General features: G+C 41.0%; 1 protein-coding gene and 2 long non-coding RNA genes across 6 annotated transcripts; 1 reads left to right on the top strand and 2 right to left on the bottom strand.

Moving 5' to 3' along the window:
• The first annotated feature begins 36,975 nt into the window (after positions 1 to 36,975).
• On the top strand, positions 36,976 to 82,854 carry LOC116443574. The gene is made up of 3 exons (XR_004239987.1): positions 36,976 to 37,052; positions 75,191 to 75,422; positions 82,625 to 82,854. It is a non-coding gene; the product is annotated as an uncharacterized LOC116443574 (long non-coding RNA).
• On the bottom strand, positions 52,668 to 66,081 carry LOC116443573. The gene is made up of 3 exons (XR_004239986.1): positions 65,943 to 66,081; positions 63,190 to 63,269; positions 52,668 to 54,568 (listed from the first exon to the last, which is right to left on the bottom strand). It is a non-coding gene; the product is annotated as an uncharacterized LOC116443573 (long non-coding RNA).
• SLC38A4 (solute carrier family 38 member 4) lies at positions 77,268 to 106,720 on the bottom strand. 4 transcript variants are annotated; one of them, XM_032107775.1, is made up of 17 exons: positions 106,599 to 106,720; positions 98,911 to 98,967; positions 94,944 to 95,174; positions 94,157 to 94,247; positions 92,754 to 92,869; positions 89,682 to 89,755; positions 89,448 to 89,540; positions 87,820 to 87,901; positions 87,646 to 87,728; positions 87,484 to 87,542; positions 86,845 to 87,123; positions 86,647 to 86,726; positions 85,446 to 85,546; positions 84,329 to 84,453; positions 81,625 to 81,769; positions 80,574 to 80,671; positions 79,095 to 79,196 (listed from the first exon to the last, which is right to left on the bottom strand). In XM_032107775.1, the coding sequence occupies exons 3-17, from the start codon at positions 95,060 to 95,062 to the stop codon at positions 79,095 to 79,097; spliced, it is 1,647 nt and encodes a 548-aa protein (XP_031963666.1). In that variant the 5' UTR covers positions 95,063 to 95,174; positions 98,911 to 98,967; positions 106,599 to 106,720. The 4 variants fall into 4 exon arrangements, with proteins under 4 accessions (XP_031963665.1, XP_031963668.1, XP_031963666.1 ...); XM_032107774.1 differs by lacking the exon at positions 106,599 to 106,720 and having other exon boundaries at positions 77,268 to 79,196; XM_032107777.1 differs by lacking the exons at positions 98,911 to 98,967; positions 106,599 to 106,720 and adding an exon at positions 94,630 to 94,857 and having other exon boundaries at positions 77,268 to 79,196; positions 94,944 to 95,035.
• Positions 106,721 to 144,179: the final 37,459 nt, after the last annotated feature.

Below are 144,179 nucleotides of genomic sequence, written 5' to 3'. Positions count from 1 at the left end.
GTATATTTATTAAACAATAATTTGGTTTTATTTTTTGTCTAAGCATTTATTATTTTCATCTCATTTTCCGGACACACTTCATTACAATGCTGTTTGTTTTATTGCTACTGCAGTATTAAAAAATCTCCTGTTACTTATAAATAGAAACTTAATATGAGTTATAGTTCTGACCAAAATTGAAGGTAAACTCTCATTAGATTATGGTGCCTCATATAAGAAATTATGAAGGTGACTTATGATTTTATTAACAGATGACCTTTGCATCCAAGAGAAATGGGAAAGGGCAAAGGCAACACAGCTTGTTTTTCTACTGCACCCCATTTGTAGGCAACAGTACGCAGACGAATATGCAGTAAAAAGAAACAAAGTCTGAAAGTTAATACCCCAGGCGCCAAACACATGTCTGTGAAAGAGGAATGCAAGCAGACATTTCTATGTGCAGTACATTAATTCCTAATGGGCTCTTTCTCTTTTACAAAGGTCAGATTATTGGATGGAACAGAATCCCATCTGAGCAGTGTATTACCTGCCTTGGTGTGTGTGGAGTATCACCATAGCTGGGTTTCCTTGCTATGGGGTTAACAGCCCACAGTAAGAGATTAATACTACTCCATTAATACTGGTAAGACATGGACAGCTCAACACGGCAATCCTATTAATGCTGGCTGCATATAAATCTGGCTTTTTATACAGCCAAAGTATTCTCAGCCTCAAAGTGCTGAGTGTCCCTGTAACGCTAGAAGGATGGGATGCTGAGGAGCATGCCTCCACAGGGTCAAACCCCATCTGGAGTTTTGTTCATATGGCCCTTAATATAATATCTTTCTTTCCTTTTTAATTGCTGATGATGCAATGGAAAACATAAGGTTGATAATTTTAGTCTCTGCAGCTGGGGTGTGACACAGTCATAAGGTGTGAAATCAGTGCAAGCTTTCCCATAGCCTCCAGTGAATTTTGCCATGGGAGAAATCGAGCCTGGGCAGAGCCAGTGAAAGGGTCACTAGCATGCACTCAGGACAGAATGGAGTGACTTTGTAGATGGCCTTGGTGCTGCTGAAAAAATGCACAAATCATGGCCAGCTGCAGGGGCAGTTCCTGGCTGTGGCTGTCTGTCCAGCAGAGACCACCAAACCCACACCCACTACAGCCACCAAACAACTGAGAAGATGTGTTGGCATCCACAGCTGAAGTTATACAACAATCTGAGAGGTTAAAAATAATAAGCAAGTCTGCCTCTTTTGGGACACATTTTTTTTTCTAAATCAAGGCTCCTAATTTAGATTTTGGACTATTTGTACTGCTGTTTTCATAAACAACAAAAAACTATACTGCATATAACTGTGTAGAACTGCAGTTTGCAAATCTGATATGTCAGCATTCTTCTTGGTTTCAAAAGTAATTTTTCTCAACTAAGAACTACAAAATTTCATAAAGCAAGTTTATGGAGGATTTAAACTGTAAATAACAGGTAGTATATTAGGTTAACTTTTGTCAAGGGAAGCTGAATGGAAGAAGAGTAATTGAGACTGGAATTTCTCACTGCCTCTGTTATCCAAATATTTGACAAAAATGAAAACTGATCTTTATATAAGTAAGTAATTTTTTCCAAGAAGGAGTTTGGTAACATACAGTGCTACTGAGTTTGTGTTTCAATGATCCCTTATGACTAGATTTCTATACAAATATATAAACAGTTTATAGAACTTGTTAGGATGGTGTGAGTGTTATAGATCTCACATAACCATGCTTATTAATTATCTTCAAATTTTTCCTTTAACTTTTTCAAAACTAACTGAGAATCTTAAACGGTAAATGTAACATTCTTGCAGGTGATTCTTACTGAAATCCCACTGTTTCGTACCCTGCAGTGAGAATAAAAGTGGTGCAGAGTGTAATAAATATACAGTCATTCTAGATATTTTGAGTCAGCTGAGTCTTGTTGACTCTAGCTATAACATTGACTGTGAAAACTTTAAGGGAGGATGAGAAAAGCAGATTCTGGAATTTTTACCAGATACCTTTTTCTCACTCATCGTCCCTTTGTGAAAGAATGAAGTTTGTGCTTTAGAAAGGTGCAGGATGTGAAATATCCAGGTGCCCAGAAAAACGTATTTCAGTGTTATGTAATGAAATCTGATGGGTGGAAATGGCCTTCAAAGGCTATTTCCTTCCCTTGAACAACAAATGCTGTCATCAGCTATTTTTGATTAGCCTGTGAATTATGACCCTGTCAAGGTAATAGGGCTCTGGTTACAAATGCACCTTCAAGTCTAACAACAGTCAGGTAATCATGAGCAAAACTTGACCACCTGCAGTGGTGTGGGACTATTCTCATAGTCCACAATGAATCCTTGGGTCAAGACTCACTTATGTAAGACATGCCTGTGTCTTCAGCACCCATGATATTGGCTGTGGTTGTAATGCTTTTGTTGCTGGGAGAAAGCATAGTAATTCCTAGAATACACAGTTTGGAAAACTGTGGAGAAGTGAGAAAAGTGGAAATGACAGATGCTTAATCAGCAGAAAAAAAATTCCCCTCTTGTTTCTTGGCTACTTTACATGTATATCTAGGGAGAGAGCAAAATCTTTTGGGGAAGCAATTCAGCATATTATGTGATGTTATTCTAGAGAAAAAAATTACACTAGTGTGTAAAAAAAGCGGAGAACAGAACACAGCAACAATGGATTTGAAAGAAACCAGGTTCCTAATTTCCACCTCCAGATGAGACTGCTGAGTACACAATGCCTGTATTTCTTTAGTAATACAATGAGCAGGATGGATTAATATTCATACTTCCACTTTTCTTTCTTCTTAGCATAGCAAACTAAACAGTTTAATTCATTGCTGGTCACACTTTTTGAATCTTTTGTAAGACTTAGCAGGTTTTTTTCTTTTATCCTCAAGCTTTCCTCTTTCAACTTACATTAGACTTTTTTATCTCCACTGTTGCACTTTGCTGAATTCCTTCCAATTTACGGCTGTCATTCTGGTATTGAGGTATACAGATCTCGGATATCTCCAGATATCCAAGAAATATCAGCATATCCTAGTTCTGTACCAACAGCGCAGAACTGTAAGTTTTTAGGCTTATAAACATTGTGACGCTCAGTATCAACTCAGTCTTTTCTAGTAAGGCTGCGCTTTCTCAAAGGATTTAGTAGTTATTTCCTATATGTATTTTTTTTTCCTAAACAGAATCCCACTTGCTTGTTTTCCATCAGAATTTTTTATCTCATGGTTTTATTTGTGAGCACTAATCCAGTTTTGATGTTCGTCTTGCATCTCACTCATCACTAGAAGAGCAACCGCCTCTGATGGATGTGATTGCAAGATCTAGATTTCACACCATTTCCAAAAGGGAATCCTGTGCTTCTTACTACTTTCTTCCATGATTTAACCTAGAAGACTAAATACAAATGAGCTTTCCACTGATTCATGGAACATTCACAAACCACCTCTGACTTTTTAGGGCTTCCTTGTCTTTCAGGAGGTTTGTTGTCTACAATCAAACCAAAGAAAAGACCAGTACACAAATTAGAAAATAAAGAAAAGGGACAACTGGTCTCAATCCTGCATGAATTCCTTTTCAAGGACTTGGAGGTGACAGACCCTAATAGCAGTCACAACCACCTATTGCTGACTGACACTGCCTTTCCAAGCTGGTGGAAAATAACCCTGAAATCCCACTAGTAGCAGTTGTGTCAGCACTGCCTTCGATGAAGTGCTCCTCTGCTATCAGTCCTGTTGGCAATAATAAAGTCATCAGCCAACATGGGGAAGCCACAAGCAAAGGAAACAGTTATAGCTGCATGGCGAAATGTGTTTCCAGAGATGTACGGATGGCATGAACCTCCTTACTCTCAGGGCTAAATGCAAAACTCTTTCCTTTGATTTTGTACTTGCCTAAGACCCTCTCATATGCAACAAAGAAGTTGAAAGGGAGGAAAGTAGCTGAAAGGGAGGAAAGAGGATTTGTGTTTAAGTATTTTGATTGCATTTTGCTATAGTTATGTGGGTTTTATGCTTACCAAAACAACCAGAAATATTCAAAAATACCCTGGTTAACCGAGTAATTTAGTTGACACTTCAAGGAAGGTTTAATATAACTCCCCCTTTTTAAGCAAACATCTTTTTCTACAAATTAAACGATGCAGCTGAGCTCCTCAGCTGATAGGAAAGAAAGCACAGGGCCTAAACCTCAGGACTACCTGAATCATGTCATCCACAAAGCCGGATGGTGCATAAGGCTGCTGGGATAACTATCCATCACCTCTCTGCTCCCTGCCTTTGGTGCCCACTGGGCACTTCACCCTAGTAGGCCACCAACCATTACTCACCTACTCAGGGAACTGAGCATGGAGGGCTCCAGGCTTACGTGGGGAAATCAAGCCTTCACTGCTCTTGGGAGAACAGATAGATATTAAGGGCTGAGCTGAGACTCTCACAGGTGAGGCTGTTTTTGGTTGTGCTGATCTTGCCTTTGTTGTCAGGAGTAAGAATGATGCAACCACTTAGAAATGTTGAAGCAAAAAAACCCTGTCTTTAAAAGTAATTGCTTCCTTGCTTTGTAAACTGCCTACTCTTTAAGCACTACGAATCACTGTAATTAATCCTTAATTCAAGCTGCTGTGTCTATGTTACATTGTTATGTTTACTTAGACGTAAAATGCATTATTCTTTACAAGATAATGGCATCAGTCCACACAGTGTCTGTGACAGGCACAGGCAGCTCTGAGCCGAAACATTAGGTGGAGGGTTATAAAGCTAGTTACGTGCCAATATGTTAATTAATTAATCACAGGCATGTTTTCAAAGCATTCTTCATACCTCAGGTGGGGCTCCTGGGCTATTATGAAATGCCAAACTTCCCTTGGGGCTTTGAGGATTGCACTTCTAAATTCCTCAGAAGTTCAGGGAAGTAAAAGGGTATGTTTTTGGTGTGAGTCACTGAAGTGAGGCTGGAGATAAAGATTTTTTTTGTTATGTTTTGTAGTGGGGGAGGAGGGCAGTAACCAGCCAGCAAGCAAGCAAGCAAGTACTTCAGGAGGGAACTAGGTGGAGGGCAGAGCTGTATTTTTCTAACCTTATAAGCCTATTTTTTCTGAGCACATTTAATTTTTAATTTAATTTTTTTTTTTTAGTTTAATTTTTCTGACCTTCCTTCTTTAAATTCATCTCTCTGGTATATATCAGCCAGCCTTCTCTCACCTCCTGGTTAGAAACCCATGGTTATCCTTTGTGCTAGCAGCTTGTGCAGGACAGGGCAAGTGAATATATGCCTCTTTCACTTTTCAGCATCAAGGACTTGAAAACAATGTTTTCATCCTGTGTTTTCACAAACAAAACATTCTTGTTTTCTTTCCATTTGTGTGTGAACCTGTGAGATATCTGCAAGGCTGTATCTGTAAATCACCCACAGCTTCTTTTTTTGTAGTAAAAGAGGAGAGGCTAATCATTGCATTTCAGTGGAGGTCTAGGGTGGGCAGGAAATATTATGAGATTTGGAAAAAAAAAGAAAACAAAAGAGAAAGAAAAAAAGAAGGTCTATTTCATCATTATAGGGATTTGCTCATTTTTTAAGCCACGCAGCTCTAGATGGGTATGTGTTGGAGCAGGGTAATCCAGCAAGGGAAGCTCATGAGCTCTGTAGCTGTAGCAAGAAGCTCTGTAGCAAGAAACAAAGAGACACCTGAAACGCTTCCTTGGTGAGTCTCAGTGAGACTGGCACCTGAAAAGGCCCATGCCAACTAGAGGCTGGAGTGTGTCGGAGACCTGAAAAGGGCTCTCAGCAGGACTGGGCTGAGCAAATGTGGCTGGAGATATCTGCATGTGGATAGTGATCCCCACTGTCTCATCCCAGCCTCTCATGCCAGAGGAAAAAGGTTAGTGAGTTGTAGGCCACCTGCTCGGCCCAAAACTTTCGCTTGAATTGGCAGGAAGAGTAAGCGTAATGGAATTTTTTAAAGGGTTGGGCAATTCTGTTTATATCTGACTCACATTGCATGTAGATTCATGAAATGTAAAGTGATTCCTGGCTTAGATACAGAAGAGAAGTGCCTCACATGTCAGGACAGAACTAGTACTATGTGGCATGTTAGTGCTGAGGGAAGGTCACTCAGTTTCGAATTTTTTCTAATTACCATTCCCACTCGGTATCTCATGCTTTACCTGCGGCAAAGTTGTGTAACACCCTGGGAACGCATTTGTGCTTTCCCAGCGAAGGTGCAGAGGAGAGACAGCATTCAGAGAACCCCTCCTAAGTCCTGCACAGCTCAGCCTGGAATATGTTCAGGCAGGACTTTGGGAGTGCATCCAGTGCTGCATAGATATCACTGATGGAGCGAAAAGATAGCCAAATAGTTGGTCTCTTTACTCTGATTCAAAGAATTTTCAGTCCACTGGAGAGATGAGAAAAGCAAGAAAAGTTTTTCTTCATTTGGAAACTTCACAAAAGCTCCTTAGAATAAGGTCTTTGAGATACAGTGTGCAGTTAAAGTGCTTTGTGAAAGGTGCCTTTTTTCTGAAGAAATAAAAACTTCAACAGAACTTCAAATATTTTGCCTGAGTTCTTCTAAGATTTCAACTGCTGATTTAAAAATATATCTTCAGGAAAAGGAGAAAAATTCAGATGAATGTTGGTGTGAAACAGGATCAACCTTTCACCTAGATTTGTTCTGCACTAATCATGGGAATATGGGCATAAGCTCAAACAAATATGGAAAGGGAGTGGCTTACTGAAAGCCTTATAAATAAAGTACAAAGGTATCGCAATGGAATCTTTAAAATTGGTAGAGCATTTTGTAACCAGGAAAGATTTGGCAAGGATCTCTTATTTACATTTGACTGGATTCAGCTGTTTTTAGCTGTTCATTTGTTGCTTTCAGCTGAAATGGCTAAATGCAACCCCACAAGACAACTCTTCTTGATTTTAAAATTAATGGGTATTCCTCTTGAGTGAATATTAAACAAAGAATCTAATAAAGAAATTGACTTTCTTTTTCTTTTTTTTTGCCTTCATTCCCTGTTATGGTGTTTGCAAAAGAAATGTACAAGAAATACAAGTACATCAAAAAATCAAGAGTTAAATAATGTAGAAGGAAGGGATGAAAATAAAGCTGCTTTATGTAAACAAGTCTTGACTTTCAATACTATATTTCATTTAACTTTTCTAGGACTCTGCTGCCAGGTGGCCCTTAATTTACAGAGCTGTCATGCACTTGAATTTAGTAGAACAGCTTGTTTGGAAACAACTACAGAACAAAACTTGGTTTTATGTTACTGGAAAAATGTGTGCTTTCTTCTGGTATCAGCAGGCGATCGGAGTTTCTATGGACCTGGTGCTAACAGAGTTATAGCAGCATGAAACTTGAATGATATGGTGATGAATGAGCCTGCAGGTTGGGGGGAAAAAAGTCATGTGCTTTGGAACAGGGTGGTGTTTGGTAGCCAAGGAGGATCATGCCACTACATATGGTCACTATTTTGTTCATGTTCTGAAATTCAGGAAGAGCCACACCTTAGACACTTCATGGCTTGACACTGAAGGATGATAACTGACTGCCACTTTGCATGTGGGACAAGCACTCTGATATAATACTCTGAGCTGCACTTGCCTGTTTGCATGTTGCAGCTTGTGTTATGTTTCAAACTTGTCATCATAAATAGGAACCAAATTTCTGCACCTCTGCCCATTGGTATTGATGGAGTCTGCTTTCTCAGAAACCATCTCTGAATAATTCTGGATGGATTTGTATTTTCAGAACAACAGCTTATTTGCATTAGTAAATAGTCTAGCTTTATGACTAATTAATATCTTTATCTGTTACTTAAGTCTTTATGCTTTCTTTCCATTGATAAAGACAGGAAGAACACAAGTTCACTGAAAGCCAGTGGCAAATGCCCATTGATACAGTGGAGTCAAGGATTGACCTCTGTTGCCAAGCACAGGCAGAAAAGCAGATAGGCAAATGAATTAAATGAGAAAGAGGATCAGAGGCTACATCTCTTGCAGGAAATGAATTATTATGTAGTAATTTACTCCCAAAGCTTAATTATTTTAATTAGATATTACCTTTCTCTTTAAAAGTGGCCCGAAGGACTTAAGCTGTTGCCATTTTCATTTGAGCCTGGCAGACACATAGGGTCCTGCATGCCCCAGCAGGCACTCTGGCTGCTCCTGTGCTGGGGCTTTACTCTTCCACAGGCCATGAGTGTGGCCTTGATGATGGCCTGAAAAGACAGCCTATATTCACTGGTCATACTTTCAAAATTAATCACAGCATGAACACAGGAGGAAGCAGAAGGCTTATCTTCCATTTTTCATCTCCCTCCTTACAGTCTGATAGTTCCAGGTACCCTTGGTCTTACAGGAATCCAGCAATGGTGCTCTGTTGCTGCCATGGACCCTGACTCCACCTCCTCAGCACGTGTTGAATGGCCACAGTAGAGCAAGCCTTGGAAATAGCAGGCTTCTCTCTCTGAAATCAGAGCTGAGAAAGCATGTGTTTAAAAAGATGGGTGAAACATTTCACCAAAACTTGATTTTACTGTGGTGCCAGCCCTGCAGAGAGCAATATAAGAAGATGGACTACTTCTCCAGGAAGTATCTCAAGAGGCTTCTTGCATTACCTTAAATGATGACACACAGAATCAGCTCAGTGATTTTATTTTAAGCTAAAAGGGTATTTCTGTATAAGAATATATGGAAATGCTGTCCAGTGCTAAGACTCAATCCTAGAGGCTTATGTAGTCCCTGCACTGAAGGCTAGCACCTCTATTTGGGTTTTAAGTGCATCTTAGGAGCTCTGATATGAGGTCTGTGAGACAGAAGCAAAACCGTACATACTAGGCCAACTTCAAAAGTTCCTTCACATCCAGAGAGTATGGGGGTATAGGAATACTGAGATCATGGCCTGCATACCTAGTTGTGGGACATGGGGTAACAGGGCCATGAGCTGATGGCATGGTCTGCGTGAGTTCCTAATTTACACCCACATGGATTTCAAAGACCTATTCCCTGCTCAAAATTCCAGGAAAGCTCTTTTTGTCTGGTTGCCCTGCCTCTGTAATGTCATGTTTCCCAGGGCATGTCGATCAAGCTTGGATCAGAAATGCTTTTTTGTAGAAAACATTCCCATCATCACCAGTGGCTGTCCTTGAATTGAGCTGCAAGTCTTGGAGTACACAGCTTGACTGAATTTCTTTTGCATGAAGCTAATCCTGTCAGTGTTCTCCAGGAGCACACCTAATGGTGCACAGGGTCAGGCTAGAGCTCTTCTGAAGGAAATCTAGAGTTGCACATCGTGTGCCTGTTGGAACCTTGAGCAGTGACTCCCTTGCACTACAAATCTGTCTCTCTTGGGACACAGGGCTTGCAGACAGAAATCTTCTCTTTGCTTTTGTGTTTCTCTCCACTTCCTACAGCTCGCTTCCAGTCAGTTCTGATTTCTGCTTCCATTCTTCAAATCCTTCGTCAAAATCTGACTTCATAGTTTTCTTCCACTATCACTTTACAGTCATGAGCAAGTTAGCTCTGAACCTAGGGGAAACATGAAGTAGAACACAGGTGGCCCAAAAGCCACAGGCCTGGTGTGTCAATGGTCTGGGAAGAATTAACAAGAAAGACAAAGATGAAGACTGGGCTGTTAAGAATTTTTCTATCTGTATCCTGTTCTCAGTCCTCACCAGCCATGGGTGGTGAGCTCCTCTCTCAGCTGGATGAATGTTTTCATAATTTTTTTCAAATATGTGTATTTTATTAAATTTAAAAGGAGCTAGTTATAAATAGGATACAGCACTCTGGGCTGAGATCTCCTTCAGCCAAAGTACACATAGAAGGGTGTGTATGCAATTTTCACTGTCCTGCATGACCAAAGTGTACATATTTTTACTGACGGAAAAGCAGCTAATCCAGTGAGATTGCAACTCAATTTCTGCTCCTAAAAATGCTGGGGTGTATTTAATCTTGTTCATGTGAGTGGTATGGGTATATGTGGCCTACTTCTACTCTTAGGGACTTTCAAGGGAACAAGGTGCTTAACTACTTAAGGACAAGCATGTGCACATAGAGCAAGAATGATTAAACTTGGCTGTGCACAGGCCTCCTCCCTTCCCTGCTCCCTCTGCCCCCACATCTTCTCTCCAAAAGTGCATTAAACCACTTCCAAACTGCTCATGCAGTTGGGGATTATCATGCTCTGGGGATTGTAATTATTTGAGATCTGTATACTTCCCAAGTTCTGGAGGCAATTATCATTTGGCCTTATCCTTCAAAGTGTGCTTGCAGAGTGTGGAGCTCTTACAACTGTGCCTCTGAGATATTCCTTACATAACTCCCAAGTTATGAAAATAGTGTTTAATTTTTACAGGCAATGAGACTGCTTGGTCTATTGTTTCCTGTTAAATTCACCACACCAAATTCCATCCCATGAGAACTGAAGCCAGTCAGTAACTGAGATGAGGATTTAGTCCATTCTTTTCTGTCAAAATTTGGATATTTCACATATTTGATAGTGCATCTGTTAAAGGAACAAATTCCTGTACAGTGTGTTGGCCATTTCTGTATTAAAATCTTACCTTAGATGTGTTCACATTCCCATTCAAACTTGTCAAGTTATTTAACTTATTAAAAAAAACCAACATGTTTTTTCTGTACTCATTGATCTTGTCTTTTGATGCCATGCCCATTATGCTACAATGCGTCTGGAAAATAGCCCATAATTTTTCTTAAGGCAGGAAGTAGTATTTATGGCTGTGTAATAATATTTTACAGTATATATGATCAAAAGATTGTCAACTTCATTTTCAAATCAAGTCCAAACAATAACAGAAACTACCAAGGTACTGTGCTTTGTTTCACATTTCTCAGAATATCCCTGGAATCCTGCCTTCATTAGGTATACTTCCCACACTGCATGGTTTGGGGTCTGAACAGATGTACTACAGCCTGAGAAAGCACAAAACAAAGTGTGAAATGAAACAAATACAGAAGTGAAATATATCTGTGGAGGAATAGCTTTAATTAATGGAACTCTGCCTGTATGTTGCCCTAAAAGGAGCAATATGTTGAGAGAGGGTGAGCAGAAATATTTGTAGTTCCTTTAATCATAAGTTATTATAAGTTAAATGGTTTCCAGGTAGCTGAGTTCAGGATGGATAATCAAGCAGCAACTTTTTCTTTTATTAGAGAGTGCAGTTCATTGCCACTCTGCATTTTAGAAAGTAATGGATAGCAAGATTCAGCAATTCATGTGAAGTTTCAGGTAGGCAACAGACATGTAGCAGTATCTTGAGAGACAGTAGTAATGAGTGCAGGAAAAAACCTCAGGCTGTGAAGTAATCTACAGTTCTCCATGCTTACGATAACTTCAGTGGAAAGCAGGACTCTTACATCACTGTTGTATATATTTTTTTCCCCTGTAACATATTTTTTGGTGGCAGTACTTGAGGATAATTAACAAGTTGATGTAGAGATCTAGTTTTGTATTGAGAATCTGATGTTTCTCTTTAATTTTTCTTTCCCTTCTATCAATACAAATGTGTCATTTTGATTCTACTCAGAGGAGGGGTTTGTGCAGGCTTCACAAAAATGGTAGTTTATTGGTAAGCTGAGGACTGAAATTGAGGGGAGCTCTCTCTTCAGGATACAGGAAAACCAGCATTAACTCTCATCTCAGACTTTCCTACTGACAGTAAAAATCTGTGACTAAACTGAATGCAATTTGAATTTGAAATATAGTCAAGCTGTTCTAAAATGAATTTGGTTTCTTATCCCTTATTTTCTTGATAATACAATATTTACAGTCTTGGAGCAGTTTTAAAGTAAAAAATCTGTATCAGTATTTTAAAGTAAGAAGTCAGATATCAATAGCTGACTGGTGATGCCACAGTGAAGCTATTCCAGTTATGGGATCCTTGGGAAGCCAAGGGACTGAAGTACCTGGGTTCCCTTCCTCCATGGTGTTGCAGTGACAGGAAAATGTTCTGCAAGTGGTCCAGGCTTCTCTTTTTCACTTGTAGCAGGAGGGAAGATGAAGCAGTGCCCAGAAACTAGGAGTCTTACTGTCCTTGGCTTCAACTGGCCAAAGCCACCCCTCATTTGGTGTGACCGTCACACAGCATGTGCAGGCACAGGTAGGAGCTTCTCTCAGTGACATACTCCAGAGTTCTTGTGGAAGTGAATGTATCATTGGGGAGGAAGCTGTCTGAATTCTCCTGGAAGCTGATGATTGTAAAAGCCACCTTTGCCTTAGAACAAATGTAGAAATCCTGAAAAGATAGAGGCTGATGGCCATGGCACAATCCATTCAAGGCCATCTGGGAGATATGATGGATCACTGCAACGGTTTCAGAAGAGGATAAAAGCAAGGAAGAGGGTATGTCTGGGTGTGAGCTGGATAAAATTTTGTGTGGGCAGTGCAGCTGGGATACCACAAAGGGAGGCAGACACCATTGGAGAAAGCCAAGAATGGTCAAATGAGCTACAGTAATGGGGCCCTAGAAGGGGGAAAAAAATAACAAGGAAAAAGGTCATGCTTTTTGGGTGAAGTGCTGGCTGGTGAATAAAAGGCTTGGAATAAAGAGCAAAGAAATTCCTTCTTGCTGTTTGATGATTGTATTAAGAGAAATACAATTTAATGCTAATTTTCAGTAAATAAACAGGATTGCTACCTTGTTTGTACACAATTCAATCTTCAGTTTCCTCAAGAAAAACAATCTGAACACTAGGTAAGGACTCTGGCCCAAAGGGGTAATGGTAGCCTCTAATGGGAATAAATAGAGGGTAGGCGGCAATCTTTCAACACACTCTTTGAAGAGCAAACTGAATACAGCCCTTAAGAAAGGTACAGGTACACAAATATTTACCTATTAGGCCTCTATTCATGATGGACTCAACCCTATTGTACTCAGTTGTTGCTTTCAGTCCTCCATAGATCTGTCCCCTGATGTGTGACCCGCAATTACAAGCAGTAATTAGAGAACCAGGTGGCTCTGCACCATCACCGGGCGTTTTGAATGAGGGACAAGAGCAAGCTGTGTGCTCCATAAAAGCAAAGTTCTCTCTATTGTCTCCAGAACTGGGGGCAGCTCAGAATTTGGGCCCAGACCAACCCAGGGCTCCTGTTACTGGTTCACATCCTGGGAGCCTGCAGTAACACTAATGAAGGATTAGGGCTTCATTACAGTACCTGATGGATAGAAAGTGTCATCTTTTGGAAACACCCGTTGACAGAGCTGCCTTTCTCATTTACCTGCCCTGTAATCAGGATATGACTGGGAAAGGTCTTAATAACTGTCACTTTCACATTGAGCCTGTCAAATAATTTCATCATGGTAAACAATTTTACATGAATAATTCAATGTAATCTTGGATTTGCAGTTTTGTGAGATCAATGAAAATGGTATATTTTTTTACAGAAGCAGGATTAAAGGAATTCTCCTCCAGCCAGATCATCCTGAAGGAATGAAATACATTGTTCTGAAGGATTAATTTCCTTCTGGGAATATGCAAGACTGCAGTGAAAACATACCATAAGTGAAGAAACAAGGAGGTGCTTTGCTTTGCTGGCTGTGTGCAGTGCCTTGCATTTTGCTTCTCCTATTGCTGAGGGCCCTGTGTGGATCAGAAATACACACCAGTCCCATCCAATGTGTGACTGGAGCAGCCACACAGTGTGTCACTGGTAGCTCTCAGAGGAGAGCCTTGGGAGGCAAGAGGTGCTCCCAGGTGCCACCACTGACCCCCACGTGGCAGCCAACAAAGGACCTATTGAGAAGGGACAGGGAGGCAGGGCTGCGGTCAGGGTGGAGGAACATGATAGCAGCCTCTTGAGGCCAGGGAATCTGTAAAATAAACCGCTGGGCAGAGTGAACGTGGAGGTGAGGAATGTGGAACTGGAGTCGAGTTATTTGGGAGCAGTGCCAGTCCAATGCTGCGCGAGACATTGCTGGCCAACGGAGGAGGCATAGCTGGTTATAAAATACAGCAGTGACAGGACAAACCCTTTGCTGGTATAAATAACTTAAACTCTGACCAGATCAACTGCCCCCTTACACTGGCGAACATGGACAGTGCTGGCGGCTCACTGGCTGTCGCCTGGCCACTTTCCCCACCCTGGGCTTGGCCAGGCTGATGGAGTCTATCAGCTGGGGCCACTTAGTTTCTGTGACCTCTTTGTGGAGGCACACGGCAAAATGACTTCTGCATCCCAGCCAAGCCTGTGCACTTTCCTACTCATGGTTACATCCCAGACACATTCTTGGCCTATTTCACACATGGGTGAGGTTTAAGGCTGAATCAAGGCTGTGTCTGCTGGGAGACATGGTCCTGTGTTCCCTCCTTGCACTGTGTTTGGACTCATTTTCATCTTTTCTCTACTGATCATAGTTATGTGTCTTGAGTTTTCCTTCTGCCAGGTCAGGTCTGGTTCACCACAAGTACTGGTCTTGTCATAAAGGGAGCTGACAGGCCCATGCAGGCAGAGGGTAGAGGGCCAGAAGGGCATTGCCCCTTTCTAGGGAAGCATGTTCCCAAACCTTCTGCTGCTGGTCCCTAAACTGCTCCTTCACGGGTAGTGGTTTTCCAAGCCTCTCTAATGCACCTCGTGGCTATAGTCTGCAGATGTCTTCAAGAAAGAGAACATACCAACAATTTGTGCAGAAAAAGCTGCTGATCAGAAGGTAGGAAAAAGGTTAAAATATAGATATGGCTTTGCAAGTGCTTTCTGTGGAGCAGGCAGTGGGTCTGGTCTCCTCATGCTCCTCAGTTCTGCTCTTTCTCTGCTAGATCAGCTGCTGACAGAACAGCCAAAACAGCTGAAAATAGTGACTAGGTCATTTCAGCTGAGGATAAAATAAATGAAAATGAAACTTGGATTGGGCAGTCAGTCTTCCATCAATCCCTATGTTGTGCTATTTCACTCTTACAAATCATGCAGTGCTAAGTGTTGAGGAATGTTGCCATTCAGCAAAAAAAAAAAAAAAAAAAAAAGAAAGAAGAAGAAAAAAAAAGAACCAAAAAGAATCAATTCCTTTTGATGCAAACAATAAAAGTGTGTGGTAGACAATGCCTGTTATGACAACCAAGTCTTCCTATTTGACAAGTTTTGTGTAACATCCTCTTCATTCATAGTTCATAACATTATTAAATTGAGTGTTCTGAACTGCAACTGGAGTGTTTATGATCATAGCAAAGGAACAAACAAACAGAAAATAGAATGAGAACTGTTTTAAAAGGAAGAAGCCTGATTAATATTAAGACAACTGAGCTATTGTCTACACAGTGGTTTTAAACTTGATTTAGCTTGTAACAAATTGTAACAGTGCCCACCACAACACGTCTTATATCTAATGCTTTCCTGTGGGGTGAAATGGAGGAATAATTCATTCTTCTAACTTGTTTCAGATATAAAAATAATGGTGTTTTTTTATGATTTATGTTATTAATAAAATATTATTTTTATGACAAAACACTGTCCTCTGCTGTGTCCTTGAAGAATCTCTTCACCTCTGTGGAACATAACCAGCAATTTATTAAACTGGAGGCGTGAAGAATATAGTCATACAAATCTGTTATGCATGACTTATGATTATCTCCTTTAGTTTACATGTGGCTTATTTGTATGCATTTCATCAGCCTAAATTCTAATTAAAACTGAACAATAAACTCCTCTCTTTAACAGCAATATTTTAAGGAACATATTTGTGATTTCTCCAAGCTTGGATCTGTTCTCCTTGTTTAAGAATTGGCATGGAACTGACTAAATATTTGTAACCTATAAAGAGTATTTGGCTTATTTGTGGAGTAATTTTATTCATTCTTTGTATATATTGAGATGACTTAATTTATACTGAGGTCCTTGAACAGATGTTTTCACAGAACTTGCCTGAATTTTTAGTTAAAATAATTATTCCTAAAAAGGAAACAATGCCTTGCTATCGGCTGATGTTAACTCTTTGCTATTCTTGTTGCTCCTAAGTTTGGTTCTGCCCGGAGTTTACAACCATGCTGTGTGGCTTTGATTACCTGGATGCTATTATCTGCGAAAAGGCAAAATGAATACTCAAACTGTAGGTTGTGTTCTTTGCCTGATCTCTGACATTTAAAGACAATCTAGCAACCTAGAAATCTGAATGAACATTTAAAAAAATCTAAGTGGAAGAAAGGAAAAGGAGCTTACCATATAGAGTATCCCATTCCACTGTAGACTTCTCTCACTTTAAGGATTTGTGATTTTAGCTCTTATTGATGTATGTGTGTGATTTAATTTGCTGTCACCAAAACCTGAAAGCATTCATCCATATTCCCAGGAAAGGGGCTCTCTTAAGAAGTCCTTATTAATTTTGACTTGCTCAAGGAGTATCTGTCTTCCCCAGCATGTCATATCTTTTATTCTTGGCTATAGCTCTCTGGCCTAGCAATGAAAGTTGAAACTGGTTCTCACCTAAGTCATGCCTAGATTGTGGTAGGGCCTAGATTTAAAGAACAAAACCTTCCTTTCCTCCTTTAAACGCAAAGTAGTGCCATGATACGTGATGACAGTCTTGATAAAATGTCTGAAAGACTGGCTTCTTGTAAAGCAACATGTGTACTTAAACAGAATAATTTCTGTCTTCCTTTCTAATATAGGAAACCTATTTATTATGTAACTTTCAAATCCTTTTTTAAAGGCAGACTTGCTTGTAAAAAAATGAATAAAGCATTAGAAACTGAAATTCCCACTGAAATGCTGCAGTTGTTCCTGTGGTCTTTTGCCTGTCAGCTTCTGGTGAGGCCACTAGGGATCAAGAGATGGGGCAGGTCTAGGCTTTTCTCTGAGAGGCAGGAAGTTTTGTAGCTATATGCATTTTCTGGTGCTTTGCCTGTAACCCTTCCCTTCCCCACCTCTCCTCTGTCCCAATTTGTCTGCGTGTCCAGAAGAAGCTGGATTGAGATCAGCTCATGTGTCTGCCAGCAGATGTCTTCTGCTAATGATTTCTTTTTGTTCTGTACTTGCTTGGACTCTACGTGAAACAGCAAACTAGAGATGACATGACCCATATTATGTTTTTAATCTCTGCCATATGGTCTCTATTTAGGAATTTAGATTTAATTGTTCTTGTGTAGGCTGGTAGATATTAATCTCTGATATGAATATAGGTAGGATAGGCAGTGCTTAAAATTTTTTGGATTATGCATTTCAATTTTTTCACTCTTCCGCCCAGAGTATAGGATGTACATCAAATGCTAGATCTAACTTCCATTGAAGTCAAAATAGCAAGGGAAGGATTGGACTCTTATGTAATAATGTATTAATCTCGAGAAACAACTGCTCATCCTTGTTCTGTTTTGCCAACTTTTAATATTATCACATTAAAAAAAAAAAAAAAGAGAAAACCAATGAAAAACAAAGAAATGCCACATATATAAGTGCTTGTATTGAATATGTATTACAAACTGAAATAAAGTGTTTTCATTTGGAGTATCATTCTTGCTGTTCCTCTGTTTCCAAACACTTATGATTTCAACAAGAATATCAACACAATGTATAATAATATGAACATTTTTTTGAAGTGCAAGCTGAAGAGATGAGGGCAAATGGAAAAATGTCATTTTTTTAAAACAAGGTACTGTACTGTGAAAAAACTACTGTACTCACTCTCTGAGTTCAGTTGCAAAAAAAATCACAAGTCTTTCATGTCAAAACTGAAACGGTTTTCCAACTCATCTATTATTCCTCAGAGTTGCTGCCCAGGAAACTGAATAGGAGATTAACAAAGTATCTGGCTAAAACGATGTCATTTGAAAAAAACGTACCACTGTGTTTATAGTTGCGCAGGACCAGCCAATAGATTGCTTGAAAGTGTGGAAATTGGAAAATGGCACTCTCCAGTTGTGGAAAATCCCATTGCTCAGAATTCAGATGTTTTGTAGAGGAGGGAATTCTCTTCAGGAGATTTGACTGAATTTTTTACATTCTTGTATTATCTTATTCCACTGGAGGAATGTAAACAGAGCTCATCTGTCAGTATAGCTGTTGCAGCTGGATGGCCTTTAGGACTGGGATTTAAAAAAAAATGAAGATGTATCCTGAATGTGGTGCTTACAAACTGGCAGCTCTAAACAATAAAATTTCCACTGTGATGGGTGAGGTATGACAGACAATTTGCTTTGTGTTGTCCCATTGCTCTGTCTATTGTGACTTGCCGAGGAATTAATCCCAGGCTGGATATGTAATCTGATTTGATGCCTGACTTCCTGCTCTCCTAAAGTGACCAATTAAGATGCCATTAATTAGAAGTGAACAAGTACGAAAGCCAAAAAGAAAATCCCCTTTCTATCTTTTTCTGGTATTATTTATTAGAAGATTGAAAAGTTTTGCTTGTAATGATTAGAAAACATTTTCTTTTCCTCCTCAGCACTATCTACAAAACAGTAATCCTGCATTACCCTGCATCTCTGGCTACCTTGCAGAATATGATTTTCTTAGCAGCTGGGAGCTTTGGACTGGGCATTGCACAGATATTAGTCACCCTTCTGTTTTCTGACTTCTACTTCACCAGAGCTACCCTTAGCCATGCATTCCTATTAATTCCTTTTCTAAATGTTATGATTCTGACACAAACAGAAGTTGGTGGACATACCTGAACTCAGCTTAAAAAAGCTATTTCTGGAAAATAGTCCAGAACAGTGTATCTAACTTCATCTCAGATGCAACTTTTAAAATTTGTCCTTTATACATCTTTTATGAACCAGAACAGGATGCACAGACATGAACTCAGGACTCAGTACTGGACAGCTGTCCACTCCTTTGGCCTTATACTTCCTCTGAATATTGTATTCTTTTTTTCTATACATCAGCCCAGCTCCAAAGTAGGAATTTGTCTCTGCCTTTCTCTTCCCGGTAGCACAGTTTTTAAGGCAGGAGGTGGTAGGTGGGAATGCTGCATCTGTACTTGGCAAGAATGGGAAAAGTGGCTGAGCTTGGTATCCCATTCTGTGCTCACAGCCACGGTGTTTTGGGCTAATCTTAACACAGTCCACAGGCAGAGTTTGAAAGTGCTCAAAAAATACATGAGAGTCTGAGCCTCATTTGACTGATGAGAATTTGGACATCCCACAGTTGAAGCAGTGGGGTGGAGATCTTATGGATCACTTGCTTGAACTTGCATACACAAATTTCTCCTAAATTGCTCTAAGAAACTATTTATTTATTCATTCAGATTAGGCCCTCTGCTTCAGTCTTCATCCAAAAAAGGATAATAACACTACCTCTCCACGATATTGTGTAATGAGTATTCAAAGGCTTGGAAGACACCCGCCTATGATGACAGCAGGGGTTAGTATGTAACAAGCACAACTGATTTACCTGGTCCCTGCAGGTTCTGGTCCAGTAGAAGTAAACTGAGAGAATAGCTATTTTTGTCACCTTCTCCAGATGTTTCTTTATACTGATGAAAATTTAAATGGAAGAATACTTTTTCTTTATGCATCTAACTCTTTGATTTCTGCCTTGTGTGCATATTCTCTGCAAATTTGCCCAGTCCAGATGTAGTGGACAAATCTATTTTTTGATCCTTGCTGTCATTTCCAAATAAAGTGGGATTTTCACCTCTACTAAACAGAGTCTTACCTAAATGTAGAAGCACACTTATCTGTCAAAAACTAAAATGTGTATGCATGTACCCCTGTACAAAAAGTGAGGGTCGTTGTTGTGAATAGGTTTAACCTCAATGTATAAGATCAACTCAGCCATATACTTGTAAGTTAAAAGGTCTACATGTAAAGTGTTTTAAAAAGCATAATCCAATTGTATGTTTCATTAACAAAATGACTAATCTCAGTAAATGTTGCAACAGTGCTGATGGAGCTTGAGCTCTAATCTATGAACACAGCATTATAATTTTACAAGAGTAGCTGTTCTTAATAAACATCAAAGTGCATGTAATTATTATGTGACTTTAGCCCTTTTTTTCCCACGATACTATAGTTAATCTTGACAACAGCTAGCATTAAGTGAAGTGATTTAACTCCCCTGATGATAAAGTTTAAAAATAGCTTTGGTTCAGATTGTTCCACTCCACCATTATCCTCCATCACTTGGCTCAGGGGGGTGACCTTCATTCTCTTGTCTGGAGGCAGGGCTTGGACATGCTAGATGCTGCCTTTTGGAGGCTGTTTTGCCTGAGTTTTGGGAAATGGAGCTGGGACAGGAACTGCATGAAAAATCCCCTTTTCTTGCACAAGAGGACCACCATTTTGAATATAAGTTTAGGTTGTGTTAGTATTTGGAGGTTACCTTTACATTTCTCTGAAGTTCATTGGTCTCAAAAACAAAGCAAAACAAAACCAGAGCAGTTGTAAGATTTTGGAGCAGAGAATGCCTTCCTAAAAAAGCAGATGTGGAGCAATGGAGGTGCTCTGTTGTGGCTGGAACTGGGTAATGTTTTGTCTTGTTGACGGGTAGCTCGCAGCATGGCTGTGAAGCCTACAACCTGCAAGATGCCCTGCTGCTGGGCTTCTGCAAAGGCATTATTCTTTTGTCTAAATAGTCTTGGTGGAGGCTTCAATAATAACTTGGGAGAGTGGGGAGAATTTAACTTAAATCTTCCATGATAGAAAAGTGCTATATACAAGGGTCTACTTTTAGGGGGTTTGAGGGACAGTTGTGTTCCAGGCAAAAGAGGTGGAACAAAAGTTCCCTAAACAGGATCGGGACTCATTATTTGCCTCTGCATATCTCAGCTGCATATTACCTCCTCCTTCGCACTAATGGTGTCATCTGGCAAGACCAAATCTGAAAGAATTCTTTGAGAAATTCCCTTAAAATACAGATGAGTACATTGTGTACAAAGATTTCATTCCATTTGCTGGCACTTGCAGTCTTTCCTTCTGTGCTCTTTCACCCTACCCTTGTCTTCTCAAGCTGGTTTGAACAGGCCATTTTCTGATAAAACCTATTACAGCCTGAGTCCTTGTAACATTCTAAGAAAACAATACAGAGCTGAATCACGAAACTAATGAAAGTAATAGTTATTGTAGTCTATGGACAAATAGAAATACATTGGTAACAACGTTTTTCTAGTTGCATTTACTGAAATCTTTAGTTTATTTTCAGTCTTAATGGGCAGATGCATTTGCTCGTTTTGCAAACAAAAGAATATTCAAAACCCCTAACTAGAAACAAATGATCACACACTACACCTGTACTTCTTGAACTAAGAACAGAACAAAATCAAATGTTTTTGTCAGGCATGCTTTATAATTGTGCATTCCTGCACATAGAGGCCCAAGCAGGATCCTTCTCAAATGACACAGATGATTATTATTTTGTTCCCAAGGGAAAGTGGTAATCCAGAATCAGTATTATCCACTGGTAATGAGGTGCTCACAGATGGAAAGAGGAGGGGTAAGACAGATATGAGTGACTACCCTGTGGCAAATATTGCTTTAAAAATGTTTTCATAACACTTCAAAGAGTCTGAGTGAGGGGATCATGTGGTAATACTGTCTAACTCTTGCTTTAAACAACAGGGACTTTCACCCCCAATCCTGGATAACCCTGTTAATATTGCTAGTAGTTTCTTTGCTTGTTGCCAAGTACATGATTAAGACACTGATGCAACAAATCAGAGGTGATCGCTTCACCAGAAAGCATCCTATGATAATGAAAGGCTTCTGAGAGGGAGCTCTCTGCATCTGTGCAGATCTGTTTTCTGCTTCTTTTTTACCACAGTCTCAACCACCATTATTAATATCTGCAAAGAGCTCGAAATGAGAACTGTGACAGTGGCTAAGCATTTTAACAGATGATGGTTAGATGAAAGGACGGGTGAACGCTGCCAGTGACATGTATTTGCTTTTTGTTCTCAGATGTTATGTGGTGACATTACCTTTTTATTATGGCCGAGAGAATGGGTGCAGCAGAGCCCCAGACCTTACTGTCTCTTTGAGAAGTCTTCCTTGGAGGTTTTGCCTATCTGAAGACTGAAAGGGTTTACTGATTTGCACAATTGTAGGAGCAGTCCTGGTTTCACTAGAGATCTAATATGGAAAATATTTCTGAACTGTTCGCTTTGCTTGCAACAAAGGGAGAAATACAATGCAACTTCTTGTAGAGAGATGTAGTAAAGCGCCATTAACCACTTTGTTAATGTGAAACCTTTAACATGCAGAAAAGAATTGTCTCTCTGCACCCAGGTGATACATTAAGTGCTGATAAGCTGTTGCTTCACAACTATGGGGCAGGTTTCTCAATTAGACTTGTATAGGAAAGGCTTTTTTTCCTTTTCTTTTTTTTTTCCACTTTTTGTGTGTGTGTGTGTGTGTGTGTGTGTGGATGGTCACAATTTCAGTGACATAGTTAGTTCTTATTCTGTGCATGCATATTAGTGATAATTTTCCTTTTTAACTGGGCAGCCAAAATGAATGCAGAAAAGGGAGAGCTGCATGGACAAAACCTAGAGAAGGAAATGTGTTTATAAACCCACTAATTCCAGCACATGAAAATTACCTGATCAAAGCCTAAAATCTGTCTCCTACACTGATAGCATGTGAGGAGTAAGTGGTTTTGTGAATGAACTACTGCACTAGTAAAGCATTCAAATCTCTCTGCTACTGTTGTAGTGCAGTATGGCCACAACCATTAATCCCCTCTTGGAAGCAGTGATCAGCAGCAGGGAAAAGTGGTATTTTCCAGGGGGAAGGCTCTCTTGATGGGTGAAGTAAAAGGTAAGATGCCTAGTAAGAGTCTGTGCCCAGCTGCTGGGGGAAAAGCACCATTGTGATGGGAGCAGGGCCAAGGAGGGTGTACATCAAAGGTCAGATGATCCTTCCTTTGAACCCTCTCCTGGACCAGTGTGTGCATTGTTAAACACTTAAAGAAATACAGAGATCAGTTGGAGATCACAGTTTCCTCTGCCATGGAAATGATCAGAGGTATGCTTAAAATATGAGGAAGAACAGAGAAAGCAAAGCTATTCACTTTTCTCTGAGGAGTGAAGGAAAACGTGTTTATTATCTTCAACAAGTTAAAAATTACAGCAGAACAAAAGGCAATGTGGTATTGTTAGACATCCACTGTTGCTAGGACAAGAACTAATGGGTTTACATTTTAAAAAGATGTTTAAGCAGGAACCTTCAGTGGAAAAATATGTTGAGAAATATCTTCTCAGGAAAGGTTAGTGAAATGTGGAAAGTGATTGCCTGAAGATGGGGAAGCTTTTAAAAACGAGTTTGAGAAATATCTGTCATAAATGATGTGTAGTCAGTCCTTATAGCACAAAGATACACTACCTGAGTTCTCAGGCCTCCTCTGAACCTTTTTTTTTTGAGATGTAAATACTGGGTATTTTTTAGCCTTTTGTATAAATCCATCAAATTGATTTTTTTCTCTTCACCTATCTTTGTTTAAAAATCAGCCTTGTTCTTAGTACTGTGATTTTTTCCTTCATGACATTTGATTTCTTGTTTATAAAATGATAATCCATTTTCATAAAGTGCTCTATCAAACAAAACTATCTCTACTGTTTGACGATATAAAATTGGTTCTTATTGTGAAGAAAACGCAGATTCTGTGTTATCCATCCACCTATGTTAAAGAATTACTTAAGCTACAGTAAACTGGCCAGAGACATTAAGATTACAAATGGACCCCTCCTGGATTTATTTGGGGTGCTTGTGGGAGCAGAGTGAGGCCATTTCACTGTACAGGTATCTGGAGGATGGCATGTTCTCAAAGCGAGTGGAAGCTTCCCTTCACCAGCAGCAACTGCTTAAGAGACTGATGGCATTACAGGTGTAATAAATGAAGTCAGCTTTGCAGTTTATTTGTGGGATGATAATGAATTATGATATCTATCATATTATCCAGATGACTTAGCATAATCATGTCTCACATCACTGTTTATTGCCCATTACCTTTCAGTGTGCCAATGCTTGATGCACTTTGCATTGGTAGTAGGATAAAGTTGCACTTTGATTTTGTAGTTGGATAATCAGATCACACATTTCACTTAGTTTTAATGGAAACATTTAGTTGTTCCTCTCTTCTTTCCCCTAATTCAGCAAGTAGCCACCATCCCAAAGCTTTGTCCTTAGACATGATGAATGGCTGTTTTCTAAGCTTGTCTCTGTCACAGATTTCACTTGCAGCTCTCAACGAATTGTGTCTTCCTTCTGCTCAAATAGATGTTAATCACCTATATTTCAGCTTTGCCAGATAACGTTTGCATGTTATATTTTGCATACAGCCTCATACAGCAACTGTAATTAAAACCTGGCAGAAGCCAATGGAAGGGCTAAATGATCCAGGGGTGCTGCTGATAGTAAAGCCAAAATAGACTTCTCAGAAAAGTAACCTGAGTCCTTCAGTGCACTCTAAAACCAGGGTGACCTCCTTTCTGAAGACTAGTTTTTACCTCTTCACATTCGTGGGGCATTTCATCACTTGCCTCAGAGACCTCTGCTGAAACAGTATCTTCAGCACTCTTTTTTTTTACCTTTTTCTTTCCATTTTTTTAGATATTCTTGGACCATGTTTCTTTGTACTGTCTGCTACATGGAAGACCAGCACTGTCTGAGGACAGAGACAGCACTCTTGCTTAAATAATGATCTAATGTTACTCATCAATGAAGAATTTTCAAGCATATGAAAGGGGAATGCCCAGATAAAGTGATATCCACTCCAGCTATTATTTGCTCTATCAGACACGTTTGCTCCATTTATTTATTCAGAAGTTCCTCTTTGATCCAGTGTAAAGATTTCACACAACTTGATGGTACTTGAAGGGGGAATCTATTTCTCTATATTTAGTGTGCCAGAGAGTTCAGGTTCTTTAAAAATGCCATAAAATGTCCCACGGGGCATCAGCGTGCGTGCTTGAAGAAATCTCCCTTTTGTAATACTCTCTGTGAGATTCTCAGAAACTGAGAGTCCTCGCCAAAATAACTCCAGAGGGACTGAGACAGGCCAAAACTAACATGATTAAAAAAATTATCTCTATAAGCTTACATTAAAATTTTCTAGAAGGAATTTCTTCAGCGAGCATGTTGATGGAATTTTTAAAACTAAAATTAAATGAGGGTCAGTCCCTCAATCATTTGCCCACAGCATTTGCCACAATCTGAAGTTGCCAAGAGAGAGTGGGATAGTAGTGTATAATACGGTGAAGAGCAGCTGGGTCCTCTTTCCTCTCATGAGCAGATTGTGCCAGATTGCTGCACTCCTGGTCTGCATGTTTGGGATACAGAGTGAGTTAGACTAGAAGAAATTGCATGGAAGCAGTCTGCATAGTTTTGAACACATCTTTAAATTTGAAAAAATATTCTCACATAACTTCTGGTCACTTGCTGAGATGAAATCTAACCTCTTCATGACTCCCTGAGCTGATTTCCCAAGTGCCTGTCGGGCATTTTAGATCTTGGCAAGAAGTGCTCATCTGGTGTTGCCTCCAGTGATATTTGGGAATTGAACTGCCCTCCCTGTTACATTTTATTTCTTTAGGAGGCTTTTGAGAAGCATCAGTAAACCCTTACAGATAGCAAAACTTTGCACAGGTGGTTTTTATCCCACAGTTGCTTTGCTCACAGTTTAAGCACAGGACTTTGCAGGCAGAGAGCAAAGCAGACTTGCTAAAGCATCTCCTGTCTGAAGGTCAAAATACCTTTGGGACTCCCTGAAGTCTGTCTGAGCTGGATAAGCTATGCTTTTTTCTTCACTGAGACCCTGATTTGGGAGGATATTGAAAATCTCTGACAGGAGTAAAAAGGAGTTGCTGCTCTTTTCATAACTTCCTTTTTTCTCTGTTATTTCCTTGGTTTAAACCTAAGATCTTTTTCTGTCAGTTCACATTTTAATTTTTGTTACACATTCTCCATATATGCCTTATAAAACATCACCAACACTGATGTTCTTAGAGTTTTGTTAATCAGCCAGAAAACAAAAAGCTGGGTTTTTTTTTCTATCCTCTCACCACCTAAAAGCAAAACAAAACTCTATAGCTGCTTTAAAGACCTTTATTCTATTGCCTACAATATTTTTACTACTGTGAGAAAATAAAAAAAATCCTGAACTGAGTTTTCTAGTAGACTTCCCAATGATTTTATGATGATAGAGTTGGGACTGAAGTGACACTGCTCTGCTGTGGATAAACCGTCATCCACTCACAAAGAGAAAAGAGGTCCAGAGCTGGGTAGAGTACCCAAGAAGCTTTCTGTCTGCATCTCGTAGCAAGCAGGTGAAAAAAATGACCTGCAAATAACACCTAGTACTGTTATTGTGTGACAGACTAGGCTAAAAATGGCTAAAAAAAAAGAGCAGTCTTTCAAACCTAGAAATAATAAAATGCAGTTGTCTGTCCTAGGAAAGAAAAGGCGGAAGATAGTACCTCACAGCAGCTCCTATGGGGGAGCAGGGAGGGGGGAGCTATTTGGCCCAAATACAGTCTGGTATATTTGGGCAAGAGAGACTGGGAAGAGAAAGGAGGAAGGAACTTTGATGCAATAGGAAACTTCTGAATTTATCAAGGCAGGCCCTTTGCACAGCCCTGGTGCTGAGGCCTCATATATAGTCTATGCTATTCTTAGAGCACCCAGCAGAACAATGGTTCCATTCGAAGAAGCTCTTTTATAGCTTGCCAATATAAAGAAGGCTGTGCGAAATGATATGATCATGTAATTGAACACTGTAAATAGATACGCTGACCCAAACGATAGCTTTAAATTAGATCGCTTTCCTGCCACATCTAAATTTGTAGACTTAACAGAATGAGAAAGACTTGATTATTTTTTCTGGATTTATAAATGTTCATCTTACTTATATGTGATTTACGAAATCAAGTGATTTGATGGGACAATGATGGGAACCTTTTTTCTGTTCATTGAAGTAGAAGCTAGAATAATCCCTTTCCTGGTTTGACTTTAATGTACAGTTATGAAATTAAGGTCTGTGTATCCTGCAAAATTCAAACCTCAAACGTAAAGAATACCTTTCACTTTTTATAATGCTGTCACAGCTTCCCCTATTAATTAGGATTAATTTGGATTATTAAAATTGGTTCTGTGCAATGCAATAGAACTGGTGGTACAGGCTTGAGTCAGACAGATACAGCCTGCAATTGCATTTTGAATGGCCACTGCCAAGACAGGAAGCTAATGTGACAACCATCACTGGCTGACATGAGCCACGAAGTTTTCTGGCTTTCATGGGCTCATGGCAGATGCTTGATTCCCTGTATGCTATGGGAAATGAACAGTACTGCACTGTGGAGGTGCTTTTTTTCTAGTTCCCTTCCTAATAGATCCAGATGTGGCCCAGTGCAACAGCTTCTTGTAGGTATTCGCAATTGCCTCAGAGGAGACATCTCATTCAGCTCCTTTTCACTTTCATTCAGAGCAGTGCAACAAGGGCCTGAATCTGCACTGATCACACCCTGGTTGGTGGCTGTGTAGTCACAGCAAGGCACTTGACATGATGGGAAGGCTTTGCTCTCAGCAACAGATGGCGTACAGCAGGGTGCGGCCCATGCAGAGAGGATGCTGATGGGGGCAGATGTGGCAGGGCCAGAGGTGGTGCCTGGAGCAGCAGGTTCTGCTGTGAGGAGTATTGTGAAACCTCCTGGTAGTCAAAAAATTGGGACAAGACTTGTAGTCACGATGAGGCAAACCTGGTGTTTTGGTCTGCAGGGTGACAGCAGAGCAGAGAGTGATAGAGCTGGGAAACATCTCAGAATTCTGCCATGTGCCCCAAAAATAAGATCCCAAAAGGTAAAACAAAGTCAGAGCATGGCAGAAGTAGCAAATGGTCTGCAAAGCAGGGAGGCATTTTCTTTGATTAGCTGATGCTGGATCACTGTGTGAGCAAGTAGGAGTGGAGCAGGGTGCTTGATCTTGGGCAAAAGGGTATCTTCACCTGGGAATCCCAGACACCATGTTCCCCTTTGAGATGTACAAAGTTTTGAATCATCCAGATGTCCAGCCTGACTTGTGGCACATAGTTAACCCACCAGGATCCTCTCTGGAGTGGTTTTGATCCAGCCTCATGAACTCACACCAGAAAAATGTGCTGTGTCATGGGACCATGATACTTACAGCATTTAGATATTGCATGTCTCAAAAAGAAATCAAGAATGTTGAAGTAATAAGCTTCTAAAGCACGACCATACTGAATTTTAATTGAACAGCACTTGGGAAATTAGCAGGTCTGACCTATAGCCATTTCATCTGGGCTGCTTTTTTCATGTAGTGCTGCCATACCCTTGCTTAGTATCTGGATCTTCTGCTGAATTTGGTTTTGTTTCCATGCTGTAGCCTTAAGCTGTGGATCAAGGGGCAGGTTGATACTACACCAAGCTGCATGGTGAAGGTATTGCTTTGGAAGAGGGGAGCCCCTGTGTTTGCTAAGGACCGATAAATAACTCCTTCCCGAGGTATTCACTCTGGGAGGCTTTTGGAGGGAGACCAATTTTTCCTATGTTCGGTTTTGCTGTGGTGTTGGAATTCGTGATAAATGTGGTGGTGGTTTCTCTACTTTCACTAGTGATTTAAACCACACATTTTTAACATCACAGCTAGAAATAGAAAATGTGAGTGTTGAGGGCTGAGCTGGGAATAGGATCCCGAAGTTGGAGCTGCCTGACTTCAGTGTGTCTGGAGTCTCAGCTGGAAAGCTGCTTTGCGTTTGTTTGATTTGCATTGATATATTGTTACATCATATATGTGATACAATAGATTAAAAAAAAAGCCATGTGGCTCTTGTCAAGAAAAAATGAACTATGCACTTCTAGTAATTATTATCATATGATTCTTGCACTGTTTCTACATATATAGTGAAGTCACTTACATCCCACTGAAATGCTGGGGGTTTTTTTTATCAGAGAGAACAGTTGAAACAACATGTATATTGCTACAACAATTTCAGTTCCTTACATCTGTTATGTAGCCACATCCTATGTGTGCAGAGGATCCTTAGTCAAGAAAGTGAGCTTCAGATGTACTTGCTTATTATAAGTTAAACAAATTCTTAAACAGATAGATCGAGCAAATAATTTTCTTTTTAAATGATTTAAAAACTGATGGTGATCAAAGACAGGAACAGTCTTCCATGTGCAAAAATTTGACATAGCAAGTTGAACTAGTTGCCTTTTCACACTCAGATCTTATGTACCAAATCCTTTCTAAGTGAATTCATGTAGCGCTAGAGTGTGAATCGTCATATTAAATCTTGTCAGTGCCATTTTAAATGCTGTACAGTTTGAACTAACCTGCTTTAATGCTCTGCTCCTTTAACTCGTCCTGTTATTGTCTGCTGCAGTTGTTGACTCAGTAGATTTTCTGATGTGGTCTGGGAATGAGTTCTTTTGGACTTTCACATTATCATATTACAATATACACCACAGATTATTTATACTGGGGGTTAATTGCATCATCTGAATGGAATTCTTTTTCCATTGTATCTACAAGTTTGCATTTTAAAATAGCATTTTCTCTTATGGAAATTCAGAATAAAATTACACTGATTCTTGAGGAAATGAGCTCTAAATAATGATCCTATGGTTCCGTGTTTGGCTTTAAACAAACACATTGGATTGTAATAAGTAACTAGGAAGTATTATTAGAGGATGAAATATATCACTTCTGAACTGTAAGGGAATATGGAGTCTGCCCAGCTAAACGTAGCAGATAAATAAATTAATTAAATAGTATGGAGCCTTCTCAAAGGGACAGAGTTGCTAAGTCTAACTTTTCTGTGCTTAGTATAATCTTAACTCTTCTCCCAGGCATTTCCATTTAATTTTAAAATGAAATCTTGAAAAAGTTCCCAGGACCAGTAACAAGAAATATGCAATCTCAGTCATGAGAAAAACAAGTGGGAGACAGAACTTCATTGTGTGTATGCTTATTTTTTTGACTGGCTGTCAACACATAAATGTGAAAATAAATTGGAGGCATAAACTCACAACCCCATTTTTTGTCATGGCTTATTGGTAACTTTAAAACCTTGAAGTTCATTTTGGGTCAAGCAAACATTTCGCTTTTCCCATCAAACAAAGCACCTCATTGACTTGCACAAGACACCACAGAAAGGAAGGGCAGATCCACAAGCTGGAGGAGGCAGGGCCTCCCCTGCCACTGCAGTGCCTTTGCCCGATGGCCCTCGAGTTACAATGGGATGTGGATTCCCTGCACCAGCTGCCACATTCTGCTGGACTGCTTTGGCTGAGGGTCACCCAGCTCTGGGAGAAGGCTCTGCCTGAAGCACAGGCGCTTTGGACACCCAGACTCCGCACTTCCTTTCCTCCCTTTGAAAGCAATATGCAGTGAACACCCTTTAGCTACCAAAAATAAGAGAACTCTCTTCTTCCTCTTCATCCCAAATGACAAACAACGAGGGAGCTTTATTTTTTCCTCCCATCTCATAAGTCAAACAAACCCTTCCCTCAGATGGCTGCACAGGGGGAGCCTCAGCAGCCCTGTCTGCTCTGCACAAAAGCCTCTGAAGCGGCGCCAGGCTGGGATGCAGCAGGAAGAGCTGGGCCAGCCACCCGTGCGATGGTGCAGGGCTGCGTGGCCGCCTCTTGGTCTCATGTTGGCCACTTGGTGCTGCTTCTGTGAGGGGAAAAATGGTTGCAAGTCTGATGGGTTGAGTCTGCCCTTGGCACAGACACCTCCCCAGAATGCAGCCATGCCCTCTGTAGCAGGCAGGCTATGCACAGATGCTTGTGAATGCCCACATTTGGGGCACATTTTTGCTTGACAATAGTGGCCTAGAGGTCTTGTGGAAGAAAGATTTTGTTTCCCATTGCTGTTTTGTATTTCCTCATGATGATCTGGGCTGAACTGGAAATGAGTTAAATGGATCTGTTTGATAGGCCTTGGGAAGCTTTGCTGATTGGCCCCCTGTTGTGCTGTTGAAAACTGGGGTGAGCAGGAGGAAGGATTTGTCAAGATAAAAAAATTCCAAGTCCCCAGGCTCTTATGTGCGTGTCTGTGCACACAGAACAAAAGGAAAGACGGAATTACAAAGCTGTTAATTTGTTAATAATGAACGGACAGTTGCCAAGGTCCAGTCTTTATGTGCTGTGGTTAGTTGCAAAGCAGAAAGGACCAAAAGCAGGGGCTTGGTGAGTCCTTTCCCCCTCCGTGTTCTCTGGAGATATCAGAGCTTGGCAATTCTATCCCCATACTATGCATTATATCAAGCTATCATTAAAAAAAAGGAAATCACCCCAAATCTACTAGCATGCAAAAGTGGATTCGGTACAGGTAACCAGAAGTATAATGGTGCAAGATGAAGGGAGAAACTGAAAACTAAAGTGTGCTTTCAGAAAGTTGATGAGTGAGAGGACTCTGGTTTAATCCAAAAATTTTGCCTTCATCTCAATAAACTGACTGACCTCGTGTCAGTCTCTCTAGAGATACTTTCTACCATTCAAACAGCAAAGAATGCAACATTTCGGGGAACCCAGCATGCTTTCTTTTTCTTATGCATGAGACTTTTTTGACTCCTTATATAGGAGAACATCAGAAAACATCCTCCTGGGCTGGGATTAATGGGGGCTATGCAAGTAAGTGCTCAACATACGCTACTGCAGCAAAAGCTATCTTTTGGGTCTGTTTTTTATTTTCAATCTGGGAATGAGTGGGAAGTTCCTGGAGAGTTACCAAACCATTACAGGTGGTTGAAAATATTTAACTCTTCTCTTTTAATAACAGAAAAACATTTGCACTTTAAAAAAATTCGTTCCAAATCTAGCTGACTCCCTAGAACCATTTAACAAGTTACTGATGAGATTGATCTGGGATGTGGGATATACTCCCAGGAAGAAATTCCCTGCAGTATTTTCTGTGGCCCTGTGTGCATCAGGCAAGATTGAGGGGAAGCTTTCTAGCTACCTTGCCCTTAAGGGGTCTTTTTTCTGATAAGTTCTGAGAACCTAAAGCCTGCTTTAAGTTAGAGAGGGTGCCATGTCTCTTGGAGGGCGGCAGTGCTTTGGTGAGAGGTTTCTCTCCCGACACCATACCTGTCCACCCTGTGTTTCATGGCAATCCAGCTCCCAGCCATGGGTTAGTTCTGAGAGCCTGCGTGGGTGTGCAGGGAATGCACATTTGTGGTTTAGTCAGTGCAATGCTGATGGTTAACAAGGTAAGCCTCCTCCAAGGTTGCTAATAAAGGATGTCCTCCCCCCTCCCTCTCTTTGTCTGATGCTGTCAAGACCTGTCTGGGCTATTCAACTGCTCCTCTATCGGTGAGGTGCTTCAGCTTCTTGGTTCAGACTCCTGTAAGTTCTTCAGGCCCAGAACTTGGGCCTAATATGTTTTCCTGGACATAAATCAAAGCAGAGTTAAAAATAATAATAAAAAAAGCATAAAAAGCTGTTTGTGTTTTAGAGATACCATATCATTCAGACTTCAAACTACAAATTCTGTTTAAAGTCTTTTTCCCTCCCCTGTGGTTTAGATTCGTTAGTTGCTAGACTTCCTTAGTATGAGCAACAGTTTTAGTATAGATTAAGAAGGAAAACAGGATCTTGGTTTGCATTATAAATAAGTCTAGATTGTGCATTGACTGCCAGTATATTTTTCTTATTCCATATCTATGTCAGCTTGGGATGAACACTTCATCATTGTCAAGCCACCTGTGTGACTGCAAAGTGTCAGCTGAATCTGTCAGTGTTGCAAAGAGGAAATGAAGAGACTTTGATCCTCCAAATAGTGTCCCTTATCACCTAAAGATGTTGATTCAGATTAGTATTTGCCATAACTTTCAAAATGAAAAATTTGTAAGCTTTTTATCTGCTGCAGTATTGCTCTATCAAGGCTATCGTGAGATTGTGTGAAAATGATCTGCAGTGATTTTACATTGTGTGCTTGTGTACTGCAAGGGTTTGTGCTCCCCTGGCTCTGCCTTGAATTCCAGCTTGAGTTCCAGCTCAGCCTGTGCTTTCTTGTCTTGGTTCACCTCTGCCATTTCAGTGGCCACTGACACGTGAAGTACTGCACTGTTGGCAGTACTGGCTGCCCCTGGGCTCCTAAGGGAAGTATTGTAGAGAATAGTTCCCCAGTGTAAGCAGGAGTAAACATGATTTTTTGGGTTTTTTTCTCCCCTTCTGGAGATGTCTGGGTATCCTCATCTTCTGAGCTACTGACTCAGTCACCTTAGGGATCCCTATATGTCTCACGGTCTGTGTAGTGTAGTGATATTTTTCCCCAAAGGCTGTGGTTCTGTTCCCTAAACCCACCTGCAATTTTCTCGGTCTCTCTATGATGGCATGTGTTTATGTGGCCAGCTATATTTGCAACCCTTCTTTTTGCTGAATTAGTAACCAACAGAAAACTGATCATGAGACTGCACTGGGAGGGGGGCCTTTCTTCTGGCTATATGCTCCCACTGGACATCCTCGAGGAACTCAATGCTCAGAAAACTAGCAGAACCACCACAAAACCTAAGTGATTTCAATTTTCTTGGGGTCTAGCTTTCCCATATTTGCAATCTGTATGAATAATTGAGCCAGTATAAGAGGCAGGGCACAGACTTGAACTTTTGGCATATGCTGAGCTGTACTTGGCTCAACCCTGACGAGAAGCAGAAGTCCCATTTGCTAGTAGGCTCTGGCTGCCATTTAATATCTGCTGGTATGTTAGGGATCTGACTCATGTTCGCTTGACAAGCAGCTAAAATGGGTTAAAGTATGTTTCTCCCTCAGGCACACATCAGCTCTTTTGCAGCTGGGGTCAGGACACCATGTTTTTGGCTGGCACGCTGCAGCACACAATATGCTCTGCTCCTGGACAACAATCTGTGGCAGTGGGGAGGAGTGAAGGCCTAGAGGGGAAACACCTCCTGATGTCGTGGCCAGATTTGCAAGAGCTTATCTCCCAAAACCCACACTCCCAAGTCAGGGACTTGGCATCTCACCAAGTGGGGCGCTGATATGGGGCGAGTGGCCCAGGCTGTAAGCACCAGGCCTGCTGCCTCATGGCAGCTCCAACAACACTACAAGGACCCTGACCTGGCTTTGAGGAGGGCTGGGTAACTTCTGTATTTCATCAGGAATAATACTTTTGCCCAGCAGTGTAATGTGAATGGATTGTCAGCAGTGCACTGGGTCCCTTTCAGGCTCACAATGCAAGAGTGGTCTTTTTGCTTTGGTTGTCTCTTCTATCTTCCTATCTCCTCCCCAGCAGCCACTTCTCCAAGGAGTAATAACTCAGATCCTTTCGTTCCTTATCCTAGCCAAGTGCTTTGATCAATCTAGTATCTCTCTAAACATTTTCCAACATGTTTCTAGTGTTTCCACCTTGAATGAGCCTCACACAAAAATGTAAATCCTTTTTTGCTTTCAGCAGATTATTTCTTGTTCTTCAGCTCTTCTGTGGTTTTCCTTTCTTTCTTTACTTTTTTTCCTTTTAAGAATACTTGCAGCATTTTACATAAAATCTAGACTGATGTGCTGTAGGAATTTATTGAGTATTTCTGCTTATTTCTGGCACAGGACCCAGCCAAATCCCCACTGAATTTTCTGTTGGGTTTAGAGCAACAACCTCTGTTTGAAAACTTATAATGCTCCTTACTCTGGATAACTGCTGAATCTTTATTTTTCTCATTTTAAGATACACACCCTCCCTCACTGCTTCTCTTGTCACTTGTAAATGACACAGTGTGAAAACATTTTGCCTACTTGAGCTCTTGAGCAGCACTGTGAGCCATGAGCCTGGAAAGAAAATTGATGGTGCTGTGACTGCTGCTCAGTATCTGCTACTGCCTGTGTCCACTTGTGACTTGGACTCCAGTGGCCACCATGCTGGTTGTTATTAATGCTCCGGTCTGTTCTCAGACCTGGTTCTGTTGCAAAACACATACAAGGAGAAATATGCAAGGGACATTGAGCTTTGTTAAAATAGACCTGCTGTTTTACTGCTAGGTTTCTTTTTCTTCTCTACTGTTTCCCTCTCCTTCATCCTCTTAGTGTGGCATGAGTGTGCGTTCATATAGTAGTTCATTGCAAAATATACCAGATTTAAAAGCAAAACAGAACAAAACTCCCTGAATTGAAATTGCCTCTTTAAAGCTCCAGCGTTAAGTTTGGCCATGATCCATCCTGGAGACTTTCCTTGACAGAGACTGTGATGAAGACATCTCAGTTTGGAATTGCTCTTTCGGACACAGATTCCCGCAAGAATAACAGGAACATGATAAGCCAAGTTATGCTAGGCAGCAAAATCCACTGCAGTCCAGTGAAGACAATCTGTCCATTCACCTCTTATGGACTTTTCTAGGGCTGCTTGCATGTAAGGGAAGGGGAAGGAAAGGGGACAAGAGGACAGAAATGTTGTTGGGGTTTTAAATTGTGCTGTTTCTGAGGGATTCAATTGTATGTGAAATAGTTGAAGCTTCCACTATGGAAAATGATTATCTTTCACATGCTCTTTATGCTGTGCTTCATTAAAAACTTGTTTCATTGTTGGACTGTGTTGAACTCTTACTGGAAAAATTCCTGCTCTTCTTTTTCTGGCCTGATCCATCTGACTTTATAGCTAAAAGAAATCTGTTAGATTTAGTAGGTAAGTGGTGAGGTTAGAACAAGCAATGCAAAACCAAGTGCGTATTCTGAGTGATGCTGAATGATAGGAAAGAGGTCTGAAGACTGAGGTCCCTTGTTGGAGCAATGGTATAAATGAGCATATGAATGTAGCCCATTCATTCCTAATTTGGACAATGAAGAGTCTACCCACTTCTTACTGTCTGGCTTGGAATGACAAACAGGTGAGCCTGCCCTGCTTCATTTTCCATCAGGACATTGCTGGTTTGCAGGGCCACCTGAAAATCAATGTGTATTTGTGTAGCTCCTCACAGCAAGTGCTATGTAGAGACATATACACTCTGCTGCTATTTAAAGCATCAATACCAAGTTAGTGCCTGAAATACTACCTCTGACCTGGTTGGCAAAAGTGATTCCATTTACTATGGACAGATTAACATCTTCTTGCTCTGCATTGACTTAGTATCAAGGTCTCTGAGGTGAGAGTTAAGTCAGGGCAAGGTCTTACCCCAAATATTTTGATCCTACTCAATTTAAATGAATTTATCATTATGTTTTGCTATTGAGAATGAAGGAGGTTCACGTGTTTGTGTAATCTCTGTTTGATTTTTAAAATTATTATTATTTTTCCCTCGTCTGCTGGGAGTGAAGTATTTATTTCTGTTGCTTAGAAAGCCCAGCCAAAGCTCATCCATATTTCTGATGCTGGATACAGTCCATGAGCAAATCATGATTTAGTTCTGCATGACATAGAGGGTTTTTCTTTATTTAAAGAATATAGTTTATAGAGCTGCATATGCTAGTGCTTTAAAAGCCCTTCCACTGAGCTCTTTCTTCATAGTACTCAAATGAGAACACAGTGTTTTCTGTACTGTTTGGAATAGCCTGGGAAACAATGCCTCCCAGTGTGAACAGATCTCCTTCAGTGCACTGGCAAACTCATCTCAGAGGAATGTGGTTATCGACTAACCCATGATTTCTGATAGCAATAGCAAAAAAGAGTGGAAAACTACTCAGCTTCTTGCAGTCCAATAGCACAGCAGTTTACCGATGTGCATGAGAAAGTCGCTTCTATTTAAAATGGTCATAAATCCTATTGGCCCAAACACAGCATCCTGGCTGCCCAGGGGTGGGGAAACAGCTGTGGACCTAGGCCTCTGGTGGTGTAAGCTGGTGTGGCTCTGCTGGTTCCAGCAAAGCAGTTTCATCTACACAAGTTAAATATTTCATCTTAATATACGTTGCAATAGTACTACTTGCAAAAAGAATATTTTCAATTAATGCTTGTGCTTGTGGGAAAACATTCAGATGGAAAATGTAATCATCCATTGTTAACATGAGTGTCTGGATTCAATGACTGAAAGTTGGCATTGATTCATGAAATATAAAATAATGAACACATAGAACAAATACACTTGCATAGAGACTGGCTTTTTTTCCCCTGGGGAGAGACTGGAGAGAGAACAGGTTTTGAGCAATTTGTCCAGTGAGTGGAAGGGAGCTGAGGGACTTGAGTTCTTGGAATGCCGTAAAGGTCAGTGACATTTGTCTTTGCCTCAAATTGGGTGCTGCCCAGATTTTGGGAGGGAGCTCTTCTACTTCCACCCCATGTTCTGGCAAATGGCGTGCCAGCAAATGTCTGATCATGGATGAGGCACGGGTGGGCAGAGGGGAGCTCACTCTTGTGTCCAGGTCCCTGCTTCACTGTGGTGGGCCAAGGCTTCCTTCCTCCATCAGCTGCTGTGGGCTGAGCTCCCCAGGGTTTGCCAGGCTTCTGGGACTAGGTGCAAGTGGGAGTGCAGAAGAACCTGCTGCTGCAGTGCTGGTAGAGCAGAGTCTGGTTGTGCTTTCACTATTCCTACTGTATTTCAGTGGTGCTTTGTAAGGAATACCTGAAGGAGACAAAATCCTTGCAAATCTGTAGGAAAGCACTTCCAGATGTGGCCTCTTCTAGAATGGTTGGCCAGGCTAGGGCAGCTGTCTGCATTGCACAGTTTGAACTAGAGAAATTAGATTATAACAATCACCAACAAGGAACAGCGAGATGTCCCTAAAGCCAAGGAGAGAAAAGGAGAGGATGTGTCTGCATTCCCTGCACCAGTGGATTCCTCTTCAATCATGTGCTGAAGAGATGAGCTACTCTTTCTGAGGCTGATACTCAAGATTGCAAGAGCAACCAGAATTCCCCAAGAGCCTCAAATCTTCCCTGTGGACCTGTGTGTCTGTACAGGAAGAGTCATCTGCAGCACTGCCTTGGTGATTTCGCTTACCACTCTTGTTTTTTATACAAATCATTTTCTTAAGAAATGTTTACCTAGCAGGAAAAAGAATAAAAGAAAACTCAGCATCAACACAACAGCTGTGTGGTATATCAGAAAGATTTCCCAGGTCTGGCACTTCCCCAGGCCCCCTCCTTCCTTCTGCTAGCTTCGATGTTAACTCTTTAACCTCATTCAAAGTAGGGGTAGGCAGGAAAAAGTTGAGCTCCCTTGTACCACCAGGAAGATGGATTTCCCAGGTCTCAGGCTGCAGCCTGCATTTCTGAGGTTTTTGTTTTGAAACAAAAGGGTTTGAATTCCTTTTTCAGTGCAACATATAGAGGAAATGTAGTTACTGCAAGCAGCCACACCATGGCACTAACAGTGTAGAGTGGTTCTCAGCCAAAACCTAGAGCTCATGTCAAAACTTGCTACACTAGCACATTCTACTACAGCACAGGAATGTTAATATGGTACAATTAAATATTATGTTGCAAGGAAACTACATATCCCAAACCATTGCAGTATGTATCTATGACAACGGGGGAACTGTTTGTCTCAGCAGTGTGTTTTTATTTATGCCAAACTCCCCTTTTGCCATCGTCCTGCAAAAGTCATTCACAGTCCCAACCAGCGTGTGGCCATGGCTGCCTCTGACATCCAGTGCGTGGTGCAAGGAGGAGCAGGGCCAGCTGACTGTGCAGATTCGGGGAAATCAGACACAGTTACCACCAACTTGCTCTGTAATGGGACAGCCAAGAAAGTGCTTCGCAGAGGGTGTCTATGAGAAATCAAGAGCTGTGCTGCCTCTCGCCTCTCAGTTTGTGTTCCAGCCTGGGGCAAGGGCTTTTGGAGGCTGGGGTTCCTGCCATGACAGGGCCTTTGTGGAAGGATATGAACAGGTGCAGATTCACTGGGGAATTTGCTCTCCCTCTAGGTCTGACTGGTGCAATATATCCTGTTGTGACAGGTGATGTGGTTTCAGACCTTCATAATCCTCCCTCCTCTCCAGCTTGTGCAAGGTTGGGGCTTCCTGGTCTAAGTTCTCCCTTAACAGCTGATTCAAATCTTAATGCCTTGCTCTTCGAGCAAAAGATAATTTGCTCAGTCTCCATTTGTTGAAACCACAGATTAGAAAGCTCAGCTGTGAAGTGACCAGGGCGAAAGACCCACTGCAGCAGGAAGAAGTAATACTTGTTGTGTCCCGTCACCTTGTCCTTTGCTCTTCCCCAGTAGTGCCAGCTTGGGTGCTCTGCCAGCCACGTGCATTTTGAGGAACCCTTGGAGATGCTGGGTGATAACTAGTGCAGGAAGGGTGGTCCCAGGGCCTTCCCAGAGAAGAGTTGCTGGCACAGGGATGTTCACACACAAAGATAAAAGTAGAGGTACATGATTACTGTTTTCAAATAGAATCAGTGTATCAGATATTATTTCATCGACTGATTTGTGTTGAGTGAGGGGAAGGCGTCTTAATTAATGTGTGCCATTGCAGTGTAATATCAATATTTATTTAAAAGTTAGATTACTTTCTTATATCCCAAAGTCTGGAGAAAACCATCACATGGGTAAATGACAGATTTGCAGGACAAAGGCTTATATTAATCACGAGCTGTCTCATTTTGTTAATTCTAAGTTAGAGGAAAAAACTGTGACATGAAAAGTACTTAAGCAAATAATTAATGTTATTTCACTCTGAAGTTTGGTAGACCTTCATTTTCTTTCTATTTTGCAAGTCATGTTCCTCTGCTCTGAAAAACTCCGGTTTTCCTCTTATTCTGTAAGTGAATAATGTAGAGCTGCATGGAGAATCTGCCCCTTTGCCAGAAAAAAGCACCTGGAGCATCACTGCAGTGCACAGTCCAGCTCTGGAACTAATTCACCCAACTTATAACTGGGTTAAATCATGCTCTGGCTCCTGTGCTTGATAGGACCCTTCCAGGGGCTTCTGGATGCCCTGGAGGAAGTTGGGAGCTCATCATGAAGACTGCCACCAACCTGCCTGGGGAAGCAACAAGAGCAGCCAGGCTGGGACTACTCTCCCTCCAAGGCTGCATGACTGGCTGTGACCCTGTCTCCTGAAAATCTGATTCAGTCACATCAGCCTCATGCCGGCAGTGTTTCAAATCTCAGGGTGTGTTTGTTGCCACAGCCTGTGTGATTTTCACAAACTGTTCAAATCACAGCTAGTAATCCATTGTTGGTGGTAGAGGTGGTGGGAAAGAGGGGGAGGAAGGTTGTGTTAAAGAAAATATTCATGTCTTTTTTCTGTCAGCTGAAAATTTTTTTCTGTGGTCAAAACTATGGAATACTTTTTATTTGATTTTTTTGAAGGACAAACTTCTGTTGAAGGAAAAAAAAAAAACAACCATGAAAGTTATAAGACCAGTATCCTTATTTCTGTGAAAAAGGAAAAAAAAAAGTCATTTTGCCAAATTGATGTTTTCAAAAGCCATTACCACACTAATGCTTCAATATGAAGAAGTATGAGCTCTCTGTATCCTTCTACTGCCACCCCAGGGAGAGAGGCCAGGCAAGAACAGGCTCAAGGATCTCTGGAACCAGGATCTTGCTCACAGCTTTCTAAGGCACCATTTCCTTCTGTCTCTTTGCCTGCAGACATCTACCTGGCCAGCTCCTCAGACACTGCCTCTCTGTTTAGATAGAACTGAATCTTTCCTTTTTTTTTTTTTTTAATGGGTTGATTTGAATCAGGTCCTCACTCCTAACAGTCAGTGCATTCAGGATTTTTTTGGATAACACTTTCAACCTCAGCTGTGCTCTTCCAGGAAGGGCCCTGCCATAGCTGTGTCCCTGTGCATGGCTGGGAATGAGTGATCCCCTCCAAGGATCAGAGAGCTGTGCTCCAGCCCAATGAAATTACATTTTTATCTATTGCAAGCTGAGTGGAGGGGAGAACCAGTAGTATGCTCCTTGGCTCTCCCCTAAAATAAACCAGGGAGGCCCAGACACCTCTACAGGTAATTGGGGATTCAATCTCACAATTTGCTAAGGTATCAAGATTTCAGCTGCTCAAGGGTGCATGTCTGTTGTCTACCCCACAGAGTACAGATACACATTTTCTTTTCCACGTAGGCAATTCCTAGGTTCCACTGTAGGATTAGTGTAAATAATCCCATCTGGTAAGTTTTCTAGACAAAAGACTGCCTATGAGCTAATACCATGAGAACAATTCCTCTATCTGTATTCCCCAAAAACCTCTTGAAATTCTAGGCAATGAGAGTGAGACTTTTTAAAGTTAAGTGGGAAAAAAGAACAATTACTCAAGTTGCAGAGATGCAAAAGCAGTAGCGTTTGCACTGCTGGTTCTTCAGTGGTCCTTGTACCCAAGTCTGTTCTGGATGTACCCCACTTCTGACAATAAGCATAATTAGATGTAGCAACCACTTGGGCTCTTTTTTTTTTTTTAATCCCTTGAGGATTCCTTGACTAATATTTATATTAGTTAAGGTTGCAATCTAATCTCATCTTCTGCAAGTCCATGCACATTCTGGTGGGTCAAGCTCTTTTCTGTAAGCAAGGTCTGTTGGGTGACAGATGCTTGGAGAGCTGGTTATAACTCAGTATAACGCAGTATTCTGTGTACTGTCCCTACTTGCATCTTCTGGACATTGGAAACACCAATTAAAACCTGCCATGATGTGACCACATCTTCTTCCATCCTTTTGGCTTCTGTCCAGCTCCTTGCACCCAAAGCTCAAAAGGCGCTAATGCACATCTCTGCGGGCCGGCCGCCTGTATGGCAATAAGGAAATTCCCCAGCTGGTCTGGAAAGGGAGCTCCACTCCAGTGGCACTGCTGGCTAGGTGAAAAGGGAGAAAGGCAGTACTTGGTCAAGGCATCTCAATTCTGCACAATTTCTCTGCCATCAAAATGAGGAAGACTCCTGAAGGCTGATGAACCTCCACCCATTGAGGGCCTTTTTCTCATTGCAGTCACCCCTTATTAAGCAAGAGGGGCAGGAAAGTCTAATATAAGTCTAACAGGCAATTTTGCAAGTTGATTTTTGTACTTCAGATAGATTACAGCAACAGATATGAGTTCCTGTATATTATGTAGCTTATTTCAGCCTCTGATTATGTTATATTGTGTGCACAAGCCCTTTCTTGACACTTGACACGGCAGCTGCCAAAGCTGGTTTCTGGACAGGTCTGTCTTGGGAACAGTGTGTGCTGTGATTTGGATAAAGGGTGCTCAGTCTGGATATGTGTCTCTGCTTGCCCCTTCCACTGCAACTTTGTTGTGGTAACTTTTATGAAACCCAAACCAGCTGCTTCCTAGTTTTACACAAAACACATTAATTGGGACCTCTGGCTTTGTTGTAACAACCAACTCCTACTTGTAGGAATTGTATACCTATGATCCTCATTTCCGCAAACTGCAGAAGTTTGCATTGCCTCAAAGTTTGACACAGGGATTGTTAAGAATCGGTAAGTGAAATCATAGAAAACTTTGTAGTGAGTCCTTCATGGCCCCAATTCTACTAAAAATAACTGCTGACAGATCTGATTTCCACGTCAGAATGAAAAAGACTGGCAGGTAATTCACCTGTGTCAGTCACTGACTATATTGTCTGGTTGCACTTTTAGTCAGCTCCTTGCACAAATGCTCCCCAAAAGTGAAGTTGCCTTCCTGAATTAGTTCCTCTGTAAGGTTATCCGCTTTTAAAACCAAAAGAGTCCCAGCTACAAATAAAGCAGCAGCAGGAGGAGTTAAAATCTTTGCATTCCCTTGATACATTCAACTCAATCGTATTTCTATAAATGTATTTTATATATATATATATGTATTATTCTTAGTACCCTTTTAACAAATCTAAAAATTCTGTACCTCTTTTAAAATGCATTAAGTTTTCAGAATTATTTAAGAGATGCTGGAGGGGGGCATCTATATCTCTTGTTGTGAAGATTTTTGTTTTTAGAAGACCTGTCCCTGTGATTCACAAGCCACTGATTTACATAGTGGCACTAGCCACGTGAGCACTCTTGACTTTGTCATGAGGGTCACAGTCCAAACCCTCCCAGCCTATCCTTGGCCCAGCGCAACCTCCCAAGCCTCTGAAGTCAAGGGCAGAGCTTGTCTCACTGCGAAACAGGAATGAAGTCCTAATCTGTGTAAGCACCTTTTCTAGATAAGTCCTTGGTTCATGGAGGAGTTTGTTGCTCTGATTGTGTCAGCTTAATGAGAGCAGAGTAGCTGCTCCCCAGTGGATTTGGTTGCTGTGGCAGCTGGTCTGGCTTGCTCATATCACTACAGCTCTGTTTATGATGGAGCATTTACACAGGCATGTGTATCCTTTTTGTTATAGAGCCACCTGGCAAAGCTTTGCTGCCTTCACCCTCGGCTCTACAGGCTGGGAGCACGTGTTGGATATTTGGGTCTATCAGAAGCCAGGCGATGAGCATGAGTGGTGCTGTGGGACTGAGGGTAAGACCTGCATTTGAACTGGCAGTGTAGGGATGGAACTGCTGGGTGTACTGTTCAGCAAGCATTCCTGGTTAAAGCAAAAAACCTGGTTGCTTACAGAACACAGACATCTAGGGTGTCAAATACAGCAGGCTCAAGTGCTGCTGCTCAGTGGTTGGGTCACACTGGTTTCAGCAGTTGAGGGGTTGATTTCACTGCTTACTGTTTTAGCTGATCGACCTTCTCAAGAAATGAAATAGGAACTAAGTGGTTTTGTGGTTCAGAAGCTTAATTTTGCTTCCTAGCATGACAACCCTGCTGCTCTTCCCCATGAACGTTGCTTTCTTGGCTTGTACCCTTGCAACAGCAGCCAGAAAAATATAGGCAGCCTCATGCCTCAGTTAACTCAGCTTTATATGACATTAAAGAGCATGCCAAGCCAATGAAAATGGGAACATGAACAGTGGTAGGTGGTAGCCATTCATCTGCTCCTAGAAGTTTTGTCTTGCTTTCATCGCTGTCGATCCCCCTGTACTAGTCTGGTTGCCTCTGTCAGTGGCAGAATAGGCAGGGCCATGCAGACACGGTTATGGGAGAAAGAATGACCTGTTGTAGTGAGAGTTTTGTGTTTGGAGCTTGTCATGCGATGAAATTGTCCATGCTTGGACAGGGAAGGGAGGAACTGCTGCGAGCTGATGGCTGCTTGGAGTTGCTCAGGCTCCCTAGATTAAAGTGCTATTTCACCTCATGTATGCCTAGTTGGTGTTGGTCATGGCATAACCATTTTACAAACACTGGACTTAGACACATCTTTGGGAATTATCTGAAATAAAGAGCAGAAAACATCAATTACTGTGTCTGCCCTGGTTATTATTATGCTCTGGTCTGTTCCCCTTCCAGAATCATGTTTCTGTGGGGTGTGAAGGCTATTGGAGACTGGTAAATCTGAGCATTTCATGGAGCTGCTGAGTGACAGCAGAGAATGTGAGGGGTTGCTGCTGTGCCACTGGTGGAGGGGCAAGCAGCCAGGGAGCTGGAAAAGGTGCTGCTCCCAGGGATGGCTGGCTGTGAGCCAGTTGCCTGCTGGGGCTGCTTTAGTGTGGTATTGCGCAGGGGCATGTATATTCTACTGCATGGAAAGGCTCATAAGCCCAAGCAGAGCATCATGGAAATGCAGTTCTCACCTTTCTGCACTTGGAGTCTATAATCCTAGATAATAACCACAGCCACAAAGATAACTAAATCCTACCTGAAAGTGCATTTATTGAAAACTGCCACCATATCCGTTGGCCTAGAGGTGCTTTAGTTTTTACTAGCAATTTCCTAGAGGTGCTCTCAGTTTGGTGGCAGCACAGCACATGCCAGCAATGCCATGCTGGCTAAGTGACTGGCTGCAAGGTGCTTCTCCCAGCCAAGACTGTGTACACATGGCTCAGCATCAAATCTGGAGACTTCCCAGTTGTGGAGCCAACACCTTGGCTAGTCATCCTGGGCTGTCTTCCTATTTCAGGAAGAGATTTGAGTGTTTGTGGAAAGAGGTTTGTCTTATAATAAAATGGCTGATTTCCATCAGTATACAGTAGCTCCATTCCTAGAGACCTTCTTGCGGAGGGTAGGGCAGGGATTTGGGTCTCTTCTCTGTCTGAGAGGATCCTCAAGCCAATTCCTTCCTGTTGGTCCCAAATCACTGGGCTATAAACCATTCTGTGGGGGCAGGATTGAGAGGGACAAACATCATCCTTCCCTGTGCCTAAGAGCCTTGGTGGATGAGAAGGGCATTGCCTTTACTAAACTTGTGCAATACTGAAGAGCAACAAAGGGAGGAGTAGCATGCTTCTCCTTTGCCAGTGCATACGTCTGAAAAAAAGTGCTTATAGCTGAAAGACATGGCCTCAGGCAGAAGTTTCCCATCAATTGAGAAGAGCAGTGCTATACTGGACTATTTTGTGAGAGGCTGGAGTGCAGCTCCGTTGTCCACCTGCATTTTAAGTGAGAGACAAATGCCTGGGTAGCTGAGTCAAACCTGGGCTCTGTGGTGCTTTCATGTGCCAGGAGAGGCACCTGGAAGAAAAAATCTGTGGTGAGCACAGCATAGCACAGCACTACATGGCACAGCCAAGCCTCTGAGAGCTGGAACAGGCAGGGACAAATGTGCAAAACTGAATTTTGGATGCAGGTGCAGGGAGTGGTTGGCACATCCCCTGGACGTGAAGCCAGTGCCTTGACTGGCAGCTCATGATGAGCAGCTGAACATGTCCCCAGAAGTGTTGGCAGCATCTGCAGGGCCTAGGGCCTTTTGGCACTGCAAGCCTGGGGACTGCCATGGGGTCTGGAGCACTGCTCTGCCTCCATTGCAATAGAAAAGTGATCTGACCAGTACCAGCTGAGTATTTTAATCTGCCAAGGATTCATAGGCATGGGGGCCTGCTTTGCACTCTTTTGAGGAAGAAAGTTTTGGCTGCAGGAGAGGTTTCACAATAATGCTTTCTTGCCTTGTAATAGATACAGGCTGCTTTAAAAAGCTTCAGGTTTAGATAATTTCCCTAGGCCAGCCTTTGGGCTCTGTACCCCCTGTACCCTAAATGCCTGCACTGAGTCCATGGGCACCCCTCTGATGGGGCTGAGCACCCTGAGACAGTGCCCAGCACCATGTGGGTTCTCCTACAGCTGCTACCCAGAGCCACATGTGGACTCGACCTTGCAAGGCAATAACTCTTACAAAAAGATCACCCTGGCTGTTACTAGCACTGAAAAAAGTGGTTGACAGTGGTTGGACCTCCCGCATTTCTCATCCCCACGTGAATTGTCTGTGGCTGGTCACGTGTAGCCATGCTGCCGATGGGGCTGTGCCGAGGCACGGTGCGATGCCAGTGCAGTGCTTACCTGCTCAGCTCAGGGACCAGCCTTCCCAGGCACATCTGTCTGCACTGTCAGAGTGCTAATATGTGGTGCCATTTTACCAAGATAATATTCACCCTTAAGTTTTCCTTATCAAGCTTTTCCTTAGTAGGTTGCAGTGGATGGCCTTTGCCTCAAATATGAGGCATACTCTGGTAAAACCAGGGAGGGAGCTCCATCAGCCAGCAGTAGGGTTGGGCAGTTAGGAGCCTCCCAGATCCCAGTGTGCTTTTTAGGAATCAGCCTCTTGCTTCCAAAGACCTAACCTATTCCTTCAGCTTGTGCACTGACACAAAAATCCAACATGGAAATGAAGAAAAGCAACAACAACCCAGATGACTGGAAGCATGTCTGAGTGCTAGTGATATATTTTAATAAACACAATGCTGCTTTTCATCACACCCCTCCCCTCTCCTCTTGTTATCCCAGGATTCTTTTAAAGCCTGCAGTGAGATGCCAAATTGCAGCTTATGCATTTCAGGGACCTAACTGAAAACAGATGCTGTGTTCCTGTGAGCAGCCTCCCTGGTTGAGACAGGTCTGCCATCGCAGGGACTGCCAGAACGTGGGGTACCCTGGGGGGCACATACTCCACACAGGAAGCTGCTGAGCACATCACCCTACCCTTCAACTCTGCCCAAGACCCCTGGTATTTTTTTTTATCCACTTTTCTCACATGGAGAGCAAGACCCCAAAAGGAAAATCAAGAGCAGTCTCCAACTTCCCCTTCTCCCCCCCCATCCCACCATTAGTGTTCAGGGAAAACAGAACTGCAACAAATTGCAATGTTTAGGAACTGGCTAAAATTAGTATTAATCATGAATGATGACATTCTCATCAGAGAGGGAATTAGTTAATTTTTTCCCCCCCGTAGGTACTGCTTTTTGTTGGTGTTGCAGAGCAATTTGCTGTGCAGCTGGGAAAAAGATGTCCAAATCCTCTGCTTCCACCCACGGCAGAGTTGGCTGCTGCTTCATTACAGGAATTAAAAAGGGACTTGAAAACATGATAAACATGTTCATTAGGCAAGTTTGCCTTTACTTACTTGGACTTTTTCTGCAAACACAGTGCTGGTATGACAACCAAGGAAGGCCATGGGAATCTGCATCATGGTTCCTGCAGGATTTAGCTGGAGGGACTGGAGATACCGTGGTCCCTGGGTTCACCAGCAACAGCTCTGCTGTGCTGCAGTGAGGCTGGTCCCCATGAAAGGCATGGGGACAGTCTGTCCCTCTGATGGCAAATAAAACTTCATCTAGGGATGGTTGCTTGTGACAAGTAGGGGCACTTTTTCAAGGTTTCTTGAGCCTAAAGAAAGAGGGTGGTTGAAGTGAGAGATGTGTCTTTTATGTATCTGTTAAATAAATCAAGTTTGAGGGAGAACTACTATTGTGTACTGAAGAAAAGATGGTTGTTATGGAGCAAAGGAGCTGAAGCGTCTGCCAAAGTGTCTGATACGATTCAAAGCCTTTCGACTTTACATAAAGGAACTACACGGCTCAGCTAAGTAGGCTGGTTAAAGCCAAGCAGTCTCTTACATTTTAAACAAAAACTAGATAAAAGCTTCTCTCTGCCACGTGGCTGGGAATAATGTGCTGCCTCTGGACTCCTTGAACCTGACTTGGCAGGCACTAATTTATCTGCTTTGACTGGGCAGCACTGAAGAGCCCTTCCTTGCTTCAGGAAGGCTGTAAATATGCTCACAGTGACAAATGCAGCTCTTGCTTACACTACAGTAGGAAAAAACAACTTCCATAAAGAATACCCGACTCTAAGTTGGCAAGTTTTGGACAGTATCAGTGCCATCAAATCTTAAAAAAATCAGTAAAAATGTGCCATGGAAAAAAGAAAACTCCATTGTGTAAAGTGTCTTGGTGTTTTTAAAGTTGTGATTGCTATGGTGATACAGACTGCATTTGTCCACTTCAGTATATTTTAACAACAGAAGAAATATTTTCATCTCTGGAATTCAGACACTGAAGTGAGTCTGTGTGGTCCAGGGCCTGATACCCTGGTAAAGGGAGCCAGCTGGGGGCATGGGAAGGCCCATCATATGGCTCTGTAAGAAATCTTCTGAATTCTCTCTTCCATCAAAATACTGAAAATGAAAACCCACTGAAAATGAAAACCCACTCTCTCTAAAATAAGCTCTTTAATTCATAAATGAGAAGTTGTATGTGGAAAGGGCTGAGTGCATAATTTCCTCCCATCAGTAGTATGTCAGGTAAATCAGAGATGTTCAAAACGTGCCCACGACGGACAGTGAGGGTTGACTGAAGCAGTGGCTGGATGGAGGATGCTTCCTCCTGAAACAGCTACTGGCATTAAAGCTGCCCTTTGCATTTATGTCAGACAATATCCTGGGTAGAACTGTTAATAGGCTACAAAATATATGTGTTTTTCTTTCATGACTCCATTTCTAAGTACATACCTTGCTTTTTTCTGGTTGGTTGGATTTTTGTTTGTTTGTTTGCTTGCTTGTTTCTTTGTTTGCTTTCAGTATGTTTTTCAAGCAAGCGCTCATTTTTTCTGTTGGAGGGTGATACATCCACCAGGATGGGAAAACTTCTCACTGACACTTGCCAAAAATTTCATTTTAAGTGCTCATTTGTTTAATACAGTGACAGAGTTTTATTTTAAAACATGTCTGTTTTTGTTTAGGTAAGCATAGCAAGCTTGGTGGTAGGGAAGTAATGCTCATTACTGCTATTATTACTGTTAGTTAAGCCAAAACTTTTGAGTACGAGTGGGTGAAAATAGGAAAAAGCCACATTCTAGCATGTCTTCATCACATGACAGAGTTTTTTTTTTAAGTCATGCTTGGAAATTGCATGTTTACTTATGTTGACTGCACTGGTTTATTTTAAAATGTTGGGTTTTTTACCTTCATTATTGGCTTCATCTCAGAAGTCAATCTCATGAGTGTGAGTAAAATGCGTGTGTACTCTAGGTGCAGCTTCTTGGGGTGAAGACACTTTTGCCAGTGTCTGTAGACATTTCTCCATCTTTCCAACTACCCAGATCTATCTACCTGAGAGTAGAGGACCTGGTGTGGGAGGTGCAGAGGGGCAGCATTCTACAGACCTGTCAGCTGGCGTGGAGGGGGCCCTGATCCTGCCGGTGTGGGAGGTGCAGAGGGGCAGCATTCTACAGACCTGTCAGCTGGCATGGAGGGGGCCCTGATCCTGCCTGCGTGAGAGGCATGAGTCCTGCAGGGAGCATAACACTGGGACTGAGAGACCCCCTTGCTCTGCTTGCCTTGTTTTCCTGCAGAGTGTAGAACTTGGTGCCCATGGAATGCAGAGATACACCCACACAAAGTAAGACAGAGGTTTCCCCATTGTGCTGAGGAGAGAAAGAAGATGCCTGTGGGTCAGGACCAGCAGGGGTTTTATAACTGTAATTTTGGTCTCTGTGGATTTATAAATTGAAGCATGTTTTTTGAAAGTTTTTATATGTTCTGAAGCCTTTGTCCAAAGCAATTATATGATTTATTAAAAATTTTTGATATGAAGGGAATCTCATATAGCAAGGATAAAACAGGAGAGGTTCATTGTCAGAAGTCATTAATAAGCTCCAAGGGGAAGAGACTGTCAGGAAAAGGAAATTCTCTGGCATGGCAGAATGGCAGGCAATTAATAATTTCTGTAATTATACTACATAATAACTAGAGTACGTTCTGACTGTTCATCAGTGGCTTGCCAGGCTTCATTACTCCCAGGTTCTTTCTGGTAAAAAAGCCAAACCAACAAGCAAATCTCATCGTGTTTTGTGTGACTTCAGCTCTTCATGAAATCTTGAAGGTGATGTTTGATATTGAGTCAGAACTGGTCTGTTTTATAATTTAGGGAGAGAAGTCCTTCCAAAGGCTTTGACACAGCTAGACAGGGCTGTCACCAGAATGTGGCAAGACCTCAGATTTAAAAGAATTACGGCAAAAGTATGTAGTGATTAAAAAATTAGAACTTTGTGTTGTGTTACATATGGGAAGCTGAAGTTGTTGTGAGCAAAATTAGTGCTGCTTAGAATAGTGATCCCTGATAGCCATTAAAACTGTGTATGGACAATGACTTGTTAATTTTCTTTCATGAAAAACAGACAAATGCCTTTTGCATGCAGTGATCCAATGGTATGGGTGAGAGCTGGTCAATCAGCTGGATTTTGCAGAACCCAGTGAAAAAGTGCCTGAAGAGTTCGTACCTAGGATGGAAGATGTCTCAAAGAAATGACAGTGTTTCTTGACCAGGGAAAGGTCAGCTGTGTTATGGTAGCCTCAGTGACATGGACTTGAAGCTTGCTATCAGGAGAGTATATGCTGATAAGAGGAATGTGCAGCTCTAGCAAATTAAATGTTTTGGGATGGGTATCCCAGAATAATTTATTCGACTGACTGAGAATATCCGCTGAGTCCTGAATTATGTGCCTTTCATTCTGTCACGTATAACTGCTGGAGCATTGACAAAGAGGCCATTTCCAGTGACAGTCGTGTTTGAGCCAAGGCTGTGCAAGTTTGTGATGCTGTTGTGATGTGTGCTATTTTCAGGTAAGGGAGCCCTGGCGACCCAGGGTTGAAATTATTTCCTCGACTATTGTATAATGGATTATCTTTGTAAAAAACCTTGATGTAAAAGATGGCTGAAGAAATGTAGCAAATTTAGTGGACAATTTAGGGCTCAAAAAATGTTTTAGACTATGAGACCAGCATAAAATTTTAGTTCATGGCACACAAAGCAATGATGCGAATATTGTTCACTAATAGGTGTTGGAAAGGAAGAAGAGGATGCAGAAATCACAGGTAAGAAGTGAATTTCAGAGGAGGATGCAAAGTCTTGAGCAGAATATGTCATCTTTCTGAGAACTGGCTCTGAAAAAGTGCAGGTGTGAGGGAAGCCAGTGGTACTCCAGGCTCCTAGGTAGGGGTTTCAAGAGTGATGCTATTTTGTAAATTATTATAAAGCTCTTGATAAACCCAGAGCTTTTGGCTGTGAGGAGCTCCCTTGCCATGAGCTTGGCCAGGCGAAACATTGTACAGGGCCATTGGAAAGTATCTGGTCATTGCTGAAGGGGATTCCATAATTAGACCAATGTGGTGTCATAAATATGACAAAGCAGATGAAGACTCCAAGGCTTTCACCAAAACAGAGCTGACTCAGTGAGGGTGTCAAATACTCCCCCTGACTCTCCCACTGAGCATCTGAAGGCAGAGGAACCGAATGTCTCCTCTTTCCAAAACTGCACGTAACCAGTGCCACTGAATGTGTTTCTGGCTTCCTCAGATTCATCATGGTGCTTCTGGAAGTGCTATTAGCTTGTGAACATGTGCAAGGGGAGAGTTGTCTTCAGAGAACAAGGATTTCTGCCAGCTCCTCTGTGCTTTAAGTATTCAAAATCATAACCACCCTGTTGGCGTAGCAACAAGAAGAGGTGAAATGATGGCATGTGGCCCATGGAAAACTTCCATATACCTTTTAAGAAGGCATGGAATTTGTGTGGCATTTTTCTTAGATGGCCAGACATGCTGCTTTCCTAAATTATTCATTTGACCCAAGGAAGTAGTATCAGGGTTCCTGTTGTGGTGGTTTGAAATGGGGAGATTAAATGTGGCACGTTCTTGGTTGTTTGCCAAGAGAGAGGGATGAGACATCTGAGAGCTTGTGTGGATGCTGAGCCCTTTCCAGGAGTGGAGAAACAAAACCGAACAGTGCAAGCTAGATGGCATGGGAATCGGGTTAAAAAGAAAAAGGAGGTATGCCTTTAAGAAGATGAGATACAAAAGTCATCTTTGGATTGTCTCCCAGATGCTTAGCTTGTGACAATAAAACACAGAAAATATTAAACACCTGTCTCCTTCCCTCTAGATGGTTATGTAGCAGGTTGTGACCAGCTTGTGAACTGTGAGGTGGCCACTTCCAGCAAAGAGCAGCAGAAAAGTGCTGCAGAGGCAGACAGATGCAGAGGGCAGTCATGTCTTGCTGCTGTTTAGCAGAGACCATGTGAAGCAGGAGCTGAGAACTCCATTTCTATTTCCTTTCTTTCTTAATGGGAGCTTTACCAGTGCAGTAGAAGTTTGTCATATTTGCCATTAATTTTTTTGACATTAAGTAGGAGGTTTTTTTTTTTTTTCTGGTAAAAAACTCCACAGTAATTCCCTCCCTCATCACCTTTAAAGTTACATGCCAACCTCTCTGTTTTGATGATGGTTATATCCAGAAGGTTTATGCTGCTTTACTAAATCATTTAAAATCCTGCTTAAAATGCTTTCCTCTGCTTAATCTGTAATTTTTCAAAATAGTTTAAAAGGCCTTAGAGATTTCACTGCCCATCTTGTCCTTTTAGGCTTAAGGCCCAGGTATTTTTTGATAGATTGCCCATCTCACTGCAGATGTACTTTGAAACAGTTTTGTTTGGAGAGGTGCTGCATACCTACACCCTGTAATCTCCCAATGTGCATCTGCAGCTGACCCCACCTACTGCTTCTTATAAAACTTAGTTTTGCTGCTTTGGGGAAAATATAGACCGTCTATAGTTGGAAAAGCTGTGTTTTCACTTGCCTCTGAATTATTATTTTTGTTTGTTGCAGAGGGCTTAAGCCCTTTCAAGCCCACAACCCCATTGGGGCTGCAATAAATCCTGAAGAGATGCTTCAGTGTAGTCATGTCTGGCAGCTGTGCTGTCATTTGCCAATGTCAGAATGGAGGTCCTGCTCACGCCACAAAAACTGACATAAAGATAAAGAACATTTTTATGGTAAAAAACTAGCATTTCACAACAGCTGGAGAACAGGAGATACCTGAAAGTAGAAAAGTTACAGGTAGAGTCCCTTAAAACTGCACTTATTTAACATGCCCTCTTAAACAGCCATGCCACAAAAACGAAAAAAAAAATAGCTGTTAAATGAGAAAATATATGCACAGGTTTGAAAAATCAATCAAATTTTACATTCAACATGAAGAGACTTAAAAAACCAGTGAGGCTAGTGAGGCACAGTGTTGGGCTTGGATATACCTGGGATAATTTCCAAGCCAGACTCATCTACTTCTAGATGTTTTTTTCTGCAGAGACCTTTGTTTCAAACCATACACTGAGCAGTCCCAGCATGGGCTGCCAGCCTGTCCTCTGTGCCCACTTGTTGTTATTTTGTTAGCTAACAAACCACTGTCCTCTCCTTCCCCAGCTCAGATCCTTGCTGCTGCTGCTCTCCTGCAGCCAGAGCAGCTCTCTTTGGTCCAGGGCATCCCTAGACAGCAGTTGTTGATCTCACAACAGCACTGGAGCTGGGGCTTGTCTCCTGCTGGACATTATGTGGATAAGATCAGCACCAGGAGGCCCTGCTTTCTGCCTCCACTCCTACTTCACAAAAGAAAAAGACGTGTGGCAGAGACTGTAAAAGCAGGATTTTGGATGTACACAGCCTGTACCATATTACATTGCATTTCATTGCTTAGCACAAGGTAAGAAAGTGTGCAATCTGCTCAGATGTTTATAGATGTCAGACCAGGCATACTCTGCTCTTCCACAGTAAGTTGGACACCCAGCTTGCACTCTTGAAACTACCCCAAACTCAGCTTAAGTTAATATATATTTGTGGACTCCCTGAACAGGTACCACTAGGACTAAGCCTGACTCCAGATGAAAGTGACTACCTTGGGCATCAGAAGGGCTGTAACCTTTGAGTTATTGATCTGTTAGAAAAAAATTGCAAAATGATTTGAGAACAGTGAGAAAAAACCTGGCGGCTGAATTCACGGTAGAATGGCACACAGCTTTACTTTCCACATGTGAGTTCCCCTCATAGTAGTAGTAGTAGTAGTAGTAGTAGTAGTAGTAATAATAAAAAATAACAACAACAACAACAGCAATATGCTTATTTTGTAAATTTAAATGTTTGAGGAGGTACTAAACACCTAAACCTGAGCTCTTCCAAGTTGCTCTCTGGTTCTTTGTTTTTGGAGCTATGACAAGCAACACCAGCAAGAGCCTGTTATGCTCCAGCCCACTGGTGTTTCCAGATGGTGCAACCCAGTTAGAAAGCTGGTCCACTGCAAGGAGTTTGTAACTAACAGGTTGGATTACTTATTTGCAACCAGCACCACAGCTGAAGTCTATTCTTCACAACATACTTCAGCAGAAATTAATTTTAAAAAAATTGAGACTTTAGTACTGTCTTTAACATATACCATATGCCTGATGTTCCTGTCTGAAAGCTTTATTATAAATCAGCTGGGACAGGAATTTTCATGGCTCTTTTCATTAACATGAATACTGAGACAAGTGAATGAATAATACTCAAAATTTCAAGTTGATGTTTTTGATTACAAAAGCTCATCCCACAACTGTATACTTCTGAATATCTCTCAAAATCTTCTGCTTGTTGCTTCTGAATATGCATGTAATGGAGATTGCAATTGTGCTGCAGCGTTGTAAAACTGTTCAATTTTTGAGTCTTTGAAATCTTGTACATCTCTATGTCCTACAACAAAAAATGAAATCAGAACATAAAATTAACTTTTTTTCGATCAAAATAGCCTATTACAGCTAGTACTCTTTTAAACAAGAGATAGAATATGATGGCAAATGGTAGAGCGATATGAAATTGCCTGTATTTGCTCTTCTATTATGTGCTTGCAGTAACTGAAATTAGGTTGAGGGTGAATACCACAGGTGTCCTAATTTCAATTTTTTTTTTTTTTTAAATAAGCCAGAAACGAATACTAAAAAATATGTACACATATGCTGCTAGGAAGACATTTGGTGCACTTGATACAACTGTTACCTTTTAGAAGTTGTGAAACTTATTTTTGGCTGCTAAGTATCCCCATTTCATGTATGTGAGTAACAGAAGAGAATTAAGAAGTGAAAGTGTTTTGATAAAACAAAATGTCCTTTATATGTTAATGTGAATTCCAGAGGGTTTTTGCAGTTTGAGTGTAATGCTTGCTGGGCAACTGCTGTTACTGAAATGGGCTGCAATAACAAGACCTTAATAGTTAGCTTTGGTAGAGGGAGACTCACAGGAGCCAGGAACTTCCATAGAGCACAAGTCAAAAGGGCAACTTTTCAGATTTTCCCCTAAATATAGCTCTTTCTGGCAATCTCAGAAGTTAAACAAGCATTGGATGTTGTCATTAGAGTCTCTGGAGTGAGACTGGAGGTATGTGAGAGGCTCCACCTTGAGCTCCCATGGAGGTCACGGCCAGAGAGCAGAGGTGAGGGGTAGGTGAGGCAGGGGTTGCACCCACATAGAATTGAGTAATTCAGAGTTTGGATGACAGAATGACAGCCTGTCTTGATATAATCCTGGGGGATGGGGCCAGAGAGGTGAAAGAAAGTATGAGTTATGTCAATATGGAATTTATCTAGATGCCTTTCAGGCTCTTGATTTTGGCTGTACATGACAAGGATGTGCAGCCCCTCCTGTCTCATGCTGTGATTTAGAGCTGTATTCTTGCCTCTTGGTGGCTGTGAGGATTTTGACATGGCCAAGTTTTCCAGATACTTATAATTTTGAAATTTTCCCTCTGTGTCTCTGTTTGAAAAAATAAATCCCTCTTGCTTGTCTTAAAACCCATCCGGATATTAAAACAGCAGGATTTTTATTTTCTGTCATCAAATAGGTTGTGCCCTACAAATGCAAATTTAGCTTATTAGGGGCTGCCTATGGATTGGGGATAAGCTTGGCAACAGTATGGATGAACAGAACAGGGAAGAATGTCTTATAACTGTATGAATGGTTTGCTTTGATGTTTCAGAAAGAGACCAAATTTGCTACATAGAACAATTGAAAAAAGAAGCCAAAGGCTTAGGGGGTAACTGGTGAAGTCAACCTCTTTTCTTCCTTCTCCCATCAAACATCCTGTAGTAACCTGGCTGGGATTCTTCCTGAGACAGTGGTTTGCAACCCTTCTCTGAATTGGACCTGTTCCCCTTCCATGAGCTTGTTCTACCTGCTGAGAATAGGAAATTTGGTGGAATGTCTCCTGCAGCTTTGGGGTAACAGCATGTTGTCTAGTGGCATGAAAAATACAGTAACTCAATAAAGGTTAATATTTGTCACCAATTAAAAAAAATTAAATGATTTTCTCTTTCCATTCTTCTGTTCTCATTGTGCCTCAACTCTCACCCATCATGAGAGATGCTACGAGTAACTTCTGAGAAGAACAGCCTGGGAAGGACAGTACTATTTGCATGCTCCTATTGCCCTTCCATTCCCTACTGCAGGTTTTAGCAGTTGAAGATGTTTGCCAGTAGCAATATTTGGTGCAAAGACTGCTGTACTGTGTTTAATGGTGATGAACAGGAATTGACTCTGCCCTAAAGTATTAGTGCAAAGAAGAAGAAGGAAGAGCAGTGTCATAAGGGACCTCGTATTTCCAAAATCAGCTCTGAGACACTGTGTACCCACCACAGTGCTATGAATACTCCCACAAGCTTAGCATGGGTTTCCGTGCTGGAATGTGACAGGTGCCAGTCCTCTCTCCCACTGGCAGCACTGCCAGTGTAGCTGCACCCTGGTCCAGTGGCTGTTCCCTCGTACACACAAACATACTTGTCCCTTTCCACTGGCACAGGGTCTGTGCCATGCTTTTCATGGAGAAACTATTTATTCTTGTCTCCCAGAGGTGGTGGTGGTGGTGTCTTGGTGTCATTTCCATGGTGATGGGTTTTAGCAGGCTTCTCCTCAGGTGCCTTGCCAAGGCTTTGCATGGAGCAGGCTTCAGGCCACCCTTGATGGTGCCCATCCCTTGCAGAACTAAGTTGTCCACACTGGGAAGGGAGAACTACTGGGAAAGGTGTAGCAGGTTGGTGATTTCATGAAGAGGACCTTGGAAAGGCAGAGATCCTCCTTGCATGGGAGTCTGTGAGAAGTGCAGTAGGGGGAAGAAAGAATGTCTCCTGTGACAGAGCCATGGCTCCTTGAGAGAGCTGTTAACTCACCTGCCTGAGTTATCTTCACTTGGCATCAGCAACTACACTATCCTGAGAGAGACCAAGGACAAAGGAGCTCAGGGCCATTCTGCTCTCCTCAAGAAGTCTGCTGCCTGTTCTGCCTATACCAGGAACCAGCTCTGTGCTGGATACACTTTGTTAGTGTGCTGGCATTTGGTGCAGCCCCTTCCAGACAGCCACCCCCAAGAATTTCCCTGGATCCTCCTCATTCGTGAAGAGTGATACCCATCACAGACCACAGCTGTGGTGAGGTAACAAGTCCCTCCTGGGAGAAGGCATGCACTGTTATGGGTTTTTGCCTACCAGTAAAGAGCTTCTTCATAGTGAAGAATTACTTATGCAAGTAGATGAGACTGTTCTCCTGGAAACCAAGTCAGAGCTTCATGCATCTCTCAGCCTCAGGAGACTAAAAGAACTTTTCCAGCCCCCTCTCTCCTGCTTCTTCTGCAGGCTTGATCTTTACCCTTTGATCTCCGGATCTACAGCCCTGGAAAAATAACAGTTTCACTGGGGTTGGGGCAGAGCCCTCACATCTTCCAGGCTGTAAATCTGACTATTGTGTTTGAGCATTGCCTGTGATGCTTCTTATCGAGATTATTGTTCCACCCTTTCCTGTTTGGTTTCTTTCACAATTCCTTTTGAATGGGCTCCCTAGTAAAGAGCCCATCATAAACAAACACATCGAGCTTTGCACAATGCAAAATAACATTGATTTCCCAGTTTTCCTCCCCAGCGGTATAAAAAATGCACCCCAAATATAAAATGAAAGAATCCCAAAGGGATGGAAATCATCCAAGAAAGTCATACCCTCGAGTGGCAAACCACCACTGGCGTATCTGAGATCCACCCCCATCTAGTTTCCAGCTTTCCCAGAGTTTTCATAAGCGGGAGAAGGCAGCGGTGTGTGCCCACAGAGCCCCCCCACCCCACTCCCAGTAGTACCCCCCACTCCAGCCCTCAGCAAGGTCTCATGTTGATTCGGTGTCCTCTAGTGGCAAACATGCGACAGAGATACCAGAGCAGTGGTGTCGGGGTCCCTTCCTTGGCTTGTCTTGGGGAGGGGGAAGGGAAGCTCGGAACAGGCAGCAACACAGTGGGACATGGGGACCCTCTGCCTGGCTTCAGGAGAATCAGGAGAATGTGGCCTTGAAGTAAATATCTTGGGGAAAAGAGGTCTATTGCACACATCATCCAAGCCACAGATGCAATGTGTGGCAATGTGATAGCCAAGTAAGTCGCAGTGTCACTGCCATCTGCTCCAGTCCTTGGAGTTAGACATGCCAAAAAAGGCTTCTGGAGAGTGCTGTCAGTAAAATACTACAAGATATTCTTACAGGTGAACAAACTGTCCAAAAATCGTCAGGGCTTTTCCCTACAAATGATTGAGATACTTTCTTAAGGTAGAATTTACAGCTTCACTTAGGTGAAAGATAAAGTGGCTAAGCTGTAATAGTGAGATGGAGCCCCCTGCTTCTCTGCCACTGGCTGGGAGCCAGTTTTGTGGGGCAGCAGCAGCAGCAGTTCTCAGGGGGCTAACAGAATGGCCCCAAAATATCTTGTCTATATCTCTGGGAATAGCACACTCATTCTTCATCTTTTCAGCATGTTAGCATAAATTCTTCTTGTCAAATTCACTAGCCTTTAATTACTGAAAGTATCATAACAAAACTGCATTTAAAGTGCTTTCACTGATCTCCAGAATTCTATTGCAATTTCTTGTTGTTTATTTTTCCCCAACCTCTGTTCCCATTCTACCAAATTCTTCTGATCTCTGTTGGATGCTACTTCCCGATCTATGATTTAGTGATTTCAAATCCCTCCAGACTCTGGGTATGTTTTCTGTCTGGAGATGGACTCTGGCTAAGCTCATTTCTAGTGGTGACATGAAGGCATGACTTGTTATTTTGGCATGCAGCACAAGTCGATAGAGAAATCAGATCAAATGGATCTCTGCATTAGATGAGCTTCCTGGAAAAGATGATGCACTCTTAGTTGTTATCACCACAAGTTCCCAATTAAAAATTTGTCATGACACTACCGCTGAGGGATAATGATTCAGCTTCTCAGATAATGGAGTGTTTATCCACACCAGAACACAACATTTTTAGTGGCCATAAAATGCCCCAGAATATCTTTCTGTGCTGTAAAACCATGTATCAAACCTTTGGCTGTAATTCTCCCACAAAAGTGAAATTGAGCACTGTCTAGTGTTTTCCTTAAACAGATGCAGAAAAGCTTTTTTCTTCCCCTCCCTCCCTTCTTTTTTTCTATCCCTGAAGGGCAAGGAAGACTATAAAATGTCTGAGGCTTTTCAGATTATACTGGTTGGCTGGTTTTATTCACTGTGTTGGGAGAAATCAAGACTGCAAAATGACCTTATTTCTACATCTGTTTGCACAATGTTTTGCATCTGACAAACTGGTTTGAACATGTCCAACATACTTTTTTTATTTAATAATCCACATTGTTTGGATAAAATGCAGAGCCAGTTCTTGGAGGTCGTACAGGAGCCCAGACCTTCTCCCAGCCTTACTAAGTGTTGAGAACCTACTAAGCCACTCAGAACTTTCTCTCTCTCTGGTCTCAGTGAAATTGCCTTGCAAGGTGGATCCACTTCGGAAAACAGGCTTAAGGACTTCAAAATTAAAGGCTGCTCTTGGGATCCAGCTAGAAGGGAATCAGCAGCTGCTGTCCACTGGGAGAATCCCAGAACCTGACTCTTTACCCTGGTGAGGGAGGCAGAGGATCTGCTGAGGATGGCAAATGGTTTTACCTAAGATGGTAAAACACCTCTGGTCCTATCACCTGCTTGGACCAAGCCACAGCTGTGTAAATACAGGCTGTCTGCCTTCTGCCACGTAGGGATATGTTGGGATAGATGCTGAGTTCATTGGCAGCAATCACTCCATCACCTCCCTGTCACCGTGGGCTGTCGCAGTGGACAGCCTGGCCCTTCTGCACCATGTCATCCCTTCGTGTTTCTCCCTTGCAAGGAATATCTGCTTCCAATCCTTCAAACACAGCATGGCAAACCCCAACTTTGCCCATGCGGCTAAAAGCTTAGTGCTGGTTCACATGGTGCTCATTGCATTACTAGTGCTCCAGGAATGGATGGAAAAGGCAGGGCTCACACTAGGAGAAGGCAGTGAGGTTGCTTTAGGGCTCCACTGGAGGTATTTTGCCTCAGATACTCCTAGCTGCTGCTGTACATGGAAGCCCAGGGGAGCTGGGAGCAGCTGCCTCTGTGCTAACTGAACTGGGCTGCTCCTCTGTGTCTGCGGAAATAATGCTCCTTGTAACTCTTGTCAATTTTTGCTTTTTCACACCATGTTCTTTAAACCTATCTACAGCTCCCTGCTCTTTCACCTAATTGCTGACTGGGCAAGAGGCAAGACACTTTGTGTCTGGCTGGAGACATGGCCAAATAGCCAAACAGGCCAGAGGAAGAGGGCTTAATTTGAAACCTTTCCTCTGGTGAAGATTTGGATCTCTTCGCTCTCTAGATGCTGATTTTCATGCAACTTTTAAAAACATTACTTTTTTGAGGACTGTGAGGTCCTGTCAGATTGCATGAAAACAAGCCAAAAATTCATCCAGAAAACTTCAGGAAGAGCTGACAGAGAGAGAAAGAGAAATTACATCATCTTCATTTCCATTGGAACCCAGGCTAACAGGAAGATTTTTATCCTATCAGTCCACTCTGAGTAGTGAAAATATATAACAGATTATATGATTTGTGGAACTGCAGGCCATCTTTATGCCCTCATGAGTCTCCACCATCTACGCATTGTTACCACTCAGCCTGACCCTCATCCTTGTGCCAGCAATGCTGTCCACATGATCTTGCAGAGAACAGCAGAACAGTAGTTCTCTGGCCAGCTCTTACTCCCACTCTGTGCTCATCAGGGTAGGTGGAAGCTCAACAAGGATGTGAAGAAATGTGTTTTGTGACTGGAGTGTCTAGATCCCACTTTTATGTGCTCAAATTCTTTTCTCATTGGACCAGAGTTCAGAAGCTGCCAAGGAGCTTTCCAGGGAATCTACGGTGAGAGATTTTCAGTGAGTTGAGGCACCCTCGCATAAAAGCTCTGATGGACCATTTGACCTTTTGCTTCAGACTACCTAAAAAATTTGCATTTATGTTCTGAATAGTTATTATGTATGACAACTTAATAGTCCTGTATTGTTTTATCTTTCCAAGCACTTTTTTTTTTTTTTTTTTTTTGTATCCTAGAGGACATGAACCAGAATTTGATGCCTAGGAAGAAATGGGAAGTTTCCACACTGCTCTACTAGTGTGGTGTCACCTTTCTTCTTAGAGAGACAAAGTGATGTAGTGATAGTGCATATGCTTTCTTCTGAACAGGGATTTGTCTTCTTAGAGAGACAAAGTGATGTAGTGATAGTGCATATGCTTTCTTCTGAACAGGGATTTGACAAAAGTTCCCACAATTAGCTATTCAGTAAACAAAGAGATAAAGGTCAGGCCTGATCATGTAACCAGGTAAAAACCAGAAGGATCTGGCTTGATAACACATAGATCTGTCTTGACTGATGGTTTCAAAATATTTTTCTTCATAAGCTAGTGGAAGAGGGAATGAAGAAGATCAGACATTAATCTTGCACGTAATGGTTTTTCTAGTTTAATAAAAATACTGTGTGACTTACTAGTCAGATGGACCAAACTCAGCTACCCAACACAATGATACAACATCATATTAAATACTGCATATGCATGTGGAAAGAGTAATTTGAGTTGGGAATGGTTTTTAGCCACTCAGGAAATCAGATGCCATTGGGGATAGCTCAGTGAAAACATCTGGTACAGAGGATCAAAGGCACATGCTATTTTGGGTTGGAGTGTTATTGAAAGTAATACGATAACATAATGTTTCAATCAATAGTGTTTGGTAGGTTGTGTTCAGTTTCAAATGTAGAGGTACAGCCAAAGAAGCACACTGGAAAGAACTAGATTTGCAGAGGTGGAGGTGCTGAAGAGACGGATGCTGGGTGGTGGATGCTGGGCCAACAAGGTGGCTGGGCTCTCCTCCTGATACTGTTGTAGGATTGTGGGACATTTAAATCAAGACACCATTTACTTACTTGCCATAAGGCAGGGAGTTGTAACTGCTTAGTTGTGGCAGTTGTAGATACTCCAGCACTAGAAATCTTTACCTCAGGGCTTGATTTTTTATCTCCACGAGAATTCAGGTCTGTGCTGACATGAGGAGAGGGTACATAGCAATTCTTAGCCTTAAAATGTATCCGTTAGGATCAAATAAGAGGGGAAGGAGAACATAAGGAGAAAATGAGTGACAGTTCAGAGATTACATAAAAATTCTAGAAACACATTTGAAGTAAAGGAAGAAGCACGCCGATTAATTTCTCACTGAGGAAGACTGGTGAACAGTAATAGGCCCAGCAAAAAAGCTGTGTTCCTAGTTCATCCACATTTATGTAGCCAGAGTATCCAGGTTTAAAATCACCAGATATAAAATATTTTGTCCCTGTCTGAAAACTTTTCATTGTCCTAGAAAGAAATATGACCTACGTGTCTAAACAACACCTGTTTTTTTCCCTTTGACCAGTCTACAAAGAATGAGTCTGAAATAATCCACGTTAGTTTTCTTCCCCCCATATTTCTGGTTCTAACAGAGTTTTACCCATGAGGGGCTCAGTACATGGACTAGAACAGCAAGCATTTTGATAAATTAGTTGTCTTAACAGGGATTGATGAATTTTGTCATGAGCTAGTAGAGAAATGCAAGGCATAACCAATCTAAGATGGATGGGGGTTACCGTGGAGAGCAGGAGAATTCCAAGTTAAATCCATTGGGGAAGTGTCATTATTAAGCTTCAGCTGATTGGTTTATAGAATCATAGAACCATTAAGGCCGTAAAAGATCTCTAAGATCATCAGGTGAGAGCTTCTGTGTCTAGTAAAGCAAAATCAGATGTAGGGTTACAAACAAGATGCAGGCATTTATGCAGAACAAAGCAAACCCATGGGGATCTGGGGGCTATAATGGAGTGCAAACCAAACAGTCTCCCGTATGCAGAGCCAGAGCAGGAAGCATGGGGAGGCACTGCCCTGCCACTCTGCTTACTGAGCAGCACTAGTGAGCATTGAGGTAGACTGCTTACCTTTTCATCTCATTCTCTGGACTTGCTCTATAAAACTTACTCTGCTATTTTAAGGTGATTCTGGAGCATATAATCAATATCTGGAATAGTAAATGCAGACAAATTAGATGGAGACCAAAGGTGGGCAAAAGAAAAACTCCTATGGATTTAGAAAACAGGCCATGTGAAAAAGGCTGAGGACAATATGCAATTATTTGGGTTGAATGTTCTGTTTAAGGCAGCTGAAAAAGAAAAGATCAAACATGGAGAGTGGCTATTTTAGTGAGCTACGCTGAATATTTAGCTTGGGTAGCACACGCCTCAGAATTCCTTGTTGCAAAGCCTGCTTCATGTTTGATGTCATGTGGCTGTCTATGTGGCCTGGCTGGCCATGTGTTCCAGAACGGCATACCACCTTGAAATAAAATCTTGGAAGCATGACAGCTCTGCTGCTGTTGATATGACCACTGCATTTGCTCCCAGAGAACCACTGTGGGGTTCTGGGTTTCAGACCTTGGGTGGAGGATGATCAGGGCACATGCTGTGGTCCTTGCAGAATGTGGTATCTAGTACCTATGACAAGAAAATAAAAAAAGGGATTTTGTAGTGTTGTGCCATATTTTTGCATCAGGGTATGGAGACTCTTTGACAAGGCGTTCCTTCCAAGGCTGTGTCTTGGCCAACAGAGGCCAAGTAGGCTAACCCATGGAGCATTATCTTCAAAAGCTCTTCTTAGGCTTCTTTGTGCAGTGAAGCCTAATAATTCACAGGAAGAACAGGTAAAATGTTAATTACATGCTGTTTGAAGACTGTTCAGCGACAGCCAGCTCTGAAGTGGCCAATCTTTCATGGTCTGGGAGCCAGAAGCCAGAAAAAATGTGGCAATAAAGGGAATGGGACTTAAAGCTCTCAATTTATTATTTCAAAGATTTTATGACCAAACGTTGTGCTATTTACCTAATATTTGCTTTCTTCAACTCTTTTTAAAACTACCAGTAAGTATGTTCATTATTATATACAATCATTTGTATCTATCTGCAAAATCCTGCCCTTACAGCAAACTTACTGGCTATGGTTACCCAGAGGCAGAACTACAGAATGAAGCCATCCAGGATTAGTGTCTCCAGGACTGTTTCATGCTACCCTGCAGCACGTGTAAGGCTGAAGCTTGGCACCCCAACACTCTGCAAACCACCCCCCAGGTGCTGCAGCCTCACCTCAACTCCTGGGACTCTACATCTTTACTTTCAAGTACATGAACAGTAAAAGGCTTGTTTTAGCAGTTCCCAGCTGCTGTAAGCCATGGTTTCCAGCGCTCTCCAGCCTGAAAGAATAATCTCCATCTGCCCAGTCAAATACGAGTGCAGTGGGGAACAGCTCAGATGGCTCTGTGCAAGGCTGAAGGGTGTTATTGCCTCAGACTGTGCCTTTTAAGGGGTAAAAAATGGTCAAACCAGGCAGGTTAGTCATAGGTGGTACCATGAAGAGGATGCACAATTTTTTTCCAGTCGTACTAGGGATGTGTCATCTGAGGAATGTGACTGAGCAAGTTCCACATGGGGGCAAGAGTCACCAAACATCCAAAAGCACCACAGAATCGTTAAGTTGGAAAAGATCTCTGAGATCCTTGAACTGAACATGTTGCAATGGTTGAATTTACAACTCTATTACCCACAGTGAGCAAAGCCAGTGTGAGACCAGTGCCACAAATGCAGTGGGTTATTATCAGGCCTTTTAAAAGCAGTTGCTGCCACATTTAGGTGTATCTCATAAACCTGGTTGAAATTTCCCCCCATTTTGCAAATGCCTGTTTCTAATGAGAAGTGATGGACCTCTGTGTTCGGTAGCAAGCCATACAGGTCTGAAGAATCAGATGTGAAAGTCTGAAGAGGCTGGAACTTTCACTTATTTTGCTCAAATTTGGTCCCAATTTCAGAATGAAAAGTGTTGAGACAGTAGTGACCACACTACCTGCAAGGACACCCCTCACCTGGGAACACGTCCTCTGCCATGGTTTTCTGGCTTAAAGGACAAGCAGGTCACCCCTCAGCTGTGATCACTGATCTTGGTCTTTGGGCTACAGGCTGAACTGCAGCCTCAAGTTGCAGATAAAGCCATCGGCATGGTACTTAGCCTAGTGGAGTCCAAGCCAGCCGGAACCTTTTAGCACAGCAGCAGTACAAATGTTAATAATAAATCAGTGAATGGTTGAGAGATTTGCCCTAAAAGGAAATCTCTCCAGTTCTATTCTTTCCAGCTATGTTGTTTCTGGGAGGTTGCTGTGCTGTTTTCCTACAAAAAAAAGGCCCTTTCTTCTCCTCAATGTGAGATGCCAAGTCTTGAGGTCCCACTGCTTTGAATAATTAAGAACAGAAAGTCCTTTCCTACAATGTGACTTAGGCCTTGTGATTGCCTATGGTCTTCTGATTTCTGATTCTGACTTTAAATGACCAGATTTTGAATTCAGTATGAGGCTGAATAAGTAGTTACTCATACATGCAACCTGATTTCATCAAATGGAGCTAGCTGAGCATGACTGCTTAGCTGCTGGCGTAAAGAGCTCATGACCTGCTTGCAATGACAATATGGTCATTTTTAGCAACAGTACATTTTCCTTCCATTTCAGATTTAGGGCAAGTATGCTCCCGGACACAGGAAAGAAACACAGTATCCAAGGTTCCTTGTGAAAGAGAGGAACTGACTAACTGAACAAAAAGTGGGGGAAGAGTCCTCAGCTGAGCATGTCAAGCCCATGAATCAAGTTGTGTTATTACCTTTTGGTGTTTTTTTTTAGCCAGTGTGCTAATCTGGTGACTCAAGTGGGTCTTAGGAGGCAGGAGAGGGCAGTCTGACCTCTTGTAGCCCCTGAGGGATGCCACTGTGATTTTTCCAAAGCAGCAGGTGTTTATTCCAGAGACCTGGCAAAATGCAAACCCCAGATTAGAGCTGCCATCCTTGAGCAACTACTATTGAATGCGTAAAAGCTTTGCTTCAATAAGAGCTGGATGCAGACCAAAGATGGTCTCAGGGTCTGACCACGGAGGTCTTACCCTTAATTCTTCCTGTTTTCAGTTGAAAAAATTGTTTTGTGGCTGTGTTCCTGCCTGTAGTTTTGCTGTTGTGTAGTTCTGTGTTTCAGCCCAGAAATGGTAACATTTACTAGCGGCTGAAATACCTCATCTGTTACCTCATCGGTTAAAGAGGTGTTAGATAACGATACTTCGTCAGTTAAAGAGCAATTCGGGACACTTTGAATTTCATATGAAGACAGATTTGTAGATGTTAAGCCTGTTGAACAGACTTACTTTTGTGGGCCTAATTTGATTACAGAAGTAAGTTACGAACAATCAGAAAGTGTGGAAGGTAACATAAGCATTGTGCAGAACCCTGAGAGAGACTGGGAGGCAACCTGACAGAGACAAAACTAGTAACAGAGGTATCTGGGAATTACTTGGTATAAATCTCCCCTATTATCAAATTTCCCTGTGGCCTCTACAACCAGTAGAAATCTATCTATAGAAAAGCTTATGGACAGCTGCCAGTAGATGATGCCTGGAAATCAGGAATGAGACAGCTGGTGCTTGACCTTGCTTTACTTGATCCTGACTTATAAAAAAAGCTGGAAATCTCAGGGCTCCCATGACTCCAGAGGGAATCACCCTTTCCAGCCCTGCGGAACAGCCTTCTCAAGAAGATCTATAAGCCACAAGCAAAATTTTCCATGTCCCCTGGAGACTTCCCCCAGCTAGTCATTGAAACATACCCCCAATGGGAGTTTCAAAGATGTTCATTGGTGGTGATTGATTTTTTTTTCCAAAACTGTCACTGGATTCCTGGAATAGGCCGTGCAATTGCAGCCTGAGAAAATCTACCTAACTACTATGCAACAGATCCAGAAAATTGCACAGCAAGACTTACAAACTCTTAGCATACTGCCTGAGTAGAACAAGGATTCTCAGAGTTGCATTGATAATTAAAATAATAAACATGGCATATTGACTAAAACTTGAAGGAGAAAGTGAGTTATATAAGAACTCCCCAAAGCTTTAATCCAGAGATAAGAACAAAACAAAAAAAATCCTACCTCTTCTCTGTCTGCTTTGCCCTCTGCTGCTGTGGCCTGTCCCTCAGCCTAGCAAAAGTAGCTGAGAAAAGTCTAACACTTCACAATAATTTCCAGAATTCCTGGGTCCCCCAGTAGAGGGAAGTATTGTTTCATTTCCTTTGGCTTTGAAAGGCTTTGCCAGGGGAAATAAGGCAGAAGTACAGAGACATCAGTAATATACAAAGAAGGAGATGGAAATGATCACTTAGACCTTAGTCTTGCAAGTACACACCTTCTTGCATAACCAGGAACTCAAAATAAATGAGTGCATAAAAGCTACAGGATCAGGCCCTACACATTTAATATGCATATGAAGGATGCAGAAACTGTACCAAACAAAAGTCCTACAATGAAAGCTAGAAGTGAAAATTAGAGTTTTTTCCCTGTTATTGTCAGTGTTTTCCCGGATGATAGTTTGTAGCTTAAGCCTTTGCTTGTTTCCTTACTGCTGTTATGTCTGTCAGCACTAATTATCCAAGGGAAAGTGGGGATGAAATATCCAAGTCATACAGATAGCACAGCTTCCCAGGGCAGCTCTGCAAAAAGCCAGCTTGAATTTCTGCATGATGCTGCCAGGTGAACTAATTCAGGGAGGGCTTCCCAGTTATTGTGTGCTGTCCCGTGGGTACTGGAAGCTAGCTAAGGTGGGATCAGGGTCACTTCTCCTGAGCTCCTGGAGCAGGAAGCAGGAGGGAGTCAGGCACGGAGCCTGCTCAGTGTACCAGCTCCTTGTGCTGTGCTCTGGGGCTGTGGACATGATGCTTCCAGCTGGCTCAGTGGGAGCAGAGCTGTGTCTGAACCAAATAAAACTGATTTGGGTGCCTCAATCATACTAAATATACTAGGACCAGAGTATAAACTCTGACAGGTAACCTTAATTATTCACACACTCCTCAGTGTGATTTTCCCCTGGGCTAATTAACTCTCCTGCAGACCAAGGTAGACAGGGACAATTTGGAGAGCATGGGCTGGAGGCAAAACGGACATAGTCATCTCAGTCAGGGCTGAAAGCAAATTTTCCCATATGGACATGATCTATGTGGTATTGCATGGAGCCACACTGCCTGAGTAGAGACAGATCTGTTCTTCCTGTCCTGTGAGGTGTTTATCTGCAGAGGGAGTAATGTGCTGGCTGGTGAGGGAGAGCAGACAGAAAAGATCATGCTGCAGAACCTTTCTACTCCTCATCATGACTGCATCTTGGGTGGCTTCACCTTTTCGGGTGCTGGTATCAGTGTGAGCTCCAGCACCATGGGCTGCAGCACTGGCCTGGTGCCCTGGGTAATCATCAAGGGCTGAACTGCTTGGGGATCCCTTCTTCTGCTGCGCCATCTGCATGCCTCTTAGGATCTCCTCCAAACTTACTCTGGATGCATACCATGGAAAGTCTCAGAGGTGACTGAGTGAATCCTCTTTCCTGTGGAGCAAATGAGATGATCCTGCTACGAGTTTCAATAATTTCTCCCAGCATTTTAGGTACTGTGATGAACTTAGCCTCGATTTCTTAGCAGCTCAGTGCTATTTGCAAAGCTTTTTTTTCCTGGCCAACACAGTGCTGCCATTTTCCCAGTAAAGGCAAAGACAGGATTTTTGTTCACTTGAATATGATTGCTTCATGCTGTTATCTTTCTTACTACTCATGGCAGCACTAATTAAAACTTTAATGACTGAAATTTTGTACTTATAGACCATCACAACTATGTTTTTTTCCTACCTATAAATACCATCTAAATGTGTTATTCCTTTTTTCGTTTTACTTGAAACCAATGAGATAAAATCTGTCTTCCCCCTATGTAATTGGGGAAAACACTTTTTTCCCCCATCTAGAATCTATTGTGGGAAATCCGTAATTTTAAAGTCAAATTTGTTTCTGCTTCCCCACTTCTGCTGGCTGCTTGATGCCTCAGTAATGATGTGAAATTATTCTGCATGCAGCAGCTCATGGTGACTTCCTCAAAACATGAGTCAAAAAGGGTTGGACAGACAGCACCCCACTACTCTCTGCATGGTGGCAGAGAGCAATAGTGCCTGTGTTGATGATCTGTCTCCATACTCGGCTCTTATTCAATCATTTTGAGGGTGATGTTTTACAATACAGGAGTGGGTATGGCAGAAATTCCTCCTCAGCTTGTTAGTGATAGTTGTGAGGATTAGTATGTCATGCTTTGCAGGAACTGAGGAACGTGTTATACTCTTTACACAGGCATGAGCAATAGGGAAACAGCAATGCAGAGATTATTCTAAAACATATATTTTCTTGGGCACATTGTGGGTTACTGAGTGCAGAGCTGTTTAACATTGCCAGAAATGTCAGAAAAATTTTCTTTCCTCATACAGAACATCAAATGTGAGCAGAAGCAGTTTTGTTGGTTACAATAGACAGATTAACTCAGAGAACAGGTATCAGTCGATTTGTTTTAGCATCAATTTTACTCATAACCTGGAAGTGAAAGGATATCAGACAGCTGCCTTCAGTGACCCTACATATGATAACAGATGAGCATGTGTTCATTGGAGAAAGGACTTCAGCACTTTGAGGTAACACTTGCCTTCTGCCATGTTACTGCCCTTTGCTGGAAATGCTGTCCCATAGCAGAACCACTGGAAGGGACGTGTGAATGCTCATCCAGGGTTTCAGAGCACAATCTGCCTGCTGGGTTCAAGTTGCTCTGGCGAGCTCTGGAAAGGATGTCTAGGCACTGCTGGGCGCAGCGCTGGGGCAGGTGATCCCGACGGCCAGCAAGCAGCTGTGTCTGCTGACACTAGGTTCACTTCTCTTCCCTCTTCTGGAAAGATTTAGTGTCTGACTATTAGCAATTTATAAGTTTTTGCTAATGCTGAAAACTCTTGTCAGAGATATGTGCCTGCATGCTTTCTCCAGGCAGAAGTGTCAGCAGAATTATCCACAGGCACCAGTCAGGGCAAGTGTCTGGCTGTTTCTGATTCCTTTGACTAAATGCTGTTGCTGGGTCTTACGTGGAAGCATGCCAGTGAGCAATGCCAATTAGGAAAGGGCATTTAACACAAAAAAAAGATCTAATCAGTGTATAGTAAACAAAGGCATCTTGCCTTGTGTCAACAATACACTGGGCACATGGCTACAACTTCCTCCAACTGTGTGACCTCCATAATAAGCAACTTTGTCCAGCAATGTTTAGAACAGCCACACACATAGGCTGGTTGTCTTAAAAATGACATTTTTCTAGTGTGATGAGAGACACTGTAAAAGAAAAGGCAAAATACAATTCCTTATATTGCATAAGTCTCAGGACTGGATTCTTGATATTTTTTGCTAACGGGTTTCACCCCTGCTTTCCTTTTTTCTGCCTACCCTATGTAAGGATGTAACTATGGACAGATATGACAGAGGTCAACTGCTAAACCTTTTCTTAAAAGATGGGACAAAATTTTGCCTACTACTACTACTACTACTACTACTACTACTACTACTACAACTTTGTGTATTTGGTTTCTGACTAGGATTGACCTCTCTGAGCTTAAAATCAATAAGAATTTTTGATATAACTAAGCAGAATACTTTCAAAGGACATGTTAATATTATCAGTAGATCAATGGAGACTGAATCCAAATGTATCACTTCACATTCAACTCAACTCATGTATCTGTGTGCAGGATAAATGTAAATATAAGGTGATTTTAAACCATGTGTTAGAAATATTACACATTTGGTTCAGTATGTCATGTGTTTAGCACATCACATTTTGTGTTCATGATTTCAGTGAAAATCAGAGAAGAGTCATACCCCAGAAAAAAAGCGCAGCAGATTATGCTGTAATTGGTATTTTATACAGAGGTGACAGACTCTATGAATAAACCACATGCTTAGTGTGTGCATAATGGTTTTCCATTATGAGTTAATACACGGGAAATTATTTAAGGAATATGTAGAATAAGTTCCTTCCTATTTTGGTTGCCACTTGTCTTTGAGTGCATGTGAATCTTTCTACTTGCTTTTAATGGAGCAACTTCATGCCAACCAGTGCAAGGTATATGTTGCATCAAGTCTGCATACCTTAGCAGAGATGATCTAACTCTTCAGGGCAAGCAGTTAACTCCGTATTTACTTCCTGATGTGCACTGTCATAGGAAGACAATGCATCTTTATGAATAATTTGATTTGCCTTAGTTCTGGAGGGTTTCAGTCAGATGTTGTATTTCTCACAAACTATTTCCCATCGCTTGTTTCAGCCCCAAGTGACCAGTAATTCGCACAATACATGGTGCGTTGGCCGCCTCCATCTCATGGGATTGTGTCTGCTCTCTCGCTGGCAAGCTGAAACTTTTCACGAGTTCCTTGGGGATTGGACCTTTCTGCAAATATATATTTGTGTAAGTGTTGCTATAGCAATGTGTGCTTGTGTATTATCTGTCACAGCTTGCAAGTCTCCCCAAAGTGGCAGCAATCATTCTGATTAAGTCATTTGCGCATTGGTGCTTTTCAGGTAATCTTCTTGCATGAGAATTGCCATGAACAAAGTATTTCTGTGTTCAGGAATGAGAAGAGCAAGATGCATGGGTGATACTGATGCCATGAAAATTTTTGCCTTTTCTTTTATACCCCTGTTATGCCTTTTTACAACTTCTGTATTCTTAGTGCTTTTTGCCTACGTTCTTGGACTTGTTTGTTCAGCTAAGAGACTAAACGTTTTAGAAGCTTCGTAGTTAGGGGTTAGTGTGCCCCAGACCTCAAGGTCCTCTCCAGAACACATTCTGTAAACCAAGATAGAACCATCCAGGGAAAGGTTCCTTGGGGGTGTGGGGGGGGTGCTCATTCAAGCCTCTCACTGGAAAATTTTTGATAGATATGCTAATTAGTAAAACCTATAATGTTACACCAGATCTTTTGGGAGTAGGCATTGCAGTGTGCATTTTGGTGCATTTGACCTGGACGTGTGCACCTAAGGATCCTTAAAATAAATGCCAAGGTAAAATCCCTTTTTCCCTTCTAACCGTGTTTGACTCTTGATTTTAAGACCAAGAAAAGGCATCAATACTTACACAGATGTTGTAGAAAAGTCAGTATTTCCCTACTTCCTCACCTTCTGCACTCCAGTTGAAGGAGAGAGGTTTTCATGTCTCCGTTTGGAAGTGGGTTTTTTTTTTGAGTCCAACAAGGCAAAAAGTTGCCTTTCTTACTGACTGCTGATTGAAGAACAGAAAACACCATGCCTGGCTCCATGGTGCCAGAAGGCAATGCTCAGAAAGCCTTGCAGGGGGCTCTGCTCCTGGGATTTACAATTTATTGCTAGTACCCATACACTGGCTTGGTTCATATTATTCAATGATTGTGAGGCGTATGGTTAATAGAAAAACCAAACACAGAATTGAAAAAAGTCTCCTTTGTCATGGAAGTAATCCAGTTTGACTGTAGGAGACTTTCCTTATTCTCGTTCTAGCAATTTGCATTGTGGTGTTTGCAGTGATAACCAATCAAAATATTCTATCAGGCTGTACTAAGTACTGCAAAAAACTTTTTCATATTTGCATGCAGCTGTGAGGTCTTTCTCTGATTTGGCATTGAATCTGGAAGATATTAACTGAGGACTGCAGCACTCAGTTGACTCCAGTGTTTTAGCAAAACTTCCCTCTGCTGCATAAATAACCTGGTGGTGGCTGTGCTTCAGAGTGGCTGGAGTACGGATTGAGGTGGTGTTAACTGCATGCTCCCAAGTTCTGAAGTTAAGGTTGATCCCTTTGCTGCTGGTTGGCACAGTGTCTACATCCAGAGGATAATGGTGAAATATTTCTTTTAATTTTCCTGAAACATGGAACTTGTCCTGGTCTTTCTTTTGTACCTGAAACCAGGTAGAATATTCCCATTTAACCAAAATATACATTCATGGCTTTGGCTGTGTATATGACTGTATATGGGAAAATGAGTTATCCCTGACTAGGTTGCCTGAGTCACCCCACTGTGAATGTGCTCGTCTGTATGCAATTCAATGTATTTCACGTAGTACTATGAGGTCTTGGGCATTGGAGACAATTTCAGGGAAACTTGTCTTCTGACTAATCTTATCTTTGATTTCCCAATAGCTTCTAGGAGCACAGCTGTTTAATTGCCGACTGTTTCACCCACAAATTGTGCAGATGCTTGCCCAGCTTGCTATGGGTTAGGTTAGTAGAAGTATTCAGTGTCTTGCAGACTCCTAATGAGCAATACCAGGAACAACCACATTTCCTGCAACGGCCTAGGGTTTGACATCCGATTTCCTGGAGAAAATAATGGGGAAATAATTTTCTATTGAGCTTGTATCTGCCCAGTTACTCACAAGTGTAAAAGCAGAGGTAATTCATATGTTTGTTTTCTTAGAGGCTGGATTGAAAAGAGGGCAAATTGGCATTTTGCAAAAGGTTTATAAGAAGAACAGTAGAGTGCAAAAGAATTATTAAGAGCAAAGAGGTGAATTAAGGCAGCTCAGGCACCATCAGAAGATTTATATCAGTTCATTGCAGGTTCCAGCTAGATGCAAGTTATATCACTCTGTAGCTGAAGGAGGGAAACAGGTGGCTCCTAACCCCTGAAATGCGGCTTTGAGAATGTAAGTAGGGCATCTATTTCTGTCCACTAGTGATACATTAAGCTGAAGTGCCTCTGAATGGTGAGGAGGTGTTACAAGCCAAGGGGAGACCATCAAGTGACCTGTAGGAAACAGTGAATAAGATGAGGTATATGAAAAAGTGCCTCCTTCAGCAGCCGCTTCTTCCTGGGGAAGCTCAGGAATGTTTTGTGCCAAGCTCTCCAACTTCACATAGGATAGACCAAGTTAAAGGTGGGGGATTCAAAGAAGTGTCAATCTCAGTGTGAGCACCTGTGTTAACCCATGCACGTGGAGTTTGTTGGGTTAGTCTGACTGTGGCAATCTGGAGCCTGGGTCAATTGCTTGAGCTCCTAGTGAAAAACCTGAACTCAGCCATCTTGGAAAGAAAGGGTGGGAAGAGTTGGATAGTCTGTGGTGGAAAAGACAGAAGTTCCACCTAGGTCAGAGAGTGAAAAGGAGGGTGATGCTGATGGCATGCATCCATCACTTCCTGCCATCTGCAAGCTTCCCCCTGAGAGGAGGTACAGACCCTCCTTTTGGGAATAAACAGTTAGGTAATAATTTATGTGTAGACAATCTGGTACTGAGAACAGGATAATTTTCTCAAGCCTCAAAATAAATGAGCCTGAAGAGGTGTGTGCTACATGTAAAACTGAATGAATGCTGTGGACACTTTCTGTTTGAGTGTGTGGAACTTTGAAACATCCACTTCAAAGTGTCCTAGAGAGCTGCAGCCAAGCAAGTGTCCTTTTATGTTTAGTTTTGCTTCTTCTGGGTAATAAACACCTTCTGTTTCTCTGTTAGTAACAGCATGAGGTCTCCTCATTTTCTGTAGCAAAATTAGGTCATCGTATTGATTTCCAAAATTATTTATCATTATGTGATGTGTTGGGTTTAGAACTTGGCTCAACTGGTGGGCAAAGGGATTAGGCTCCACAGGACATAACTCCTGTCAGTGCTAATGCTCTGCCGATGAAGGCAGCAGCTCTGCAGCACTGGGAATGCCCTCAGCACCTCTTTGTCCAGAGGGTACTGAGGTATCCATGATGTGTCCTGCGTTGCTGGAAACAACATCTCTTAGACGTGGTAATGGTTGTGAGACCAGTTAGCACAACCATTTTCTTTTCTTTGACTTAATTAAATGTTGGAAATGAACAGCTGGAGCCACTGTTGTTGGCTAAGACTGCTATCTAATCCAGGTATGGAATAGTAGGCTACCTGAGATCACTTTCAGCTTCATATATCTCATACTCTTAACAGTTTTTATCACCCAGGTTCAGCACAGGCTTTTAAGTGTTTTCAGTAAGTGATGATTTAATTAATTAACTAAAACCATGTTTGTTTTCTTTTCCAGGATGGTACTAGACAACACAATATGCCATGCAAGTGTTGACAGTTTTGTCACAACACCAAGGCTGAGCTCCACAGAAGCAAACTCTGCGACCCTGAGCTCACCCTGGACCCCCAGCCAAAGCTCTGGGGCTGTCGGTGCTGGGTGTGAGTGGGCTGGCCCTTGCCCACTGCCAGGAAAGGTGGAGGCCAAGAACTGCAAGCCCCCCTGGAGCCCACAGAGCTTTGCCAAGCAGGTAAATGGAAAACAGATGGAGCTCTGCCAGAATTTTGTTGCACAATTTCTGTAAAACTTCCACTGAAATTTAAAGACAAATGAATGGAAATATTCCATCTATAGCACCACCTAGACCTCTTAGTGAGTAATTGCTGACTAGCTTTAATTACTATGTCAGCCATTGAGAACCAGAAGGGTTTAATGAAAATGAACACCAGACCCAGCTACTCTGACACGCCTAGGCCTGCTGCTGTTCTTCAGGACAGGTGCTATTGAATACAGTCTGTGATTATTTATGGACTAGAGAGGATTTTGGCCTCTAATGAGTGTCCCATTTTCTGCCCCTTTCTAAATCCAGAGCCGAAATATTCATTACTTCTGTTTTTGGTTTTTTCTACATCACTTCTGGCATTCTTGACACATCCATTTGATGACACACCTCTATGGCCACTAAAATTTCTAACATTTTCATTACTTTTTTTTTTTGTTCTTGAAGACACACCTTTTTTTTTAACTCCCTTCATTCATTTTCTACAATTGTAATTGTTTAATTAAAACAGCCTTCTGACACAAGAAAATTATACCTCAAGCATCATCGAGACAGAGCTGAGCTGATGCTGCAGGGAATGAAGGCTGCCTAACAAGAAGGGAAGGAGAAATCAGGGTGGATGTTTGTGGAAGAGGTGTTGAGCGCGTGTCTGGAGCTGCAGCGTCTCCCTCATTAGCAGGCAGCTTGCAAATGCCGGCTGGCCATGGGCATGGTTCCCACATGAGCTCATTGATGCTGGAGCTGTGTGTAGACCAGTGTATTTTGGTCTATGAGTATACATCAGACAAGTATTTCACAGCAGGAAAACCTGCAGCTGCAATGCTAGGAAGTATTTATACACAGCGGTACCATGCCGTGTGCACTCCGGTGCTATAGTTAGCAACACACCATATATACTCCCATACTTGGCTGCTGTACCGTGTATCCCAGCTAATCCAAAGAATGAGGCCTTCAGTATCTCACAGATAACCCACTTTTAACACAAGCCATTCACCATACCCAATGACATCTATGCAGCTCCATGAATAGATAGAAAACAGGGAATGCCAAACGGCTATTATATAAAGGGTCTGCCATCTTGCTCATCTGCAGATACATGGACACACAAATTTCTCTCTTAAAAGGGAATCAAGTTTTAGCAATACCTGTGTTAAGGCTACCACTTTGACTCTGCTTGGTTTTCAAACAAAAATTCTTCTCCTGCTAGACTAAAGCAGATGAAAAATAATCTGCAGTCTTTGAAAAGTTAATTTATTACACATTCATGGATGGTCTAATAATAAAAATCTTCACCAAGCCCATTGTCAACACTACAAAATGAATAAGAAACTCCAACATCCAGCATTCCCAGCAGTGCTAATAGTTAGTGACCAATACTGGCCTTACTCCCAGTGCGTGTAGCAGCTGCCAATCACTGTCACGTATTTTAACTCAAAACCGTGACATTTTACAGCCCCCCATCTCTGCTTTTTTTGCCATAAAAAGTTAGTTATGCCATCATTCCATAGTTCTGTTACTTTTCTTGAGGTCATCTATGTATTTTAGGTGGACTACATGAATTCCTAAGTCTCTACACTCAGTTGTAGTCATAGTATGTGTTTTTATTCTGAAGCAAAGATGTAGTTACAATTTCATACATACAACTCTCAGTAATGGTAACAGGAAGAGAGGTATGGTGGTGTTTTACTATTAATTCTAGTCCATGTTAAATGTCTCTTCAGTAATAAAACAACTTTATTTGTATTAGTCTGCTTAAAATAGAGAAAAATATTATTGGCACCATTTTCTTTAAAAAATACAAAGCCAGACGTAGCATTCATGAGGAAGTGTTTCCCAGTATATTAAGGATACAGTACTCAAGTCAGCATATAATACTGCTCAGAAAGGTAGCCTTTGACATGGAATAAATGTTTGATACTCCTTTCCGGTTAATCCCCAAGTATACACAATTTATACACACACACACACGCACACGCACGCACACGCACACAAACAGAATTTTGTGTGAAGGTGGGAACAGAAACAACTTTTGAGTGTTCACAGCCTTCCGAATTCACAGGCATGCACTCAACAGATTTCTAAGTCAGATAATGAAAACTCCTATTACATGAGCTGGCGTTTGTGAAAGCATGATAAACCCAAGTCGCACCTTCCCACTCGTTCCCTCTGCTAAGGAGGCAGCAAGACTGCTCCGGCTGATTTTCCCTGCTGTGTGCAGAGAGCATATGTAGTGAGCTCTCCACAACACAGACCAATTCATGATCTGACTGTTAATTAAGCATGAATGTAACATGGAATGCAACCCTTTTTTCCTCCTGTCTTGAACAGCTGTATAGCACGATACACTTGAGATTGTCAGTAATGGTGTTACCCTTGCATAACTTAACTATACAGGATGTTGCTGAATGCTGACATATGCAGAGACAAGATGAGGCACAGCAACTGAGCAAGTAATTCAAAATTGTGGTGTACAATGGTAACACAAAACTTTAAGACATGCATTAAAAATTCTGAACAGGAAAACATCTTGCCATTTATTGTAACGTAAGTAGTAAACATAAGAATGTGTTTTTACACAGGTAGCAGTTAGGGCTTGCTACAGGGATATTTCAAACACTGGTGAATAAAAATGAACCTTTTACAAACCCAACAATTCAACATGTTTCCTCCAAAACAATATTAAGTGTGTGGCTATGAAAACAGAGTGATACATAAAAAAAAAAATCAAAAATCATATACCACATATTTATGACTAGAGGAAAACAAAAAATTATGTACATAAATACATACATTTTTATATATAACAAATTACAGTTTCCTGCACTGAACATTTATCAAATACACAAATACTGAACAATACTGGATAGGGTGCTTTGCCACACCTTGTGGTCTCCTTAAATTCCTGTGAGAGTGGAAGACAAGTTTTTATGGAGGATACAACTTGTTCAGTGATGCAAGCTCACACAGTAACTAAGAACTGAACAACAAAAAAAACCCCTACAGCAGAAATGACTGGTATTTCCAGCACAGGCATCTTTAACAACAAAATGAGAATACTCTGCTGTTCTTCAAGCACGTGCCCCAACACAGAATCTCTGTCAGAAAGCTTTATTCTGTATGACAGCTGTCACCTGCTAAGGGCAATGAATTTGGGCAACAAATCCAACGCTCAGCTTTGTCCACTGGCTTGTCAAAGCCATCATCTTTCAGACAGGCAGGTCAGTCAACATGATGGGAGATTTTGAAAGGGGTGACGCCAGGTGAAATGAAAAGTATGGTGAATGCTTTCTATTTTCAAAACCAAAATAACTTTGGACATAGTCCACAAAAATAGCTTGGTGTCACTCCTTTCAAAATCTCCCATGATGATAGTAAACAGAGTTCCTAGAGCCTTGGAAAGGCAATGGCCAGAAAACCCCAGTGCCTTGTTTTGGATCTGATGATCATGGGAATGGCTGCCCAGGTCCAAGAGAAACTCTTCCCTGCCCGATAGACTGACCTGTCTATCTGAAAGATGACAGCTTTTACAAGCCAGTTGACAAAGCTGAGTGTTAGACTTGTTGCCCAAATTCATTTAGATATTCTTCGGAGCACACAATACAAATACTCGTGTTATAAAAAGCACTTGGTTGTCTTCACAGGTCAATGACGTCTTGAGCTTGGGGGATTGTAAATCCAGTCCATTACAATAAGAGTCATACTCACAATCATGAAGATTATGCCAACTATGAGGAAAATTAGAGCCTGCAATTGGAAAATGAAATTCTATTAATAAAGCACGTGACTGAGCAGTCTGTAGCTCACAGACTGTCCCACTGGATCTGCACTAATGTAATACCCAGGACCTAAGTTTGGGTTATTTGCTGTGACTAAAGCCCAAGTAATGTTATAAGGGCTACATGAATCAAAGTTAGTCCTGTGTGAACTTCAGTCCAAGAGAGATGGACTTTACACAGCTAGATCTGAAAACTACCCACTCTGGTACTATGAACAATAATAAAAAATATAACAGAGAAACAACTTTTTTTTTAATCTTTAAAAATTGACGATTTTTTAAATGATCGTAGTCTCTGACATTAAGAACGACTTCAGAGTTAATCTGTTTGATCCTTATTAGACAAACAGGTAAACCCGTATCTCTTATCTGACAGCATCTTTGTATATATTCAAGTGATTCAGATGTTTGTAGTCACCCTTTGCTTAAGTGGAGCTTTAGTTTACCATAATCTGTCCACACTTAACAATATTTCATCTTGTAAAATAAAAATGAATATTCTATGTGATCTCAGTGCAGGGTGTGAAATTCTAGATGTGCCTAACACAAAACAACATGAAAAGTGAGCAAAGACACATGAAAAAATAATCACAGTGTTTCTATAATAACTGCTACAAGACATTGTAGAAATCATTTCATTATAGTAAACTTCTCTTATAATGGAAGTATGTATGAGTTGAACTTACATGTCTTTTGTTAACATATATATAGATGTGCTCATCTGTTTATATTATGTGCCCACATATGTATTTCATTAGTAACTTTTCTGATGACATTTTCAAAGAACATTTCCTCAGTGACAGTTACTGATGTTCAGGATGAAAGGTATTGAAGTGGCAGTCCAGTATGACATTTAGACATATGCTGTGCATAAATAATAGACCTTCATACGTATATCCTGTAGGTGTATGGATCTGTCTCAGAGGAGAGCTCGCTATTACTTATCTCTGCAGTACAACTTCCTTCTTAACCTTGACCTCAATCTTCCTCTTAATCCACAGCTGGTCTTCTAGGATGAACCAACAACTTCTTACAGACTGTCTTGATGCTATTTATGCAAATGCAGGTGTTAACTACAGCGTAAGTCGGATTAAGTAAGTCCCCTTTCCTAGTGGTTTAAGACACACTTTATCCTGAGCATGTAGGTGTCAGGAGCAGTAGGACACTAAAGGCTTTGTCTTGTGAAGCCTCAGCTGAATCCCACTGCCCAACCTGTATTTTGAGTGAGACACTACCATTTATGAGCAAGTGCCAGATGTTGCAATTCAAAGGCCTGAGTATTAATGATGAGTGGAAAGCACACACCCTCCCACCCTTCCTTTTGTAACTGCCCCCAGTTGTCTTACCCCAATCTTCTGGGGAGACCTCAGGGGTTCCTTCTCAACAATTTGCAGGTAGAAGGCAGCAGGGAGGATGAAAATCAACAGTGTAGCAGAAGAGGCTCCTGGAAGGGAAAGCAGAGCTGAGTGCTGCACCATTTGACAGAAAAGCAGAGTGGTACACCAGCAAAAGAGAGCCTGTGGGGAGGCAGCAGCCTTTCTGAGCCCAGCTGCACAAAGGGCTCTCTCTGCAGACAACATTCACAGAGAGCTGTAGATGTCCAAACACTGATTTGGGTGCTTGGGGCCTGAAGAGACACTTTTTACTGGAAGCATTTTTTCAAAGTGGTGTGGCTGCCTGTGGTGCAGATGTCTACATGTCAGCTGGTGAAGCAAGGGCAACTAGACATTCCCAGGGCAGGATGACCCTGGAAAGCAGGTATTGAAAAGAGCGTGGATGATCTGTGCCTAAGAACTGCCCACTCCTCTCTGCTCAGCAGAGCCTAGCATGGTGGCCCAGGTATAAAAGGCAGGGAGGAGCAAACCAGCTGCAGAAACCCCATGGAGGTATCTTTCCTGAAGGCATCTGCATCCCTGAGCCCTCAAGCACTTCAGAGCATGGAGGCTCTTCATGGACCTCTTTGGTCAGAGGCCAAATCTGACCAAAAGAAAGTGGCAGGGAGAGAACTGTTAATGTCAAAAGAAATGTGTCACTCTTCTCCTTTTTCTAGTGTAACAGTTTGGAAGTCAATACATTTTTTTCATGCTCTAGTGGCTTGAAAACCAAAGGTGATTTCCCTCTCCTGCACGTATTAAATTCCCTTTTGGTCAAAATGGGAATTCCTTACCAGTTTTTATACTGGGATTATTGGATTCCTTGTGCCTCATGCAAAGTAACAACAAAGTTGGGTAGTCTGTAGCTTTGTCTGTCAGCTGTTTGGGAATTCTTATATCCCCTTTAACTTCGTGTTTACGTTACTCTACTGTAAGACCCAAACAGAGACTGCCCTTCAGTTCACAAATTTAAATATGTTGTAGAAAGGATAAAAGAGTCAATAAAAGTATTTATGAAACCTACCGATAAATCCAAAAATGTCTTTAATAGTTGGGACAAAAATTACAAGCAGATTATTAAAAGCCAAAATTACTGCTGCAATCAGGAAATGTCTAATCCAGCTAAATGGCCTTTTGGGAAACAGCAATGCACTGACAGATGAACGGATCTGCAAGATGAAAAACAGCAGGGAAAGTAAAACAACAATTAGTTTATCTTTCCTTTCACTTACAAAAATTATCTATGTTAGTTACCTCTGCTGTGAGAAATTCTGACTGAAAAAATGTGTTTTCAGTCTTTGATTCCCATAATGTAATCTCACTCTGTTGTAGGTTTTTGAGAACTGGGTTCACAGTTTAATGCAGAAACTCAAATATTTGCAGTGTAAAAGAAAGTCAAATAAATAGGGTGTAAAATCAGGGACATGAAATCTGTTCAACTGAAAGATGCTAATATCAGCAAAAAAAAATCCTCAAAGAACCCCCCACTATAAGTACTAATCAGGCAAGAAAAATGCATGTGTCAAATATGAACTGCTGTATTCCTGAACCTGATCCCTCTGAAAATCCCACAAGAATTCTGTCACTTACTTTTCTGAAGGATAAAGCCGTTGTTTTACTTAATAATTAAATATATACATATACATATCAGAAAAGAAAAGCATATTTTTCAATGCCACTTGGAAATTATAATCCCAAAAGCTATTGCAGAGATCTTTTTTTGCTTCACTGACTTTCTCACACTTCATGGAATTTTTTTTGCTTTTACAACATGAAAGATGGTAAGTAGAAAAAAGGTCAGAAGCAAATCCATTTGGTGGCTGGAGACAGTGTTATTCTCAAGTGCCACTGAAAAAAATATTTCTACACTGAATAAAGCTCCAAACACACTTCTGTTTGGTTGTTTTAAAGTAACATATAACCGCTTCTGCGTGTGTTTGGCAATTGAATAAATATATGGGATTCTCTCAGTGTAGTACATCACTTGAAAACACAGCATGAGTTTTGTATTTCATGTTTTTCAGGTTGATGTGAACCAGTATTAGGAAGACGGAGGCAGATTGAAAATATTTTGTCCAGTTTTTGAGTTGGTGTAAAACAGCTTTATTACAGAAAAAAACTTCTGCCTGCATTCCTGTGAACTTACTGTCAGCATATTGTGCATTATTCCTTCTGTGATACAGTCCTTAAAAAGGAGCTATCAAACTGAAGTTTTACAGCGACTAATGGTAAATAGATCTATACCTCATTTATTTTTCTGGCAATGCAATAAATTTTTTTAAAAAATAAAAAAAAATCTGACTACTTTAAGAAAATACAAATGGAGTGATTCATTAAAAAAAATACTTGATACAATTATACTCCTTATTTGAAGTAATAAGATCTGTTAAGCTGGCTGTCCTGATATAATGTACAAAACTCTTTGATATTCCGGTTTGCAAGCAAATGGTATTTTCTCAGGAGTTCTTTTAATGGAGCAATCAGCACTGTGGTATGTAACTGCTAACTATTCAGACATAAAAATGATTATACAGAAATCTAAAAATACAGAATGCTACACCTGACAGAGGCTTTTGCAATGCCCTTAGCTTGTTTTTCCCATGAAGACTGATCAATTTGTTAAGACTAATTTAAACATTTAGCCACTGGTCTGAACATGATGTTTAAGGCAGAGCACTGGACCTCTCCAAGCTACAAGGACTGATCACCTGGGTGTTTTATACCTGAACCCTTTTTTAATAGATAACATTGAACAGGGATCACTGCTCTTAGGCATTTGTCAGCAAGCCTGGAAACAGTACATATGCAGAGTGTGTGTTGCATCCAGGACAGCGGAGCAACAGGACCCCAGGGTTACTCATGGGAACACTGTGGTGTGATGCAGCTTGCTGGGAGCCCTCCAGCAGCATGATGCTGGGCTTGTTTGTACATGCTGTATAAATGACACACCAGCCTCCCAAAACCAAATGGTGAAGATTGGCTATTTTCTCCTTTGCTGCATGGTAGCTCATGGAAGGCATGAGGGACAGTCTTATACATTCAGGAGCCTGTAGCTCTGCTCACCGGGGGAGATTGATCCCTGAGGGGGTTGGTCCCTCTGCAAAGCAAATTGTTTAGCTGTGCCTTTCTGTCCATGCTACTGAGGTTATTGTGCTTTTCCCTGTGAAGAGCACACAGAAGCTCCAAAATTTGCTCAGACAACTGACTATGCAACTGAGTCCTATATGCCTCTTTCTTCTGGCATTTAGCTTCCTCACCTGTCCATAGACTCAAGCATGTAAGGTGGGAACAAGGGCCTCTGTCCTCGTACTTTGGCAGCCTGGCCTGGGAGTCCTGCACAATGCGTGATCTGAGCTTCATGTGTCTGTCCTAAGTTTGGATGCTATAGTAGGTGCCTATGTCTGTATTACGAAACCTTGTAAGTAGTTTCAGTATATCTCCGAGTCTTCGGTACTTAGCACTGCTCTGATAAATATACTACAGAAAGAGCAAGAGAGAGACAGAGAAGTCATTCCTGATTTATTTATAAAGACTGATTTATTTCAGTCTTTCGAATTTTGCAACCATAACTGCCTAAGGTCCATGCTCTCATCAAACTGCGTGTGAGAAAACAGAGCTCTCTAAATAAAAAGCTCAGGCTTACTTTTCTTCAGTGCTAAAATCTGTCTGTGCCGAGCACCTTCAGTCAGTGTATATGGGTTAGTCCTGATTTCAGCCGTGTTACTTACAGGGAAAAGGACAAGAGGCACAGTCAGGGTTACAGCCACCAGCACTGCCAGGCGAACTGACAGCAAGAGGGTGTCAAAGGTGTACACTTTAGTGTATGTATGAAGGAGCTCATCTTCAACTTCTCCTACGAAAAGGAAACAGAAAGGGGTTAAATCACTTAAGCAGTACCTTGCACATTTACAAGATCTTTACACTGCAGCCAGATACGAGGTAAGATTAACTTTAGCCCAGCTGTTGTCATGAGATACATGTTATGGGCTAGACATGAAAGGAATTTTCCCACCCTGACTGATACAAGTCCATCATTCAGAGACTATGAGGGTAATACAGCTCTGAGGTGATGCTTTCTGCTCTAGTATCTTTGAGATGACTTTGAGAAAGTCATTAAGTGGATGCAGAATCTGAAGTAAAAATAATTTCTGTGATATGGAACATGAAACAACTCACTGAACTGGTAACAGCTCCTTCTGACCTGCACCCAGATGTCCCAGCTCTCAAACAGAGCCCTCTTGCCCCAGTGGTAGGGAGCAGATTGTGCTGTATCATTCACTTCTCTGCTCTATGGAGGAACTAACAAGGTAAAAAGAGGTGGCGTCTGCACAATAGTGCGCTAATAGAGGGACTACTCTGTTTGCCTATCAGTTAGTCTAGCTCATCCAGATTTCTTTTTACACTAGAATGATTTGCACCTGTTTTTCAGCATAGATGAAGCTGAACTAGTGGCGTCAGAGACAGACTGGATAGCACTTAATAGTGTCATGTAACACTGTTGAGCACTAGAGTATTTTTAGTACTCTTGGCCTTTGCCAAGAGTCAAGTTTACAGCAGCTTCTTGTCTGAGTTCACAAAGCCAAGGGAAACAAAACCAGTCCCCCTAGTAGGCACCCTAGTAGGTGCACTCTGAGTCTCTCACAGGTGAGGAACTTGTGGTCTGACAGCTGGGTAAGTCCCACCGTTCATTCAGAAGGTTACACACTGTGTATTATAATTGAATGTTGCTTACACTTGGATTCAAACCCCCAGAAAATACATTAATACTCGAGCGTTTGCGACAGAACCAGCTTGTCTGCTTTAAAAAGTGAGAGAAAATTCTGCAGAGACAGGGTTTTGACCTACCATAGAAGGTAAGGTATCCAAAGAGGGCAGCCAGAAGATACATGATAAGCATGCCAGTGATGGAGACATTTGAGACATTCTGCATCCGCTTTCGGGAGCGACTGAAGTACGAAAGAAAGAGAGTAACAGTCCTATAAAGCCTCTACTTGTACAAGAAGTGCTCTGAAGTATCTTAGCTCTCTGACATACCCTCGCTGGATAGTAAGTTCATAGCAACTATATCGGTTACATAGAGTTCTTGATGTTTTACAACTCTGTGCAGAGCAGCACAGATTTATAAAATGTGTTGAAACTCCATTTCTAGTGCTTTCTCAGTGACAACATAAAAATGTGCCACGTTATTTTGTATATCATTATTTATTAAATGTCAATCTCAAATGGTGTATTTTAGATTAAAACAAATGGAGTGACTAGAATTACAGGTCTGTTAATAATAATAGACAAGAGCTTTCAGCCATCTCTATATGAACATACACTTATATCTACATAGGGCTGTTCTGCAGGTTCAAGAATCCCTCGCAGATCAAATCCTTTCTTCATACATCATTTGGTTAAAGAAAATCTTCATCTTACAGAACCTGCAAGCATTTTCCCAAGTCATATGAGAATTTTTATTGCTTTTGAGGTTAAACCTACTGAAACAGGAGGTAATGGATCTTAGCCTCCTTGAGTTTTCCAACACATCCTCGTGTAATGCAATTTTTGCTGTTCAACAAATGCCTTTTATTAGCCCTTCCCAACTATCAACTCTGCGCTGTTTTAAGCAAGCGTATTTGATTTTGGATATTGGTTACGTAAAGCAGGCTGAGTGAAGAGCCTACATAAGACACCCAAACCAATGGCATCCCAAGAAACTTTAAGAGTAAGCAGCAACAGACCCAGGCACAGAACTCATTAAGATACTATTAGAAACCAGAATGATCTGTTTCAGTGCAACCAAGTTCCCTGGTTTATTTCAGATCATTTGAAGGACTGTCCAGATTCCTCCTTTCCTAAGTAAGTATCGATCAATGCAGTGGTTCTCTGTCACCAATATCTGACTACAAGATCAAAGCAAAGCCAGTATCTGCTTACTATGGAAAGCAATAAATCATTATCATGTGGGTGTTTACACACCAGCAATCAAGGGACAACATGTAGAAATTGTTCTCTATCTATCACTGGATAACTGGAAGTATTGGACAAAATTTAAGAACCTTACTCTTTCAGTTCACTGTATATTGGTAGCACCTCAGGGTGGCATACGAATGCAAATGCCAGGATGGGTATTGCATAGGCAGTCTGTAAAATAAAGCTCCCATTAGTAAGAATGGTCACGGCTGTACCTCTGACTTTTGGCAGGCAGTAGTGTAGCTGTGGTACAAGTGGTGAAAGACAAGTTCTACAGAATCTCCCTTACCCGTGAGTTGAACACAAAGTATTTTGGCTGGCACTTGTCACTGTTGTCACTGTGTGCTTCGTATTCTACTCCGCTTTTTGGGGAGGCATCTTTTGGCTCCTCAAGGCTCGGAAAGTGCCCGGCTGTGTTGTCCATCATGAAATTCACACCAGAACCGAGTGACTCATTTGATAACATGACCTGGTACATTGGCCCTGTGCTATTGGTGGTGGTCCAGTTTTCAATCCCCTGGTCCATGATGGGAAGAGGACAGGGTATTTGGGATTTCTTGAAGATTACCTACAAAAGAGTAGACAATGTTATCAGAAGAGTAGCACTGTAGGAGATTACACATCTGTGGTATTCCAACAGAAGTATAAACAGACACTCAGAAAGACAGGAAGCAGGAAACCAAGTGCTACGACTTCTGTTTCTCCCGCAAATATTTGCTGTTACTCTGTCTCTGCTCTATTTTTTTATTCTCAAGAGTTTTTTAAACTGATTTTTTTATTCTGACTTCATTAAGCAATAGGTTGTTGATTTGATTCACTTGGAGGTGCTATTCTAATACCCCCATTAAATTGTCATGGTAAGAATAACAGTGTTTAAGGTTTACAGAGTCTGTATTTGCCTGGAGACAATACCCAAACAGTCACCTACCACACCGACAAAGAAAACCATACAGGTCAGCGAAAACCCACTTGTATAACCAAGATAACCTGTGCAGCAAGAAAAACAAACAGAACAGAACAGTTCAGTTACATATAAATTCACAGTCATAACAGGAATAAGAAATAAGCTTAAGCAAGGTATTAAGCTTACCTAAACTTTTTAGAAGGGAGAGGGGAAGAATAATCACAACTGTTACAAGTATGACGAGGTAATTCCCATTAAGGTACCATTCTCTAAAGAGGAAGAATAAAAATAAAAACAATCATCATTGACACTGAAGCGAAAAATTTTCCTCTGAGGTTCAGGCTGGGAAAAGTCACCTACCCAGAATTCTCCTCAAGTTTCATAAATGCTTTGATGACTTCAGGAAGTTCGTATTTAATAATAAAGAGGTAGCTCGACATTGCTGGAAAAAAACCCAAACAAAACAAACACCTTCAGAGAAAACTTTAGTTCCAAAAAAAAGAGAAAAGTTTTTGCTAAAGTAGAGAAATGAGTTTTGTTTAAATAGCAGTGTGACAATAAACAAATCCTTTATATTGTTATGAACATGGTCTGAATGACATCTAGCATTCTGTATTAGAATACAATACAGTTACTACTGAATTTATAGCATACTTAAATCCCTCTGAACTTCTTTTTCCTTTTTTGTTATGTCTTTTTTCCAATGGACGCTGTCCATCCTCATTTTGTAGTAACTTTAGTTGTTTCCTCCTCTAGATCTCTTCAGCTACCTTATCCTTCATACTTTCAACTTCTTTCTTCCAGTATCTTCTACATATATAAAGCAATCAACTAGTTGTCAAGATTCCTGAAGTAAGAGTGGACTTCTACACATCTCATTTAAAATGTATGGCCGGAAGTAATGCTTTTTTCATTTGTTTTACATTTGTCACAGGGAGGTCTCTGGAGACCTATGGATCAATCTAGACAAGGACTAGAGGAACAGCTATTCCTCCTTAATAGGGAAGCATACTTCATTTCTGAATTCAACCAATTTGATATGCAGGCTTGAGGAAGGAAAGGAATACCATAGAATAACATATTTTATGAACAAAATAAAAAAGTCTTTTGCAGTAGAGAGACGTGAACTACCTCTATTTTTGTAGCAAAGTTGCTGTAACAGGACAGTAATGACCTGTTGATGGAGATTTGCAAAACATAGTAAGTTCCAATAGAGAAATTACCAAAAAACCTGCACAAATTTAATTGACTAATGGCACATTTAATTTAAATTTCCATTACCTCTCCTTAAGGAGTCTATAAAAAAATATACACATCCCTGTGGTTTCAGACCTGGTGTTCTTTGGCCTCCTAAAAGGCTTCTTCTGGGATAGTAAAGGAAAAAAAGCTTTGTTGAATGAATGTACTGTCTACCACTACTGTTGATATTGGTAAGTCTCCTGTTCTGAAAGGATGGAGGTTACTTGATAGATATTTCACAGGAAGCATCTTTGTGAGTGAATACATTCAATAATTACTTTAAACACACATCTTGGGAGTAACACAACCCAACTGTTATTTCAAGGAGAGAATTCAGCTGAAAAACGAACTACTGAAGGGCCTTTTATGGAGAAGTCAGAACCCTGTTCCTTTTAGGTCAGACTAATCATTTCAAAGTTGAAGCAGATGCTTCAACTAGATGCTAAGAACAGTCTTAGCTGTACTCAATAAAGAGAAATGGCCAGTTTCTTGAGAACAGTCAGTCAGGCCACTTTAGCCATCTCTTCACTGGCCATGGAGAGATCCCAGGCAACTGTCTTTCACCAAACACTGAAGTGTCAGGTAGCTGAAAAAAAGTGAGATGAATTCCTCATATCCTTCCTTTTTGAAATACAATGTATGCTGTATCTGGTGCATCTCTGATGCCGTTTAGCCAGACAGAGAAGAGAAACAAAGCACTTGTGTTCTGTAGGAAGAGCACTGGAAGCTAGAAAACTTTTGTCTCTTACCTCCAATATTCTGCATTGTGACTGAAATGAAAACACCCCACTTCCCAGGCCAGCCAAATGCCTTTGCTCCCAGTTTTTCATATATTAATGATCCTGAAAAAAAAAACCGAACAAAACCAAAACCAAAATAGAGACATGGGCCACTACATTGGACATACTTGATAAATTGCATTCCAAGGTAAAATACATGCGTGCAGTAGGGACTCTCTTTCAATCACAGCCTGATTATCCTACCTCCTTCTTTTGATATCTTCAGTAAAAGGTGGACCGAGTAGAGTGACAATATTGCTACGCTGAGCAGCAAAACTCTGCAAGGCAAAGCAGAAACCAGAATCCTAAGCAGGACATCAGAGACACTCAGTTGATTTGAACATACACATGCTCATTCTCATGAAGTTCAACATGTAAGTAGTCTTCAGCAAGTTTGTTCTTTGGTCTCCTAGTGCTAAATGCAGAGCTAAGTGTCACCTGTAGCTTACTTGTGAGTACAGTTGCACCTTATACATTCTAAAAGCCCCTGAAGGCTTAAGTCCAGTAAGTGCCAGTTCTGTGCTATTCTACACGGACAGAATCTTGTATCTTAATAAGATCCTACTAAAGTAAACAGGTTTCTATGAAAGAATCTGGTCTTTGGACTCTTACCTGCTCTCTGACTTCTCATTTTCATCTCTCTCTTAATCAGAGCTTTCAAAAAAATCCACAAAAATGAAACACAAAACCAATCATGACTGGGACAACTTTAATGCTACCTCCTACCTGGTCACTGCTTTTGACTTCTTTTGTATCATTGTGCAGTGGAGGTTAGCTGCCTGCTGTGTAAGTACATTAGAAATCTTGCATAATGCTAAAGCATGGCACAACACTGGAAAACCTGCTCTTGGAGCACTGGTAGCTGAGTCTTCTAGCCTTAGTCTGCTTGATGGTACCAGTGCCTGAATTCAGTAATTCTGACTACTGCCATGTTCCTTCCACACAACAGGTGCATCCTACGTGATTTCAGCTACCTGTCTCTTGTAAACTGCTTGTGAAAAATGTAGCTTTGTATGACATTTTCAGGGCATAGCACTGTGGACAGCGTATCCTATCACCATAAGCACCTTGTCATCAGCCTGCATGAGTGCTGGTGAGGAAGGGAATGCGATGATAACATTGACAGAGATAGAAAATATGGATGCACTTTGTTCCATGGCTTAACAGGAGGCTGTGCCCACACCTTCCACTCCACTGAACATGTGGCTTGGTACAGATACGGGAGACACTGACAGCCAAGTTCTTAAATGAGTTAGTCTAGGACCAGACAGAGGCCCTGGGGCCAGGTGACCACCACCAGACCATCATGATTTCCTGTAAAGTGTCCCTCTTCAAGAGAGACAGACAGTGCTACCACCTTCATGTGGGCAGGGTTGTCTCCTGCTGTGGGCTCATATGGCAAGGGGGGATCAAGACAGTGCATCCTGCTGAGATGGCATCCTCCTTGTTCAGGGGCACCCATACAGATGCTATTCAGAGACATGGTCTCCATGCCCTGACACACGAGGTGAGGTAAACCAAAGTCCTCCTGGTTGCACTTGCTAAATCATGCTGTGCAGCAGAAGCGTTACTCTGGTGCAGGCTCCATGCCACTGTAAACTTCCCCCGTGGGAAGGATGTAATGGGAACTTTGGGGGAGCTTCTGAGTTTTAGGAGCCCTCTATTTGCCTTCACCCTGTAGAACACCTTCCAGCATGAAAGCACTCGGGCAACATGAGAACAGTAATTACAAAAATTCAGACAATGCTGCCAGCATGATCTAAATTAGAATTCATGTTCAGTAGTTTCCATTCAGTAGATGGTATTTTTCTATCCCACTAACGCTAACATCAGGATCTGTGAAAACAGAGGAACTTCAAGCAAGTGGATAAATGCTGTGGGGGTAACAATATCTACACACAAGTTTATACTTTTAAATAAAACTCCTTCCTCTACCAGAACAGAGAATGTTCTCATGCAGGAAATATGGAAATAGCACAGTAAAGACAGTGAGCTGTGGGTGGGCATGCCTTTGTTTTTTGCTTTAGCATTACCCCCTGCTTTAGCACTGCCGAAAGAGCCAATATCATAGGCTTGTACCAGAATTTCAGCAACCAGTCAGAATGAACAGTTTCAAAAGAAACATATTATAAAGGTATTTTTCTCCTGTTAGTGAGGCTTAACGTATCACAGTTTTCTTTACAGTGATCATTTATGGACATACTAGTTAGCACAACTGCTCAGAGAAAGCTGGAGGAAAAAAAATCCTACATTTTTCTGACCCTGATGCAGTCAATTTTAGAACTGGCTTCCATTTTTTGCTCTGCAAATACTATATCTAAACCAGTTGAGTGCAGGTATTATGAAGCACTTATACAGAACAGCATTTCAATCTACAATTAATTTTCAGTTAGAAATTACATGGGCAAAACAGGAAATGTTTCTTAGCAACTAGAAGCTGCATGTAACATTTTGAATGTTGCTGCTGTCATAGTTACACAGTCCCCACAGGCAAGAAGCTGTATAAAAACATGCTAGATTTCAGTTATGACAAATAATGGCTTATTGCCACACCGTAATATCACGCTTTATTTCAGTCTCATGGGAGGCTAAAATTAAGGCTTCAGCTAAAATTAAAACCAGTTATTAAAAAAAGAAAACCAAGATTAATTTTTGATAGCTTGTCTCATTAAAAGGAGCCACATGTTAGCCACCAATTAAAAAACTTCCCATGGCTGTATGTTACTATCAAAACTCGTTCTGTGTAGATACTGCTTGTCAGTCACAGACCAGTGCTGTCATTTGGGCACATTGAGTACAAACAGACTTGAAGCAGCAACATTAAATCTGTGAACCCCTTTGCACTCAAAGCATGCTGCCATTTCAGATTATATCGAATATTCTTCCTCCATTTCTACACAGTGATTAGATAGTTGGAATGATGTAAATATATTTATGGGTAATTTAATTCCCTTGTTGGATTCCCATACTGAACTGGCAAGATTGCTCTTGATATTTTAGGACCAGTAGTATACTGTTCTTTCCTTCTGTTTTTTGATTGCACAGTATCAATTCACAATTGTGTTCCTAATACAAAGGAGGTCTAAAACATTAAATAAATAGAAGGGTTTTCAGCAGTGGATGGTTCCTTGTGGTGAAGCTGAAAAGTTTTCATTACAGAGGATCTTATGAGAACCTTCAGCCAACAAACCAAGCTTAACATACCTCTCTAATCATAAAAACTTCAGCTCCAGGCCCCTGCTTATAAACTATTTGCTTCTCCTTCTATGTACTTACATGAAAAGGATAATTCCTGTGTTGGCCATGGCATAGGAGAGCCCTAAGATGCCGCTGCCCATAATGGCATTGCTGAGGTTGAACGAGGACATTCCAAAGGAAGTTCTACCCCTGTGCTGTTGGGTGCAAGAACAGAAAATGGCAGTTCACTTGCATTTTACTAAGCATGACTGGCTAATTATCCTCACTGCTGGTTTTCCCCTTGATCCCTAGAGGTGGAGCTTTCTCAAGGCTCCCAAGCCCAGAGGCACTAGCCATGATAAGGAGTCTCTTTACCCCCAAGATAGCTGTGCTGGTAGTGTTTGCCTCTTCCCAGTCTTTCATTGTCTCAGTCAGGAGGAGGCCCACATTCCTGACAGGCAACTAAGGTGACACAGTTACACTGGCTGTGTTGGCTAGCCTCTATGGAAATACATGCTGTTATCAAATAGACTTTCCAATTATTGATTTTTAAATATTCAGAGTTTCTAAAAGATTTATACAACAGATTATTGAATATTTCTCCAAGTAGGATGTGCTTTTTCCTTTGGGAAACAAAAAGTGTGTCTGGGGGAGGAAAGAAAGGAGCGTTGTGTGCCTAGGATTGGAAGCAGAAGAATGGAAGAGGACAAAACCAGGAGAGAGGGGATGGTGTCTGAGTGAGTTACAACTGACACCAACTGCAAAAGAAGGGAACATGGCTCTTAATCTTAACTTACAATCACAAATAATATTTTTGATTTTATATGATCATTCATTAATAAAATCTGTTATTCAACTGATAAAATAATGCTTTTTATTTCATCGAGTTCACTAAAAATTAACATTAAATCCTGAGCAGGGGATGCACGTGCACATGCACCCCCCAGGAACTGGTGCTGTGCTTCCACTTGCATGAGGAGTTGTCTAGGGAGTTGAAGGTGTGCTGACCATGTAATATTCAGCATCATAAAGCTGAAACAGTAATGTCCTTTCTTTAAAGCTATGCAGCTGGAGGTCGGTTCATTTACACAGATGCTGGAAACTAGAAATACGAGCGTGCATGCACTAAGGCACAGATCTACCTGGCCATAGGAACAACAAAGTCCTTCTGAGCCAAACGTCCTGTCAGGAAAATGGATGCTAACCCACCCTGTCTGCACATCTCAGCTGAAATTACATGGAGATGTTACTGAAGCTCAAGTATAATCTGAGGAATTTTTCTGATTACTTGTGAAGGAAAGACTCGGTTTTACTTGTAATTACGACAACAGAAACGGTTTGCTGCAGTAACTGTTAGAAAATGTGTTAATTCTTTGAAAACAAAAATTACGCTGGCTGAGCTCCAAAGTAATTTTGCTTACTGAATCTTTCAGAAAAAATTCAGGTCAATAAGATATACTTTGTAATCATTCATTCGTTCATTAAAAATGAATAAAACTTACATATTCTTCATTATAGTCTTCCAATTTCTTTTTATCCAGATATCCATTTGTAAGGAACTTTTGACTTTCTGCATCATCACTAGCAAGGGGACTGAACACAAAGAAAAGTAAGAAAATATTAGAGCTTATGACAGACATTTTATTTGAGTAGTGCCTTTTGTCATCAGTGGAAACTCTCTTTTGGCATGTTTAGTAGATCTTTGCTTTGATTTGGAATTAAGTTTTAGACCCAGTAATCTTCAAGTTACATTTGACTGCAGATGTTGAAAAACAGAATTATGTACTGCCAGCAACACGCTAAAGCTGAGCACATGCTTCACATCTGGGGAACAAAGGGCCTTGCCACTGCCGCATTGAGGTGCTGAGGGGTGCAGTGAGCCGAGAGCTAGAAACTGATGGCTCGTTTTGAGATGACTTTTTCCAGCCATGCAGGTCCTAGTGCTATGGTGGGCTCTCCCTGCTGCCCTCCATACCTTGCCCTGGAAAGCGTTCTCCCTCAGTGTGCTCAGGCTGAACTGCTCTGAGAGTGTATTAATTTACACATGTACTATCCGACTGGAGTAGCTGGAAATTGCCAAGGGGTTCTCTGTGTTGCGAGCCCGCAGATGTCAGTCCAGGTGGCGGCAGACAAGGGGGGACCTGGGCTGCCTTGCTGTTCTGGGCACACCATCCTCCAGAGCACAGAGCAGGGAGGGTCAGTGCTGTGGGAAAATGTCCCAGATGCCATTAGTGAAGCTTGTTTATTGATTACTGCTCTCCAGCCTTAACAAAACAGGTAAATGCTTACCTCCTAATTGCAGCCTTTTCTGAATCAGCCGGCTCTGCGTAGCTGTCTTCGAGGCTTTCCCCACTGTTGCTCTGGCCATCAGGTTCGATGTTGACTTTTTGCAGCTCCATGCGATCCATTAGAACGGTCAGCGCTTTCCAGCACACACACTCGCTTCTTCAGGGTAAACAGCACCGCGCCGTCTGCTTGCAGATCCTCTGTATCATGCAGGGACTGCCAGAACACTCTGTTCTGCAAACAAAACACAAAGAACTCATTAGAGTTTTCTTCAAATTAGATAAACCAGTGTGAATGCTCTTTATATGCCAGCACTTGGTCCTCCTGTCTCCCTTCAGATGGTAAAGAGTGCAGAGGGCAACAGACGCACAGCGGATGTCCAGCATCTGGAAAAAATACAAAGCCAGCAGAAAATAATTTCATGAACTGCTGCTTTTGAATTTCTAAGGGAGGGTGATGCAGAAATGCTTGCTGTTAAAAAAGGAGTATAGCTGGCTTTCCTGTTTGTTTTAAGATTAACACTGCCACGGGTTTAAATGTTTTGTAGATTTTGTAGACCCTTTCACTGGGATCTGACAGAGGTGAGCATCTGTATGACCATGTTTTGATAATTAGGAGGTGCAATTCTGATAGGCCAGTTTCTGTTTTTCAGTGCACTGATGTTTAATTCTTACTTGACCCATCACTAGAAGCTCTGTCTCACACAGGATAACTACATGGATATAAGACCGATTATCTTTACCCCATTAGAAAAATTCCTGCCTTTTAAAAATTATAGGAATAAATGCTTAACTCTTTATTTCTTGTATGGGCCAAATGAAACTGTATAACCCAAATTTACAAAGAGAACTTCACCTCTGGGATTTCAGCAGCTGTGTGCTACAGACTAATCTGAAGATACACACATAAATTCCTTTGTTTATTACCAGATTCAAGAGGAAAACACTGTGTAAGAAATGCTGCAGTTCTGCAATACTTCTCCCTTCCCAAAGATATTCCTTGATGCATTCTCTATTTCCATTCCACAGCTGAGGGGACACCAGTGAAGGGAGTGAGCACAGATCAGAGAGCACACTGCCGGCACGCTTGGGGCCAGAGTTAGAGTTTCCTGGTCATTTATCTGCTGCCCTGCAATCAGGCACACCGGCCAGATTCATGACAATTTTCATGAATATCATATGCCAAATGCAGCTCAACACTCCATAATAACAGTATCAGAAAACACTGCAACAAATAATTTCTAAGTCTAGCTCTTTGTAACACTAAATCTGCAAATCTGCCTTTCTCCTGGGTTTGCATTTATGGGTGTGTAGGTCCAGCTGATGACCAGACCTTCACTATCCTCTGATACTGATCATATGCTTTTCTTAAGAACATTTACAAGCATCTGTAGTGGCAAGATGTTGGAGTGCAGGTGTCTAAAATGCAAATATAAACTTTAAATACCAACCCTGGAGATGAAAACTGACTCCAGGCCAGAAATTAATGTCAAATTCATTGCTTCTTACTAAGAGCATTCACCCAGACCAGACAACTGAAAAGGAGAAGCAATATCACAGTGCATTAGGAAATTTCCTACCAGAGAGAGTGGCTGGGTTTAATTCTTTCTGCTGCCTCACAGAGTGTTTGTGTTCGTGAGGGGATGAGTGACTCAGGCATCAGGGCAGAGCTGCTGGCAATCAAATTCCAGTGCCTGGGGGATTCTGCCCGCTCAGGATACGAATAACTCCATGAGATAAAAAACCAGTAACACTCCCTCCTCACCCCTCCACCCCTGACAGAGCCCTAACAACTGTGGTTTCATTCACAGAACTGTCTTCAAACGCAGACTCTGCCCTGTCTGAGAAAAAGAGTTTTTCCAATTCTTGATGCTTATTTTCAATCTGTGGTGTAAAAGTCAGGCAAACAAATCTAACTGTGCTTATCCCTGTTCTGGTAAAGAGTAAAATCTCCCCTGTGTGCACTGCCTAACTCTTGTTGGAGAAATTTCTTTTCCAGAAGTGGCAGTCCAAAAAACACAGATCTTCAAAGAGATGGGAAATGGAGGAAAAGTAAGCAAAAAAGTTGCCAGGAGTTAAGCTGCACAAAGGTTAGGGGCTGAGGATGAAAGCTTGTGCAGCACAGCAAACAATTTGGAAAAACTGACTGAAAGTACATGTTACAGCCTAAGAATAATCTGGATGTTGCCCTGTCAAACATTTACACAAGTCATCTGATTTATGGGCATCATTTCAAGAGGCTGTGGAATTACCGAATAGAGAAGTGATTTTCTATTCTATTTTATTGTTTTTAATCTGTGAATTCCTAAAAGTCTTCTTGTGAAAGTACAAAGCCTCAGGTGGCAAAATTAAGTCTGTTGAGAATCTGCTTTCTTGCAGTTGTAACTTTTTAGGGAGAGGCTGGTAGAGCTCAAGAGGTTTGCAAACCATGAGCTGAAAGCCACTGGCATAGAAGTGGGGAGAATGAGACCCATAAAACAGGCCTGCTATTAGATTTGAATCCTGCAAACACTGATAACTGATTATGACCAATGGTGCCTTTGAACTTCAGTAGAACTTGACAGAGCTGGTCCTTAGCTGGTGGCAATCCATATCTTCAGGTTCCTAGTACTGCAGATACTGAGGGGTTTGGGAAGATGTACAGGCACTGGTAGCATGTTCTCCCCATGAGTAACACAGAAGAGGCAGAGCTGTCACTTCTTCACCTGAGGGGGACATGGGGTGACCCTGTGCCTCTGGAGTCGTTACTCAGCCTGCAAGATATTTAGATAAAGGGAAATGCACTGGCATCCGGTGCTCAGTTGCACCCCTTCAAGGGTTTGTGCTGGCTGGATTGCTGGTCCCAGGGGAAAACAAGGAACCAGGGCAGGGATGGCATGAAAGCACAGCAACCAATGTTGGGCAGGCCTGGGTCCTGCCAGAAGCGCAGCCTTTTAATACTGGAGGAGAAACACCGAAGTTTATCAGCTTTAGCTTCTCTGGGATATAACGCTTTCTGCTTCAGTTATGATTCTGGTGCCTAAACATACAAGAGAAATCTCTTAGATTTCCAGTATTCCTCAAACTTGGCTTCAATACAGTGATGTTTTTGCTGTCTCTTGCAGCATTTGGCTGAACAGAAAAGATTTTTCTTAAAGTATGGTATTAAACTGGAAATACTCATTGCAAAAGAAATTCACCTATTATTAGAGGGCAGTTATTTATCTCTTTAAAACTAATTTTCCTCTTCAAGTACAGGGTACTGTTCTACATCATTTATTAAGTAATGGTTTTCAGCAATGATTCGGAAAATGATGAAATTTTTGGCATCTGATTTCACAATGTTATTGATTTCTGTCCAGTCTGCAGTTAGAACATTAGGCGAATGGACAACCACTGGGCAAATAATGCCGGGTCATAGATATGACTAACACTTTCCTGATTTTTGCAATATCAGTATTTGTAATCTCTGCCATGGTATCCGATTTAGCAGATTCTGCCAGATTCTTTGTCTTCATGAAAGTGACTTTATAACATTATTGTCTCTGTGGCTATTTCAAAATGAAGTAAGTGTTGCAGCTGTGAAATAAACAATTAAAATGTAAATCCCACCTTCACAAATTCGTTTGTTTAAAGAAATATTAGCCAAGTAACTTAAGAGCCTGGAAAAAAATTCTCAGAAGATAGCTGAGGGCTGCAAAGGAAAGCAATCAGTCATTTCTTAATTGACTAGACAATTTTGAATACTTTTGCTGCCTCTATGGTTGCTTAGGTTTTGATTTTCTGTACAAAAGAGAAGACTAAACTTCATTCCTGAAGAAATACCAAAGATAGCTGCCAGTGCAAATTACCATGTCACTAAATCTTAAGGAGCCCATCCTTCATATTGCACTTATATTTAAAGATTAGTTAAATTTATAGTTTCCAATTTCTGAAGATGTGGCTGGTGTCTAAACTACATTGATCAAATTTTATAAACAAAGAAAGTTTACCTCTGAGTTGAGCAGGTTCCTTTCCTCACTGCAGGTGATATCTTTTAGGAATTGCACCTGTAAGAAAAAGTTTACTCATATGCAACCTAGAGCAGTTGAACAGTGATTTAAAGACAAATGGGAGTGTATGGGATAAACCAATCAACAGCTGCTACACCCAACAACACCCTTTGACAAACTTGCGTCAGCTCTTTAAAAAAAAGGGGAAAAAAAAGAAGAAAGGTAAATCAGTTTATTGGAGCACACTGAGGGCAAACATCTCAGTTACCGGAGCTATTTGCTCTCTGAGCTTAGCCCTATTACAAAATGCTTATCCTCAGAACGCTTCACCCAGGCTTGATCACACTCTCATTTGACAGTCTGGATTTTTGAATAATGTACATGCATTAAACTTGCAGTAGCACAATAGTAAAGAGCCTGGAAAATAAGTTCTGGGAGAAATATCTATTTGCTCCCACACTGTTCTTAACTCTGTGACTACAGAGCTCCATCTTGCACTGCCTGTCCAGGCTTGGTCCGAAGTGTGTGGTTTCAAATGGGCTGTTTGATCTGTGCCTTAGTTTCCCAGTTGAAATATTTAATGTAATTGGAACTGAGGAGGCATATGTTCAGTGACAAATGTTATTCATATAATGGCAACATAGGCCTGTGGAGAAGTATTTCATTACCTGTGATGTGCCTGTAATACTGCAGAACTTACTGTAGCATTTTATCCAATTACATAATGACCATAATTAAAACCCACAACTAAACCCTCCAGCCCTCCCACCCATGTAGGCTTTGTGATTAAAGCCCTCAGACTGGCCTGACTGTGAAGGCAGGAGAGCAAGTGAGGGGATGTAATTTTTAATTCTTAGAATTTCCTGTGGAGCACTCAGACTGTTTTAGCTCAGGCTGGGTGACAACCTGTGGGAACCCAACCCTGCTCCACTGTGACCAGGCCTTCTGCTTGCTTGCTTCCAGCACTGGCTGTGGTGTGCTGGTTTCAGAGTTCCCCCCTCCAAAGAAGTCTGAGTTCCAATATAGACTCAGACAAATAGTTTAACAAAAATAAGCTCTGTCTCCCTCAGTTCTGCATTCCCTTGAAAAGGCGACTGATTGTAAAGCCAGTCATGCCATACGATGCCAAAAGTAGTGCAATCCAAAGATTAAGAGGTGCAAGGTTTGGAGCCAGAGGTCCTATCTTGATTTAAACCTAGCACATAGCTGGAAAAATGAACAAATTTTTGGGCCTAGTCTGGTAGAATGGACTTTGAGTCTGAAAGCACGCTGTGTCTTCCATTTCATCAGCTGGTCTGATGAGGGAAACAGGCTTTCCCTCTAAGGCATATGACAAAGAATAGCTGACCTTAATGTGTTAAGGCAGGTCTCAGCACAAGTATGGCACCAAATTGTCCTATGCCATTGCTAGGGTGAGGGAGCAGAGCTGCAGAGGGAGCTAAGGGAGGCAGCTCTGCTCTTCTTGATCCTGTTTGCTTTGCACCCTTGACAGGGCTGCGGGTATGGGCAGCCTCCTTGTTGCACTGTTGTTCATGTGGCTGTTTCATGTAACAATAGGGGAGAGAAAAACATTTCTTTAAACAAAGGAAAATAAGATTGCAAACCATAAAGAAAACAGCAGGGAGATTTGGGGACAGATGTACTAACAAATCAGCAACAGCTGTGCAAATTACTTCTGATGCATTTTTTGAACCTGATTAAATAAATAATAATCAAGGTTAGAGTTAATTTCCTTTTCAAATACCACAAGTATCTATGTCTATCTCTGATTCCCACCGAGTCTAAGCAGTGTGGCACAATTTTCTCTGTAGCCACATCATGGTAGTTGTGTGGATCTTTCCTCAGTGCACGGGGGGATGCAGTCATCAGGGTTGATGGTGCTCAGCAGTGCCCCTGTCCTAGCACCTGATGCCTCAAAGATGCCAGGCAAGGTGTATGGGCAGGTGGGGCTGGCAGGAACCATTCACATGCCTGTAGGCAATTTTTTCTGCAGAGAAGAGCCAGCTAACAGAGTTTTTAACACAGTTTTTTTTTACTCTGCCAGTTCTTTCTGCCTATCCCTAACTAGAAAAGCACTGCTTAATCTCCAGCAGGAAAGACGTCTTTCAGCAGAGCACAAATGTCAGTGTCCAATCTTCACACTGAATGGAGGCACACAGTAACTCAAGGATTGCAGAGCCCTTTCTGTTTTGTCTTCGGCTTGACTGTGTTCGATTTCACTATTTGCAAAGAAAACTTTGTATTTGCTAGTATTGCTTGAGGTCATGCAAGAGTTCAAAGAAAAAAAATACATTTTCTTTTTGTTTTCTGACAAAGAACAGGATTAAATTCTTGATTAAAAAGCTGGAAACAGTGAACAAAAGAAAGCACAACCTTGTGATATCCATCACACCCTTGCCTCTTGTAGCTGGAACTAGCTTTCTGTGTGACATGTCTCTGCCACAGAGTCATGCAGACACAGTAGCTCCACTTACATTCAAAGAGCCAAGTGTACTCTTGGCTACTTTTCCTCCAAATGCTACTAAATAAAGCTCTCTGTTAATTTTTGGGATCATACTATAAGCTCTGTTAGACACCTCAGTGCCTATGGAGCACTCTGAAGCTCACCAGGGACTGTTTTCCCTGCCCAGAACCCTGTTTACCCATTCTCTGAGGAAGCCAAATTAACTGCAGCTAGAACTGCGATACTTGGTAGATGTTATATTTTTCTCTTCTCATGCTTTTTGGCTACCTTATGTCTCACAGAAAAAACTCCTGTTGCAGTAATACCTGCCATCACTTACAGCAGAAATTTCCAGGCATGGCAGATCTGAGGACTGAGGCCACATTTCCTGAACAGAGAAAGCAGGAACAATCTACTGTGGCTGTCAAGTGTGTGTTTCCAGAGTCTTCTTCAGCTAGAAGGGTGTTTCCAGAGCACAGGTTTTTGGCAGAGCCTAGAGCTGGAAGTGGTGGCAGTGCCATTAGAAAAGGCTCAGTGGTCCTTTGCCCCCCAAGCACAACCTCCCACATTTGCCACACCAACAGGTTCCATTTTCTGAACACTATAATGCTCTTTAGGGAGCAAAACCCTCAGCCATTGCTCAGAGCCCTTGTCTGAGGCAAAGAGCAATCAAGAGCTCATCGGGTTGTGTGAACTGGAGATGCTGGCCCAGAGCTTGGTACTTGAGATCCTCCAAACATGGGTATCACTGGGGTACTGTTGGGGGAAGTCCAGCATGTTCTGCTGCCTGCCTCTGCCCCTATGCAGCTGGTGGTCAGCCTCCAGGATATGGGCTTGGGCAAGGCAGGTCAGGGCTGTGCTGCTGTCCTTGTGGCTGCTTACATTGCTGTGCCTGGAGCCTAGGTTGACAAAAAGGCTTTACAGCATGAAACAAGACTGTACTGAACATGCTGGAGATTTTTTTACCAAAATACTAAGCATATTTTTTTCTGTATTTTGGCTTTGTTTTTATGGAACCTGAGGTTGTGTTCAATGCTTCCTTAACATTTTCCTGTTTTGTAGTAATTGCTGCTCTCTGACTCATGCTACTTTCCTCTTGACACAAGAGCCTTTATCTGTGTTTTCTTCTTGCTCAAATACTATCTTCTGAAGTTGAAGGAGATTTTCTTGTAGCTCTGAGTTTAGTTTTCACTCTGTATTCATTTTCACTGTCACTGAGACAGTGTGCAGGGCAAAGCAAAGTGTATTTTGCAATTTTGTTGTGGCTGTCTGCTACACACTAATACACTACAAGTCAAAGTAATCCTGGTGATGGTAAACCAGCTGCATTCAAAGCACCTAACCCTACAGATCTACGTATACACAGGCCCAAATCCCCACCTTAAAAGGGTTAGGAAGCTTTTTGCAAGAATATTTTCAGTATTATTTGACTCTTGCTATGTTTTACCCTTAGAAGTACACATTAAAGATTAGGGCTTTTTCACAATTTTTTGGAGTTTAAAAGGGGCAGTGATACCTCCTGCCATCTCAAGCAACCTGAATTCTCACTCAGATCCTGCAAATTCAAGGTGCTGCATGATTTCAGCTAGACAGAAACTTTTGAATTTTTCAAAATTGGAAAGTTTGGGAAAGGGATGTTTGTTTAAGCTGGGGGAAGATAAAAGGAGGCACGAGAGCAAGCTACAACTACTTAAAGTGTAGTTACAAAGATTACAGAGGCAGGCCCTTCTCAGTTGGGCCAGGCAGCCCAGACATGGGGCAGGAGCCACCAGAGTGTGGGAGGTTCAGACTGGATATGAGGAGAACGGTAGTGCAAATCGGGAACAGGTTGGTGAGGGAGTAGAGGCTGCAGAGTCACTGTCCTTGAAGGTTTTTGAGACTTTACAAGGCAAAGTCATGCCTGAAATGAGCTGGTGCTCATGTCAGCCACTCCTTGTGGAGGAGACTGGACCAGCTGCTCTCCACAAGTCCCTTACAACAAGTGTTCTGATGAGTCTATGCAATTGCTTAGCGCCACACACACGGACACAAAGATATTAAAGATGCTCTCAAAGATACTGATGGCAGGAATGCAATTAGGTGAGACATGGCCAGACATTAGGCAAACAACACTCCATGTGCCAGAAACAAGTTAAAAGAAGGACTTACTGAGGAATTCAATAGTCCATTGACTTCTTGAGATCGGCTGACGAAAGTGGGCAGGTTCTGGCTTAAGTAGTCTTTTTGTCTTCACACATACACTGTCAATACATAACTATGCACAAGAGAGCTCTGAGTGCTCTTTTAAAATATTGATATTCACAAATTTTGCAAAATGAAACTGAGTATAGTTGGTAAATGTATTAAGTTCTGTGTAGAAGAATAACTGGCATGTTCTGAAAAAGGTTGCAACATCCTGTGTTTCCTTTCCAAAAAAACCCAGTTTCTTCTTATCCCCAAGTTTATTTCAGTCTGTCTGGCAATAATGAGCTTCACAGGGCAACTATGAAAAGCTGCACTTGCAATTGACTACAGCGAACTTAGAGGAAGAGCTAAAAAAGAATATTAAATAGAACTCATGTGATTAATTTTATGAAATAGGATTCTGTTGCAGTGGGGATACTGCAACACGCATATATCAAACCAGGAGTCCCGTGGAAAGGAAATATATATGGACAGACAGATTCTTGATAGCTGTTTCAGAGATGTTTATTTCTCCAGCCGCATGGCCGGGGCTCTGCCCAGGAACTGTTCCAGTCACGGGACCAAGGGTCCTTCTGCCCGCGCAGGGAACACAAACCAACCAATGGGAACGAGGCTGAGCAGGGGCAGGGAAGCCCCGTGTCTGTGCCCTCAGGGCCCCTCTCCCAGGGCTACACGGCGGGGGAGAGACCCCAACAGGATTCCTAATAACAAACACAAGTTTCAGAGTCATGACTGTAATTTACTATATATTAACTGCTTTTCTACTGTACTTTTTGACTTACTGTGCTTATAATATTAAGTATGACTACAGACAGCAGAGGGTATTTCCTTTGTGACACTACTATCTCTCCCTGTTGCAATGACTCCTGCCACTGCAGAGTGCATTTATTGCTGCCCAATATTTTTAAGTAAAAAGGAAAACTGGAGGTTCTTAACACTTAACAAAAGGTAATTCACTATAATGACTAAGAATGGAGGTAATTTACCTCAGTGTCTGTATAATCTCAATAGAGGAAGAGAAAAACATCTCCAAAAATTATTCAAACCCCCTAGAAGGGGCTTATGGTCACTAGCTAGCTTCTTTAATACACTTCAGTCTGCTACTTAAAGGCTTACCGTCTGAGTCTAGGCTTTGGGAAGGGTGTAAGGTATTACTCATACTATTTCAAAGAACTTGACACACGATTTTCTTTTTGTCTTTTTTTCTATTTGAATGATGTCAGGAACAGAGAAAAACATCCTCTAGATTTTTACTCTATGCCTTCTGTTGTTCCACTTCTTCACCTAAAAAAAATTATTTCAGTGGTGCCCTTTCCCCCCTCCATTATTTTCAGAATACTTTTGGGAACATCTTGCACTGTCAGGGCAATTATTCCTGGCTTCAAGCATTGCCTGAGCAAAGGCAGGGGCTACCTGAAGATTTTCACCACAAGCCTGTGTCTGCTCTGAAAGTGTCCATGTGTGCTAGGAGGAACATATTATCCATGCTCTACATGGAATGAAGCTGAGCAAACAAAGCAGCATGGCAAAGGAATGATGAATTCACCAAGGAGTACATTGACGCTGCTGGATATTATGGAGTATAACACTATGGTTTTATGTGTTTTTAAATATAATAGCTGAGTAATATTGAGCTATTATATCCCTTTCTGTTCTGATATATACGAGAAATCCTGTTGCAATTTATCCAGTTTCTTTTCACTCTGCCTTTTGCTAAGGGTAGAGAACTGCATTTTCAGCTGACTACTGAGTGCCTGGGGTTTCTCACAGCTGCTGCCATGTTCTGCCCAAATGTGAGTGAGTGATTCAAGCTCTCAAATGTTCCACTGGTTTGACACCTGTGACTTGGGCAGTGAGAGCTGCTCAGACTGAGGGGCTCTAGGAGCATCATATTAGGCATGGCTTTGAAACCTCTGTTTCTTTTAAGATCTGGAAAACATACAGGTCCAGAAAGAAAAGGATTTAAACTTTTGACATTTTGATCTCCATCCTCATTTTAGGAGGCTAGTTTCTGCAGCAGCTGCAATGACTTGCTACATCCTGAACAATTCATCAGAACCAGCCAAGCTCAGATCCAACCTGACAGAACATTTCATCTGGGTAGCTTCCACTTCTGCTGCCACCTCTCATGGAGGCCCTTCAGCTGTGAGTAAAGAAAGGTTTCCAGCAGGATTACATGCCAGGCTAGCCTGCTCATGGATCCCTCTTCCCTGGGGCCCAATGCCTGTCCCACTGCATGACCAGACATGTGTCCACCATAGCTTATTTCTGCACTTACCTACTGTGAGATAAACATACTTTCACTCACACAGACTGGGAAGAGCTCACTGCTTATTATTTAGCAGGGAACACATGGAACACATAAATTCACTTTTGTTCATGTTTAGTGAGCCAGAGGAGCCTATATTTGTTTAGTAGTGTACAGTTCTGTAATGCCTCTATATGTGCCAGCACGATGTGCTGGGATGGAAGGCCTGGCCATCATGACTCCAGACCCCAGGGTCACAGAGTGAAGGCCTGGAAGAGTTCTCATCTGAATTGTATTAGCTGGAGCGCAGCCAGAAGACCAAAGGCGTGTGTGAGGAGCCAATTCAGCCTGAATTCAGCCATTTAGCCAGATCCGGTTGTCAGGGCTGTCAGAGGGGGGTGGGAGCGTACACCTGCCACGTGCAGGAGGCAGCCAGGAGTGCGGGCAGCCAGGAGTGCGGGCAGCCTCGTCTCCGCGGAGCCCTCGCCTGCCAACACCCCCCGAGGCAGGCAGCGGGAGACACTGCGGAGGGGCTGCTCCGATCAGGCCGTGAAGAGGCCTCCACCAATGGACGGCACAGGAAGGCTGGACTGGGCCAGTGGTTCCCTGTCCTCGGGCAGACTTTGGGAGGGTCAGGGCTCACTGCTGCTCACTGGGGCTCGCTACTGTTCGCTATTCCCGCTTGCTCCCTCCCTCCTTTGCCCTGGCCCCAGCCTGCCTTCTAGCTCTCCTGCCCTCGCCGGTTCGCCCTCGCACCGTCCTGCATTCCTGTGCCCCTGACCGCTGCCTTGCCACTGCGCCCCGTGTCCTTGCCTGGGCTGCCTGCATCCAACCCTGCCGTCCCAATCCAGCCGTCAGTGCCCGCCGTGCCGCCCCAGCCCAGGCGGTCGCCGCGGCCCTGTCCGGGGTCCTGCTCCTCCCGTCCGAGCGCCCGCTCACCGCGTGCCCGGGGCCGTGGCCCTGAGAGCCGCGCCCCGCCGGGCGCCGCGCAGGCTCGGTCAGAGCGGGCCCGGCCGCGGCACAGCCCCCAGCCCCGCCTGGACACCGACAGCACCGCCCTGCCCTGCTGGGGGGAACGCTCTGTTCTTCTCTCTGTCTCCTCTCCCCCAGTCCTTTTCCATTTTTCTATTTCCCGTCTCTTCTAGCCGTCTTTTCCTCGGGGAACTCCTTTTCCTTCTCGTTTTCGTTGCAAATAAATGGTTCTCAGATAACAACGTTTGCCTCGTTTCAGCTTCGTTTCGTTCCCGACCATGCATTTTTAACAGAACTCTATGCAGCTCCCCACAGTGGAACGTGACAGTGTGGAAGAAATTATTCTCCTCCATCAGGCAATTTTGAGTTTTGCTTGCCTAGGAAGGAGTAAAACAAAATGGTGGTGGAGTGCAAGGCATACAAGGAAAGGTTGAAGGAGTTAGCCTGCAGAAAACAAGGATAAGTAGGGATGTTACTGCTGTCTACAGCTACCTAATGGGAGTATGAGAAGAGAGAGACAGGCTCTTCTTGGAAGCAGAGAGGCACAAGTAATATATAGGGTCCATGACTATAATACTGTTTATAAAAGTAACAAGATGTTTGTGTAAACTAGATGCGATTAAAACCAGCCTGAGAAAACAATCAGATTCCCCTTTCACTAGCAGACTTTGTGGGAGACCAATACTGCTATTTGTGCTGTCTGAACAGTATATAATTCTTTGCACCACTTAACATTTCTCAGACCCTGAAAGCAGAGTCAGCTCTTTAGAAGCAGTCACAATGAGGTATCATTCTTAAAAAGGTTGATCTTCACACAAGGGTAAAAGCACGTCTTTGGAGACATATGGGTGTTGTCACCTTACAATTTCCCATTTATTAAAACCAATGAAAGAGAGGTGAAACTGATACATTTCTGGCCCAGCAGATTCTGAGTCCATTACACTCTTCTGGCAGTGCAAGGGATATGCTGCATTCCCAGGGCGCTCCCCGGGTGTCCTGCAGTTAGGCCAGGGCAAAAAAACTTCATTCCTGGTTCTGCTGCAGACTTTTCCTCCTTATTGAGCACACCTCTAAGGCAACATTTCATGGAGAGGTTAGCCACCAGAGTGGCAGTAAGTGCTCACACACCAATGTGCTAGGCACTGACATTTTCCCTGGGGAGAGAGTGTCTTGTCTGGCATGGCCACTGCTTGGGCAGGGCTACACAGCTCAGCACCTGGGCAACTCAGGCTCTGTAAAGTCAGTTTCTTCACTGTTCAATCTGCCCAGTCTGTTCAAAAGACACCAAAAATACACCTACTGATATGAGATGTGACAGCCTAACAAAGCTTCAGTTCTCCTCTGTTGCACTCCTAAGGGTTCCATGGGCTGGACTGACTTTGAGCATGGGTAGTGCTGATGCATGTCTGTTTGAAACATACCTTTCATGTAAAATCACAACAGCTCAGAATCAGGTGTTGCAATGTCCTTGGTGAATCTAATCCACTCTCTGCTCCACAGTACTCAGTCTGCAAAACTGGGAATGCAGTACATCCCTGTTTTGCTTGGACATCACAGGGATAAGTACATTCAAGGCTAAGCAGCAGAGGAGCATGCAAAGTCCTCAGGAAAAGCTGTCTGCCATTTATCAGCTATTTAATGATGTAAAAAAGCCACATGAAACAAAAGATGATGCAAAAAGGGTTAAAGACACTCTACGTGACATTCTTGTTCCTACAATTTTTTCTTTTGAAACTTCATAGCTAGAAAAACTTTGTCTCTATCAGTTCCACATACTTGTCTTGATAGTATACTGTACCCCATGGTAGTGGCTTTCTATAATGCGTTATAGTTTGTAAAAAAAAAAAAAAAATCACCAGATGACTTATAACTATGATTCATGTTATTGTTATTGCTCATTATTATCATTTGTCATGAGACAATGCCTGGCTATGCACTTTTCCTCTTTTGAAAGAGAGATCTGGCTCAGCTCTGAAGGCTCTGAATTCTATTTATTATACTAGCTGAAACATGTTTATTACACTGTCATGTTTTTATATCCCTCCTGCTACCTTATGCAAAACATACTTTTGCACTGACCAAATTGAGAGAATCCTGCAAGGCTTTGCCCTCTCTGATCAAGCCACTGAACCACCGAGTTTAGCAGCCTCATGTGGTGGTAGCCTGTATCTGACCCAGCAGTGTCCTCTCCTTCTCACTACCACACCTAATCCTGAGAGGCCTTTCATGGGGAAGTGCCTTCGTGAATTCCAGTCCTAAGATTTCCTGAGTTTTAACTCGATTCATTCCTAAAAAAATGTGAATTAGAAAGAGTCATGTACTACCTGCCTGTATGGTTGTTAGCATAATAGTGTTTGATTGAGATGAAAAGCCCCAGGAGATATATATGTAATAGCTAAAAATAACAGTGATAAAGCAACAGTAATGAGAACCCTATTTTCATGTTGCAGCTGCAGTGAGTTTCTGCATAACTTTGACCAAGAGGCTTTCAAGGCGTTTTGGCCAAAGCCTTTTGGACCCCTGAGCTACACTGACTCCACAACTTGATGGAAGGAAGTCTGTCAAGTGACATTCTGAACACAAATAAAAGTCAAAGAAAGTAATCGCATGAGAACTCAGTCACTGTTGCTACCCCCTTGATTTTGTACCACTTCTGAAAGACTAACAAGCTCTACCTTTGTACGTCAAGAAATGTGATTGTTTCCTCCTGATTTCTGCAGTTTGATCTAAGAAGTTATATTACCTTGCCCTAAAAAACTTACGTCATCAGGATTTTCTGTGACTCAATAACCAAAGGGATATTGCTAGAAACATGCAAAAGGTTCATGGTTGCATGAAAAACTCCCAAACAGTTTGCTTGTCTTTGCAATGATGTCAATATTTATTGTCACTGTCACAGACCCAGAAAGATTACACAGATACAGCCAGGATCCTGCACTTGCAGTCTGTGTAGGGTTACATACAGCACTCTCCCTCTGGTTTTGAATTTGAGAGATATTGCATCACAACTGGTGTCAATGAGATGAATTTTTCATTCAGCCCAAACGCTGTTGGGAGAGGAAGGGAACCAGTGGCTGACGTATCTGGGTTCCTGTTTCTTGCTCCACAGATCCCAGCTGGGTTTGAGCCTCATAGGAGTGATGCTAATTCTGTAGTTCCACAACTCCCTTAAGTCAACATAAGCAAATGCTGATGCTAAAAGAGGCAGTGCCAACTTCCCACTGACCCAATCAGTGTTTTCACTCTCCTTGCTTCCCCAGTGACTGCAAATAGTCATAAATACATATGGGAGGGGGAAAAAAAAGAGAGGGTTAGTTTTAACCCAGAGTGTTGTCCTGTTCCCACTCACAGTGTGGCTGCATGACCCTGTGGCAGATGGGAGAGAGAGATGCAAATGGCAATAAGCAGGCAGGGGACTGGAAGGTAAGCCAGGACTGGTTATTACAGTTTAAATGAATTCTGGAACTAGCAAGAAAAGTACAGCACTTGAACAGTGTCCCCTCATGGCGAAACAGGAATGGAGGGAGGGTGTGCAAAAGCACAAGGCAGACATCCCTGGGCCATTATATCTGGATTAGGCAGATTAGATGAAACAAACTTTCTGACTCAGAAAAAGCTATCAGACCTGTTTAAGCTAGGCTAAATGTACCTAAAGAACCCCTTAGTTACAAAGTGCTTTACATTATCTATGACATCCAAAATCAAGTACTGGTACTTTCTAATGAAACATAGCCTAGTCAAGATGCTCTTTTAAATCAAAACCATTGTCTCATCTTTTTTTGAAATGAAAATCACTTGCCTCGTAAAAAGTTTTTATGTTTCAGAAAATTATATTGAGAATAATATTTCTTAATAATGACTCTTATAACGGCATTACTTAAAACAATTAAATCAATTAGTTCAATAAAATTCTTCAACTGAACTGCAATATTTTGACACTGTGACTGATTGAGTTTACTGCCTTTGCAATTAATGAAAGATTGGTTCCTTTAGCAATTACACTCTGATTAGTCCACAGCAAGAACATTTTACATTACTCATCCCCCACTGCTATCAAAGGGCCTTTACTTCTGGCTTTTAGTTCTCTCTTTAATCCTAAATTAACAGAGTTTATCAAAGTCCTTGCTCACTAGAACTCTTGGAGAAAATTTGATTTTGTATTTTACCTGTGCTAAAACTTCATTGAAATGAGAAAATCCAATAGGTAACTAGACACTAAGGCAAAAGCACCTAATATTTTTGGTTTAATTAAAAAAATAGTAGGGTTAATGCCAAAACCTGTGATGAAAAAAAACCTGTTTATCACAAAACAGCATAAAGAACCTTTTCATAGTCCAAGTAATCAAGCTTCTGTCAAAGTGAGATAATTGTAAATCAAACTTTGAATTCAAACACAGCTGCTAAAAATCAGACAAGAAGCCAGACACTTCACTCCACTTTGAGCACTCAGAAGTGAGTACAAAGGCTTGGCAGTAGCTGAGACCTTGTAATTCTGTACAGTTGTAGAAGCACTCAGAAAAGATCTCTAAATTGGAGAACTTTGTCCTTCTGAAGTTGAAAACAAATGTATTTACCATGCTTGCTAAAATGCTGCTTAATGAGAAAAATCTGGTAGTATATTAGCTTTTTTTTTTAAACGAAAACCCCAAACTACTAAAGGTGGCTCTTGACTTCCAGTACACAATTAATATTTCTTTAAATCAAATCATATTAGTAAAGCTTTTTCCTGGCTCAACAGATTGAATGAACATGGCAGGAAAGATTGTGAGCACAGTGCAATGAGCAGGCACCATTCCTGCAAAGACTCATCCTTCGTTACTCTGCTCTTGCCTGTAGAAAGTAATCAGAAATTAAATATACAGGTATTGCTAAAACAGAGCTATATTGTATATTTATTTTGTCACCCTTAGTTTCCATTTCTTTTTTTCCCCTCAAATGCTAAAAATGTTTAACATGGTGTGAGATTTTTTTGCTTACTCTGCTTGACTCTGTTAAGTAGAGTTTGAAGTAAAATCTGGAAAACAATTCTCACAGGGAATTAATGGTCTGCTTATGTGTGCTGCATATTCATACACCACTATTGTTCATTATACTATTTTGCAAATGTGCACAAATACCAACTAGTAATTTCATAAATCTGAAAACCACAATTCCCTGGTGATGACCATGACCCTAGAAAAAGCCTAGAGAATACAACCTCTTTACGAGACATACCTTGCAATAGATGTTTGTTTAACTGGAAATCCGCAGGAGCAGCTGCCCAGTGCAACAGTACATATTTGCTTCTGAATCCTTTCTGAAAGACACTATTTAAACATGTTGATGAACTGAGCTGGATTTTTCCCCACCTCCATTCCAGCAAAATAAGGAGACTCAGAAGATAAAATTTGTTTTGTTATTGCAAGTACTGCTATGTGGTAAGTGAGAAATTTACTTTCTATAGTCCTATGTAATTATGAAGGTGGGAAATGTCCATTTCCTGTACAGATGCAATGTCTGTGTGTACTGCTCAGTGATATTTCTATTTGAAAATGAATATATTTCTATTTCCAGAAGTGTTTGTGTATAGACCTCCTTCTTGTCCATATTTGGCTTGATGTTAAAGATCTACTCAAGCTTCACCACTTTGGCAAGAGGAAACAAGTATTTCTTGTATTGAGACTGTAACTCCAATTCAAGCTATACGATGTGTTTCAGATCTGGTTCTGATTTATGCTAAGCTGTAAAAAACTGAGAATTATAACATGGGTTTTATGATGTGTGCAGCTCGACTAGCTATCACAAAGTTTCATGCAGCATCCTGGATAGGAACAGTGATAACAGAGATTTTTCAAATGCCCCAGTTCTGTGCTAAGTTTGATGCTTTCATCTAGAGTGGAAAATTTATGCCTCCTGAGCCAGTCATACTTTACACTTTCTTCCTGGACTCTGTTTTAGCCCTTCCTCTGCCATTGTCTGGCTGGGAATCTCTCCACCCCGTGAAAAACTTTAATTGGCAGAAGAAATTTCTAAAGTGCTCCTTCTCTCTTAGAACTGTTTCTGCAACCATTATAGCTCCAAACCCAAAGGAATCGGTAATGATGTCTGAGGTGGTGTCACTCATCTTTTCCTCCACCACAGGCTGATGGTGTAAATGGTCAGAAAGGACTTGGCTCAATGTTCCTTCTACTCCTGTGGGCAGCATTTATGCTCATGACAAACTTCACTCTCGCATGGAGAAAGATCTGATCTAATGGTACACTAAGTGACACAAAAGTAGGAAGTGTAGGAATGATATTTTCCACAGTAAAATAGAAACAAAAAGGTACAAGATGAGTCATGCTTTTAAGATATGTGTAGTACTGTGACACCTATTTCAAACAAAACTAAAAATGTCTGTCAGCTAGTTACTCTTTTGTTTGCTCTGTGTTTTCACTTGCTTTGGAATTAGTAGGAAGTAAACCATAAAGTAGAAACATGGGCTGAATCCTGAGATATTTATTCAGACTAAAGTCTTATTACTGGCAAAGATCTCTCTGAGTAGCCTTGTCATTCCCTAATTTTTTCACTGTAAAAAGAAAATATACTAAAACATCATATTCCTGCGGCATCCAGCAATTTTGCTTCTCTCAGTTTCAATAATCAGAACATTACCCACTAATCTGCCTTAAAAGCAGAAGGGTAAAACCATGTGTCCTAACAAGACTTGTGGTGAGCTTGAGGAACACAGGTTTATTCCTTAGATGTCAATCTTTGGTTTCGTTGTGGAATTTTCTGGTTCTGGCTAACTTACCCCATTTTTTCTCGTCCCCTGCAATGGCTTTAACACTAATGTCTGAAAAATGACTTTTAAATTTTCAGATCTAATTTCTGGATAAATTAAAGAAAAAAAGGAGAAAACAAGCTGTATTAGGAATCACAGGTAATTTGTAAGTTAAGATAATTTTTAGATTTCTAGGAAAGCAAGAACATGTTATACCTTTTGTTGCAATGTTTTGAAATTTTCTATTTGCTTTGAAGAAAACCTTGCCTTGAAGCAAAATGATAGTTTAATAGTGTATAGAGAAACTGTCCATGGTGGCTGTGAAATCCGAACTGAATCATCAAGACCAGATGGTGACCTTGACTATTACTACTACTATTTGCAAGACTCAATGGTAGTGATGTGAGACATGTTTTGAGACCTAATATTCAGTTCTGATGAGAAGGAAAGTGTGACAATAAGTTTCTCCCTATTTCACAATGATTTTATGAAAATCAGTTAGTGTTTGTAGAATTTGTTGATTGGCTAATATGCTGCATGAGCATTCATCTTTTAATTGGATAGTTGAACTTCATCCAATATTCTTAAAATTTTTTTATATGTTTCTTAATCACATAACTCTTATATTTTTTATTTCTTCCTTCAAACTCTGAACTCTTTATCATGATATGATTTATTGTCTGTTATTTTACAGAAAGTTTTGCTTTCCATGATATGAAAGTGAAATTCAAAATATTAACAAGATGATGAATTTTTCCCTTCTCTGTACTTTACGCATGTGGATAATGATGAAAGTCTTTGTACTGTAGTTTTGATTTTTTTGCTTTCTGGTGCTAATAGTTCATAGCAGTAGATGAAAATCATGTCAAATTGTGCATCAAGAGAGTCTGTTGCATGACTTTCAAGGTCTGGAATCTGTGGTTCACTGGTGCTCCATAGGACTTTTGGTAAAGAAAAACACAACATGGTGTTTCTAACTTTACCTGAAATTTTCTGTCATAAGAATGAAGAAGTTAACATCAAGAAGTTTTAGCCACCAATGACTGTCACTAAGAAGTTCTGGATTTACCACTAAGCCAAAGCAATAGATATGTATTGATAACTTTAATCTATTGTGGCTCAGAAAAGTGACACACACAAAAAATGCTATATGCTGGTATGAATTTTTAACCATGGACCAAGATTTTTTAAATCTCTTCCATGTCTTTTATTCTCTACATTTATCATCTCAAGGTTATATTTTGAGTGTATTCTAAAGGTAATGCCCATAAGGAAGCCAGAGGTGTCAACTGTTTCAGCATGTACACACTGGGCGCCTAAGGGATGGTGGGAGGTGGCTCTTAACACATTGCTGTGGTGAACCATGCCATTTTCTCTTGGATTTTTCAAGACAGCTCAGATGCTGTTTTCTGGGATCTGTTTATTTGAAAAACTCTTTTTTGTCTTATCACACATGAGATGGACAGAGCCACCAGGCTTTACCCTGCTGATAATACATGATAATACATTCACCTTTGAGGTCTGAGAATTTTCCAATGAAGATCCTTAAATGTAGAACTTATTTCATTCCTTCCAGTCCTCCTTTGCTCCAGTTCTTTTATGCACAAGTGAAGGAAAGAGATAGAGAAACAAACAACATGCTGACTGATTGTCTTAGAAGGATTTCTTTGTACTTTGATTAATACAACTGAAAATAACTGGTATGGAAAATATGAATACAGCATCCTAATAAAAGAAAAAAGATTAATTACTAGTCTTCATAGCAATAATTCTTTTGAAATGTGGGTAGGCTGGTGCCTTAGTCATGTTCTACTCATAGGCAGATGCCACAAGACAAGTAAAATTCATTATGTTCTACTGTTCCTTTGTTTACGTTATTGGACAGTACTTCCTACAACTTTTAGTGTTGCTGCTGCTGCTTTTGACCCTAATACTGCAATGTCAGATACTGGCTTGTTTTTGGAATGAAGGCCTTACAGCAGAAGATTGAAAAGACATTTCTCAACTTGTAGTGCTGTAGTATTTGATTTGGAGAGCTTGAGGGCTATCCTATTCAGAAACTGAGCAACAAGTTGGGCAGTAACATCCAAATCCTGTAGCACTTAAAACTTGGAGCCACTCCCCAAGACACCATCAACATTATTTCAACAATATCAGTGATTCCATTTAACATGAAGAGCCCTAATTTAAGCTGTGTAAAAGACCCAGCTTCTATAGTTTATGCCAGGGCAACATCTGAAACCTATTACACATCTCTCGTTCTGACTATTGGAATAAATTCTCAAAAGATAGCCTTTCCTTCTCATTACCAGCTAATGATGTACATTCATGATCTGTTTGAGTTTCTCCATCCAAACATGTTCTTCTTGACTTTTGAGGAAGACTTTTTTGTTCAGCCACACTATTCATCCACTTCAGAAATGACCATCCACTCTTACTGGCTGACATGAAGCACAGAAGAGATCATTTCACTTAAAAGTATAGTCTTCACAAGGTCAACATGAAAGCACACATGCAATTCCCAGTATAATAATCAGACCTTATGGGCAAGTTGGATAAACTTACTTGGTTTTTTATGCTAAATTTTGACTTTCCCAGGTCCTTAAAACTTACTTTTTGAGTAAACATATATGTGTTTAGAAATATTTTTATAGCACTTTTGCTTCAAAAATACTGTTATCTGTTTTAAGGGATTTTGTCAAATGTAGACATTTCCCACAAAAGTTTGTTAAAAAATGACAATGAAAGGAAAACATTTAATCAGATAAACCTAAAAATGTATACAAGAATTGTCCTGACATACACAGGGTAGCTCATGGAGAAAAATATTCTCACAGACTTACTCATTCTTTTTCAAAGTAAATGATTATGACAGTAAATAGGTGCCAAAAAGATAAAAGTATTCAATTATTTCCAACTAAGCACTCATTGCTTAAATGTTAGGCTGGAAAGTGACTCAAATAATTGCTCAAAAAGATTGCACTGGAGTCTACAAGTTACACTTCTGATGCCATTTAGTTAAATTGAATCATTAAATACAAGAACTAAGGACCTGGTTCTCCTTTGTACAGAAGTGTCTTTATGTGATTCTGGCAGTACAGACGGGCTGTAAAACAAGTGCTGCAATTAATGCCTGACTGAATGACCACGGGTACCAGCTGGAACAGTGAAATGAAAACTAACCCCCAAATTTTCCTAAAGATTTTTCTAAATGATAAATCCCATAACTGTAATCAAAATTACTAACTACTAAAGAATAGAAACAAATGCATTGATTTTTTACTTTGATTTTTATGACTGAAGACTTCAGAAAGGTATTGATGCTGTGCTAAAAATACACTGGAAGAGTACAAAGGGCTTCTGTGGATTTGGTTTAGGAATAGTTTTCTTTGTTTTTTGGCCAAATCATAACAGGAAAACAAGTATTTTTCATAGAAATGCTGACATAACTTTACTAATAGCACCTTCAACAGAGGTTGTTACAATGTGTATTTACTCAGGTACAGGATTAAATAGGAGATGTGAACTCACCATAGCAACCCCTGCATCACATTGCAGATATGCTGCTTCTAAGATACGGCAAATGTTTCTGAAGAAATACACATGAGTATGAGGTAAACATCTATCAATTCCAAATTGTCTTTCAAAAATACTTTGCCCTACAGTATAAAAAAAAGCAGCATAACTTGATGCTCTGTCAATTAATGTATTACTGGATGGTATTTTCATTGTGTAATGGTTTTTGGCTCAAAATATAAGTTTAGATAACTCCCCAATTCACTATAGCAAAAATAGTGACAAACATGCTATTGAGCTCCTCCTAAATATCACTGTGAATCCTTACACTCCCTAGTAATCCAGGAAGCTCACCTGTCCTTTTTAGGCCACCTCCTGCTGATGTTTTGAGATCTTGCAATAATAGCAATGTTCACCATAAGATATTCAGCAGAGTTTTGTGAATACAGTTAAAGTTGGAAATAGGTTTTCTTCTAAACAGTCTTTTCCCCCACTTTTAGATATTTTACTGTTTCCTGTTCACTGTCCCTCTGCATCTTGAATTTTATCAGCTAATATATCTCCCTTCAATTTATCTTTATTCAGGTTGGCTTTTCTTGTTTTGCATAAAAAACCTGTCTTTGTATGTACAAAGTTACTGCTTGTTTTGTTGTTTTTTTTTTTACTTAAGTGTTTTCACTTTCAACTTCAAACCAACCACTTAGGTAGTGCCTAAGGTGAGATCCTAATGATTTCCAGTGGGTTGCTATACCTCCTGAAATTAAGATTTTTCTGCTGTATCTTTCTTTTACTTTACTCAACAATTCATGTCAGCATTTACTCCTGCAAGGAGAACTAAGTTATGATATTGCTTTGGATTTTTTCTTCGTATTAAACACCCTTATTGTCTCTTCCCAGATTTCACTTGTAGATGGGGAACACCCATTTTCTCACATTGCCTGAGGTGACTGATAAAGAAGACAGCAAGTATTCTGTTCTGTCACATAAAATAAAATTCTGCCACATTCTTTCATCACTGTTCAAGGTTTTGTCTCTGTGCTGTAGAAGTGAAAAAAAACCCAAATAAATTTTGGATATTTTTGGTAGCAGAGGCAGAGGTTTAGTTAAAACCTCAACTCATTTTATTCAGCCCAAAAACCTTATCGTCAATCAGCATGTCTACATTTTATCAGAAGGAAATGGTTTTTGTTCTTACAAACTAAAAAGTTTGTTCTTTGAAGATGTTTAAAAATCTGTTTAAAAATCTACTGATAAAATGTATCCCCTCGTATGCAACTTATTTTTATTACAACACCCTTTCCCCATTAGTTTACTATATTTTTTCATGGAAGGTTATTTATACTTGGGGTTAAGGGATGATGTTCAGTGACTGAATGGTTGTTCCCTGGTGTTTCTGTGCACTGGGGACATGCCCTGGTCCCAGGTAACCCTGGCTATGATGGGGTTCAAGGGCTCACCTTTCCCATGAGTCCGAGTGCTGCTTGGTGGAGCTCCCGCTCTGGCTCTGTGGTGGTGCCTTGTGATCCTGGTGGGAGCTCAGGCTGAGTGGCCCAGGGCCTGGGAGAGGTGTTCCACTTAGACTTCCACCAGGACTGGTGGCCTCCTCCCAGACAAGTTGTGCAAGGAGCTATATTTCATCTCAGGTTATTTTTTTCCCCTTGCCATGGCTACCTATTGGTGCAAAATATGCAGCTGCTCAGGTGAGAAGGGGTGGTTCAATCGGCACTGGTGAAACCCTGCCACAAAATGCCTGCCTGAGAAATTGTGTGACAATTTCCACCTTTGTTATCATTCAAAACTTTCTTTAAGCTTCTAACTGTGCTCAGTTTTGACTGTCCCTTTGCTCATCTTAGGGATAATGTTAATTGTGACTCTGTGGTGGCAGAGATTGTCACAGGGTATTTGAGCTCTGCTGTGGCTTCTTGACATCTCTACTCCTCTTAGGTTTTCTTTTTTTGGCTTGTTTGTGGTTGGTTGTTTGGTTGGTTTTTTGCCTGGCTGATTGATTCAAGATACATCCACCACAAGTTTACGAGCTCCCGAAATGAGGAATTGCTGGTTGTGGTCCTCAGGTGACTGAAATGATAATAATAATATGGCCAAAATATGTTTATTATAAAACAGTAACATTCTAGATTACTTCTCATGACCCAGGTTTACACACTTCAGTTTAAGTGATGGAAATAGCCTGGTCACCACGGCATTGAGTTTCTTATATTAGCTTGAGACCCTTGTGATTAACTATCACAGGGATATAACCACACTTGTACTTGCTATTGCAAATCCAGATCACTAAACCCTTCACAAACTTTATCAAAATATGTCAAATGTCTGCCTACATGGCTCTCCAAACAAGCATGACCAAGGTATACCATTTTCTGAAACTAGTGACAGTCAGGGGTGTGATGTGCCCGGCATCACGTTCAGCTGCCTTTGACATCCTGTATTCAACAGAGTTTCTATTTATAACTCTTTCTATTTATTGAAAATGGCCTTTGGCACCAGGACAGACCAGGCTCCACTGGGGAGAGCCCTGTCTGTCTCCCACACACTGCCTTTTTTTGCTGTACAAAACAACAGCCACTTATGGAGCTGTGGAAATAGTTCAGGACTTTCTGCTATACATGTTGCTGTAGATATTCGCTGGGTGAACACATTCATTAAAAATAAAATCGCATCCCCTCCCCTCATTATCCTTCCCTCACAGGAATGTATTTTGTCTTGACTTTTCCCCCACCTGCCTTAATCCTGGTGGAAGCAATCTATTCCACATATTGCAACCTGATGCTAAAATTATTGTTTTATAGTGCTTAATGTTTTATTTTTCTTAAAATTGAATTTATTAATTTTTTTAATGGGAAGAAAAATCATCAGTTTTATAAAAATGAAATGTCAGCATTACATGGCTCGGAGAAATACCATGAATCTTTTGCTATTGCCATCTCAGATTTCTGGACGACGTGACTTATTTCTTGCTGTATCTGTGTTTTTGCATAGTGCTTACAATTGTAATATTTGAAAAAGAATGTTTCTTTCTCTTTCTCAGTGAACATTTCTGTTTGACATCATATAGTAATTCCTCATCAATGGTGCTTGAAACAAGTGAGCGTTACGGATTGATACAACATTGTGTGGCTCACTGCTGAGTGTGCACCTCACACCACCCAAGGGAATGGGACACGCTGGGTGCTGAGGAGATTTAGAAAATGACTAAGCCTCTCTCCCAGATTTATTGATACAAATGGTCCCTTTTTAACATTGAACTCCATAATCAAATCTGCCAATTCACATTTCTTCCCTTATTTATTTTTTCTTTAAAATTTGTTTGGCTTTTGTTGTGTGGTTTGGTTTGGTTTTTTTTTTTTTTGGCATAGGATTTTTTTGTTTGTTTGCTTGCAGCTATTTGATTTAAGGGAATAAAGAGATAAAATAATCCCCAGGTATTTTTCTTACTGGAAAATGTCTGTGTAAGTTCTTTTATTATCCTTTTCCTTACCACTCCAAGAACATTTCCATAGATTATCATTACAGATATATTTTACAAAGAAATAATGAGTGACACAACACAAACACATTCATTCTCTTAATTGAATGAGCTACAGCTTTTTGGCTGAAACAAACAATAATATTATTTATAACTCAAATTACATTCCGCAAACTATGGTCTCATCTATAAAGAGACTATAAATGGCATGGTAGGGTTCCATATTGGCTTTTTTCTTTTTTTTCTCCAATGACTTTCCTGTTGACCCCTCTTTTAATTTACAAATAAAACCTTGACTTTCTTGACTGCCAGCACTGAAAATCCACCCTGGGATCTTGAGATCAAGCTGTGTCCTTTCTGCTTTATGCCAAAATAGACTCTGGTTCACCTCCTCGGTGCTGAGGTGGCTCTGCAGGGCTGGCAGGAATGTAAAGAAACAACAGTACTTTTGCCAGTAAAAAGATAAAGTGAATGAATTCTCTCAGAAGTAGGAAGATACCAATTTCCAAGTCAGCTTTATAGAAAACAGCTGTTCTTTGAAACAAATGCTCATAGGAGAGTTGGGGTGGGACATCTCATTTCTTGTTGTTCCTGCACAACCTTTTCCCCTTTGGTCTTTCCAGTTCAGGCTGTAGATCAGTCCAGCTGAGGTGTTTTATGGCACAGCCTTTTTCCCTGTCAGCAGTGATGGACTCAAGTGTTTCTGCCATCTTTGACTTGTTTGTGCCCTTATGCTTGTGTTGATGCTGAGACTGTTGTGTGCATTGGGTGGAGGGGACTTCTGTGGAGGTCCCAAGCTCATCTCTTTCGAGCCAGGTCCCAACACAACTCTGCAAACAGTTAGGCTGTCTTGGATATATGCTCACCTTTCTGCTTCTGTGTTTGTGAGGTATCAGACGAAATCTAGGAAGTCAGTTTCCTAATTATTTTTTCCATCCTGGACAAAGGTGAATACTCAGCCAGTTTTTTGCAATTATAAAACCTTCCAAATTTTTTTTTTAAGTCGATCTTCCGTATAATAATTGGCAAATACATTTTCTCAGTGGAAGTCTGATGGATATAAAATCCTTTTGGACAGAGCACAAAAACTTTGAGATGTTCAGCTTCCATAGAGAAGCTCTGCAGAGGTCAAGAACCCACTTGCACTCAAACACAGGGATCAAGCCCCCTGCTGCCATGGAGCCTATCATGGGAGGGCTCACTCCTTGCAAGGACAGTTTACACTGGGCAGAGAAATGTGGGCAAAGCAGAGAGGGCGCAAGGCCTGACAACAGTCAAAAAAGGTGCCAACAGGGACTGCTCTTGTGTTTTTTCAGAAGCTGCAATTATTCCTGCTGTCAGCCAGGAGTAGCGGGGCACATGACAGGTGAGAAATACTCTCAAGAAAATGGTAACAGGTGGGGTCAGGCAAAGACAGAGTTGTATCCAAAGGCACATGTGAAGCACCCTTCCCTGTCTGCAGTGGTCTAGCACTGTTGGCAGAACACAGGTTCAGCTGCTCAATCCTATAATTCACTGTGTTTTGTTTCTCATTTATTAAAGAGTAGAAGGAAGGTAATGATGCATAACAGACTGGTGTCCCTGGAGCTCTTTCAGGCTGTGGACCACAAAACCCCAGATTCCAGCTCTGGGAAATAATTAGCTACAGCACTGTTGGTTCTTAGGGACAAGTAAGGTTCATGGCGACCTTCTGATGTCTGGATTGTCAGCTACCCAGTACTGTCTGCCTCTCCCAGTGGCTGTCCCCCTGCCACCCCATGCCACCAGTTGTGCTGAGAGCGCTGAGCTCATCATGCAGTGCTGCAGCAACCCTTCTGGAGACCCTGATGAGCATTGAGAAACAAAGCTTAAAGATTATTTGTACTTTGTAACAGGACAGATTTAACAGGAGAAGAAACACTGAGCCATGGGGAATGTGCACTGACATTTACAGTTCCTTCTGCAGATACATCCTGTGAGAAATGTGATTCTCTTCACTGTTTCCTTTGGTTTGATGAAAGAGATATTTAGTGGAACTTTACTTTTTATCTTAAGTGTAATTTGACTCACTGGATATACATGTAGACTAAGGGAAAAGGAAGATAATTACAAAAGCTTATTAAAATAGGTTCCACACAAACCAGAGATTCACGCAGAATTTTTTCTAGAAGAAATGGCTTTGTGCTTGATTTGGCTGGTATGATGCACTTAAGTTTTATTTTTAATGTAATTTTTTAGGCTACTTCAATATGTAGCCTAAAATAAATAGGTAGTTGAGTCTTAATTTTGATAATCACAGTAATCTGAATATTCACTTTTTTCTGCCCAAGGGGTAAAAATCTACATGTGGCAGAAAATGTATCTGTTAACACAGCCTCTGTAAATCTTTCCTACCAGTCATCACTGGAAAGGTAATTCTTTTCCAGGAGTAAAACCAAATTCATGAAACCAAAGACATTCACAGACATTGACTCTTTTTTCTCTTAGCTCAATACAATTTGTTTATGTATTACAGCATCTGCTGCGGGTTATGTAAGACCTGTTGCAAGAACTTGTGGTATCTGATGAATAAAGGACAAAGTCTCAGTTTAGTTTTGAATTTTCGGGGTTTAGTGGATTCTTCTGTAACCCTGTCCCAGGTCTTGCTGCTCTAGATGGTTCAATTGCAAATCATCTCTCGCTCTGATTAGTGGAGAAAATCCTGTCACTGTGTGCCTTGAGGTTGCAACCCTGAATGTATAAATGTAATCAAAGGACATTCCTTGGGAAAAAGTGCTAAAATTCACATATTAGCAAATTTCTTTTTGAATTAGATGAACTGCTAGATTGCATTATCAGAAACAACCTTGCGTTTTATGAGTTGGCAGTCACTTAAATTAGAAAAATCCTCTGAATCAAAATTCTATCCTTAGCTCATTTTTTAATATTCAGACTACATGGACATCCATTTTGACATCACACAAATTAGTTAGCAATCAGAAAGCTTAATCTTGTTCATTTCCTTCAGATGAATATTCTCACTGGGGTTAACGAAATTCTCATAAGAATAGTATGAACATGGTTACTTAATTCTTGCCTAGATAATGTTAAATCATTTGATTAAAATACCTTTTTTCCCCATCAAGGCTACTGACAAGAAAAATTAATCAAGACTCACAAATACCCAGTTATGATCCAGTACGAACTACATACATTCCCAAGGAGAAAAATAAATGGAAGTTTCTTTAAACAGAAGTATGCCTTTAATATGAGAGTGAAGACAGAGTAATACTGCTGGATTACCATAATTGCCTAGGCCAACTTTCAAAAAGCCCCAAACCCAAATATTCAGACAAATTGCCCTCAGAAATTAATTGAGTTCTGCTTAAAAATATTTTGCATTTTACTTGCAAATGTACTCTTTTCCTGAGGACAAATGTGTTTGCTCATTTAATTAAACAATGCATGCTATTATGTACCAGAGAATATGCAGAACAATGCATTAAAGGGCACATGAACACCCTGATTATGGCACTTCATGTCTTCTTAGCTCTGGAACTGGCCATTGAAACACTATGCCCATCACATGGGTGAAATGCACTTTGGGAATACAGGCAATATACACTCAATTACTGGTCTTTATTTTATAGATATAAAATTGAGAGGAAATAAGTGTTTTTAAACAGTAGGAATACATATTGCATACAGAAAACTGCATCAAACAAGTGCTGATGTCTCCACACTGAAGAGCATTTTTAGCAAGGATTATACCTGATAGCATGAATGTTTGACAATCCCTACAAACAATCACAAAGACCAGGTAAAGTCCGATCATATGCAACCAGCTCTAAATTTTATACAGATTAAAATCCATAGAATCCTGTATAATGTTGCCTCAGTAAGAGACTGACATGTGAGGACACAAAATATTAACCTGTCCCATGGACAAGGCTGGGCTATTGCTCCAGGCAGTGCAATGGGAGGGGAAGAGCTGTTCCATGTGGCTTCTGCTTGAGCTGTGCAGGCAGCTCAGTAAACATGGGGTAGTGAGAGCATCATTTACTTTCACCAAATCACCAATAGCCATGTCTAGAAAAGTGAACTAAGGTTATACAACCTTTGGTATTTTCTACCTCTTGATTTCTTAATTGGGTAAATATCTATTATACTTTGCTCTTGTGATTAAATAGTATTTCCAGGTCTATTTTTGTAGTTATTCCTCTCTTTTGAAATAAAAAAATCAAAGAAAAGTAAGTCAGTAACAAGAGTTTAAGTCTTTTGGCACTTTCAAATTAGTTTATTTTTGGAAAAGCATGGCTTCATTATTCTGAGTCTACATAAAAACCTACCACTTTTTTAGCTCAAACCTTCCAGGGCATTTCACTTTCAGAGCCAAAATGGAGATGTTTTGAAAGAGGAAACACTTATGAGGTTACTGATGTGTGGTAATACAGCAAAAATAGATAAGAAACCGTCACAGTGTTCTAAGCCAGTGTGTTCCAGCAGCTGCATCATCTTCCCTGCACTTGGAAAATCAGCACGCCTTTTTCTCCAGGAGTCTCTTAGCTCTCTCCTTCCCTTCCTCAGTCCTTCCTTTCAGCCCACTTGTGTTTTATCCTGCGAAAATATATGTTAGCCACAGGACAAGTGAGAGAGTATCATGACTTGGCAGGAAAAGTAAGAGAGATGGATATCTAGAGCAAAAATTAAAAATGTACAATAAGAAAATGGTGGAGCAGATTGTGGAAGACAGACTGCTTGTAAGTACAGGCTGATACTGGGATGAGACTAAAATAGAGTATTTAATGTATGCCTGTAGTAATTATCAATATTAATATCACTATATAATGGCTGTTAAAAGCGCAAAACTAAGAGAATAAAAATCGATAGAATTCATACAAACCATTATGATAATTTGAATCCTTATTATCAGTGTTTACTTATGCCTTAGGGTAGAATAATGGACCTTTAATTGCAGGCAAGCAATTTTATGTCAGAAAAATTCAGAACTTGGGCACAGTGATAGCATTTATCCAACAATGCCCTTGATTTTGGAACTCATTCAGCATTCTCTATATTAAATTTTAATGCAAAACATCTGAAGCACACTGTTAATAAAGCTGTTAGGTACAACTCATATAGAATGAAATGTTCCCCATTCTCTTCCCTTTTTTTCCTTTCAACTCACACAGACCTTATTTTTACAGAACAGCTTCACTTTTTTGATCTCCAAACTAAGGGAAAAATGGAGCCAAACAAAATAAAACACACATGCAACAAGCACAGTTGATTTCTGAGGCTGGAAGGGTGAAATGCAGAATGACTTCTTGTTCCAGGAATGTTATGTTAAGCATGGAGAAATATTGTTTTCTAAAGGAACTACACATATTAAGTGGTCTTGAACAGTATCATATCAAAAGACTGATGACTGTATTTTAAAAGCAGGAGATCTTGATAATAGTCTAGAATAGAGTAAGAAGTATCTGTGTTAATTTATTCTAGTTTCAGTGTGTATTAAACAAAGTCTGACTTGTCCTGAACTTGAGATTCATTGAGAAGTAATTTAAAATGTTATTAAACATGCTAATAGGGTAGAACCGCCCACCCCCTCCCCCCTTGTGTCAACACTCAGACTCCTGATTGTCTCAGGCAGCCCTAGCCAAAGGTCCATAGCCAGCGAACTCCACACACCACCAGAGGCCAAGCTCAAGCACCTAATGTGGTCTGGGCTGCAGCCTGAGGTGTTTTCTTACCATTTAAAGGCAGATTTTTTGGCATGTGCAGGGCACTGGTGCGTTCATGGGAGATGTGCTAGCCACTGAGCAAGGTGTTGCTGGGCAGATCCAGGTACAGGGAGAAAGGTTTACTGCAGCTAAGTTAAAATCTCTACCATAATTACTAATATTTGCCTGAGTTAGAAGATGGAAAACCATAAGATAAATAACAACGTTATTTGTGTAACGAAATGAAGGGAGGAGAATTATAGTGACATTCCAAAAAATACCAATCTGAAGAGAATGAATCAGTTCTTGCTTTCTGTATGAGCATGGGAAATAAATAAGAGGAAAATTAGGCAATATTATCTAAAAAAAATTTCTGAGGCTAATATTTTAAGATGTCCAGAACCACAAACTCAGCTGCCAAGCCCCTGTCCCAACATCCTAAAATCTATGCAGACTTTGCAAATAAATTGCAAAGGCTCTGGCAAGAATTTAATACCAATGACAGGAACAAGATCTGTCTACTTTTCTCATCTGTCTCGGCTACTTATCTTGCCATCTACAATGCCTTATTATGTACATATATATATACACACACATAAGTCTTATTCTAAACATTCAAATGCCAATAGTAGTATCACCATAGTTCATGTTTTAGCTTTTATTAAGCTAATTTCATTAGCTCTAATTTAAACAGAGTACTGCAAAATCTCAGCAAGAACTAAATTTGAATTTGGATATATTTAGGGATAATGCAGTTCTAAATATTTCAAGTTATAAGCATTTGCTCATAAAGTAAAAATGGAGTCTACTCAGGATTTCATGGTTAAAAGTGAAATTATTTGTCTGGCTTTGCATTTAATTGGACTAATTAGTGGCTGGACTCAGCATAGTTGTTCTATTTCCTAGGAAAGGACTCAATGTACCATATTTTACATGAACTATATTATCTGGTATATGTTTTATAATAAATTATGGGGAAAAATTTGCAAGATGAAGAGAGAATCTTATTTAACACAATCTGTTTCACAATTTTACACAACCTGTTTCACAAGCCTCTCTGAAACTAAGATGTTTAAATGAGCAGAACAATCTTGCTTGTTTTGCTCATATAACTTTTATACAATCCATTTATGGCTGATATTTCTTGAGTTTATGTAGCCTTATATTCCTGATCTCTCTTTAAAGATTATTTTATAATTTAAACTGAAAAACACACATCAGTATACACACAAAATTATCCTAACAGAATTCTAAGGTGTGAGTTCAGGCTCTCAAAGGATATAGAAATGAAAGAATCAAGAATGCCAGTGAATTCTTAGGTCATGTCCCTTTTATAAATGTGCATAATATTTGATGATGTTCCTCTATTCACTGTTGCTGTTCCCATTTCGAAATTTTCTAGAAGTCTTTGTTTGGCCGGCTATGGAAGGTAGTTCCTCCAGCTCAACAAGCCCACTGCTAAAGTTCTAGGTTTTATTTCAAAACTTGAAGAGATTTATCGGGTCATATTTTTTCTTAATATTGATCATTCTTTAGCAGTTGAAGCATGGAAGTTATGTATAAGGCATATAAATTGTTTATCTTAGCTTGTTATCTGCCATGAAAAAATCTAGCCCAAATAAAACTGGACAAAGTTATAGGGAACTTACATCACAGGTCAGTAACGGGAAGTATTGGACAGTCTAATCTTAGTGCAGGCTGGGACTGATTAGTTCTGCCTGAGCTGCAATCCGTAAGGAATATAAAAAAAATAACATAAATTCATTATTGGTTTGGTAGGATTTACTTTATTTTTATTTTTTTTTCAAAACATGATTTTCAATAGCCTGGAAGGTCCGTATTCTTTCTTGTCATAGACAGCTCTGGAAATCCAACACACAGGATAAAGCACAGGAGAAGAAAAGACTGGATATAGACATCTGAGTGGCATTTTAACTGTTTTCACTTCTCTGAAGTAGCCTATTGCTCTTAAGGAAGTTATAACCCTTTCTGAGCCCACAGACAAATCAATTTACATCCAGAGGGATTAGAATATGCTGTATATGAGATGGGCTGAAGCTAACCAAGGATTGTGGTCCAATTTGAGCCTAGAAGTGCCCAGAAAATTGCAATGTTTATTTAGAAAATTTCAAAAGAAAAATATTATGACCTTTTGTTTTCAATAATTGCATGGTTTCAAAATTGACCACAATGTTACAGCAATGTCAAGGAAGGGTTAAATAAGCTCAGAATGAAATGATAGAACACAAGTCAAACATCGTGTCTGGCTAAATTGCCGCAGACTGCACCATGTGATTATGCAGAAAGCACTAAAATGCTGGACTCTCCATCTACAACGTAGGGAAAAAAGGGATTTATCTAGTGATAATTTAAAACTGTTCCTAGTGATGATTTCTCAGAGTTGAGACTAGTACAATACTTCTTTGCAATCAATCTGCTTTGGTTTGCTAGAGAACAAAATGCCACCAGCTTCAGAAGAAAAGGAGATGACCCCATGAACTTGAATACCTGCCCTACCTTGTGGCTGTCATTAACTCATAGTTGTTGACCAAAGGGATTATAAAACTTTTGTTGCAATTAATGACTGATAGCAGATTTTAAAATCCAGAGACTTATCTGTTAAATTCATCAGCAACTGTTACCATGTTTATTCAGGCTTTATTTATTGTGAAATATGAGATGACATATTTTATTTGTCACCGTGGAAATACTTATATCCTGAGTGGGAAGAAAATAAAATACCTAAAACATAGTTAAATCATAATTACTACTAATTATGGAATAAAAGAAACCTTTTGGATTTTGAAGCTGAAAAAGCCAATTCAATACTAAGTTTGAAAAGAGAAATTAAAGATTAATTTTATATGTGGAGTTCAGATTTTAGTTTGCAGTTAAAAAATATCTGGGAAAGCATGTAAACATATACATTATTAACACTTTCTTGGATCGTGGGCATGGGACAGTACAAATAATATCTACTTGAAAAATAGAGTAAAGTAGCATTAAGTATATACACTAAAAGTAAAGGAAATTACAAGCTGACATCAAATGGACTAAGGATATTTCCAGGAAGCTGCAACTTCCAGTATAGTAAAGCATTACATTATAAGTTGCATAAGAAAAGGAAATGATCTAAAACCTGAATCTACGTGTGCAAAATTTTATCCATTGTATATTGATTTCTTTGTGGATCTATTAAAACACTCTTTTGTTTGCAATGTATTTGGTGAAATTGGTTTATTTGCAGTTTATGAGTTTTCTATAACTTACTATGTTTCTTGTTTAAAAATTATTTTGTCACTATTGATTTCTGATTTTGTCAGTGACTACTTGAAAAACTGCATTTTGATGACATTTAAAATTGCAGAAAAGTAGATCAATTGAAATAACTTCAAAAAGATTTCAACTAGGTATAACCAAGATTTCTAATGCTGATTAAAGCGTTGAAACTTAAAAAGTGTTTCCAGATAAAACAATTCATTTCATTTAATTAAAAAAATATTAATTTTTATTCTTTAACATAAAAGGTGTCCAAAAATTTCTGCATATAGCTGTTCCTCTGAATAAACCACAGAATCACGGAACTGCAGAATCATAGAATCATAGAGTGGTTTGGGTTGGAAGGGACCTTTAGAGGACTTTAAATTTTAGCCACCAGATCTTGTTGTAGAAGGAAATAACACTGGGTGGGGAAATGCAAGCTATCAATTTTACAGTAGATAAGATAGCATAGACAGCATTTCAAGATGCAATATTTTTATGTGCCAGAAAAATACAAATATGAAGGTCTCATGAAAATCAAGGTGGAGAGCTGGTAACCCAGCTCCTCAGGGAATGAATACCTCTGACTTAACTGCAGCAAATTGTTAGTGCATGTTATAAACCCATTTATTTCAAAATGATATAAAAGAAATTTACATATTTTGGTACCTGAATAATAGATGAATACTTTCAGGTTTCAAAGTGCCAGGTTTGAGGGTTTGAAATCTTTTCTGCTGAGGAAATGTAAAGTGTGTTGTTCTTTTAAAATTTCCCCATATGTTCATTAGCATATACGTGGATGAGCATTAGTTTTCTTTTTTTTCCTCCCTTCGACTACTGTGCCTTGATGTAAGGTATGTAGGTATCAGGATGACCATGCAGAGAGGAAGAAGGAGCTTTAGCAAATGGAGATATGTATTACCACTGAGGGGTTATGCATTTTCTTGCATTTAAGTACTTTAAATTCCTTAACAGCTCAATCCTGCTTTGTAATCAGTTAGTGTTTGAAAGACAAATATTATTTTAGTCATCTGTTAAACTCCATCACTCATCCTTAATTTCTATTCAATGCAAGGTTAATCTAAGTTTCGTGATGTGTCAAGGAATAAAACAAGGGCTGACTTGTTTCTTAGAAGAATTGAGGGCCTTAGAGAGTAAAATAGAAAAGCAAATGCCCAGAAATTCTTTCATTCAAATTCCACTCCCATGAATCATCTCTCTCTCTCTGTATGTGTGTGTGATACGTGTATGAGAGGAGAGAGCAAGTGAAAATGCCCATTATTACTTTGACTGCCATCTACTCATGCAATTTGGCAGCACCTTGGAGTCATGAAGTACAAAGTGTAAAATATGTTTTTAAAGATTCAGGTTCCATCTATTTTTAAATTATAACAGCTATTTCAAGTTTTCTATTTGTATTCCTCAGAAAGATGCTTACTTTTTGGTGAAGCCGTGTCTCAGTCTTTAGCTACTTAAATCTTTGGTGGCTCAAACATTTTCTTAAAATTACAGAATTTGCAGTGGAGAAGAAAATAAATCAGTGAGTATGTTTAGCCCTCCTTTGTTTGTTTAAATGATATATTTTTCAGATTTCTACATTATGAAGTCAATAACTCTTTGCTGTGAGAGCAATATATGAGTGGATATCTAAATTGTCCTTTTCAGGCAGCTGTCCCCTTGCTCTGCTCATGCCATGAGTCCAGCAGGAGCTGTGTGGCCCAAGCTAATAGACGGTCAAGCCTGACCATGAATTGCACCCACAAAGCTTTCATTTTGTTCAAAGCATATGAAGAATAAGCTGAGGCCTGCCTCCAGAAGACCTTGGAAATATAGCTGTGCGTATTATCTTGAGTCTATCTGTGTGTTAAGTAACTAATTGAACAAATAGTATAGTATCGTGTTGCCACTTGCAGACAGTTTTGTGATACTGTAGTCTCTCTACATAGATGCTGAGGGGGAAGGAGTTAGGCCTAGATTACCCTGAAAGGTATCTGCTTTTGCCTTGAAGTCTACTTAGAAATGTTTAAGCCTGATGACAATTTTTGGAAAACCTGGGCTATCCATAAATTTGCAGAAGAAATCAAGTGTAGAGGATCTCTGTGTAATCATATTTGGCTTTTAGATATCATGGGCTGGACCCTGAGAGCTTCTCGTTTTTCTGGTCTCTCACTTGTCTTCTTGAGTGGAGCCGTATTGCTGGTTGGATTCACAGGCCTCCCAGAAATCAGGGTGAAGAGCAAGGATGCCCAGGAGAACTTCTCTGCTGTGGAGGACAGAGAACCTACCTTGACTCAAGCTTCCCTTCCCATTACTTATTTTTTTATTTTAACTGATGATAGTTTAATGCAGAATGCAGAAATGGTGCTGGAAGTTAGAACAGGAAGTCAAATTTGCTCCCATCATAATTAACTGCTGAACTACACAATCATGTGTCCTTTGGTCCCTTGTTTGCTATGGTAAATCACAGGTTTAGACAGGCATCAGCTCCTCACATGTCTCTAATGCTTAGCTAAATATCACCTTGCCCCTGCATCAAGCAGTCCTGTATCACCCAGATACTGAAACATGCATCTATCTTATGCACACATTTAAGAGGATAATTTAACATAATTTTGCAAACAAACACTAGACCAAGAAAAGCTCTTTAATCTTGGGAGGTCAGGTAGAAAATTAATTTCAGATGTGCCTGGTTTATTCCACAATGGGTTGTTTCCTTGATCTAGGAAGACACTGAACATAGACTTCTGTGCCTTTGCATATGCAGTCTCATCCAGCTTTCTTACACAGGAACAGTTACACTTCCAGAGGTGCAAAATAGACATGTAGTGGTATCAGTTTGTTTAATGAAAACCTTCTGGGTAACCCATGTTAAAAGTGAGTTTGGTGTAAATAGTGTGAGTCAACCTGGATGTCCAGTGTTCCTACCGTGTTTTTATGCTAAAACCATTTCAACACCCCTAGTTTAAACTATCAGATAATATTCAGCACTTGGTATTTTTCCTCCAAAATATTATTATACTACTCCAATAGCGAGGCAAAAGGTGTTAGTTTAAAAAAGCTCAAAGGCAGCCAGAAAGAGGACAGGTTCATATTCAGGAGCAGCTCCCGCAGTGGGGAGGCAGCTCTTGGCTGCGGAAGGCAGCTCCCCATCCGCGCTGCCCAGCACAGCTCTGGGCTCTGCCTTGCTGGGAGGGCATGTCTTGACTCTCTGTAGGTGCAATTGGTGGTCCTACTTGTAATTCCTGCAAGATGCATCTTTTAAAGACCAAGGTATTTTGAAACACTTCTGTAACACCAGTGATATTATCAGAGATAATAGAGTCCCTTTTCTTTTTAGACATCTTTACAAACCATTTTTTAAAAATACTAAAAACACTGGATTGCTAAGACAATTAGAAAATAAGCTATTTTTTTAGATAAAGGCGTGGATGCTGAAAGTCTGATGCAGAGAAATTTTACAGCTTTCTGCCAGCATCGTGTGAAAGTCTTTCTCTCACATATACGCTAGCTGTAAACAGTGAGAGGGTTTTGTAAACTAATACTGTATCTCGCACCTGCAAGCTTGTTATGCGCAGCTTGTTGTGATACTGACTGAAGAAATATTTTGAAATGGGTATTGTAGGGTTTAACCAATCATTCTAAGAGGTGGATGGTCAAGGACAAGTAACCTTATGCCATTCAAGAAAACCAGGTTATATAAATGAGTTTGGAAATTAATAAATAATTCCATTCCTTCCTGGACTGCAGGATGCAACTATGTTGCTTTTTCTCACCGTCCCCGCTACAAAAGCGACATAAAAAAAATATCATATGCAGCCAACAGGGCAGATGGCAGGAAACTTGGGCCCTGATGTAAATTTTGAAGTTAAGAAACAGAGTTGCTAGAGGGAGATTCAGCTTCTCCCTTTTAGGGTTCAGCTACAATAGAAGGATAACATTTTATAAAATGGAAGGGTCTCATCTGTGTTATGACAGCCCCACAGGCATCACTTCCTTTGCCCAAATGTGGGGAAGAGGTAGAAGCTCTTAAGTGGAATAGAAGTTTTGGTGAAGGATGGGCAGGTGCTGCTGGTGAACAAAATGAAGATGGAGGATGACAGTCAGAGATGTTGCAAAACAAGGGAAAATGAGTCAGGAGTTTCACATTAGAAATAGTGTTCATTTAGCACAAAGACAGCTTTGCATCTGACCACAACACATTCTGCATGTTTGATGCAGAAATAGACATGTTTGCATTGCTTAATTGAAAAAAGGTTTTGGCACATGTTTGTCATGCCAACTGCAGGTCTTGAAAATCTTTGGAATTTGGTACAACTCTAACAAATGTTTCCACATATTTAAGTAGTCTGTTTTAAAGGCAAAATCAATCCTGGTATTCCTTTGCCACTGGCTTCAGTACATGGCCATGTTGGAGAAGCTATGCACATGCTGTGTAGAGGAACTGCTAGTGGCTGGCAAAAGCAGATTGGCATAGAGAAGTGTGATCTGGCAAAGAGCAGACCCTTTGCTAATGAATCAGCACGAGCACTTTGGTTTGGACAGAAACAAATTATAAAATGCCAGCTCAGCAGGAGCACTTCCTCGAATACATCAAAGCTGTTCCTTTCTACATGGCACAGCTACATTCTTTCCAAGAATTTCTAGGCCAGTGTTCTTGCTTTTCAGAGTTTTTAAATGCATACAACTCCCACTCTGCCTCGAATGTTCAAAAACAAATAAAAAAGGATGTAAAAATTAGAAGCATCAAAATATTAAAATCATCAATCATGCAAAGCATGAGCATAGCTGGTTACAGTCCCCCCTTGCTTACATGATGTTTATATTTAAAATAAAAATGTTGCTTTCTTTTTCTGTAGAAGTAGATATCTTGAACATTCTTGTTTTCTTTATCTGGGTATTTAATTTTTTAAAAATAATTTTTAATTTCCTCTACAACTAAGAGCTAAATATTGGCATAGAACTGGATTTCGGCTGCCTCAGTAACTGGGATAGTTTTGCCTATTTCAGCAGATTGTGATAGAACAATCAGAAGTAATATCAGAAGTAACACAATAGCCGAGTTATCTTACAGCATTTCTTAGGCTATGGACAAATTCTGTAAAAGAATAGGAAAACAGCAGTGTGTTACTAATTATAATAGCGTGGTTGTGGTGTTGTGGTTGTCCCAAGGCAGCGAAGCTGCAGTGAGTTGAAACCTATGAGTCCATCTCCACCTTTGTGAGGGACAGCCACAGCACACACTCAGGGACATGGGGCACTAAGCGTGTGCACCAACCCCACAGCCTCAGCTGGGTGCTGGGCAGGAGCAGAGGAGTGCTCTCAGCCACAGGGTATTCCCAGCTGAGGCAGTAGGTAGCAGAGATCTGGAGGTAACACTGCTCCCATAGGTCTTCCCAGTTTGTTTCATACTGTTAAGATAAACAGTGGCTACCTGTCATGAAAAAGGCAGGGATATTGTGCTGTGATGGAAATATCAGGCTTATGGGAAGGGCTCACAGGCTGCTTGTGTTGGTGCGGAAGGAGGAGATGACAGAGCTGAGCAGCATTTCTGGCCAAGCCAGGCTGGGTTTCCATCTGAATTTCTCAGCAGTTTTGTCCCTATGTCTTAACTTCAGTAGAATTTAGGTGTACAGGATTAGACTCAGACATTGTATGGGTTAGTGATCTTTTGCAAAGCATATCTTTTATAGTAACCAGAAGTACTAGGTTAAGAAGTAGGACAGGAAACTTGTACATGTCAACAACTGGGATGAGGTAGATACACCTGATAATGTAAGCAGTGTACCATGGTTTTCTGGTTTTGCTGTTGATGTGTAACAGTACAAGGAAAATGGTCCCAACAGAGACAGGGGAGGGGGATGCCATACTCAGAACCCCTGCGGAGAGCTCGGTGGAAAAGGAGAGGTTCTTTGGCATGTTTCATGAGTGTTCAAGCATCCGAGGCTGCAACTATTGCTATAGACTGCCCCTGAGATCTGCTGCCAGAGCACCACCTGTGGCTTTGGATCGAATATTACAGAGGACACATCACTCCTCTGTGAAAGAGGAATCTTTTCTTGGGAACAACCTGGCTCTTGCTGTTTCTGGGTAAGCAAAGCAAGCCATTTGTGAGATGTGAAGGACTTGTCCCCACGTCACAGCTAAATCTGCTGAGATCGTCTCTCGCTGTGCCAGAAAGAACCAAAATATGGCCTGGGAGATGTCCTAGAATATATATAAATATATGGAGAAAAAACAGAATTGCAGGATGGCAGCTGTGAGAAAGAGAGTTCTGTAAGATACTGAGAAGAGGACACACAAAGAAAGGAATTTTTTTTTTTTAAGAGTATACCATAAAATATAGAGCAGTTGGGCAGAGGTGCAGCTTCAGAGCAAGGCTGGATTAGAGGCATTAAAGAACAGAGAATTCAGCAGGAAATGAAGTAAATACTAAGCACATAAAAATGCACAGGATAGAAAGAACATTGAAAATACCCTCTTCCTGGGTATGCCTATGATTTTCTACTGACTAATTCAGCACCTTCATCTTTTCTGAGAGCATTTAGGGTCCAAAAATGAAGAGACCCTCCATGAAGTAACTTCTTGAACTTACCTTGCTTGACAAAACCAAGCTTCCTTCAAATTCAACTAAGTCCAAGTATTGATGGAGATGGTCGTTGGTTTTTGCTATAATGACTTTGCAAGAAGTGAGAAGTTCAACTTCAGATCCCTACTTAGCCAGCTCTCTATTGAGCTGTGGTTAGTTCAAATCTCAATCCCTTGCTGCCCAAAGGCTCTTCTGAAGTTTGGGTATAAATCATAGCAAAAGGAGCGGAAGGCAGGGAGGATCTTGAAGCAAAGGCTGCTTTTTCATGAGTCCAGGAGGAGAGGAATAAGAGGGTCACAAGGGACCTGGAAGCTGTATCCCAAGTGTTTGACTTGGAATTACTGCAAAATCACTGTTTAGAGCTGGAGCTGTAACATTCACACCCTCATTTTCTTAAAATAGACATTTAGAGTAAATCTGATTTCAGTGTTTCAATGCATTAATTCTCCAAATACAAAGATGGGGACAATAATAGCTCCCTTCTCATGGCCAGTATGTGCAACTAAATTCTTGAATGTGTATGAGGCTCTCAGATACTATTGTGAATTTTTTCCTATGGTCAGCTGGGATTAAAAGAGTCAATCTCTCTTTAAATAAGGCTTTGAATCAGTGGGCAACTAGTAAGAAAAATGCAAAATATTAAAGAATTGCTCATGGTTTTGCAGCAATCTGTTATTAAAACAAAGTGCAAGTGATAATACTGTGACAAGGAGTGTGAAATTATAAAAGTCTTTACTAGATAGAACACACAATTTTTTTTTATCACTGTATCTCTCTGAATGGATGAATGAGCTAAATTCTACTTTTCTAAGAGGACTGCCTAAAGAATCGTCTGCTAGAATATGTTCCACTGTTGATAATTGAAACAAGTCAAATGTCCTGAAAATCCAAAAATGTCTGTGTTCTTATCAAAAAAGGATGGTTGGCACACACCTGTCAACCTGATAAACTCCTTTGGGCACTGGAGTCTGCCCAGGGAGATGGCGGAGTCACTGTCCCTGGAGGTGTTTGAAAAAAGACTGGACGTGGCACTCAGTGCCATGGTTTAGTTGATGAGGTGGTGTTAGGTCATAGGTTAGATTTGATGATCTCAGAGGTCTTGTCCAACCTAGTTAATTCTGTGATTCTGTGATGTAAAGTGATAAACAAGAAATTGTGGTATCCCTGCAAGCAGATGAAGGTTGCATCTTTTTCTGTCCGAAGTCAGGCGTTTATGTAACTGCACAGGCCTGCATTCTCATATTCACTTACTCTGCCCACTGGCATATAGTTATGTCACACATAAATATTTAATCTGCTTTATACTGGAGTGGTCACATAAGGGGTAATACTTAAGGACATAGAAGGTCTTGTGACAGATGGAATCACAGATAAGGAATAAAGGCACACAAAGGAGCTACTGAATGGTCAGAAGCTCCTTTAAAGAAAATGTATGATAGCATTCCTGAGAGAACCACCTACTTCCAATTCACTCAGCATTTCATGAATAACCTTGTTTATAAAGGTGCTTGAAAAAATTTAACCAGTCTCACTTGTTTGCACACAAATTACAGCTTTACCTTCAAAAAATCTCTGCTTTTTGAAAGCTCCCTTTAGCACCCAGTACACTTCTGTGTATCAATAATTACTTTTTAGTAGCCCAGAACAATTTCAGGAAGCAAGCAGTGAACTGAAAAAGTTTGCATTCATTACGTTACATGATTCTCTTGTTCCATTCCACCAGGATGAAGTTTTTGGCATATTTATGTTAATTTATATTCATTCACTGGAAACTGTCAGCAACATCTGATAGACTTTGGGGTCTCTTCATCTGAAGGTCCCTGTTTGCACTAGTGGCCCAGAAACATCTGTCCTCTCCGCCTTGGGAGGATTCAGAGGAAGGGACATCAGGAGGAAGTGCTCTGCAGGGTCTAGCTTCTGGCTGCTGCTTGCTCTCATGTGAAATGACTGCAGGGACTAAAATTACTTGGAACACAAGCCAACACTGCTTAGATAATAAGCAACTCTGCCCCTTTTTAAATGCACCCCTCCTCCCTCTCAAATCACAGATAATGCAGTTTATTTGTTCACCCAGTGCATGAATGAGGTACACTTCTGATGAGAAAGGTCTGGCTGAGACCTTGTCCATGTGGGATAGAAAAGATACTGATGGATGGGGAAAAGAAATTACTTTGGATATTTTGCGATATGTTGCAAATATATGCAAATATAAAAACCAGATATGTTGCAAGACAGAACCTTCTACATACTATGCATTTGTATTGTTGTCCTCAATGTCTCCCAGATTCCTAGACACTCTTCAGTGGCTAAAATCCTCTTTTCACTTGCCTTTTAATATTTACAGAAGTTTCTGACATAAAGGTCACCCTTGTGTATGTGTGGTCAGGTTGTTGTGTTGTGTTTGGTTTGGAGCTAACCTTGCCTGCCACTGAGGTAAGTGAAAAGTCACCCATCAGCTATTCAATGTTTCTTCTGGCTGGCAGGGAATTCTAAGAGTAGAGAATTTTAACTACTTATTCATCCAACGTACTTTAATTCTTATTCTGTCATTGCTGGAGAGGTAATCCAGAGCAGGTGAAGTTTTTGTCAACACTTTTTATATCAGAAGTCTAGATGTGGGACATTTATGGTAGACAGTGTGTGATTTAACTTTACTTGTGGAGCTGCTGGAATTTCTTCATCTTCGTAGTGTAACAGAGCTCATACTATCCCTTGGGGTAATGCATAAGAGCATCTGTTGTGCATAAAGAGCATGCTGAAATGAGTAGAAAATTCAGTCTTCTGTGCTTTAGTTTGGAAAAGAACCAGTCACCCCTTAAGAGGAGAGAAGACACCTTGAGGAGAGCAGTTCACAGGTGAAGGCAGGAGAAGACTGTAATCCTCCACTGGAGTACCCTGCGAAGAAAAGATGATGCAACTAATTTCAAAGGAGAATTTCTCTGTCATTAAAGAAATGGAGATTAAAGCATTGTTAATTCCCAGGAGAATTAATTTAATTTTCTATTTTTTCTCTGAATTAATGAAAATCCTGCAGCCCTTCTCAGGTATCACAGTTTCTCTGATTTTGCGTGAAAAATGAAGCTTCTAGCCTGACAGAGCATCAGCTAGTGGCAGCATAGCAGCTCAGCAGTAGTTCTTTCTTTTCCTCTCTTCTGACAACTGCCTTCCATTTTGTTTGTCTTGTTTTTTCCACTTTCTCCCTCAACAATTTTTCCACCACTTAATTCTGATTTGACATATCTGTGCTGACAGAGAAGTTAAGATTGATGACCTCTTATGTTCTTCTGGTCAGAGAAGATGAATCAAACCAAATTGGTTTACTCTTACTCTTTTTTTTTTTTTTTTTAATAACAGAGCAAAGAAGTTCAGGGGGCAAAGAATGACAAGAAAAGGCAGTTGGATGTAATGTGGTGGTGGTTGCTGAAAAATAAAGGTAGCTATGGGCAACTTGCCAGTTTGTTCAGACTGAGACTTAGCTCTTGGCTCAGGAGGAACTATCTGAGTTTTTTAAGTTCATAATGTAAACAGCTGTCAATTTGCTTTTGTAACCAGAACTAATATGATTTTAAATAGCCAAGCTATTTTTGTAGTTGATCCTGGGTGTATTTCTTGTCCTCTTCCATTCAATGTCAGTTGAGGAACATGATCCTTGGAGACCAAGTTATAGTTGTAGATAAGAAATCCATTAAGCCTATCATTTTTTGGTTTTGATGGAACACACTTCTGAAGGCTAGGAAAAAAAACACACCAGAATAAAGCCACGTATTTCTAAGCATTGATGTAACAATTGCTACTATTTTTGACTAGTATATTTTCCTGTTTTTGAAAGATTCCTGTTAGGAGCAGCCTTATCAGGGAGGATTTACTGCAGACATCAGATTGCTGCAGGATTTGACAGATCCCACCACAGATATTGGAAAGAGCAGTCCTGGGCTCTGTCATAGGTATTGCATAGGTTCTTGTATCTCTAGTGACAGTGGTCAAAACCATGAAGAGATCATTGTGCTTCATGCCGGCAGGAAATACCCATGCAATCTCTAACCCATTTTAAATGATCTTTTTTCTTCTTTTTCAAGAGGTGAAAGAGTTTCCAGGGATTGGGAGGCAGTGTGTTAGTGCATGCTGCATGTCCCTCAGAAGGAATTCATCATGCATTGACCTCAAAGTGGTGGTGGCTAGGCAGGGAGGATTCTGTTCGCCTGTTACCACATCTTCATGTAGTTCAGCATGCAGATGCACATGGTTTGTGTGTACTTGCACTGCTAAATTATGCTTTATTTCCAGGAAAACCATCAGTGGTTTGTAGGTCTTGTTTCACAGATAGGGAGTCTTCTACATCTGGCTGCACAAGGTGTGTTCTTACACCCATTTCACTCACTTATCCCATTCTGTTCTACCCCAAAGCAAGGCTGAACTACAGCCCCCACCAGCCAACTGCAGCAAGAGGCTTCTGATTCTCTGTCCTTCACTTTCAGGCCTGCTTCTTGCTCATTAGGTGTCTTTTGAACCTTTGTGCTTGCCCTTTACCAAACTATTTCCTCTAAAGTCATTTCAAAAAAAAAAATTCAATTTTTAGGGAGGTGTATGGAATTAGTGGTCTTTTAGGGCACAGTTGAAGCAAAAAACCTATCTGTAGACACATGTTCCCTTGCTAGCTGGAGTATTTCAGTATGTAGAAGGGACATATAAAATTTATTAAGGTTCTTTAAATATAAATATATTTGTGTTTCCAAGCAGAAGTTTTGATGAGTTGCTTCACATTCTAATCATATGCATTTTGAGGACAGTAAAGTGGGGTCTGATTAAATTCCATACATAGTCTGTGATTCTGTGATTTCAAGTTCTGGATTAGTGCTGACATCTGCTGTTTATTCTTGCTATGTACATGTAACACAGGATGGGGAATCGCTGCCTGTATGCTTTTTGCTGACTCAGTTTTAGGCTTTATTTCTTACAAGGTAAGATAGATAGAAATCAAAAAGTACAGGAGAACCTCCATGGGTTAATAACTATCAATAACTATCCATATGGAATTCTGAGACATGAAATAAGGACTAGAAAACAAAGATGGAACTGAATTTTTATCCTTTTAAATTTCCAAAAATGCTTTTAACTGGGGAAAGGACTCGAGATAGGTAGCTTAAGGAATGAAGCTGTCTATGTACAGGGTGGGTATTTAGCCTGGAAACTCCTTAGTGCAGGATCCCTTTTCTGTTACAATTTCTGTTACCACTTTTCTGTTACTCTTTCTACAGGACCCCGTAAAACGCCGGGGTCCTAATCCACAGCTGGTATAGCTGGCTGCTACTGCAGGGAGAAGGGGTTATGGCAACAGTGCAAGAACCCCATCTTCTCATTCTGCTTGTCTGCTCTGAGGTCAGACCCAGCAGCACCAGTTCAAGGAGTTCCAGCCTGGCCACAAGCATGGCTATCACTCTAAGACACTGGGCAGGTGTCACCACTCAGTGTCACTGGGACTTGCAAGAAAGAGCTGCTCGGAGACACCAACTGCTTTCATACATGTTGTTACATGGCTGCCATGGCCATTAGTCATTGCTGGGCTGGGCTGGATCAATAGTACTTTATGTGCTTTGTATTGCCTGGGAGCCTTAACTCTTCCTGCTCCTGCCAGTCACCCTCCCTTCTAACCTCACCCAAAACAATTGTGGGGGACAAAACAGTTTTAGAGATTTTTAGTGAGATTTTCTCATTATAAAAGGCATCAGGGTGAATATAAGGATGGGAGGTGTGATGGAAATACCAGGTTTATCACATTACTGCAACAAAAAACAACTTTATGTTTCTGCTCTCCAGTGAAAGAAAATCCTTCACTTAAACAAAAAGACCCCGAGTACTGCTCCAAATACAGCCACGGTAGCTGTCAATTGCATTCCCTTTACAAGGCATTGGAATTAAGTACACAAATATTCACAGTTAGGATTTGTTCACTGTGATTAGTATCATGAGTCAGAGGGAAGCAAAATTTTCAGGTTAGTTTTGAAATCAGAAGGGCTTTAAAATAACATTTAAATAATTTTTATCTGTGCTGTGGTATTTCAGTCCATTATAGTTTCCCTTTTCCAAACATTTTTTTTTTTCTTGTAAAATGCCTCATTCCCTGTCCTGCAAATCCAGGATCTGAGTTTTTCAGAGATGTGCAATTAAACTGGGAGAACTAGCAAAAGACTGCTTCCCAAAGGGTAATGCTAACTGATGATGTCATTGCTGAGGGTAAGGTTTCTGGAGTCTCTGGTACTGAATCTATTAATGGTTTTAAAATAAAAGAGAATAGATTTATATCAGATATAAGGAAGGAGTTCTTTGCAATGAGGATTATGAGGCACTGGAACCGGTTGCCTAGAAATCTTGTGGATGCTCCGTTCCTGGAAGTGTTCAAGACAAGGCTGGACGGGGCTTTCAGAAACCTGGTCTGGTGGAAGGTGTCTCTGCCCCTGGCAGGGGTTTGGACTAGATTGGACTAGGTGATATTCAAAGGTCCCTTGCAACCCAAGACATTCCATGATTCTATGATTCTTCAATAACTTCCAGTGACTCTGGGTGAAGTGAGTAGGGTTCCCTCAGGAGAAAGGATAGCAGCAGGGTAGAACATTGAAAAAAATGTCAGGTCATAAATTCAAGATAAAGCCAAAATTTTAATCCCAGAAAAGCCAGTCTAATTTGCTTTGTACCATAAGACCAGGATTTATATTCAGTTTCTCAAGAGAGTGAGGCTATTAACTTAGTGTGATAAAAAGACAGTAACATGCCTGACACTGAAAATATTTTTTGTTTTGCATATGAATTAAATAACAAGTCTCAAATACAGTCTCAAAATTGTTATTATTATGTAAAAATAGTAATAGGGAAATTTAGAGAAGTCACTGAAGTGCTATGAGAGGTGCTTTACATCAGAAATTACAATTAGAAGGAAATAAGTGGCAGGTGATGCTAATTGTGTTGGACTGGAAGAGACCTGGGCCTTTAAATTATAATCCCAGTGAGTACAAAGAGTCTCTCAGAAGTCACTCATGTTTTCATTAACCCAAAGCTGGGGCTGGCACAATGCCTCCTTCCCAGGCCCACACTGGGCCCTGGCCCAGGCTCCCCACACCCCTGAGACCACGTTTCTATCTGTCCATGAGCCCCCTTGAGAAGTTTGTACCCAGTGTGATGTGAGGAGTGGAGTTTCCAGCTTTGCTTATGCCACTGAGGGTTTCTCTGGGCATGTAAGACCACGGTGCACCCAGGCTCCCTGCCTGGGTCATCTCAGGGGTGGTGTGAGTGTGTGAGTAAGGGAAAGAAGCCGATCCTTGCCTTGCTCTCAGTCCCCGCTCCACCAGCAGCACTCCCTGTGTACAGGAGGGGGTTCCTTCTGTCTGTCAGAACATGAATGTACTGTTCTCTCCTGAAGGGAGAATGACTGTAAGAAAGTTCCTTCATTAAGGCATTTCCATTGCATTTTAATAAAGTGCAGCTTCAGCAAGTTGCATGAGTTGCTTCAGTTTTAATGACATTGTGTAATTCACCTCATTGAACTGAGAAAGCTACAGACAACATGAGGGCATTATAAATCATACCTGAGTGGTCAGGGATATTTTGTGTCTCCTATGCTAGAGAGTATTTGCTGTACTAAAAAATGGTGATTTTTTTTCCCCCAAATCCTTTTGGTTAAACATCCCCTGTCATATCCTCAAATATTTTTCTCATTTAACACTCAAAAAATTTATATTTTCTTCCAGTTATTTTTTTTTGAGATCAAATTCACCTTTGGCTGGATTTGGCTGACAGGATTTGTACTGTCAAGAACCCCTGGTGAAGGTTCTTGGATGTGACTACATTATTTTGACATGGCTGTGGAGCACAGTGTTACCTTTGCCATGACTCTGACCCTCAAAATGGGCCTTAACATGTGGTCCATTAGACAGTTTGGTGAAGACCCAGAGACAATGCAAAGTATTTCAAGAACAGAGATAGTCAATGACATTAACCTTCTCTGATGTCTCTGCATTATTCAAAAGAAGCCAGGGACAGGGAACACAGAGCAAAGGCTTCAGTAGTGCAATTATCCAATTCAATTGTATTGAAATGTGAGGTGGTCACAGGACTAAGCTGTGAACCAATAAATAAAGTAATTTTCATCACCTCTTTTAAA

This window comes from Corvus moneduloides, chromosome 4 (genome assembly GCF_009650955.1).
Source record: "Corvus moneduloides isolate bCorMon1 chromosome 4, bCorMon1.pri, whole genome shotgun sequence".
NCBI classification, from domain to species: Eukaryota; Metazoa; Chordata; class Aves; order Passeriformes; family Corvidae; genus Corvus; species Corvus moneduloides.
This window is presented reverse-complemented; position numbering and strand designations above follow the sequence as displayed.

Excerpts from the sequence above, each read along its gene's own strand:
- SLC38A4 (XM_032107775.1), bottom strand. The coding sequence starts at position 95,062 with ATGGATCGCATGGAGCTGCAAAAAGTCAACATCGAACCTGATGGCCAG. Across the intron at positions 85,547-86,646 it reads ATATACAGTGAACTGAAAGA|TCGCTCCCGAAAGCGGATGC; the intron begins GTAAGGTTCTTA and ends TTCGTACTTCAG. Across the intron at positions 79,197-80,573 it reads GGTCTCCCCAGAAGATTGGG|GCTCTAATTTTCCTCATAGT; the intron begins GTAAGACAACTG and ends TTCCAATTGCAG.